Here is a 134,199-nt window from a genome sequence, read left to right on the forward strand (position 1 = left end):
GCGATCGTAAGACTCTGTTCTAACCACATCAATAAAACAATTAATCACCATAACAGTAAAACAACGCCATACAGATCCTGGAGGTCTTTTATATTTATATGTATATGGCAACTTCACTTCTCTCTGAAGTATGTGTAGCTCTGGGGTAAAGATTTTTTTTTTTTTATTACTTAATTTCAGACTACTATTAGTTCAGAAATTGTAAGTGAGCAGAAGGCAACTGCTGAAACATAACTTGGCTGCAGTGTTAAGGTACCATCTCAGTCTCTCAAATCTACCTGTGAAATTGTTTTAGGATTTTTCATTTCTCTTGCACTAACATACTGTGGTCAAAAGGTCATTTTGTCACCATTTTCACTTGCTCTCCCTATAATTTTCCTCCCCACTTCTCCCATTTTCCAAAATTTTTCCATGACCTACTTTGAATAAACAGTTTACTTCACAGAGTGTGGGAACAGAGCATGGGACTGAACAGCATCTGGATTGAGAGCACTATTTCGGTAAGTTTCCTTCAAATACATACACAATTGTCTCTGTGCACCAGGCAGGGGAAACGGCCATTGCTTCCCCTTGAAGAGCACCATCGGTGACTAGCCCTGCAGCCTCTCTGAACAGGGGCAACCTAGCTGAACACCTTAACCAGGTACACATACCCATCACACAGATTGAGAGGAAGAAGTTAAAATCAGATCCCCTGAAGCTGAGGCACTGAGTGTTGAGCTGCACAAGGCAAGTAGGAGGCAATACCACTCATAATCCTAAGCTTCATGTCCCATCTAACTCTTAGCTGCAGACTGCCTCCCTTCACAACCTCAACTCCTTCAGCCTTGCTAGACTCAGCGTCTTATAGCTAGCATTTACATATTGGCATCATCACAGAATTCATTTTGTTCTTAAAAAGAGACCAACAGGAAGCACAACAGAAAATTTGAGAGCATTTCATAGCACCCATGGAGTTTCATAGAATTTTACCATTTATTGCAACTAAACAAAAAACAGCAAAAGCTTCCAAGCCTAAACTGACCCTTGTCAGTCGGATGAGCCCCATCTTAAAATGGATGGTCACGCTCAATGTTCCGGACTGTGACAGGTTCACAGCTGCCTCAGAACTGGTGGGATGCCCAAAGCAAAGACTTGCAGCTTCACTTTTCCAGAGTTTTCTGCATGTGAAATGTAACAAAGATCCTTCCTTCTGCTTGACAATAAGATTGTAATAATATTTGGTTCCTCTACGTACTCCTGTAACGTAAATCAACCATTTTGTTACACTAACCCACAAAGTTTTGTTTCATTTTCCCAGTTAGGGGAAAGCATGTCTACATGTGATACTTAAATCATATCCTAAGATCAAAAGATATTCTGTCATGTTTATTCATTATTTTTAATGATGGAAAGGATGTCAGATTCTTTGAACTTTGATACTCATATCTGCTCTGCCTGAGATATCTAGACACAGTTCCTGCAGTTGAACAGTTTATGGGAGACTGAGCAGTCTCTGTGTGCTCCAGTGACAAAACCAAGCTCTACTGAGCAGGCTTTTCTCCTACCAGCATGATAGAGCATGATTTTATCTACTGTTAGATGCTAGCTCTGCATCACACAAATCAATGACCCCACTACCCAGTAGGCTTGCTATCTATCACAGCTCTGTGCAGTAACCAAAGCATGGCAAAGGTTTTCTGTCTCTCATAAACTCTTCCAGATGACTCATAAATGCAAAACAAACAAAGGTACATTATGTCAGCAGGTATTATAACAGGCAGGGAAGACTGACATTCAACCATTTTAGACATGCTGCCTGCCCATGAATCCCACAGAGAGAGGAAGTTTTTCCCGCGGAGGGGAAGTTGTTCTTTTGCAACTTGTATTTTGTAGGTGGATTTTCCCATATCAGTGCCAGATCGAAAGACATACATTTATAGACAGAAAATTCTTTCTTTTTTTTTCTTTTTTTTTTTTTTCCTAGCTACATTACACACAACTGGCATATGGCTCTGGGAATACTGCTAAACTACAGATTTTGTTTAGAGAGCAGCTAATTTTTCTGTAGTTCATAGTGCTGTACATGTAACACAGGTGAACACTTAAAATCGCTGGCTAAAAAATTGGAAGTTCATTGAAGCAGCCATTCAGAAATATTTGTTCTAGAACATATGTCAGGGTGCCACACAGCAGTCTTACTTTGCTTAGGGAAATGAAGTTAATGCTGATAGTAAGAAATAAAGAAATAAGCTTACTTTTTATTTATTATAAAAGGCATCTTACTGCCTATAATCAGAATTCAGAAACTGCAAGATCCTCTTTAGTTTATGTACACATATTTTCCTCTCTCATGAGAGAACAGTCACCATTGTCTGAAATCCTAAGCTATGCACTTTTTAAGCTTAAAAAATTGCATAATTCTCAAGTGGAAATTTAAATCCAAAGCAAGTCTGTGAGATGTTTTCAATGTTTGAGTCATTTTTCCCCCTTACAGATACTGACTGGCAATTTCAGCATAGTTTCCCTTAAAATTATTTGTAACATTTACTGTAGTTTGATGATGTATACCAGCAACCTTAAGACCTTCCATTAGATTTTAACAGGATGATAAAATTTACAGTGCAGAGTAGCTAGTATACACTAAGAAATAATCTGAATTTACTTCTGGCTCTCCCAAATCACCACCAAGTGTTTGTCTACCGGCATGTTACAGCAGGAAGGAGAACTTTCAATTCATCATGTAGCAGAACAGAGAAAAAGAAAGCTGTGAAAAAGTATCAAAGAAGCATAAAAGAAAGATGGACTTCACAAGGATCTAAAAATGAAGAGAACATTATTCAATGTAAGGTCAAAAAGGCAAGGAGGAGAACAGATATGCTTATTATTAATGCAAGAGATGTTGAAAAGTAGAAAACAGAAGTCTCAATACCTAACCAAATCACAATTTAGTTCGTAAAACAAAGACTTTGTGAAATAATTGACAAGTGGACTAGCCAAAGGAGCTTCTTCAACAGGAAAAGAAAGATGTAAAATCTGTTCCCAGATTATCGGAGATACATACACAAACTCCAAACTCCATTTCTCAAGGTGATACAGGTCTGCTAAAAAAACTGTGACATGAATGTAGACTTAATTTTTAAGTCATGAAGATACGGGAAGCACATGTTTTCAAGCAGACAGCAAAACCATCCCAAGTGCTAGTAGGACTAAGGGGATTTTAATCAACCAAAAGCTGTTGGGAAAGGACATCTACCAAATGATAGACTGGCTAGGAAGATCTGGGAATACAAATGATAAATTTTGATCCAGGATTTGGAAGAAAACCATGAAAGGAGAGGCTCTGGTAGATTTGTTTTGAGCCAACAGAGAGTAACTGGTTGAAAATACTATGCAGAAGGTAGACTGTGTGAGAATGAACATAAAATGAATTCACAATCTCCAGGAAAAAAAAAAAAAAAAGTTCTAAGAAAGCAGAAACTGACTATTTCAGAAAAGAAGACTTCAATAATTACAGTTACTACAACCCTGAAGGAAACCTAGAGCAGAAAGACAATTCTTTCCTTGCTTCAGGAAAAAAAAAAAAACCAACCCAAAGTTTCCATCACGAAACTATTTCACAGTAGAGGAAGCGTAGTTTTCTATTATGCTTTTACTAGTATTATCGTAAGTCATCAGTTTGTCATTACCTTTGATTCAAAAAAGGAGCTTACAGGAGATGAAAACTAGGACTAAGCTTCTAAATACAGGCAGCATAACACATTAATGCATAGACAAAGGCTGTGGTACAAAATTCAAAGTAATTAGGACATCCAAAGCCATTTTTTCCTATAAATACAGCAGCAGCCAGAATTGAAGTATTGGACCACTACTGAACACAAAGAAAAGACAAAACAGAAAAAACTTAAGAGTATTTTAAGTATTTAATGACTTTTCTTTTTTCTTTTTTTTAACACATCGTTCTTTGCTAAAAGAATTAACTGTGACCAGGGGAGTATCGTAATTAATAGTAAGGGCAGAGAGGTAAGCTTTTAGCTTTTAACAAGCAGAAACAGTGTTGGAGAATACTTGGGATAAGCCTGATCATAGCAAATGGCTCGGCACAGAAGCCACACAATATAGGCTCGTTATATCTCTGCCATCAGTAACTATTCTAAGAACTCAGAGGATGGACAAGTGACAAAAGGCTAGGAAAAGGCCAAAATTATGTCCACTTTCAGGAACATATTGGAGAGGAGGAAGGGCTGAAGAATTATGGACCAGTATAATTTCATTTGTTTGAGAAAACAGAAGTAGTGAAATTAGTTGTAAAGACCTAGAAGATAACAGGTGATTAAGCAGTCAGGATGGATTTGTTGCAAACCAATTGTCAAGCAAATCTCATTTCCTCTTATGACAGTCCTGTGGACCAAGCCAAAACAATACTTGTCATTCATCTTGATGGCAGTGAAGCATGTGGCATGGTCTCATAACATTCTCATGAATCAGATAAGGAAACTTGGTCCAGATGAAGCTAATAGGTTGGACAAAGGGGTGGGCTCACTATTAAATGGAAGAGTGCAGAGAACAGGAGAGCCACAAGTACCTACCTTCACTCCTATACTGTTTAATGATAGCCTAAATGACTGTGTAAAGACCACCCATAAATTCCCAGACTGTACCTATGTCAGTGATGCTGTAAGTTACAAAATTTAAACAGATCTTGGCAGGGGAAGGATTACTTATAGATGAACAGCTGCACAATTACAAGAGAAGGCAGAGCTCATGTGCCAGAGTCAGAAGTAACAGAAAATCACCAGCTGCACCTGAAAAGTGCTTGCATAATAGACTGCAGGATCTACAAAGGTATCCTGCAAACAGGTTAGACAAGCATCTGGCAGAAGACAGACATACCTCCCAATAGGAAAGAGTCTACCTAGTCTATTATTGACAAGCTTTTAAAAGTTTTGCAAATTATGATTTTGACAATCCTGCTGTGTGTATATACCTCATGGTGAAAAAATGTGCGGTATGATGATTGGGGTAAAAGAACTGGTTAAATCTGAAATTTATCATCTCCTTTATGTGGTTCACCATACACTGCACAAATTAATCATACCAGCATAAAAGATGTTATCAGCACAGGGCAGTGAACAAGGAACTGGGACTGCCACTTTTGGTAGCAGTAGTTGTACTGTGTTGCTGCTTGAGGAATTACCAAGTCCCTGAACCCAAATATCTGTACTTTAAAGAATTTCTTGGTCTCTTCCATCGGTTACTTCTACAGTAAAACCGGAAGAGTGTGTGGAAGCTCTCCAAGACCAATGCCCAAAGGTGCTATGCACCCATGTAACCTCAAGGACATTTGGGCCAATTAATACAAGAGCGTTTTGGAAATGTTTCTTGTGTTGCATCTCACTGAGTTATGACAGGTAACAGAACGGCTGAATACAAGTTGTTTGCATGTAATACAACTATCTTTTCCATCCTGTCTAGATGAGCACTTAAAGCATCCTCTTCAACAGGAAGGATTTTTTTCTAACATGATCTGATGACACCATCAAGCATGGCTGTCATCACACCCAACTGGCTCAGGCTGGGATGGAGTTATTCCCTCATAACAGCCCATAGAGTGCTTGCGGTGCTTTGGGTTTGTGCCCAGAAGAGTGCTGGTAACACAGCAGTGTTTCAGCTCGTGCTGAACTCTGCCTGTGCAGCATTGGAGCTCTTGCTTCTTCCCCTGGGGCAGACACAGCCAGGACAGATTGCCCAAACTGACCAAAGGGCTGTTCCATACAACATGCAGTTGTGCTCAGCAATAAAAGCTCAGGGAAAGGAGGGGAATCAGGGACATCCATGGTCATAGTGTTTATCTTTCTGAAGAACCTGTGCTGAGGCCTTACTTTTCAGGAAGTGCCTGGACACTGCCTGCCGATGAGCAGTGCGAATGAAATCCTTTGTGCTTTGCTTGCGGGAGCAGCATTTGCTTTCCCTGTTAAACTGCATTGTCTCAATCCATAAGCCTTCTTGCCTTCCGTTTTGTCCCTATCCCATGGGAGAGGGGAGTGGGTGAGGGGCTGGGTGGGTGCTTGGCTGCTGGCCAGGGTCAACCACAACACACAGAGAGGAAACAAGTGACCGCCATCTGCTGAACTGCTAGCCTGGGCAAAAATTTAAGCTCTACACAATGGGGCTCTGAGGTTAGCTGGTTAATAACAAGATACACATGTAGAAACAGTCAAAGAACTAATGTTAAGATAGGGTACACGTAGCCTGTATAAATCAAAATACACACTATAATTGAATTCCTTTAAAACATAACCCATCTAGAAGACTTCATTTATTTGAATTATACAGACAGTTTGAAATATGTTTGATTCAGTTGTGAAATTCATTTTGGATGAGGCAAAAAGTGACATCCTACAATGCATTTTTTGTTTGCAATTTATCAGAAACTTCAATTTGTGCCAAAGATATAGCGACTTAACATGAAAAAATAGCAGACATCCTCTAAAAAATGTTTAAGATTAAAATCCCCACTTGAATGAAAAATTAAATTCAAGCTTAATTTATACAAGGTCTGCACTGCAATAACATTACTTAATTGAATAGCAGACATTTTCAAGTCCTACTAAACATGAAGCACAACTCATCTTTTAACACCATTAAAAAAACATTTGAAAGCATCTTTAAATCAAATATAATAGCACACATATATGAAATCTGTCTGTTAAGTGCTCAGTTATGTATCTGTGTCTCATCAGCTTATCAATGCTTATATAGTCATGTCAACTATTGAGCTAGCAGCTCATGGAATTTCATTAGAACAAGCACTGATGTCTCTGCCACAGTTCTTCCACACAGAGATGGCACCAGCCACTGACTAGAAATGTTCAGAAAACAGTCAAGAGATTTGAAAAGTAAATTTTAAGATATTTAGCCAGCCACAGACAAAATCAGGTTACCAGCCACTTTGCTACTGCCCATGGACCAAACTTCAGTCTTAAGTCACATCTATACAGGAATATTGACTGAGGAACATTTCCTAAAAAAAAATTATTACTCCTCCACACAGCCCACTTAAATTACTTTTTTTCTAATCTCATTTGTAACGTGAATCAAATGGCAGATGCACTTTAAAAATTTACATCTACAGCATTGTCATTTCTGTTGCCTAACAAGGGACAGTTTGAGGAGAACATAGATTTTATCTACAGAAATTCAATCCCAAACTTGGTAAGGCTTCATTTGCAACACACTAGGATGCATGAATCATGCCAGTGGTACTAAATCTTGTTCAGTCCAAATTCTGAATGCCAAACCATTTACAATAATCTTTTTTCAAATTAGGCTAGAGTCCTGTAACACAAAATTATTTAGAAAAGTGAGAGAAAAGCGTCTCACTTATTTTGAACTAAAACATTATCTCAAAAAGTGAAAGCTAGGATACCTTTTATGGCTTTCTGAAAAGTTTCAGCAGTGGAGTCTTGATTGGGTGCTCAGGAATATATTTGAAAGTAGTGAGCACTCTGACTCCTCCCTGCTTTGGCTGACTGGGGCTGAAGAATTTTATAGAGTACTATGTGAGGAAAATCTAAAGAGAATAATTGAAGAGGCACCATCAGCATCTTAATTTTGTCCACTAGAAAACTGCAAGTGTTTTAAGAAAAAACTTGTTAGTGGCAAAACTGGGCTCACTGAACACCAGCACCTTAATTTTAATTAAACTACAGATCAAAATAAAAATGTTGCTAATACAATCAACATCACAAGTAATTCCACATCTTAAAGCAATCAGGACCTGTTAGAACATATATGTAGCCTTTATATTCTTTAAGAAGATTACCCACAACAATGAATACAAAACCTCCACACCTGACCTGGGTTTGAAGGTCACTGGCTACTGTGTTCACTGGATGCAAACACGGTCATTATAGATGCAGGCACACATTTTCTAAATGTCAGTACAGCTGAAGCATTAAGTGATTACTATGGGCGATTAAATGTAGCATCATCCTTTTACTGTCTTTTTTAACCTCTGAGTATGAAAATCATTCTGGAAACATTCATATTAGTCCAAACTTCCAAGAAGCTTCAGCCGATTCTCCTTTTTGTAAGCTATCCTCTTGCCCTCAAACAGAAGAAAAAGTCCTCAAGAATGCACTTTCAAAACAAACAAAATAATTGCCCGAACAGGAAGAATAAAAGAAATGGAGAGACTGACATAAATGTCATTTTTACTGTGGAACACATTAACACTAGAATACTGCTATGATTGAGAAGTATGAGGTTTTAAATGCTCACCCCCAAAAGATAATTATCTTTAAGTCAAATATTAAAAAGAAAAAAAACCAAACACACAACCAAACAGTCTTACAGGAACTAAAGAAGTATTGCCTCTTTTATAGCCTGACAACTCTAACCAAAGATGCATTCAGATAATTCATATTTGTTAATTCTAAGCAATCTAAATAATTCACTTACAAAAGAAATACTAATTACACATCCAGAACATCCAGCCCATGGCATTTTTTCAACCATCGTGATACCGATTAAGGCCTCTCCCCATTTGTAGTCTCAGCTTAGACTAAATCCATCCCCAACAATCAGGAAGTTTGGTGGAGGGTGAGGTTCCTCTTGACTGCAACTCTTTGCAAGGCTGCCTGTCAGCGAGAAGGAAACTACAGATAAAGAATGCTGCAAAGGGCATTTGATCTTATTGTTGGCAAGCAGAACAAGCCTACCTACTCCAAGCCTTCCACAGCAGCTGCTCTCTTAATTCAGGAGCAGCCTTCTCATCCTTGACATCTGAGTGCTTAATACAAAGGCAAAGATCAACAATTATACCCAAAAAGGAAAGGCAAACTTTAGTGTCTGGTAGCATTTCTTAGCAGCCATAGCTGTAATTCTAAGAAATGACAGAATTACACTTAAATATGCTTTTTCTAAGCATTTGAATATTTATGTTCGGTCAATTATGATTTTCTTCAAAATCTTAGTGTTATATATAATTTTCTGTGGCTCCATATCCTGAATAACTCAAAACCATGCATAGTCAATTGATAGACTTGCCCATTGCATTTATCAGTTTTAGACATCTCCCTCCCCACTTCCATAGTTTCAATTTAACATAATTTTTTGACAAAAACATTTTGCAAGTACACTTCTAAGTGAACTAGGTGCTCCAAAAACACTGAAACTAACTTGCTTACTATCTCTGAACCAAAGTGTTGATTATCTAAGTTCTAATGCCTTTATGTATTCTACGCTGTGTTAAATGAACTGCCAAGAAGCACAATGCTCAGTAGTGAAAAAAAGCATGATGCTTTACAGTAATTTCCTGGACAGGAAATGAAAGGCTAGAGATACGCTCAGCTGTGGACTTTCACCGCGTAAGACAACTCTTATTAACTGATGAAAGATAACAACACATTGACAATATTAAAACCAAATTCTATACTGATTCTGCTCTCCAGTGTTTGTTTATAACTGGTGAGAGAAGTTTAATCGGGTCTCAAATTATTGTAACAACTTGATTTATCTGTTAAAGCCTTTTTATATTACTTGTATTTGCTTTAGATGGTACAAATAATATTTGTAAAAGTAAACTGCTCCAGAAGAAAAGAAAGTTCCGCCATATGCCACACATCAACAGCCTAGAGATGAAAAGCATGTTTCATTCTGTAATAAACAAGTATTCCCTGTGCTCTTTATTACTCACAAAATATATTACATCCAAGGAACTAACCATTGTTAGTTATCCCCTCTATCTTATGTTCTTATATCAACAACCAGACAACTAGACTTTTTTCTCTAAATATGATTTAATTAAAAACACTAAATCAGCTTTGATTTTTATTTTATATATGTACAATAGTTACCAAATAATGAATACACTGAATCAGTTATGTTAAATTTCACATAACGTCAAGGACATCAGCATGGCATGGAATAAATTCACACTGCCTTTTACGTATACAAAAAAATGCATGGAAGTTAATTGTGATTACTGTTTTGGTTTGTGGTTTGTTTTGTTTTGTTTTTTATAACCTGCTTATTAGCTCTCCAAATCATCTTGGCATAAAAACAGTGTAAGTAGTTAATTGATCTGTTATATATTAGCAAAGATAAACATTAGTAAAGTTTGCAAGAAATCAATTGCAAAATTACCTCAAGTGTAGGACTGAATATATTCACATGAAAGTTACCTTCTGTTAGAAAAGTTCTGAAAAAGAGTCCAAGTTGGAGCTGTGCATTAATTTGGTCAAACTGATTCATATGAATGAACAGTCAAATTTATTCAGATATTGAAAATATTAATATCCTTTTTAGTATTCACAAACATTTGTATGTATAGTGTGTGTATAGTGTGTGTATGTGTGTAAATATACATATATAAAGTGAAGGTATGTTAATGTAAAAATATACTGTTCGTCCGCTCCCAGTTACACAAAATTCAGTATTTGGACATTAAACTGTGTAAGTATAAATGTCCATTTCAAATCTACATTCAACCAGCAACAAATACTTAGAAGTATTTTTGTAAACATTTGAGATAGGGAAACCCATTCATTTACAAAACAATCCTTCTTTAACACATCAGCATCTCTTCAGCTTGAAAATTTTGTACAGCAGCTTCAGCTGGCCCGTTGTGAATTTGCTCAAATCAAAGAGCTCCACACTGTCTTAGATCAATATGTGTGAAAGCTCAGCACTGCATAGTTTTCAAATTCATTCTTAATCACCATCCATTTCCAGTTCACCAGCAAAAAGAAAATGCACTTGGCTACAAAAATATTAAGGAATGTTATTGAAAACAAAAGGCTATTTTGGTAGAAGAAACTACAAAAATAGTTGAGTCATGTTGTAAAGCTTTAATGCAAGAGCATTACAGTACAGATTTTCTTTCCAACCTTAAAGCTTAATCAACACCGAATTTAAATATCCATCTCTCAAGTGCTTGAAAAAAACGTGCTCAGTAAAAGTCTTTCTTCAATTTAACCAACTGTAATTACGCAGGTGTCAAGCTCTGCGTTTCAGACATCTGTTGAGTGCTGTCTCTCGTTCCATTGGCAGCAGTTACAGGTGTTGAGATACTCTGGTATAATGATGTAGGACAACTCAACACAGCTCCACTTTCATCCTCTCCAGTATCTGAATCTGGTGTTACAGAACTGCTTTCTATCCCCAGGATCTCACTAACTGCTTGAGGCAATTCCTAGAAAGGAGGAAGGGAAAAACAGAAACATTAAAAATCACTGTAATTAAATGGAAAAAGTCAGCAAGAAGGTCATCCATGTCCCATCCCCGTCATGAACCGACCTCGCCCCCACCCCCGCAAGTAATTTTTCATTTGAATTTAGCTGTACTGAAAGCATCTCTCTCAGCATCAGTTCCATTAAAGTTACTATTTTCTGTATCTGCTTTTCAAAAAGATGGCAGAAAGGACAGGCTCAGGATTCAACTCCTGATTGACAATATAATTCTCATTACAAAAATAAAAGTCTAAACAACTACTACAATTACACTTCGTGCTACTGAAATTAGTTTTATTGAGTGAACCATCAGTTTCTGCCTACTAAGTCCGGTATGCTTTCAGTGCAGTGCACCTTTCACCTCATCTTCCTCAAGCACACTGAACACCAAATTACTTGTACTGAGGTTATTTAGTAAGAGTTAAGAAATCATGACCAAAAGGGCACAATCCAGCTTTCCCCCAGTGAACAATATTACCCTTTAAAATTAATCACTCTTGCTTATAGACCTTTAGAAAATAGGTGCTCTCTAGATACAGCACATCCTTTATCATAGCATTTAGTCAACTATTTCACAAGTCATACATGTACAATTACAGCCAACTGCATACTTTTACCGTCTATAAATGCTCACAGTAGATATATTCAAAATATCTTTACCTTGCAATTCATCATCTGCATAGAAATTGCTTCTGCTTTGCAGAGTATATATTCCACATCAATTTTCATAGACAGTTCATTGATATGCTGAAAATATATTCGCAAAGAATACTAAGTGTGATAAATGGTAAATGCACGTTATTGTAAAATACTGTACTGCACTGCTAATAAGTACCGCCTTATAAGCTTGACCCTTAAGCTATGAAGTGCTAAACATACTCTTTCTTGCTTTGACAAATGGGTACTGAAAGATGTAGTATGCAACTGCTGGCTTTCACCAGTATCCAGTATCTGCAAGAGGAATCCATGGTACTTCTAAATGTGACAAGCTACCTAGCCCTCCCTAGGTACTCCCAGCTCACATTTTCAAAGAGATAACAAGTAAGATTACAGAAAAAAAAGCAGAAATGAAGATTAAACATATTAAGCAGTAGTCTAAAGGGGAGAACAGTTGGATAATGGTATTATCACTAAACACAGACACCAAATAAACCATTTTGAAAGCACAGAGGACATTCAGTTCACATTTAACCCTTCACAAGACAGCACACACCTTTTCCTCACACACCCCCCCAACATGAAATACAAACGTATTGCATTAACTCAAAAACGTTAGTTAGTATTTAAATAATGCATAAGAATTCAGTACCTTTAATATTTCATTAAAGCCATAGTGTTTGTCCATTATTTGTTGTTTCTCAGATTCTAAGATAGCACAGCAAAGGAGAAGATGAAAATTCTGGCAAGGCAATTCTGTCCACATGACCTGTTAAAATAGAAAAACCACTTCTGAAATGCTCATGCTTTTCCTCTGAAAAGAAAGATCTACACCAGAACATAGATGAGGAACCATGACAATGCAGGATACAGGGGAAATTGAACCAAAATATAGATTGCCTTTTTACAGGCATTAACAGAATATTTAACTTTCATATCTACAATTTAATGCTATCATACTGGAATATCTACTTTAAGTAGTACTTGCTTCAAGCTGTAACTTCAGTGGAAGCTGGATCTGGCTTCAAGAGTGGAAAAAAACCCCAGAAATACCAACAAGGATGTGAGAGAACACACATTCTCTCCTCTCTGAGGAAAATCAGCAGCTGTCACCAGTTGCTAATACCAGCTGCAAAAAAATCTATACTTCTTGTTACCATTTTTGACACACCTTTCAAAGTCTGGAGCAGAGCATGCACTTAAACTTATGTATGTAAAAGCAGCATCACGAAGTGCTTGGAAAAGGATTAAAGAAAAACAGCATTTAAATTAAGAATATAAAAATATACCACTTAAGTGTGATAACTCTTTTCCTCCTATTTCTTTCTGATAAAGCTATGCAAGTAAGGACTCATTTGTTCTCGTACTACCTCAGCGTCCATGAATATCTGTAACCAATACCAGCATATATGTAACTTACCACTATGTCATTCTGGTTTTATACTATTTGAGTTGTACTAGCATAACCCTGGAGGTAAGTGTAAGCTAGCTGCGCAATTTTGTTACAGGCTTTTTCTTCTGGGATTCTTTTCTACCCAGTCTTCCTACACCATCTTGAGAATGAAACGGCTCACTGTGCAAAGGAAAGATTAAAAACTGGCTGAAGTTACTGGGTAATACTGTCTGTCCCTCCAGTGTGAAGAAGGGACTGAACTGCTCTCGGTTTTGGGACCTCTAAGCAGTGGCTCAGTATGCTGTCCATCTGGCTTGAGTTTGAGATTGAAAGAGCTAAAGTGTACTGCAAATAATCCCACCCACAGACAGAACAGTTTAACCTGCATTTATATTTCTGTGGAAAGGACAGCATTGCAAATAACTGCAATGACATCATTTGTCTCATCCACTGAAAGTAGAATGCCACCCCTCTAGCACATGCACTGCCTCGCACACACTGCTGTACCATAACCACCCACATTTTCTACCACAATTTGATTATTATGGCTCTTGCTCAGTAAGTGGGAGGGCTTGGTTTTAGCCTCTACTCCAGCTGATGAGGATTGGTATCTCCCATCTCTAAAGTGAATGTTTAATAACCAGACTAGTGAAGAATCTTCTTAATTCCTTTTCTTGAAACACTGGAAGTCATGAAGCCAGTGGGAACAAGGAAAAAGTATCTGATGCTACCTTAATGGTTCGGGCAATTCAGAAGACAGAAATGGAGATCCAAAAGAACATGCTGAAATTCATAGATTAGAAAGAAAAAGTTCCAGAAGTCCTGGAACTTAGGACTGGAATCTCAGATGGCACCTCCCCTTCCTCCCATTCCACCCTCTGCAAGTGAATACATCACAGGGTAACATCACTTCCCTCAATTCATGTGCTATTACACAGCACATGAATTTTGGTCAGAGTGCAATTTTTGCTCAGACTGAAATACCCTGAAAGCAGTTCCTTTCTCTCTACTGACTACAACTGGGAAAATGGTCTCCTGTGCCTATAACTTGCCTTTGTAAATCCCACATATACACTCCACTGATGCCAATGAAACTGCATAGCTATGAACAGGAAAAAAAGAAAACAAAAACTAACACTATTGTATACTGGACCTCAACTGTGACAAAGGTGACACTAGCTTTCACATAAAAACATAGGGCCTTAATTTTAAAAAGGAAAACAGGATATCCCCTTTTCCATTCCATATCTCCTTGCAAAAAAGTTGAATACCTGCAATAAACATACATTATGATGTGCTAGAAGGAACCTATAAGACTATCATATATCAATAGGTTTCCATCGTCTTCCTAAGACAGAAAAAATATACTTAAGAGTTAGAAATATAGTGTTTCTTTTCTGTATGCATGCACATATACACATTAAAGCAGAGATGATAAAAAACATGCTATCTTGGGACTATATAAATAAAAATACTGTTGTCATCAAATTAAAAAGAAAAATTAGTCTTTAAAAAATACTGAGAAGACAACATAACACTAAGGGGGGAAAACGAGATGGGTGATTTTTTTTTCCCCTACAAAATCATTATCATTTATACCTTGGAATAAGAGAATTGTTTTGGTTTTATACATTTTGGTTCCCTTATTTATGAACGTTATTCATAAACTTTTTAGCCTTCTTCAGTTAAAATATCACCTCAATACACTGTGATAGCAAATTCCACCAACTGATGATAAAAAGCTAAAAAATATTTACTTTAGACAGTTTTACATACTGGTTCTCCTCTTTATGCAACTCCTTTTTCATTAGTGGAAAAAGTGAATAAAAGCATCAACGTTAATTTTCATTATACCAGTAACAGCATTCTTTTTCATTACAGTAGAAATTTTATGCATCTCAGTCCCGTTCTTTCCATTACTTTTCTATTCCCCAGCACTATACATAATGTTATCTCCTAGAAAATACTCCTTCTATTCATCTGGACATTTATCCTCGTTTGGGAGTTTTCAGTGGATACTGTGCTGTTGTTAAATGCATCTTAGAGAATAAACCCGTACTGTTGACACATCTCTCAGTCTTCTTGAATCAAAGAATTAAAGTGTTCAACAAAAACTTGAGTTCATCTTAATTACTCCATCTAATCCCAAAATCCTCAAATCAAAAAGGTCTCATTAACCTGGATTTATCAGAACCTTCACATTTTGATGTTTTACATTATGTTATTTGGCATCATGAGGCCCCACCATCAAAATTAACTGGATCTTCTGACATCATCCTCTTTATGGTTTTGGCTAACACAAAAACTACCCTGCCCGTGCTTCATTCCACTTAATCTATAAAGTACTACCAACATCAAGGAACTGATCAGGCACACAGACAAATGCTATTTCTTCTAGCATAAGCTCTTTTCTGTTAAAAATTAACTGATATTCTCTACTTACTACTTTCACTTAACAGCCTCATCTGAAGGATCCTGTACAAACCTTTTTTGAAAAAGCCAGTTTATCCCCACCAACTCTTTTAAGTATTTTTTCATTAACTTCCCAAGTTGTTGTTTTGGCTATAAAGACATAACACATGCTAATGTGTCGTCACCTCACTGCACTGAATCAGTTAAAAAAAAACCTATTAGAGTATTAATCACTTTACAGAAAGATCCATGCTTTTTGTTCTAAAGTCCAAAAACTGCTGGAGTTTGTGTGATGAAATGTCTTCTTACCTCCCAGAGTCGAAGAATATCTTGAAAACTAAATTCCCTTTTAAATCTGATAAGAAGCCATCGGAAGCAAAAATAAAGGTAGCCTGAGTCTTGAGATTCTAGGAATAAGAGTGTTACATTTCATAAACACCAAACTTGGTTAAGACAACAGGGGTGAGGGGAACAACAACCCACACTTTATAGCTACACAGTCATACCATTGATTTTTAAGATGGTAGCACCTTTTCAGAATCAAAGGTATTTGCCAGAGGATGGCATATGTTTAAAATCAGCAACAAAATGACCCTGTTTTTCAATAGGCATGGAGGAATTATAGAAATCTTTTAGGCATTACTAATTACAAATTAAGTTTAAAGACTCAGAAAGGTATCAATGCACACAGAATGCAGCAAGTTCTTTTAGTTATTGTGCATGAATAATACACCTACCTAAATAACTGCAAAATCCACTGTCTAGTAAACGAAGCAAAGTACTCAGCTGAATTAGTTGTGTCTTCATACCCTGCATCTGTTCTTCAAAATTCTGATGCTAGATGGAATAAAATATTAGCACTGTCATTTTTATTAACTCAATTATAATTTCGAGATTTACAGCTATTTTTAATTTTTAAAAAAGTTGTTATTGCAACAGTGGTTCTCATCCTTTTAGGTATCTAACATATGGATGGATATTTAACTGTACATCTATCTAATGAAATGTCTGCCTTTTACTGAAAGTTTAACTAAAGCAGTGAACTGTGTTTGTATGTATGTAATACATGATATTTTTAATCAGCCTGTGCTCTGTACCTCCAAGCAGCACCACTGCACTCAAAGCAAGATGACAACTTTTTTTTTATTCTCATACCGGTCACTTTGTTTTGCCACGTGCACAATTCATAAAAGCTTTAATTTGTGGGAAGTCTAAATTGCATTTAAAAAATGCCAAGTAAGTATGATAGGGAACCATTATCACGAACAAAATCCTGCTAGAGGACTCCCAATTAATTTAGATTTGTCTGTGATGGCTCTAAGTTACTTCAGAATCTCCAAAAAGCTGAATTTGTCTGTACTGCACAGTAGTAGTATCACAAACCCACCAGAAGCTGTATCAATCAGAAAAAACATATTGACTTCAAACATGATTGCTTCAAAAGAATTTTAAAAAACCCGATAAAATTTATAAATTAAAATTCATCTCAAATGCTATCCATATCTCATCTGTTACATGGGCTAAAAAAGCCTTATTTTACCATTTGATCCATGTATGATACAAAGCACCAAAAGGCATCTACTTCATTCTCCATAACATACAAGAGAGGTGAAAGCAAGTCACTCATTCCCTGGACATAACCTTGATAGAGAAAAAGGGGAAAAAAAAGTCAAATAGGAATTTTAACTCAGCAGTTACACAGTACTTCAAGTATGTTGAATGACTGAGTGAAACAAATGTTTGCATTCAAAGTTTGTGCAGATACTATCGTTTTCCATCTCAACCACCAGTAAAGGCATTTTTGTATTAATAATAACCAATATCCAGCAGATCTAACAAGATTTAACAGCGGTTTCTGCCAGTCTAAAAAGAACATAAAACAAATGTGTTGGTTTTGTAGTTGTTAAAATACATGCAAACTGAGCTAGCACCAGAATAAATTTTTAGTAAAAAAAATTCCAGTTTAGACCTCAGAAGCATATATTGATATTTTTTAAATGATCAAATATATAAACTTGCACTATCACAAACACAGACTCAAATTTATTTTCCTCTCCACCTGTAAATGGTTGCTTTCTTCCATACTTTAAAATCTTTTAATGTCTTCCCACTCCCCCCTTGCCAACTGAAGATTTTCGTTTCAAATAGATTTGAAGAAGAGATGTTGAGATTCAATCCCAGGAAAACATATGGTGCAATAGCTTTTACAAAGAAAATTTCACACTTAACATTTCTTTTTTCTGGCACTGAATATGCTTTAAGGATTTAGGGAAGTAGGGACTGTTCTACTTGGATAGTATTTTAAATACTTTAAAGACTCAGACCACCTATGTAACCAAGCAGCCAACAACAACAAAGACTACTACCTATCAAACTACAGAAGGCTATTAACAACAAAGTATCGCTTATGAGAAGCATGAAACACACACATATCTAGACCTGATTCAGGAAACTGCCTTTAGGTTTCTGTGCCCAGAAATGGTGAACAAGTTCATATGCCCTAAAAAGTACTCATATGCCTTATAAGAAAAGCTTACATTCAACTGGAGAATAAAGTAGCCATTTTTAGAGAATATAATTTTTACAAATAGCTAGAAAATTTAGTGGTATACAAAACATTTTCAAGAGTTTATAGCTTCTTCCAGTTTCCTTATTTAACAGCCCAGTTAAGAAGAGGACAAGGATTTTTAGAGCCCTTCTTCCCAACTCTTCTAACTATCTTACCACAGATGCTCAACTCAGCCTATCTACCTCACTAAGTAAGGGAGAACATGATTTATGTGTATGTCTATCATCAGTTATTGGTTCAACATGACATTTCTCAGACTCAAGCTTGGCTGATTTCATTTCTTAATGATGTAATTGTAACTGAATAACCGAAAAAGAGGATTGGAGTCAATGACTGAAAATACGAAACCTGTTTCTTATCAGAACAAGGAACAGAAAAAAGGTAAATATTTAAAAGGTCAAAAGAAAAAAATTATTCCCTACACATTTAATACTATAGTCAATTTAAAATGAATGCAGAGAAACTGTTCAAGACAGTTTAAAAGTCTCTTAAAGAATAAAATCAGTTTCATTAATGCAGACTTGAGGAATTCATTCAGAAAAATGTTGTATTAACAGCTGTTCTGTCCCCTCCCCTATCCAGCATTTTGTGGCATTTTTCAGACCTCTACAAAGCTGCTGACAAATGATTAAGAGCAGTATTGTACCAATGTCTTAAGTAGCTTAGAGGCCTTGCACAGATACAATATCAAATGTACTATATTTTCATTATTCTTGCTTGATTATAAAACAGAAGACTTACCAACTGCGTACATTTAAGCCATCTAAACAATGCTTTTAATAGAGTGGGTGGTGAATGTGCTTTAACTTCACTTATATGTCACTGTGCATTAACGAGGATTGAAGGTGGAAACACGTGAAACAGACCTACATGTTTAAGTCTCTATCAGTTTTAGGTTTTCCCTTGTTTTTCAAGCCAAAGATCAAGTCTCTCCACAGACTTGACAAAGAACAAAAGCTGGCAAGTACTACAACTCTGCAGCAAGTTTACCAGTGATTAAAGATTCATTCCTACTTTTTGCCTTCAAAATCTGGCACCAAGTGGGCTTTTAGAATCCCAACACTTTTCTGAGACTAAATTAAAAAAATAACCAACCCAAGTACACAACAGCCAAATGTCATGCCAGGGGTGAAGGGAGGAACCAGCTAGAATTATCTTTTCCCTCCCTCTCTTCCAAGACAATTAAAAAAAGCGAAGGCTTAGACATCTCATATACACTGTGATTAACGCAAGACATCATATGCTCTTCCTTCTGCAACAGATGCATACACTAAAGTGTAATTTTTGACAGACTGTTAAGTGTACTCCTCAAGAACCAGCTTTTAAAGTATTCATAAGAACACTCATGTTTACAAACAGCTGGTTCAGCATGCTGAACTTTAATTACAGCAGTGGCAGCTGGTTTATCATTTTTATTGATATATCACTCTTAAAAATGGATATTACACTCAAGTTCTAAAAACCCAAACCCATTTAATACTCTGAAAAAAATCTAAAGAAAAAAAACAACCAACCACCCCAAAACCCAAACAAACCCAACAACAACAAAAAACCCATCAAAAACACAACAGTAAGGCTATGGTGAAGACAAAGTGCCACTTCATTCCCAATCCCACCTCAGCTGATGAATTCAGATGCCTGTGATAATCATCAGATAGAAGACAGGAAGAAATAGGATGAGAAAGTGAACATAGTTATCTACATTATTAAAATATAAATCTTGACATTTACAAAAAGCATTGTAATCAATACAAGTTCAGTTGTATTAACAGGCTTTAACACAAGCAAAGCCACATATCAGAAACTTAAAAGGCTTCTACATTCAAAGGAACACAACTTACCTAAGTCAAAGTCATACATGCAATAGGTCATCAAAATATCATGAAGTAAAATCAATCCTGGATTATCTTCACCTTCGTAGAATTTATTTGTTCTATCTGTCCTGTTTACATCTTTTTCTAAGAAAACAGTCCAGATTTAAAAACATTTTCAAGACAAGTTCTACAAAGCCAGCATCAAATGAACTCAGAGTGTTTAAGCTGCTTTTTTCCTCAAATACTCTTGCAAAGCTTTGAAGTGTTTAAGACAACTGCATAACTGAATATAATTTCAAAATAAATAATATTTTAAAAGAAAGAAAATCCTTCCTGTCTGCAATAAAAGGATTTGCTTATAGACAGATTTCAAAGCTTTTTGCCTTTTTTTGTTAATACTTCCTAAGGAAAAATTCCTGCTTATATTATAATTCAGTGAAAATGTTTTAACACTTACAGGATTAAGAACAATTTTATGTGATTCAGCTATGCAATGCTGTTTATGAATACTTATGCAATGCAGCATAAGCCATAGTAGGAAAGTTACCACATGATCAGCTCAAAGACACTGGTGTAGTTCAGAGCAGCATGCTTATAAATTCAGTTCAACAAGTTCCTGTAACTCACAGTGAGCTGAAACTGCCTGTTTCAACAGTCAATTTTCATGCCTCAAATATACCAAGCACACACATACTCTTTAAGAATGTGAAATTCAAGATTGGTGTATTGAAATAAGTAAAATTTTGACTGCACTTCAATAAAAGGAGTATTTTGTAATTTTGGACCTATTCACAACATAAACTAATATTGACATTTACATTTTAAACGCTTAAAAATGAACAGAACTGCTTCAACAGAAACAAAACTTCACCCTCTTCTGAACTCCGAGTATTTTTTTTTCCTGTTAACACACATACGCTCTAAAAAGGATGTTTACTAACTTACTAAGATTAAACTTTCTTAAACCTTTCAGTTTGCCTGTTGAATAACTCACTGAAATAAATTTAGTCCATATCTCAGAATAACACAAAAATCTTATCCTGTCTCCTGAAATAACTTTAGCAATCCCAAACATTGGTGCCCAAATCTTACTACCAAAGATACGGGATACAAAGGATACAAACTGCTAATAGTCAGCAGAACTTGATGAAATTTTTGAAAGTAGGTATAAACACCCTCAAGTCAGAATGCCCACATACAAATCACTGTAAGAAATTTTAAAATATAAACAGAACACATTTTCACATTTTTATTGTATGTCATTATTTTAACGACACTCCCAGTGAAATTACATAATGAAATAAAGATCCTTTTGGTATTTTAAGGAAGTTAAAAAATCCAGCCGCTCTGTAACACTAACACATAAAGCTATGAATTACTGTGGTTAAGAGAGTTTTAGTATTGAGTATGTAACAAAGTTTAGACACCTCTGAAAACAGCAACATGTTCTTAGCGATTCTTCATGTAGGTTACTCAAAAGGTTAATTTTTTCAACTTCATATTGAATTGGAAAAATGTGTGAATTTGTACACTTAGGTATGTTTCTAAATCTAAATTTACCTATAAGACTCCGGTAATCTCTTAATCTTGAGTTTCGTTTTTCCTGTTCCTCACTGACAGATTTCCACTGCAGTTTCATCCTGAAATATTCATCCCTGCAGAAGAAAGATAATTTTGAAACCAAAACATGCTCAATTATTAAATTTCTTCCTTTTTTATTTAAGCACTCATTCATTCCATTTGTTTGTCATAAATGGGATAACACCACCCTTGTTTATATATTTTTACTTTAGTATAACAATCATTAAGAACATCTCACACACTTCTTTGCATTCAACAATCCTTAGCAGCTGTCTTTCAAGCTTCCAAAACACTTTCTACATCACTATATGCCTTAAGAAAAAAGCAGCTATTAAATTTATTTTGTAACAAAACCCCCACTGTACTCACGTTTTCCTTCTTTGTAGATTTGCTCTTTCTTCTTTAGTGCTATTCCAAGGAAAATACCCCAAAAGAAATTTCCATGCCTCTTTTCTTAAAGTATGGCAGAGACCCTAGGGAAAAATGGATATGAAACATTAACAAGAAGATTATCTCAATTTTGTGAGGAAATGTTCCTATAGTGATACAACACTTAAAGTAAAAACTCATAAAAATTCTCTTTTAAGGAAGCTTATTTTTATGCTGAAGCCAGATCTTATCTGCTAACTAGGTATCACACTTGAAGGAAACAGGAGGAAGAGAATATGCTTAAACAGAAAACTGCAGAAACACTGGATTCATCCTCACAGGATGAAAAAGAAACTACAAAAGATTTTTCTTCCTATATTTTTGCTTCACTGCTGGAAATAAAAACTTTCTGGGCATCACAGAAGCTTTAAAATGCAAAGAAGTACCTTTAAAACTTATATATTTAAATATATACATATGAACATCATATATATACAATTTAAATATATACTTATAAACATATTTAATCATGCTGTTTAACTGCCAAACTTCTGGTCTCACCACAAACTGATCTTGAGGACTAGACTTCCATTTATTTATTTATTTTTAATGAATATTTTCATCTAACGAGACATGGCCAACATGCAGAAGAATCTTCCAAGCAATCAAAAATACTAGGGTCCACTCAAGGACACCACTTGTCAGAAATCTTTGTAAGTAATGCTCATCATTTGCAGATGACAAATATACTAGCTGAATCATATCCCACTCTCATCAAAAGAGTTTCTTTCAACCCCTGCAGTATAGTCATGAAAATAAAGCACTTCTGCCATCAGACTCCCCAGTTTACCAGTCCAATGTCAGCTTGATTCCTCACTATATTTCTTCATTTACCATTAGATTAAGGCAAGCAAATAGCATCAACCACTGCAAAAACAAGTAGCAACTGGAACTTTTCCAGTAACAGGCAAACAGTTTAAGAGAGGCATTTTAACTTTTTTTCTTTCTTTAATGAGCATCTGCACTTAACGTACTGGAAGTTATTGGGATCTTGAATCATAAATAACACCAAGTGCTCACTCCTCTGGCAACAGACAACAGAAATGACAGGGTAATGGGCTACTGGAAGAAAAGGATTGTAGTAATTCTCATTGCAGAAGTGTCCTTAATTGGGCACCTTGGGCACAGGTATATTAAAGAACAGTCACAGAAACTGAAAAAGGCCTCAGTTCCACTCTACCCGCTTCATGGTACATTACTTAATATACACAGGTCTTTAAAGAAAGTATAATATCAGTTATCATCCTCTACTTCTGCTCACACTCCAAGAATGCAAGACTGCGTGTTTGCAAACATGCATAAACAGGTACACAGAGAATGCATTAAGGCAGCTGGATTCCCACCAAAAAAAAAAAAAAAAGGAAATATTAAAGTAACATTAGGTAGAACAGCTATGGGACATAACCAAAGCTTTCAAAATTTCCATCATTGAGACTAAATTCACATTCATATTGGAAAAACCCTCAGTCCGATCAAAAATATCAGAGAAGGTGTTTAGGACTGCTCTGATGAAGGCCAAATCCAGGCAAACTGCTGGGCAAAGAAGAGAAGCTTTTGTTGGAGAAAGGTAAGAAAAAACGCTCAAAAAGAAAAGAATAAACCCAATACCCTAACACTGAAGCACTGATATTCTCCTGAAAGGCACTTTGATTTCTCTTCTTTATCACATAAGCCTTTTGTGTTTTCAACTCATTCACTTAAGCCAGACACCACACGACCTCTCCCCTTGTAGAGCACCTTGTCTGTTTGCAAGACTGCTGAGGTATTTGATTAGCATGAAATCATGCTTTATGAAGCTTCTCCAGTAATACTGACTGTCTCATGCTCAAAGTCCTGCAATGAAGCATTACAAGTATACTGAAAACAACATAAACATGGTTTGGGAAGGAAACAAAGAGGAGGTGAGAATCAAGCCATAGGTCTTGCTGACTTCAGAAAAACAAGTTACCCCTTTGAATATCAATTGCTTTATGTAGTCGACATTTAAAATTCTTCCTTCAGAATCCATATTCTTAGCCCATTCTTCAGCTGACACAGGCTCTCTTCTACTAACTTCAGGCTGTTTTCCTAGATCAATCTGAAAAATACACAAATATGTTATATGAATCCCAGTGAAGTGCTTCAGTAGTTTTAAACAACTGCACAAACAGTACTAAGCCTGTCAGTTTCTTATATTCAGTGCAACTACATTTTCACATGTGAATACCTCAGTGAGCAACTCTAAGGATCTAAAGCTGTGACCACATTAGCAAGTAGTGTGGACCAACACATGCAGATCTTTAGAGCAAGACACTCTGTGCTGAAGATCTGGGTACAGACATCAATATTTCAGATTTTAGAGGAGTGTGTATGTGTGTCTTAACCTTCTACCCTCACAAACACCTGAGCTAGCTTCCCATGGTCTAAAAGCCTCCATGCAACTGGAAGTGTATTAGGTATGTGCAATACAGCAAACAAGGACAATAGGGAACTTCACTGCAAAAGCACATTCCTGATACACATTAGTGCATCTTAAGAGAGAACTGAAAAGTTACTTGGGTTCAGAGATGCTATGCCCACACAGACTGCACAGTGTAACTGAAAGATCAATTTAAGTACATCACCCCTTAAAAAAAAAAAAAAAAAAAAGCAGCCAAGATTGTATGTGCTTTCAGAACTCCTAACACCCACCAAAGTTTCACGGTTTGTGGTTAGTCTCTCTCAGTTCCCAAATTGCATGTTTAAGCCCAGCAGAAATCAGCAGAGAGCAACTCCTTGCTTTCTAAAAATATTCTGATGATGACAACCACCAAGTCAATTTGTGTTTCAACTCTTTAGACGCTTAAGGCGCCTAAGGCATTTGCCAGATTAAGACATACAGATCAGTGTTGTTTTCAGTATGTAGCATTTGTTATACTTTTTCTCACTGATAAATTAACTAATTAAGTGCTAGTCAGTAAGTTCTTAGAATTACATAGTTCATACATCTACTGCTAAGATATTAACACTATTCTGAACTCAAGAAAAAAATAACATTCAAAACAGTTTAACACTCTAAAAGCATGTCAGCTGCTTAGACACTAGTCACAAGCATTTAAAAATAAACTACTTCTACCAATCTGTAAGATGCCAACAGGAGCTCAAAGTGATTCATAATCCCATTACAAGCTCATTCTAGCTTTGGTTCAAGTCATACATAAATCTGTATATTTATACAGCCTAGACATTAATCATCCAATTAAATACTTTGTTTTAATCTTTTTGGCCCTCTTAAATCAAACCAAAATGATAAAGTGATTAGCCAAGAAAGTTTGTTGCTAATCTGCATACCCCACTTTTACTTAACATAGCTCTATCTGACCACAGAAGAAACACTAAACATGAAACGGGTCACTTTTCAGGGTAGTAAGCCTAAGATAACGATAATCACCATTCCAGTACTGGTGAACTTACTTTCAAAGCAAAACTTATATTGGCGTGCATAAAACCAGCATTTTCTATAAGAGGTTGATGATGATCTTACTCTCTGATCAAATGGTAGGGCAGCATATGCCAAAATCGCCAAACATAAACAGTGTAACTCACCGAGCTTCAAGTCCTACCTTGCCTTTAAAGGTCTGCATAAAAAGAATCAACGCATCTGTATCATATTCATTTACACTCACTCGCGTAATGACTTCAAATCCTGGTTCTTCCTGCTGATTTATCTTCAGCCCTGGAATAGCATCATTGAGAAAGTCTGCCATTTCTGATGGTGGTCGCCTTTGACTTGAAGGGTCACTTAAACGGAAACTGTCAAAAATGTAGTTTGTGACTTTGGAAAATCTCCCCATTGTTACTGTGTATGGATCTTTCTTCAATTTCTGTGTTATAACAAGAAAAACAAGTAACATACAAAAAAACAGATTATTTGGAATTCTTGTACTCGAAGAAAGCAAAACAACAGGAAAGGTATTATAGATCTCAAAGTCACTGGAGTTTCATGTATCACTAGTTTGATACAGTACATTCACTATATGATTTTTAAAAGGTATCTTAAGTATTACAATACTACTATTGATTGATTTGAAAGATCAGATAGCAGTGTGCTTAGTAAGCTTGACCTGCATATAGAAGTAGATCAGATCTACTGTTTACTTTCTAGTGATTAATGTCACAAAACATCTTCCTTATTACTTGCTTCTCTACCTTAATAGAAAAAACACATCTTGAATCATCACATCCTCTGCTAGGAATCTCACACAAAACTTATCAACTAAGTCCAGAAACTAACGTAATTCACTCGAAGTTTTTCTTTAATTAAAGAAATCAGTAGGTCAAATCTCTGGCCTCATTCAAGTAACTGGAAATTTTGCGACTTTCACGAGACCACAAACCGTACCAAATGATAAGCAGTTTTAGCATAAAAACCACACCTCTTTTAGACAATATTGCACTCTTTGCTGCTCTATTTTCAGCATCCCTTCCAAAGTGTCAGAAAATATTAAGGAAAAGAATATTTAGTCAAGGAAAATTTAGAAAATCCTAATTAATATGTTCTGGTAACTCCTAAAATTTTTTCCTTCTTCTCCTTTCTAAAATTATCTGTACCCAAATGTATAGAATCACAGATAACATTAACATGAATAGGTTTGAAATAGTACCATGGGGAAGTTAAGAATTATTAGAACACAGAAAGCAACTGGTAAGTAAGTGTACTTTCTATAGTAAGCATTTGTTATAGGATACAATCAATGCTTCTACAATGGCAATGATTCAGGGAATATTTGTGTGACATGGTAGGGCGGGTTTTTTTAATAAATGTCTTCAGAATAAAAAATTCTAAGATAATACGTACTTGTAATAAGCCATATGATGGTTCATCAAAGAGATTTTCAAAAGATTGGGACAGAGACTTGTTCTGAGAATTCACAAGAAGAATCCGTTTATCCTGTGGAGATCTGCAATAAAATTTAAAAAGGGTTTCTGTAAGTACCACCAGTTTTCCCTGAAAATGTTTTTAGAATGTTTACTGATTTTTAAAGTCACATTTCAGGTTTTGTGCAAAGAAGACAGGTTTGATGCAAGATCACTCTTAGTTCTTAGCACAAGTTCCCAAGCTAACACACTACAAGACAGGACTTTAATTTTTCAAAATACTAGTCATCATCATACTCATTCTGAATCATACTCTTTCATTCTTTGAAAAAATAATCATCCTTTTGAGAAATTCCTCTGGAAGGTACCTTTTGTCACCCACATGTAAATAAAGTTTTCTTCAACTATAGTTTTCTGTTTATGAAAACAGACCAAAAAAAAGAGGTGACACAGCAAAGAAAATTTAGGGAGACGTGGTCAGCCTCAACACAATATACACTGACACTCCTTTAACATAACAGGGGAAGCGAAAAGAGCCTGTGTCACCACATACAGTTAAGGAATTCTGTCTACCAATTAGTAAATCCTATATTAAGATACACTGTAAAACATTACATAAAGGAATACAAACTGTTTTTCAATGTATGAAAGCACATTAACAAATTTCAAACCAACAGTATTACAACAGCTACTGTCAGAAGAATTCTAAGATTCATACTGACAGGAGCTTAAAAAACACCACAGCCATTGTATTGTGAAACAGAACCATCTCAGTACAGACCTGCAAATGTATTTCTGTGTAGACTCCAACAGCTAAATGAACACAAACCCAATTTGGCCTAACTCACTGTATTTGTACACTCTCGTTCTTCAAAATAACATTTGCTTCTCTGACAGGCTTGCACAGGCATATGAAAACAGTAACAATGAAGACAGTGGAACTGTGCTGCTCCTAGCATTTAGTCTGTCCTTTTGCTCTCACTCCCTCTCCTGCAACATCCCATCTTCTCCCATCCTCCAGCACATCTACCCCATCAATTCATTAACCAGCTCCTAGATCACCAATTTGCAGCTCAGTATGTGACAGAAAACAGCCCAGAAGACAGTCTGATGTTCAAGCCTCAGAGTTGGTAGCTAGGCAGAAGAAAGTCAAGCACTTTGTCATCTGACTCTCATACATCACATACATTTATAAGATACCTCTCTACTGCTCTCTCCCAAAGTTTAAATCCACTACTTCTAGTCTTTGAAAGAAAAATTACTTTTATTTTTATTAGTACCTGCATCATCCACCGTGTTATTAAAGTCAAAGATAAGAACTTTAATATGCCTTATCTCTCTTCCATTCCAACAGGACAGAACACTCTTAACACTGACGGATATGAAATGCAACAAGAGATCTCATTTTGAGACAGCCAGACATCACAGTCATAGTTTTGAGGCAGCAATGGTTAATGAAGCTCAATTGGCTTTTGTTAAAAAACGGTACAAGGACAAAGGCTGAGTCATGTATTATGTTTCCCTTAACTAAAAGAATGAAAACTTTGTACCATATCTCCATTTTAATTAAACAGTCTCTCTGGACAGCCCGTTGGGTATCAGCAGCTACTGGAGTAATCTTCAAAACAAATTTGTGAGCTAGTCACTTTATTACACTTACTCATAATCTTGCAAGTTAGAAAGTGTTGTCTGTACACACTGTTTTCTCTCAATATTAGGCTGGTGCCACCGAACTAGGAAACACAAAATCTTTAAAGTGACAAATTACAAACATTTTGTTCAAGTTTAGCCACTTCACACACACTGATTTCAGCAATGACGTGACGTTTTATAAGAAATGGTGTCAGAAAAGGGCAAAAACTTTTGATTTAACAGGAACAGAGGGAAAAAATACCTATGACAGATATTTCAAAGAAAAGCTAAATTTGCCTTAACATCAAGATCCCATGTATTATAAACTAGAGGTTGGGATAACAAGTAATTATGCTGCCAAGTATTTCCTTGTGGCATCCAGAAAGCTGAGTAAACATCCTTTCCTAAAAGAGGTTGTGAGCTTAGATACACCATGTACCAAAGCATAAATAACCATTAGGAAACAAGAGAAATGAAATCTGCCATTTCCACAACTTATGCAGCATATTTGTTCTTTTTCCTTAATAAAAAAATCATCACAATTCATGACTAGACCACAGAAAAGAATTTGGTGCCAGAAGCAGACCTTAACTGGAAGAGAAGAATCTAAGTAAGAAAACTAAAACTGGAAGTTCCTGCTCAGCTCAATGTTTAACTTTATTCAAATTTAATTTCCATAGCTGCCTCACCCTTCTGCTTTAGTTCCTAAAGTATCTGTTGTTGCATTCATCAACACTTAGAACTATTTGAGGTAGCAGTACTACACAGCTCAGCACATCCAGAATGTTTGAATATCACAAGTTTGCCTGTCTAACTTTATCAGGGAACTCCATCTGGTAAGCGTTCCTGGACATCCCAGTGCACAGCTACTGGGTCAGACTGCACAAACCCTACACCACTGCCCAGACACAAAGGCATGACTGCCTCTTTTCACAGAGTTCCCCCCCATCGCCCCCAACAGCTACTGTTTTGCACTGTCCCAAGAGGAATGCCACATCACCTCGCAAGAGGCTAGAAAGCACAAGAACTAAGAATCCATTAGATCAAATAAAGGAAGTGTGGTAAATGCCCACTCACTTACTGCAAGCTATTTGAAAGAGACACTGTTTGAAAAAGGAACCAAAACCACTACCTATTTCATTTTCATTCAGTGACTCACCAGTAAGCACTACTTTTACATAGCAATGTGAAGTATAATTATTTGCAGCACATGACTCAACAAAACCAGAAATAATGCCTGTTAGCAACACAAACTGTCTAACATTATGCACAGTAACAAACTGACAACTAAACGCTGGACAGAACCTAGATGTCTGACTTACAGGAGGTTAACTGTCCAACTTCATAATATGGTCTAAGGTATTCCAGTATGTTAGTTCAGGTACCTGTTTCTTTTAAAAAAATTTTCAACCATGAAGTCAAAAGATACAAAAAACTTCCTGAATATAAAAAGACAAAATAACTTGTTACATAGCAGAGCAGTATCTTCCTGTAAATATTTTACACTTTTGAGCAAAAAATATGAAATATTTTAAAATAAGCTTAGTCTAGGTGTCTCAATATTAAATACACCTAACTCCATCAAAATTAATGCAAGCATAGCTACAGATCTGTAGCTCCAGTACTGCATTTTAGTTATCAACTGTCTTGTTGCTTACTGCACAGAGACACACATACACATATTCAAATAATAAGCTTTTTAAATAGTGGCAGTTAAAAAAACAAGCAGCATTAGCTCATCAGATTTAGATTGTTTTTGTTAAAGCCTCAAGTGGACTAACTGGAAAGAAGGCATAAGGGAAAATATTCATCTAAAATTTTAAAGTTTCTAGTTGACGGTTAATCACAAGAACAAAGTTTTGATTAAGTCAATGCAAACCAGTTTTTTACACTGTCAAATGTACTCTCTATGCCTCCTTAGAACTTGGTCCTGTTTGTTAAATACACATTATGGGAATTAGTTAGAAAATTTGAAATAAATTTCTGCAGTACACAGGCAACAGATCACACATAGATGGGGTATAAGGCTTTCAACAACTCACCATACAACACAGGTGTTTTTCCAGTGTTTTCTACATCAGTTGCCTCAAAAATCTGCCCTAGCCTACCAGCAACTAATCCGAAAATAAAACACAGAGCAATACGCTCAAAAAGGAAAAATTTCATTGGGGGGAAAGAGGGGAGGGAGGCAAGGGGATGGCAGGACAATAATAATCCCCCATGCCTGCAGAAGTAGTGAAATTACAAAAAGAAATGAAGGAGGTTTAAGGAAGAATTCGAAGGGAACCTAGAGAAAAAAATCCTCAGGATTTAAGATTAAGTTGTCATCCAGGATTTCCTTGTCTACAGTTGTACCAAGAACATTCTTACACCTTTATCTTGTCACCCTAATAGCCTCTCCATTGGTCTTGAATTTTCCCCTTAAAAAGCTTGCATACAATGCTACAGCCAGTACCATTTCACCAACAGGTCACATTGACCATGCTACCTTCTCCAAGCAGTTCACTTCTGCTTATCACGGACTCCAACACCACATCTTGACAGAAGTGGTTCATGAAGGATTTGACTTTACACTGAGCATTCATGAGAAGTTTCTGTACCCACCAGAGGAAGCTACTGAGGTATTACAGAGCTAATAACACTTCAACCAGTTCTAAACTATTTCATGAACAGATCCAACAATTTTAAAACTTCAGTCTACATCCCAGTGTGTACGTGAAGTTTCAGTTTCGGACACCTTGAAAATTGATTCTACCAATAAACAAGGGAAGAGAAAATACATCAGGAAGCATTAATCTGAAATTCATTACAGAATTAAAAAAGTAAACAATAATCCATATTTTAAATCAGAACTAAGAGTTGCCTAATACTTACTCATTTAGCACAACATGCTTTTCAAGGCATTTAATTAATAGTTTGCTATCTCCATGATGAAAGTGAAGAGCTGGAAGCTTCACGTCATCCTTCAGACAGAACACCAAATAAGACCATCCCATGCCTTCTTTGTTTTGTTTGATTGATTTCAGATCTGTCAAACTGAACAGGAACGACCACTTGCTTTCTCCATTTGCATGAGTTGTAGCATCTTAAAAACAAAATTACCACATGATTTTAGTTTGACTTCCAGTGTTAGCAATGCATCATATCTGTCACTGTTCCTAAAAAAAACAAATCACAAAACCCAGCACTGGTTCTGATAACAAAATGTGCACCATAACTACTGTAACTACTATTCTTGGATTACTCTTTGTGCTTCCTCATCTTCTACAGACTTCTAAAATAATGAGTAAGTCCATTAGATTGCTCCCCTAAAGCTCTGCCTACAGTTTAAGTGATCCAGCAGTTAAATGCTTAGTTGCTGCACCAAATTTCAGCAAGCTGAATCCCACCAGCAACCCTACCGTGCAGTACTACTTAAACAAACTAAATGTGATATACATTACAATACTGGAAGCCATATATTGCACACAGTATTAGCCATGTGTTCCAAGACTGCTATCACAATAAGGGTGAAGCAATTTAAAGTCTCCCCACCCATCACCCTCTCCCATGCTGTGCAAGCGTGTATACACACTGGGCATGACTGTACACATTCCAAGAGGAGGGATTACATTTTATTTCACCAGAGGACATAAAATTGCCAGCATGCCTGGAGGGAATCAGGCACGCTCCCTGGCCCATCCCCATCAAATTACAGGAACTGGGAACAAGAAGTGTCAAAGGGCATAATGCAAGTCAGTAGTGCTCACTGACACTCACATTGGTTGAAGTTGTACTCCAAGGCCCCAGGATGAAAAGTCAATACAAACCACTGCTGTAATAAACCACCCTATGCCAGAGATGCTGCTTTTAGCTTTGTATCACGATAGCACTAAAAACTCTCAAACACAGTATTCTAGAAGCAAGGACTGTGCTTTACCCTAAAGCATTCATAATCTTAAATACAAACCCTACACTGATACATGACATTTAAAACCATCACAGATATGATGAAACAAGCACAACAGTCCCCAGTTATAGGCTGAGAAATAATACAGGGAAAACAAGTATTATAAAGATAAATACTAGGGGAGAATCAGAGAAAAAAAAAAAAAAGATTATTTGACAATCATTGTCCTTTCTCCTCCACTTTTTTTTTTTCCACAACATCTCTACTGAGACACTGTTACAAAAATGATGTAACTATAAAATTAATTTGCTGTAGAACATCATATAAAAAAAGACTCATGTACCACATAATTGTATATTCCATCTCCCCCTGCTGTTTCAGTATGGAAAGGCATTTTAGTAAACCACTTATTTTTTCATTTTCCTAACACAACATTTAGTTCAAATTCCATTTGTTTAAAAGAATGCAAGAGGCTAATGCAGATGGAACTGCAGCATCATCTAATGATTGTCACAGCAAGAAGTTAGATTTAGCATTTATTTTCAATACAATTCTCTAGTAATTTAAAGAAAAAAAAAATAGATTGGAGGCAGATGGCAGCTATTCCATTCTGAATTTTTTTCCACACCCAGAGATTCACCTCTTACCACAAACAACTGCCAGCTTTACAATTCCTTATAAAATCCATTTTACTGATCTAAAAGGCAATTCTTCAGTTACAAGTTACCATGAGGAAAAAAACAGAAAATAATTGTGGGGTTTTTTTGTTTTAAGTACCTCCATTTGAATGAGGTTTCTTTTTAAAGGAGACTGTGGTGACCATGTCCCATTCTGCTTCATAACTGCTTGGACGGTCTGCTCCTCGGGAACACTTTTCTTTAGGAGTTTGAGTCCACTCCACAACAGAACTGGAATCCTGAGTTTAAAAAAAAAGAGCAACTATCAAAAAACACAAGGCATGAAAATTGAGCTAGTTTCTTAAGTTCAACAAAAAGAATAAGTATATTCATTTTCACAGATTAAAAGAATATGTACTATTAAATCCTAAGAAACCTGATACAGTTCAGCACAGGAAATTTGGACTTATGACTAATACTAAGAAAAGAAGTTTTACTTAATAAATTCAACATGGTACTAAAAAATCCTAGCCTCTCTTGCAGACTCCACCAACAAAAATTTTTTATTTAAGTGTAAAACTTAAATATTTCTTCTTTAGTCACATCCCCTTAACACTGCTTAAATACCACATATGACGCCATCTTGGAACCCCCATAGACTTCTATTTGTATTTTGCATTAGAACAGTACCTCTCTGGTTTGAGTCTAATTATGAAGAGCGAATCACCAGACTACAACATATTAGACGTAGGGACACTCGTCACCTTGATACACTTACACTCATTTGATCTTTACTATTCATACAGATAGTCCCCTTCTATTTTACCTATGAACCAACTAAAAACTAAATACAGTCACCTACACATGTATCCAAATAACCTGAACTGGGCTGCAGTCCATAAATATAATTCCTACATGTAGCTATTAATAACAATGATAATCACATAAATAGATTTTGCATCCAGTTATGAGATCACCTATGCATAAATTAACACAAAATAAAATCTCCGGAGAAACAGAATGAACACCACCGATAACTAACAAATTTACCTTTCCAGCACAGAGGATATTAGAAGTATCCAAAGTATCATCCAGTGGTCTCCAGTCTACTATTACTTCATTTTCCTACAATACAATCATAAAAAAATTCAATACTACACAACAAAGTACATATCTCCCTATTTGCTCATGGTATAATTGTGGCACAACTTACACATATATATAAATGATGCAGATGATGTGAAACATTATGTGATGTTTGTTCATTTACAAACCCCTTTATTTAAAAAGGCATTTAAGACTTGCCAAACACATTTTGTGTTTGCCAACAAATATATGAAGTTTCCATAACTGTATTATGCAAATACCTTTTCTATGACACGTAATACTCCTGATATTAAGCTGTCCTGGTCATCATTTTTGCCGCAGGATGAGTGAATGAAAACTCCTTCTTGCTCATACAAAACCTATAACAAAATGGGTATTGAAATAAAAAGAAATTAGATTTTTAAATTGTTTCCCTTTCCTGTGGTACTCATTATCACTTTGACTCACCTATGTAAGTTGAAGCGAACACCTCTACCTTGTTAGGGGCTTTGTTACCTTTCCTTCTTCCCTACCCTCAAGATCTCAGTCTTTCACTTAAATCAAGAAACAATAGAAAATGGAACTTGTTAAACTTACTCTCTAAGCAACATACTATCATTACTTCACCAGTAAATCACAATAATGCATTCAGTATCTAGTACTTTTCAATTCAGCAGGCAAAGGTTCATATGGAAATACCACACAGCTTTTAAAACATTAAAAGGCTTTCTTACACGGCCTGCCTTTCCTCCACTTGCCATTTAAGCATGTTGAAATTATAACCTTGATTTAACTTAAATCTGGGCAGTCTAGTGTATAACAGAAATAAAAAAACTGCAGCTTTAGAATAAATAATGGTCCAATCCTATATTCAGGGTGAATGGCAAAGGTTCCATTTCAAAGGTACAGTATGTGACAGTCAGATGAAAGGCTTGCAGGAGTACGCACTGCCCACGTAACTTTTGCATTTAAGCATTTATAAAACTCTTCAGTGTTCTGATCATGCTTTTTTTTAAGAGAACTCTGTCAAAACTCAGCAGGTTCTTCAAAGCTACATGCTATACACACTCTTAAAAGTTCTATAAACAGTGTAAACAGTTTTTAACAACTCTGAAAAGTCCCTAACTTAGATTTTGCATAAGTGAAATATGTCAAATAGCAACAGTAAAATTTTAACAACTATGTTACAAACACTGCCTTAAGAAATATATATTTTGAAAAGCAAAACCTAATAATTCTTAACTAATCAGAGACAGATGATATATTTCTCTGATGTTAAAATATTATTGTCTCTTTTTCTCAACTTACCCACTTTTCAGGTTTTTAAAATCATCATATTTGCAGTCAGGCCAGTAAACTAGAAGTTTAGGTAAACTAGAAGTTTAGCTTAACTAGCCAGACAAGAATACAGAGCTTAAAAAAAGCAATGAAATTCAGTTAACTTGTCCTTTCTGTTGTAGATTTACTACTTAAATTTCTCTTCCCTTTACACAAGCAACACATTTCTGAAGTGTCCTGTTTAATCACAGAAATATCACTTGGAAGAAGCCTCTAGAGGTCTCTTAGTATAACCTCCCTCTTGAAGGATTATTAGCATGAAGTTACCTTTCAAATACTGGAAGGCTTCTTTCCTCTTCTCGGTTACAGCTTTTTTCTCAAAACTGTCCTTCTTCTCTATTACAGCTTTTTCTATCAAAGAAGATTGTCCCTCTATTTCTACCAATACCTGTTTTTAAATTCAGTCCTTATTTAAACAAGGCAACTTTGGAATTTATTTGAATTTTATATTCTAGCTATTTGGACCTGATCTATCACTACAATTAGTCAGAAGTATGAACCAAAGTGATCAGTCATTGGGACACCTGTTCCAGAAGAAACTATCTGCATCAGAGTTATACTGGTAGAAGCACATTTCTGTCAATAATGTTAGTATCACAAAGTACACCTTCTCAATGTAGAAGGTGTGCAATTTAATAATTGTTTTTATTATTTTCTATCCATTCATCTCAGAAGAACAAACTTTTCCTTTCACAGTGTCCTGGTTTCAGCTGGGATACAGCTAGGGGTTTTTTCCTCCTTAGTAGCTAGAATAGTGCTCTGTTTTGGATTCAGTATGGGATTTGATAGGAGAAGACTGTTGATAATGTACTCATGGTTTTAGTTGCTGCTAAGAAATAAAGGAGTTTTCAACTTCCCATGCTAGTGCACAGGGACACAAGAAGCTGAGAGGGAGCACAGCCAAAGCAGTGGACCCAAACTGGTCAATGGAATATTCCGTATCTTATAATGTCATGCTCAGTATATAGATGAAAGTTCATCGGGAAGCTCACTCCAGCTTCCAGGATTGTGGTTTCAGGACTGTCTCTTCTCTGGGATTACTAGCCAGGAATGGGCTGGGCACCCGTCAACAGGTGGTGAGCAATCACACTGTGCATTTCCCATTTGTATTTTCTATTAATACTATTATTATTATCATTTTTGGTTTAATTTTATTTCAACTATTAAATTGTTTTAATCTCAACCTATGAGTCTACCTTACCCCTCCAACTCTCCCCCCTGTTCCCCAGGGGTGGGGAGGGTGAGCAAGTGGCTGCGTGACTTTTGGTTGCCAGCCAGGTTTAAATCACAACACACAGGAGAAGAAAACATGTTCCCAATGCCACAGTTGTCATGCAACTGAAAAATTCTACATTGCTTTTCATAACAGATCCAGGTCCCTGCCCCGTGCTCCACCAAAATAAGCAATAAAACCAAAGAAGCGAGAACACGTTCAAAAGTTTGAAGGGCATCTGTAAAACAGTGGAGTTATCACAATGCAGCTTATTTCCTTCCTACTGTTACTCAAGAGAAAAACTCCAAGCTGCTGGGATTTGTTCTTATCCAACAAGGTATACAATCTTGGAGTTATTTTTTCCAACTGTTATATGATATTTCATACAACTGAGCTTTAAAAGTGCAATTTTTTAGTGTCATCAAAGAAAAATGTTGTCACACATATATGAGAGTCTAGACGATACAATAATCTAACTAATTTAAAGCAAGGCATATCATTAATCTTACAAAATATTATCTAGGAAGTGCTTTAACACTATAAAACATTTTGGAAGTTACCAACTCTGAATTATCTGAAATATTAAGCTGCTCTGTTCAGCAGTACTTTGTAAGATAACTCTGTAACTGAATTGGAATAAGCTGATTTTGAGAATATGGTTTTACAGTGGTAGCACCTGAGGATCAGCTACTCTGGGCAGACTATATTTCACACAACGTTCTTAGCAAGTTGAAAATTCAAAAATGCTACTAAGTATTCTTATAGCACCTTACAGTAAAATGTAGTTTGTGACAGATTTTTGTTTTCTGGTATTACAGCACCAGCAAGCTATTAGTCAATTCAAAGAGGGAAAGTAACATTTAAATACACATACAAGTAATAAGTATTAAGGAAAGTATCAAATTGAAGGATTTAACTATACCAATAGTTAAATCTGAATAAAAAACATCCATCAGTAGACAACTGTATAACAGCTATAACACTGTATATCTCAACCCCACACACCATGTGGCCCAAAGGCGCCTCCGCAACCCAACAGTCAGGCAAATGCCTGATCAGTCAGCACACATGGACCTCTAAGCAGTCAGGAAAACAGACATTTCAAAACCAGGCAATAGCAGCATATGCTGCTGCTTGCCTAAACAGTAAGTTACTGCAGAACATGTAAAATGAGTAACTTGAAATAATATGTGGGAGGACAGCAAATGTTGGAGGACGATCAGAAGCATCATTAAAACACTAAGGACTTGTATAAGGTGTGAACACAAAATCTATGTAGTGAGATCCTGGTGTGTATGTAGACAGTAGAATGAACCAGATATGAGCAGGACAGGACAATGAGACCCTTTCCCCCTCACTAGCAGTTAAATTAACTATAACCCCCCTCAAACCCAACCAAAACTTGCATCAGTATTACCTGTCAACACATCCTACATAGGAAAGCAACTCACTCTCCTTTAAACCTTGATAACTTTTTGCCTTCAATGATGGAGGTCTGTGATCTAGAAAGGCCTCATTATCCACTGTGAGAAAGAATTCAAGAGTTTTAAAGAACGTCATCTGTTCAGCTAGACAATTATGCTTCTTTTATTAAGAGACAGGAAAACATGCTACTGGCTCACCTTGGTTTTGTACTATTCATTATTGGTCTATTTTTCAAAGGTGTGAAGTAGGTAAAGTCAAGCTCAATCCTTAATTTTCTTTTCATATGAGTAGAGCCATCGCTCTTCCTCTAGATCTACACAACATCAATAAACCCATCATGAAAAAAAGCCAAGTTCCATATTCATAAGTGCACACCACAGGTGACTAGATTAATCGCCATGTCACTAGGATTTTTATCAAAACCCAAAGTATTGCTCACCCTGATATTACAGCCCTTCCACCCATCCACCCAGTAAGAATCCTGTGCTCTGCACAGTCAAGCCACTGGTCACGGAAATAGAACCCTAGGGGAAAAAAAAGCACTGTATGTTGCTTAGACGCTTGCAGCTAAATAAGCTGTCCAGCCATGAAAGGCCTAATTAAAGATTTAAACAATGGCTGGTTTGTTTTCTTCTATACCTATTTACAAACATCTGTTGAACTGTCCACAGACATGCATGTTGCTCAGGTTTAGATGTTCTTACATGAAAGCCAGACCCCAATGGTCCCACAGCAAAAACACAAATGAAAAAAGAAGAGAAGAGTGTTTTTCAAAAGCACACAACAACACAACCAAAGCAAATGAAGATGTAACCTTGACAGGAGCTCAAGAACTTGAAAAATGACTCAAATTTTAATCCTGTCTTGTAGCTGTGTATGAGAATTACTCAAAAGGTTTTCAGACATCTTAATAGTTTAAAGCTAGTTCTAAGAAAAACAGTTTCCAGATTTATCCATCTGTGGCATCCTTAAGTTCCTCGAAGGCTTCAAATCATAAGCATGACTACCTAAGGAAATTTATCATTGTAAAAGCACTCAGTGGACAACTTTTTTCTATAAATGATTGAGAAAGTAAGAAAAAAATAGTTTGTATCATTTAAGTATTACTTTTTAACAAACTTACTTAAAATTTTAAGTTTGGAATAATATGTACCCGAGAAGCTTACGTTCATAGGTCTTTCCTGCTTGTCAAGCAAGACCACACTTGCCATCTGCAAGCATGATTTACACCACGTTTATTTTTCCAGTTCTATAGAATGAAAACTAGATCCGTTGCCTATTTGATTCAGAATTCTACAAAAGATAGAAATTGATGCAAGAGTTTCTAAATGCTGCTAAGCCACCTTGACCTGTTGCGGGGTTTTTTTTTTGCCAGAGGTGCTACAGAAGTCAAAAGCAAATTCACAATTCATTCTAATCAGTCGTTAAAACGCTGTGCCACACAGAGACAGCAGGTATTCCATCTCATATACTGACACAGGGTCTGTAAAAACAGGGAACCATAGCACAAAATTCAGGAAAACTGCACGAAGCCATAGTTGCTTACCCACCTACTATAAAAAAACAAAGGAAAGCTGCTGGATGTAGGCTCAGTTTACATGTCATGGCATATGCTAGTTAAGGTTCTGGAAAACTAACTGTTCAAGTCCATGTCCAGCAGAAAATAACTTTCTGAAGTCCCACTGTTGTCCCAGTAACAGTATTTCTCAGAAATAAATTGAATCATTCTTAATACTCTAAGGACACATCATGGACAATTTGTATCTCCGGCTCATTGTACTGCTTACAATGAGCAGTCAAGAGGCAACGTTTGTAGCTTTTTATTGCCAGGGCATACATGAGCAGGCAGACTTCAGCACACCTCATTCATCAACAATTACAATATATGCAAGAACACAAGCAAAGTTTTGGGATCAAATGCTTGCCATTTGATGACAATTTATGGCCTTGTGCTACCTGCTAGTGAAAGACAACACTGCACGTAAAGACAATAGGGTGAAGGCAACAAAACAGAAGAGCTAGGATCTGGGGCTACCAAAGAACAGGGTGGTTCTGCTCTCCTCACCCATATATTTCCCACCCTGCCTGTGCTGGGCACCTGAGTACTAGCTGATGTCATGTGCACTGACCATTCATACCATATACTCTTGTTCTTACCCCTGTCACATGCTAACAACCTGCCAAACACAGGACATTGGAGAGAATGAAGCAGCACTGCAACTCTCTCAGCTAGTTAACTAGCCCCATCCTTCAGATACTTCATACTCTCCCCCTGTGTTCTTACCCAGCTCACTCTCCTTTTCTGCCAGAGTACAGCTCAGGACCAGCACTGCTCTGTAAAGTTGCCATCCAGCTTCTCATGACAGACGCAGCTTGCAGCACTTCTACAGTAAATCAGCCACTGATCTGGAGTCATCAACTAATTATGGCACTGTGCAAATCCTGATTCTACCAACTTTTCAACAGCAGTTACTTCGTTTTTGCCTCATATTAGAGAATCGGGTAGAGGACCTCATTGTGAATTCAACAGTTAAAGCAGCAAGCAGGCATGCTCAGAAAGTGACTGAGTAAGAAAGTCTGAATGCTCCACAGACTACAAATTAAGAAAAAATGGGTCTGTCCGCAAACAGATATAACAGATATCTTAACAACAGATATAGCACCTGTGCAGCATCTTATTTTCAGATTCTGACAGAAGGTAAACAGAAAAGATGCAGCACAGTAAGGAAACAACTACAGGCCAAGAAAATAAATTCAATTTAGGCATTGGTTGTCTTGAGAGAACTTACATCCACAAAAGAAAGTATCTTAGTTTAGAGCTGTGCTTCAAGTTAGAAGAACTATAACTGGATTTTAAAATATGCATTATGCTGCTTTCATTTCCATCTCCCTCTCTGGAATAGCTGAGGTTTCCCCAGAGCTTATTCACACATCCGCTGTTAAGACTGCCACTGGACATGAAACAGGTACCTATCTACATCAATAGTCTGCTTTCAGTGACCAGATACCAGCACACTGGAGTGCTCTGCAAAGCACTGAGCTAATATTACCTGACCAACATGTGATCTGCTCCACAGAAGATAGGCTACAACTTCTGGAATTTGAATTTTAGTAAAAATATAAAGCCATAATCTTATATGTCTTTTGTTTGCTGATCCTACAGCTCAACCTTTATCCTAAAACTTCATGTCCTGCTACTCTTAAAAGAGTAAAAGAGTAAAAGTCTTACAAACACCAAGTTTCTAAGGGGAGCAGGGGGGAAATCCTACAAGTATTTTTCATGTTGTGACAAATATGAGAATGATGGCAACACCAGGAACCACATATAAGAAAACAGTAAGTTTTTCAAGTTCTGTTGAAGTGCACCAAAGAGTTCTTGAACAACAAAGTATTTCTGCTAGGTATGCAACAATAGTGGGATATCAGTGAAAATACAAGTCTCTTCGGGGTACCAAAATAAAACCTTGAGGTGGCAACACACTATTTCTACTGTGAACACTTCTGCAAGATAAATCCTTAATGAACAGGAAACAGGAAGAATACACAGAAATTTCAGAGTTATCAGCGAACTGCTTTGCATTCAAGCATAAAAAAACCTTAACTAAATTCAAAAGAGGCAAAGGCAGGTAAAGGCTTCTGTTCACAAAGAAAACCTATGAAGTACAACATATTCAGGAAGAATTATGATTCTGTATGCAGTAGATGAAAAAGGCTGAAGAAGTTATAATGAAGATTTTTAAATCAAGTGCTTAATAAAATGGCACAACAATGCATAATATAGGAGTCTCTGTGCCCCCAAATTTAACTAGCAGGAGGTGCAGCAAGACACTGCCTACACTACCTGAAGGATTCAAAGTTAATTTTAACAGACCATATTTTAAATCTCTTTGCTGGTCCTGTCTATAAAAATAAAACCCTCAACAGCAAACACACACCCCACTCCCAACACTACAGCATTTACAACATTATTGTTTAATAGTAGCTACAATGCTAGTCAAACACTTCTAGTTGCTGAACTGGCCAAACATGTGAGCTTAGACCTGAAGCTCACATGTTTAGCCAGTGAAAGCTGTGCAGCTTTAACTTCAAGACCAAGGGCACAGGCAAATGAAAAATAACTTCTCTGACAGCCCATGTGTCAATTGGTAACTTGAGAAAGATCTAACAACCCATGTGCTGAAGATACTCTGAAGTCCAAGAGCATAAAGCAAAAACTGTTACTGTCCAGGTGTAACAACAGTCTATACACTGATAGACTAGAATTAGAAGTCTGTACTTCTCCCCATACACAACTTTTTGCCTCATTTTCTAACGTGGTTTTCTGTTATAAGGGTGAGTCCCGAGTCGGTTCTCCAAAATAAGGAAAACAACTGCCACTTGCTAAGCAACAAAAAGGAGAAAATATATGTGCTTTCATGCATAACATCTGAAAGCATGCATAAAGCACTGAAAATGAGACCTTACTGCCAAATTACTGGCAGAAAAAAATGGCAACTCTAATGAAGGGCTAAAAAATGAAGATCACACTGTTCTAGTGCAGACTGTCATTAATAAAGACTGAGTCATGACTCCAGAACTCAACAGCATTAACTTAAGTTTTCCAGAACCAAGTTAACCATGTTGAGAAAAACACTGAAAAGAACCTTCTGAGATATGAAACATTAAGAACAAAATACCAAAAAGGACAAAAATCCAAGTAAAGTAGTACATGAAGTAACCCAATTTATAATTCATAGCCCATTAACATATAGAGCAGAAACTAGAGACAATATGAAATAACCAAGCTGTGAATCTACTGATATTAACGATGTCTGGGAAATTAAAAAAATGTGATAGAGAAGGGGAAGGCAAACAGGGTAAAAGTATAATAGAAACCACAATCTCATATGGTTTGCTGAAACCAGATTTAATGAAAGCTGAGAGAACGCAGGCTATCCCAGCTGCTTAATATATTGCCATGTTCATTCCATAGGAATTACTTTACACAATATTTTGCAGTAAAGAACATATACATTAAAACCCATTACTTTCATGTGATAAGATCTGCCAAATGAGACTAAAGCACCCCACAAACGCTTACTGCTCTTTCAGAAATCTATTATCTGAAACACCTCATTACAGTACTGCACAGCCAGAAGGAAAAGTGTAATTAATTTAGGACACCCATAGCTTGGGTTTCCATATACTGGAAAAGTGAAACTGAATACTCTTAACCCTAGTTACATAGAGTCAGAAAGGGATCCAGATGCTTGGGAGCCCGGCATTGCAAACTAACACTGTCAGAAGACAATCATGGAATAAAAATATTTCTACAGTGAAACCACACAGACACAACTCGAACCTGTTGGTGAGGGAGGAGGGAAGCAGAGAGGGTTGGCCAATACCTTCCCTCCTATGACCTCAAACCAGGACAGACATTTGAATCCTTGTCAAGCTCTACTGTTTCATTCAAGAACACTCTGCAAAGATCGGCAGCATATAAAAATCTTTGCATTACCAAATTATCCGACTGACAAGGCTTTGTATCCGCCCGGGGGCTCGCACCCGCACACTCTGAGCGCGCAGGCCAGCAGAAAGGCCAGTAACGTCCACGAGCACCTCTGGGCCACGCAGCCACGTAGACGGGACAAGCGCCGTTCCTCAGGCTCAGCGCCTGCTCTGCGGAGGCCAACCCCTGGCGCCGGGGCTGCCCGTCTCCGGCGGAGAGCGGCCTCTTCCAACACCGGGGCCGGCACTCCGCGCAGGCCGGAGACGAGCTGGGCTGGCGTGGGACGCGGGCCGGGCCGGGCGGCGGGCTCTGCGACGTGCCGCCGCACCCGCTCCGGACAGGGCCCAAATCCCACCCCCCGGCCGCGACCCGCTCCCGCGACCCGCGGCCCCCCGCCACCACTAGGCCCGCCCCAGGGCGGGACGGCCCAAGCCCGGAGGGGTGGGCCCGGGCTCCCCAGGCCGCTGAGGAGACGCCGCACCCGCGCACAGCGGGTAGGGAAGGTCGCCGCCCAGCCGCGCAGAGGCCCGGCCGCCCCTTCCCGCGGCTCCCGCCAAAGGGGGCGACCCCGGCGCTGGACACAGCGGGGACCTCCATGAGGCGAGGACGGCGGCCATCGCCGCCCGCGTAGGACCCGGGCCCAGCCCGCCCCCGTTACCTTGCCGCTCGGAGGCGCCGCCATGTTGCCTACGAGTGTTTATGATGACGTTGCGCTCTTCACGTGCTTCTCGGCCTCTCCACAACAACCCCCGTCAGCCCCTCCGCGGCCAGAGGGCGGCGCAGGCGCACTGGGGCGGAGGCGGCCCCGCCGCCCGCCCGGGCCGGGAAGTGCGCGACGGCCCCGCGCGGGAGGGCCGGGCCCAGCGGGGGCGGGGCGAGGGGCGGCGGCGGCCCCTCCTCCTGCCAGGGCGCCGCGGAGAAAATGGCGGTTGGGGTTGGGTTGTCCTTTTCCCAGAGGCTGCGCTCTTTTTCCTTGGTCTTTTCGCTCATCGGGATCCCTCGCTCGCAGCGCCCTGCGAAACTGGCCGGTGCCCAGCGGCGGGGAAGCGGCCTGCCCCTGGGCTGGGCGGGCAGGGCCCGCGGCCCGGCCCTGGCCCGCCCTCACGCTGCCCGTTATCCCCCCTACAGAGGTTTAAAAGAGGGTTGTGAGAGTAAGAGGGGAGTGAAGGATAAGGCAGCAGTGAGACGTTTATCCAGCAGAGGCACTGCAGAACAGCCAACGCACCCGCCCGTGCGCCGGGGATGTGCCGGCCCGGAGCTCCGGCCATCCTCCACAGTGAGGGGAGCAAGAATGACCCAGCTAGATGCTGCAAGGAAAATAGGGGAGTTTGGGGGGTTTTTTCCCCTTACACTGAAAGCTTTTTCTGAGCCACGGGAGATTGTAATTACAGTTTGAGGACTGCTGAAAATGTGATATAAAATACAGAGTATTCTCTCTAGCTGTTTCCTTTCTCTTCCTGCTGTTGCACAATGTAAATATAAAAGAAATGCTGGCCCCTAGACACTATTAATCTGCTCTAATATTCATGGACCAAATTTTTACTGTTAGTAAAAAGTACCCTACTTTCATGATGATGGCTTTCAACACATTCATATTAGTCACGGGATAAAGCCAAATCTTAATTACAATCTCATCAGTGTTAGCAAATATTCAGCATTCATACATGTAGAGATTTGTAGAGTCTGAAAAAAGTCTGTAGATGTCAACAGGTTTTGATTGGTCTTAATTACCTGGAAAAGAATATCATGTATGGTATTACTTAAAATTACCTTCCGCTTAATGCCTGCAACATTTGATCCCGCTGAGAGTCATAAATAACTATGGGTTTTGAGACACTTGCTGTATTCCAACACCTTAAAATACTTTGAGCAAATAGTATATCCCCAAATATTGTTTATTTGAAACAGATCAGTGAGATGCCCACAGGGAAGTGATTTGCTACTCTGAAGGAGCAAATACTTATTTTTAGGGGCTCCATCATAAAATGGCATTATAATTCACTTTTGACTTCTCATATTAAAAACTCTTTTGGCTATATTAACACCCATACTGTACTTTTTACCATGGAAAAACAGATTTACAATTCTCAAGACAAATACTGATTTGCTTCAGAGTTGTGAGAGCCTGTTATGACTCTCTGTAAATAAACATGCATAATGATGAGAAAATAAAACCACAGTCAGAACACAAGTCCTTGTAGTAATACCTAGGTCTGGAAAGCTATATGGGCATAGCAAAAATGGACATCATAGCTCTGGTGGTCCCTTGCTTTGAATTTATTAAGAGCACAGCTGGGTGTTACGGTGAATACAAAGAAGGCTGCTACACATTAAAAATGCATTACCATAAATGAATTGCTCTGAGCAGTGAAACTGCCACTGCCATCCTTCCATACCCATACTAGTTTCATCTCGTTTGGTCTCCCAGGTGTTTGTTTTCATCCTTTCCCTTTCTAAGAGTTTTCCTTTATTACTTTCCCCTTACAATATAATAGTACATGTTACACACCCACGTGTAATCCCATTCCCCTCTCCCTTTTCGTCTCTCAGCTCCCTGAGGTCTCCAATTAACACTGGGGACTTCCTTCACTTAGCTCTATTGCATACTCATTCTAGCCCTCCACTGAAACTGTCAAGGTTTCTTTTGAAGTTCCTGTCCTAGGAGAAGCTCAGAATTAAGATTCCCATCTGTTTCATTAGCCTATATCACAGTCTACAATGAACTCCTTGAAATCTGCTCTCTGCTCTAACATGACTGCCACCTTCCAGTTCTCCCATTTCTTGGACTTGATCATTAGCATATTCAATCAAAGCTTCCTTCTCTTTGTAGGTAGTTGTGTTAATAAATACATATTTATCTCATGTCTCACTGCTTTATTTCTACTACAGCCATTAATCCTGATCCAAATTAAACAGGCAACTAATGGAGAAGATGGTTCTATCTCCCTCCAGACTCTCTTGGCATCCACTCCTCTTCAATATCAACCTGTCTTCAAGGCCTACAGCCTCATTGATGCCTCAGTCTTAGATATCTCTGTGAATTCTACCTTTCACATTATAGCTAGCTCCCTTGCAGATTTTGCTTGTACAACAGCACCAAAGCATAGCTTTTCCTGTCTATCCACACAGCTAAACTTTTTTTCTTGTACCATTCTGTTTGCTGGCAGCGACCGACACCATTTTGATGTGTTCAGACTCCTGCAGAATGCTCTTGCAAAGATCATTCATCTAGCCCATATCACTTTAACCCTCTCATCTAGCTCCTCCTGTCCATCTGCCAACTCTCACCCTTCTCTAGGGCCCAGTGTAAAATACCCTTTCTCATTTTGAGGATGATTACCTCTGACTCTCACTGCCAAAGGTCTAGCTTCCACATCAAGTCAACTCAGTGCTAGACTCTGCCTATTACTTGTAAAATTTTCATACAAGAAGTTGCATGAAAGACTTTCTTCAAGCTGACCTTCCTGGAGGGAAAAAACTCCCCTAAAAGTGCATCAAGCCGTCTCATTACTATTCTTTAAATCCCATTCTCCCTTTTGCTAGAAAAGGTACCCCCAAAACTGGTATCTAGTAGATGATGAACTAAAATCACCACTGATGCTGCTGACCAATACATTGTCTCATTGTTTCCTTGTCTATTCTGTGTGTCTGCACTGATGTTGTTTCTTACCTATTCTTTGATTGTCAGTGGGATTGAATGAAGTCTTTATTTTTTATATGACCATAAAATAATAAGACTATCCTCCCTTTTTCCTTAAGAGAAGCAGCAGCTGGGGTTTGGGGGGCTAGACTTAGAGAAAACAGATATAAGAAAGGTACAGGTTTTTTTAAAAATCATTGATCATCAAATACTTGAACATTCCTGATGCTTAATGAAGCCTAAATGCTTAGAGAAGCATCATGGAGTTCTGGATAAGCCTTAAGCAAAAACCACAGAAGAAAAATGACCTGACTAAAACCTTATGTTTAAAACATTCCTGATCTTTGGATTTTGAGTTGTGCCCAGCTCTAATCAACATGCAGTTCAAAAGAGATTAGAATGAGGAAAAGAAGCTCTTGCAGTCTTCAAACATAGACTTGAAAATGTACATGCAGATAGGCCTGTCTTTTCTACCCAATATACAGGTACACTGCAAAAGCAACACATAAGTGACTCTGAAAAATAGCTTTACAGAGAAATTTTGTATACCAATGGAAAAGCAGTTAGAAACACAGCATTTATCTTTAAAGATATTTTAAAGCTTTGATTTCCAAGAAATTCCCAGGAAACACCATAACAGGGGAAGAGATAGCCTTCAGTGTCTGGGAAACAAGCCTGAGATAAAAAGCTTGCACTCTTGTACAACCAGATCAGGGATCAGCACAGCATTATCTGAATGAGCTGTCAACTAAGTAAAGAATAAAAAGATAGATCTCATTTGCACTACTGCTGGACATCAGTTAATACATTTCCAAAGGTAATAACATTTTGTTGGAAAACATCACTGGAATATGTAGTACCAAAGCACATGTGTAAGGTCTTAAACTTTTGTATTTATTTGAAGGATTAAAATTCAAAACATTTGTTTCTTATCTGGCCTTAGGACCACTCCAATCCTTGGGAATCATCCATTACTCCCACACATAGGTATCAATTCCACTGAAATGCAGTGAGTTTGAAATTAATCCTAAGTGTTATTTCTCACACAACAACCAGGCATGCTTTTTGTTTTGCAGGTAAGTCTTCTCTCGGAGGTGCCTTAAAATGAAGGTTGAGACTAGTCAGGCTTAGCATTGAAAGTTTCTTTTGAGAGAGATGTGCTCAGTGTAGCTCCCTTCTTCTACCAAACATAGGAAGGGAGTTTCTGCTCTAAGTTTCTTCAGTGAATGATCAACAGGTCCCACAGGACTCCTCCTGGGTCTCCCAGTGTTGCTGTGCTGCTGCTCTCAGCATGCCATTTGCCACTTGTCTCACTGTCAAGAAGACAGGAGTGTTTCAGAGGGCTCTCAGTCCCACAGACCAATTTACTCCATGAGATGCATGACCACCTTCTAGACAGTTGCCCAATCTTCTCATTCTTTCACAAGCTATCATTGCAAAAAAATGAGCCTATCATTCAAGATGGAGAGAAAACTGACTCTTTGCTACCAGGTTGCAAAATCACAGGAAAGCTGAAGTTGGCAGGAAGCTTTAGAAATTGTCTAGTTCAACCCTCCTGACCAGAGGAGATTTCTCAGGCCCCTGTCCAGTTTGAGTTTTGAGCATCTCCAAGGACAGAGACACCACAGCCTCCCCAGTCAAGCTGTGCCCAGCATCTGGCCAACTTTGGAGTGAAAAATATTTTTCTTATGCTTAAATAGAATTTCTTGTGTTTCAGTTTGTGTCCATTTTGTTTTGTCTTTTCATGGGACACCACTGAAATGACCAGATCCACCTTCTTTACTCCTTTTCATAACTTTTTTAAATGTTGACAATCCTCTGAGCCTTCTCAAGACTGAACAGACCCAGCTCTGTCAGCCTCTCTTCATATGACAGATGGTCCCGTCTCCTAGTCATCTTTGACAGCCCTTCACCAGCCTCGCTCCAGGATGTCCATGTCTCTGTTGTACTGGGGAGCCCAGCACTACACCCAGCACTCCAGAAGTCTCTCACCAGGGCTGAGGGGAAGGATCACCTCCCCCAGCCTGCTGGCAGTGCTCTTCCTGATGCAGCCCAGGGTGCCACGGGCCACCTTTGCTGGCTCATCACCAGCTTGTGCACCAGGACACTCAGATCCTTCTGTGCAAAGCTGCTCTGCAGCCAGTCAGTCCCTAGCCTGTAATGACTGTGAGGATCTGAAGCAAGTTAATGCATCAAACATTCATTGACACAGAAAGTCTCAAGGACAAGTTGTGACCGTTGTGGTTAGTCTAAGGAACCAGCCTAGGGAACGCAGAGTGCATCAAAGGGTGCACAGCTCCACTCCCTTGTGGTTACATTGCCACGTTCCCTAGATAAGCCTCAAAGTGGGGACACAGACTGAGTAAAACTGTATGCTCAGGTTAATGCCTGCACTTTAGTTTAGGAGCTTGATAAATGATGTAGGCCTTGCTAACTGTACCCTTGCAGAAGAGCTAAAAGACTCATAAGAGAGAAACACCCAGCACCAGATGGAGTCAAAAGCTGGATAATTGCCCAATAAGAAAAAACTGGGGGAAAGATAAAGGTGACAGGGGGAGATCACAGCTACCAGCTCCATTGGACAAAAGGGTTAATGCACCCCATTCCCCCTCAACACATGCACAGAACCCATGCTCCACCTTTTCCTCACCTCTCATGCTAATGAGTTCATGGAATACCTGCCTCTGTCTAGTGTGCAAAACAGCCAATAAGATGAACTCAAACAACAGAATACTTTGCTGGGTTGTGCACCCACCCAAGATAACCAGACCTGAGACAGTGCTAGAACCTGGGGTGATGATCTGGATTGACTCTCCCTCCCTATTTTTTTTTTTTCTTATAGATTTATTAATAAGAGACCACATCACTTATTAACCTTTGCCCAGTTTAAGTTGTTTCTACTGCAAATAAAACATTTTAATGGGTCATTTGGTGTCATTTCAACTTAATTTAACCTGAGGGGATCATGAGACCTTTATGACTCCCTGGACTCCCAGTCCAGGTCATACCAACAGTGCATTACATTATTTCGGTGCACAACATCAAGTTCCATAGGCTGACATACTGCTAACAGGTTCCTCTCCCTTCCCCATAAACCCATTAAGAAAACAATGGGGCAGGCTGCAGCAATATGCTCAAGTTCAACCCTTTGCACACTACACAGATGGGAATCTATGGAGGAGGGTATCTTCAGCTTGGTCGCTCACTCTTCACTGGATTTTAAGCAGCCAACTGCTCTAATAAGGCATCTTCTGCCACATAAAGGTAGTCACAGCACCCCAGCCCACATCAAGTGTGCAGCCAGAAAGAGTTCCTGGCTTTCCTGCAGTTTCTGTTGCTGTCACAGCTGCAAGCATAGCTATTATTGCTATGCCAAGAGCAGCAGCAGCTGCTATTGTTCACACAGCTATTTCAGCAGAGTTCCAAGATCCATCCCTGTATTCAAGTATCAGCTGCCCACATGCTCAGCCACATGAAAACCTGGACTGCACACGACAACCACAGATTCTGTCAAGTCCTTCCATCACAGGCTTAATTTGTACAAGCAAAAACCCTACAGCAGAGAAACAATGATAAACAGTGCCAAAATATCTTCCCCTTTGACTTTTTTTCTGCTCACAAGAGATCAATATATTCCAAGCCTTGCTTGGACAGATGCAACTCAGTTTTTCCAGGCTACTCCAGTCTGTCAGATTATGAGCAGACAGTAAATGTGGTGTTGTCCTAGACTCTGGGTGCAGCAGCACATCAGAAAAAAAGCTGCAGATCAGGCTTCTCTTGAGTTCCTTGTATTCTAAGAGATACCAGACCTCAGCGTGAATTATATTATAGACAGTAAAGGAGATATCCTGGGATTTAGTGTCACATGCTCTTGTTTTCCACATACAAGAGAAAAAGGTAAAAGAAAAATCCTTCTATCCCACTCCACAATTAGGGGAGCAGGGGGTGGAAATCAGACTCTGGCTACATTCAAGTCAATTAAGTAAGCCTGGGGTACTGACCTACAGTCAGCCTTGCTGTGTAATCATCAGCATGCGCTTTTATATACGGCCCATACCATTTAAAGTTTCAGATTAATACCTAGATGCAGCATGGGACACAGCAAAGCCACTCCAAGCAGGCAGCATGTAAATATGATTTAATGGGTGGAAGAGGACTTTACCTAGATGAAAGCTGTACTGTGCCAGTTGTCCTCAAGGCCAGAGCTCCTTATGCAGCCTGGCCTAATTTATTTGCCAGTAAGAGTAGCCTCTGGGACCAGTTTGGATTTTCTCTACTCACTAGTTATCTCTACCTCAATGCAGAAACTAAGAAATGAAGATATGATAGGCTTTCTAACCTGTTTCTCTAAGAAAAAATAAAAAAAATATCTAACCTGCACAAGCAGAGCATGCAGGTATAGTAACATTCCACGCTTGGCTCCCTTCTGCCACAAGGTTAGGCAAGGATAGAGACAAAGAAATTAAGTACACACAGACTGAAATTAGAAGGAAGGAAGGAAATCCCATCCCCCAGCAGCATTTATTTGTATTTGGAGTGTGAAGGCATGGAGATGTAACAAGACATCAAGGTAGTACACTGGATGAGGAGCTTTCTTCAAGTATTTGCACTATGTCACATTTTGTATATCCATGACCACAGCTCTGAGTTCCTGTTTGTGAACCTGGTATTCTTTTAGCTATGCATATTAAGTACTAATGGAATCCCAGAATATGAAACAGCCCAAAACATACAAGATTTGTCATAAGAAAACATTACAGTTGGTACAACTGATCACAAGTTTACAATAGCTTTGTTCTCTCAGTGGGACAAGATATTTTTTCAAATATAAAAGCAGCAGAGCAACATGAAGTGCTCCACATTTTCAGGCAACAAGAGATTCATGATTGCATCAGCCTCCACAGAGACTAGTTGGAAGCTATCCGAGAGTGATGACTAAACAGAAACTGATCTGTTGTTTGCCGATTGCCACAGACTAGTACTGCCAGAGCTAGGAACACAGAAAGCAAAGGCTAGTAGTAGTAACCCCATCACTTCTACATATGCATTACACCACCACCACCAGGCAACATTTCCTGGAAAGAGCAGGAAACTATTGAAGCAAATGTTTTATGGTGGGGGTAGTCAATGCTGTATTTCATTCCAGCCACACAAAAAGCAATGCTAAGGATGGGTCAGGGTTACTAACACAAAACCTCCTTCCTTCTCTTAACATACCATCACAATCCACTTCAGAGATCGCTTCATTTCCTGTACAAGGCAAAATCCCCAAGTCCCTGGAAAAGAAACAGTGTTCACATGGTGCCTTGTATTCACATACGAAAGGAATCTTGACCATCCCTGAAGGCTTCAAAGTACAATTTAGCATCATTTTAAGCCTCAAACCAACTTCTCTAACCAGTATGGGCACATCTTACCGTTGAAGATTGTTTTGCAATTACTCCACATCACAAAACAATGTGAGTGTAGACTGGCAATCAGAGATGTATAGGATACTCTGCTGCCTCTTGCTATTTAGAACATTCACCATCGGACTCTGATTGCAGGGCGTAACTGCAAGCAGCACACTTGCTCTTCACCATTTTATGTTGTCCCTTTAATGAGATGCTGACAAACTTTGGAAAGACTAAATCTTTGAAGGAACTATATTTACTCTAAACAGCTTGTAAGATTTTAGTTTCTTGGCCAACAAATTCTCATAGAAAATACACTTTCTGACAAAGATAGTAGGATATAGGTAGACTTTTTAAAAAGGCAGGTGCAAGGGCTAAGAACAGCCAAAGCAGGAACTGTGCAAACTCCTCTTATCTTGCCCAGCTTTTTCTGTTGCTTGCTGTTTTCATTCAATGTCCGTTCAGTTCAAATCCACAGCATCAGCTGAACAGAATTTTTCACTAAAGTAGTATACACAAACATGCACTGTGGAAGTAGGACATCAGTAGGATACAAACACATAGTTGCTGGAAAATTCCCAGCCTTGAGCTTTGGTTCCATGTTTGACTTTGTTTTGCTGCTCCCTTAGCATACAAGCAGCGTGCCTGGGGCTACTGTTAAACTGGCAAATGTGGTTCAACAGCAATTGCTCCTTCCTCATGAACTGTTCTGGACGGTTTTAAGACTCAAAGCTGCATTTTGATGGGTTCCTGCTCATACTACTGTCTCCACGGTATATGCTAGCATAATGTAGAGCAACCTCACTCAGCCTGGTTTGAAATCTTAAAGCCATCTTTCATCACATACTCAGATGGGTTCAGAATTTGTTACTGTATTTGTAACATACTGCAGTCTCAGTTTTTACCAAATCTCTTTGTAAGCCAGGCCACTGCCCCCAACCTCCAGTAATTTTCAGGGTCACTTTATTACAGACTATTCATCAGGTTACAAATTCTATGACTTACTAAAATAAGACAACAATTTTCAGGTATGACAATAACAAGAACTTCCAGCTGTTTTCTTGTATTGATTTTCAGCACACATTTTTTCCCCTTTCTATTGATCCATTTCCACTTACATGCATTTTCACTTCTAATATTTGGCACTGGTAGAATAACAGTCATGCTAAAGCTCTGTTTCCCTAGCTGATTGATCATTTGGAATTAATTTATCACAGAACTATCTTCATGTAAATGCACTGGTATATAAAATAGTTTTAAGACTTATTTAAGAACCGCAGCTGCAGCAATGCACTGGAAAACTTAAGGTTTGTGAAGCCTCTGCTAAATACTTTTAAAATTTTTTTTTTCAAAAATTTATCCACAAATGCCAATAGCGTATTCCTACAAAATTTGACAACACCATGTTACAGATATTAAAAATGCTGTGTCCTTTTCAGTGTTGGCTTTTGCCCTGATAACATTTTCTCTTAGTTCAAAGAAAAGTATTCTATTTTACTGAGCCTGATAAGCTCAGTGAGCTTATCTGATGAGAAAAATCCAGTAAAACAATCGCTATAATGATCAAATAGCACTGACAGCACTTAAATCTTTATGTATCCAAGTGCTTTCCTATTCTCTTTCCATTAAGAAAAGCCTGATAAGGCAGTTTAAGTTTCCTGTTTTGAAAAAGAGAAACTAGTTCTCTTCCAATGTGAATCCCAAATTCGCTGACCTTTCCAGAATGGAGTGATAGCTTGAAGGGGTCTGCAATAAAACAGTTTCAACAGTTCGAAAAATATCTGTTACATGAGTTTGGATGCGTCACAAAATTTCAACTACTTGGCAACAGATGAGAAAGTAGTCCTTGCTCTCTCCAATCCTCTCAACCTGGATTTCTTCTAAGCCCAATATTCAAGAGCCAGGAGTCAGATAACAAGGACTCACCATTAAACTTCCAGTATTCTGTCTTCACTTGGTTTGGAGGCAGGATATAACAATTGCTGGGGAGACTGCTGCAATACTGCTACTCACCATTCTTTGTTGTCATATTTTCAAATTGCATTGCTTCTGGGTGACCTACCATGAAGTATTAATACCCCTTGCAAGAGATCAGTGAGACTAGATACAATGAAAAAAGAAAGATTTGCTGAGAAATAAGCTCCTCTTGAAAAAAAACAATGTTCTCAAACTGAGGAGAACTGGGTATTACTGCTATAGTACCTGTCACTGTCCAGAAGAGCTAGAGAAGCAAGAAGAGAACACGTATGTTTCCTGTAACAGTAATTCATTAAAATGACAAGTGCAGCCAACAAACAGGAAGAGAGGGACAGAAGCCCTCTTTTCACATCCACTCTGCAGCTGCATCAGGTCATGCTGCTTGCCCAAGTGCACAAAGGAGTGGAAATAGATGGAAACAATTCTTTTTGCAGTCTATCTTTCAACATCCTGGTATTGAATAAATACAATCAAAGCTCCAAACTGTCCAGTGGAATATGAATGAGTACACAACTCCTCACTACAGTCATAGACATTATTTTAGGGCTGTAAAACACAGCAGTCAATTGAAGGTTTTGGCCAAGTTTGGTAAACTTAAGTCTTGGGAAAAAAAAAAAGAATTGAAAGAGATCAGCTTGAAACAAATTTTGATTTTTGAAATAAAGCAATTTATCATTTTTGTAAGATTAGAATAAAACTTTCTCCAAGCCAAAATATTTTCAGTTATCTTAGATAGACTAATACCTTTGTCATAATGGTGACAGTTTGACAGATTCTCACTTTTCAAGCCATTTCAAGACAAGAAACACTCCAGATTCTCCACAGCTCTCAAACCAGTTTCTCCATCTCATTCTGCTCAGAGTGGGCAATGACAGCTCCACAAATGCAAGAGGGATGAGTATACATGGTTATCTGGTAGAAAAAGCCTAAACTCAAAGGGCTACATCACCAAGATGCACGACTTTGTTGTAAATAAAGGAAAAATGCTGGTGTTGAGCAGAATTCCCCTAAGAGTAGCATGAGCAAGTGCTCAGCACCATTAAAAGAAAGTTAGTTTTAGGGTTGTCTTTGTTGAGCTTGTGCAGCAGCTAGAGCCAAGAACCTCAGTCTTCATCTGCATCTTCTTGATACAATTGTAAAAAAAGTTATTCTCATTGCAAGATACATTTTCCTGACTTGTCAGGAAAAAAATTCCTAACATTTGATGCAAATTAAGATTAAGTCAGTTAACTGTAAATAGCTCACCAATTCGCATATTCTAATCAAGTTTTAAGTATGTCTGTATTGTGTCTGACAGCCTGTTCAGTTAGTTCTATTATCTTTAGTGAAGCAAAAGTGGTACTTCACATAAGTAAAAACAACCGAGGAAGTAACCTTAGGAAAGTCCTGAATTAGGCAACTACCACTGCCAAAAGGACGTTAGCAACTCCACCAAGAAATGGTTAACTCACACCTCACTCAGCAGCCCACTATCAGCACCTTCAGTTCTTCCCACCTGCCTTTTTCTACTTCTCCTTCTCTTTTCACAAAAAGCATCAAAAATAAGAGGTGGCTGGCTCCAACTCTTATTCCCATACTCTACTTTTTACAACACTCAACTGCTTTCAGTTAGTGGAGTTCCCTGACCTTATTTGTCCTGAAGCAGAACTCCCATTTCTCTCACCTTCTTTAAACTGCTTTTTCTGACAGCATTCAACATTTTAGAGAACTCCATTTGAGCTCCAAACACCTTCCATGACCTCATAACTTCTTTCATCTGGCTTGGAATCTGAAGTAGAAATTGAATTACTAGGTTCTTCAAGAGCCGTAGGCAGAGATACAAGTTAAACACCTAGAATAAAAGTGGCAGGATAAAAAGGGCTAAGGGGTACTTTTTAATGTGGTAGTAAGAATGCCTGTCAACAACATGTGAACACTGAAGAAAAGCGTGTAATCAAGGCAACAGTTAATTACTTGACTGCTTCAAGAGACCAGCCAATACAGTTCATACAAACATTGGATGACCCCATCTTGGAACCTTATGCAACTTCACTGCAAACCAGATGAAGTCATTACCCCAATATTTACAGCTAGGTACACTCATCTCCAAATACTACACATTTGAATTTATTAATGTGCTCCTGTCTGAATCAGTCCATTTGCTTTTTCATAACTTCTGAACTATAGTCTAGATGCAGTAAGAGTGTCCAAAAATAACTCTTAACAGAGATACATACTGCTGCATTAAAGCATTTGGACTTTGGTTTGTTAGATTTTATTTCAGTAAGTGATCAAGTTTCATAGGTAGCTCAAGTAATCATAGCAGCAGCAAGACTGCAAGCAAGTACTTAAAGTTGATTTAGAAAGGTATTTGTAGTGTTAAACCTTTATTATTATAGTATAGTAGTAATCTTTGTCAAGATTTACTCCAAGGAAGTATGCTCAATGACTTACGTGCTGTAGCAGGTGTCTTCCCGGTTCTATCTATCCCACGATACAAGTACTTTTTCTAAAGACAGACACAGTTGTTCTCTTGCAGTCTTCTCAGAAGAAAGAAAAATAACTTACTTGTTTTCAGCAACAGAAGTTAACAACAAGAAAAGTTTTCCTTAAGACATACAAGCCAGGCAATCCAGCTAGATTCCAGCAAATGCAAGACTCTTCAAAACCAAGCCACATAGTAGTAATACCAGGTTACTTGAGTAAGATTCTGCTCAAATATAGAAAACCTGTGCTTTCCTATATATTTAATGCAAAGGACACTCTAGCTATCTTCAGTAAAGATGCTTTTTCCTGGAACTGATATATTTTGTTTAACAATGAACAGCTGAAATCTTAATCAGTCTAACAATCCATACTTTTGCTTCTGTCTTGGAAACCAACTTCCCTGACTTCATGAAGCTATACTTTTGTAAAGTAATATAATGATACCCTGCTAAGGGGTATTTAAAGGTTTTAAGGCTTTAAATTCCATAAAGTCCAACCAAATTGCATCTTAGACAGGAAGGTTTCCAGAGAGTACTTTTCATGCTGTAGCTTAAGCAAGAAAAGTAATTTCTCGATTTATTTTAGAAAGTATTTTGCTAATAGCAACCAGAACCTTTGTAGTCATACAAAACTGCAGGCTTCCTTAACACCAAAGTTTTCAATTGTAATAGTTTTAGTTTTGTAAGAGACATAACAGTTAGTATCAACATGGCTTTGTAAGTTTTGTAATAGACAGAAGCCACACATAATGCCCCTACCATAGACTAAACAAAGAAAAACTCTTTAGGTGCAGGCAGAAAGATACATTCTACACACTGCTTCTACATCAAAGTAGTCAAACATAACGTTCTCTTGGGTGAACACCTAGTATTTTCAGACTAGAATTGCATCTGTCCACTTCAACAGAATACAGAAAGCTCTGCTTGAGAGAACACTTATGCTCTGGTGTAGGTAAACGCTCATGACTTATCTGCTTCTCAAGTCTACTTGAGGTTGGATTGTTTGGTTGGTTTTTTTCCATCTCCACAAAAAAAGAATTTGAATCAAAGAATCTGGAACTCCTATTATGAAGGGATTCCTGTCTTAAACAGAGTCTTGCCAATTTTACTCCTCATATCAATACTGTATCACTTACAAGACTGATTTTCATGTAACTATATGCATTTGAAGGTACTGGGTTAAGATCAAACTGACCTGATCTGTCAAAGCTCACCGTTAAGTTAAATATCATAATGTTAACTTAATGGTGTTGCTATATATACACAAATATATAATCATGGATTTTAGATTCACATCATAACTCTGTGCAGTCAAGAAACTTTATCTGCATTGGCATGAACAGATGACCTTTGTCCATCATGCATACAATCGTGTCAGAAAAGCACAGCAATGATAGCTTAAGAGAAAATATCTATACCACAGTTTACACAGAAAGGGAAAAAATGCACCAGGGCCAGTCTGTCTCAAAGCCATCTATTATTTCAGAGAAAATAAAAATCAGATTGAAGACTGCAAACTTCTCTTCGACTGCTTAGTGACTACTACTCCTTTTGTGCATACCACACCATTCAATGCATTCATATGCAATACTAATACTACCCTTCAGAAAAAGGAAGGCCAAGGAATATTCTATTTTGTCATAGACATCACCTTTACTGTTTTTCCAAGCATGACAACTCAAGTAAAAAAGTCAGAGCACAGAACATGTTGAAGTTTCAGCTACCACCATTTCTGTTCCTTTGTGATAGTTTATACATTTTTTCTGAAAACCCTCCTCCCAAACCTTATGTGGGCTTCAAAACACTTTACAAGAGAAAGTCAGGAGTAAGTTCAGCTCTGTCTAGTATCCCCAAAATTACAATTATATCTGGCAAGTTTCATAGCTTCCATTCAATCACTCCAAATCAGAAGGACTTCTAGTTAATGCCAATTGATTTGTTCACTCAAGCCCTGCAATACAGGGGAAAAAAATTATACTCATTAATAGTTTATGATGCTGTCTTGGGACACAAATATATTAATGCAGCTTAAGAGTTTCCCATGCATCTGGTCTTCTGGCTACCAGATATATGAGGACTAAAGTTGCTTTGATTTTCTGGGAATATTCCAAGAGGCCAAAGTAACTACAGAGGCAAAACATACGCATGCGCCAACTATTTTAGTTGGGAGTCAAACACCTCAATGTTAAACAGCAGTCTAAGGAAATGTTCTCTTCCCACTAAAGGAGTACTCTAAATACTGCTGCTTGCCAGAAAATGCTTAAAAAATGCTGTAGCTATGAATGTACCAAAAAAAGCTCTTTTCAGATAGGGGGAATAGAATGAGCAATTCAACAGTACACATGAAAAGCTTGCATCTTTCACTGACTTATTCACTTCACAACCACTGACAAGACTGATGTACATATTTCTGCACCTGCAATTGTAAAAGCAGATAAAATTTAATATGTAATTTACAATGTATTTTACCAGCTTGGCATACAGGATGAACAGAATATATCAAAGTAGTTGACAGTTATAGGCTTGTGGAGGCCCTGCAAAAATATTACTTCAGATATCTGCTGATTTAAAAAAAAAAATCAATTTGCATTTTAGAAGTGATACAATTCAACCTACCACAAAATACAAAGAGCTGCAAAAATGTATACCATTCCAACAACAATGTATATAAGTTATTAAATAATGATCTGATTTAAAAGAATATAAATGAAGCCTTTAAGTAGGTCTTTTCTACATGCATATTATTCCTCATTAAAGAAAAATATGTAAAAAGGCCATTGGTAATTGCTTTGTTAACCACTGTAGAAAATGCCAATTCTCTGGTCACAGACGCCACTAGTTTAGCACTTAAGGTCTCTGCAGTATTACATGTGATTATTTTTAAATACTGTTAATTCTATTACTCCATTGGTAAAGAATGCGTGACTTGGAATATGGCAGTCTTCATATCGAGAGGGCAGTGATGCACAGTTTTATAATTATCCAGAAGAACAGCACCCTCCACTGCTCTGTACTTGTGGCTCATCGTCAATGATCTGTACACCTCGCCTTGCTATTCCTGACTGACTGGAACCATTGCCTCTTGCTCTTTCATCCACTTGAGCAGTTTCTATCATTCCTGTAAAGGAAGAAATTTATTAGATGACATTCTGCTGCATTTTTACACAGGACTTTGAGATCTTAATCTGAGTTACATGCACAAAGTTCAGCAAGACTGATTCTCCTACTTATTATGCAGAAATAAGTACCCAGGTATCACACAGCATAGCTGCAAGAACATACTTAAATCTTCTTCCTAAAGCACCAAACATCCAGCAGCTCCTGTTGACTAAGGGAGACTTTAGATGCTCAGGTGTTCTGGAGTTAGTACTTCAAAAGCTACATTTACCCACCCATATCAAGAACATTGTTAAAAAAGAAAACAAATAAGAAACCTCACACACCACACATCACCCCACCCTCCGAAAATCCTCCAACCTACTCTTCAGACATGCAGGTGAAGTTTTACTTAAGTTCTTGTATCATAAGAACACAATGAATAGGACAATTTCCCTGTGTTTTTATCCTACATTGTGATCTTTATGTAAAATTTGCAACATTACAACTTTCAAGTTTATGATTTGTAATGGACATAATTTTAAGAGATCTTTTTAGAGCGTTTGAAGCCAGCAGTAGTGAGGCCAGTCACATGAAGTTTGATTTGAGGTTACTATTTACACATGCCGAATGAAACAGGAGTCAGTGCTCCAACAAATGACAAAAAAGACATTTCTGGACTAAAAAATGAATTTGCAATATTGTAAACATCCATACATCAAGCTTCTACAGATGTTACAGTATACAGGTGGCTTGAAGTAGACCCGGATGAAGTAAGTTTGTAGTAATAGTTTACATTAAAGCTTTTCTATACAGTTTTAAGTATTCTGAAGCCTTGAGCATTTTGTTACTGAGCTCTTTACCAACAAACTAATACCTACTTTTACAAAGGTCAAGAAACAGTTCTTCAATTCCTTTGTTCTGTTTAGCTGAAGTATGATAATGTTTTGCTCCAACAGATTCAGCATACCTGTAGGAATACAGACACAAAACTCCACTGTACTCAAGGACTCATTCTAATGCACTTTACATGAAACAAAAAAGATTATCACAAGAGGTTTTATTCCAAATTCAGAGTTAATCTACACACGCTGATTTAATGCAAAAGGCAAATGATGTGGTTAAAACCAAACATGACTGATGAAAAACTAGATGAAATAAAGAAAATCTCATACCTAGAAATGCATTTAAACTGCAAAATGTTGACTTTAATTACGTACAACTCTCATGTTACACTTTAGTCAGTAAGGACATTCCAGGACTCAGATACTAACAGAACACTTAACACAGCAGCCAGCTAGGCACTGCTGGTTTATGCCTGCCAGTTGTTTACAGCATCACAGGTTTATTACTCCAGCATAATTCAGCAATGACTGTTTCTATTAATAATTGGTGTGACTTACGTTTCTGCTTCTTGCACTGAAACATGTCTCTCTTTTTCCAAGTCTATTTTGTTACCTGTTGGAAACAAGTTGATCTTTCAAGTCTTTGTACTCCAAAATTACCCAAAACTAAGCAGTCATGTAATCACTGTACCCCATCATTTTCTCACAAGCTGTCACTAAAGACCAGCTCTTACGCATGTCTCAATTTAGAGCACAACAATGATTTAAGAATCTGCTTTCACTCAAGCATTTACAGGCAATGAAGAAGTAGTTCTACTTCTGTAGAGAGATCAGGATAGCTAAATATCTCCATATAAGCCACCAATTCAGCCTTCTGCTTTTCTTTTGTAATTTATTAGCAGCTTATCTGTGCTGCAGAGGTATTTTTTGTAGAATATCCAGACATCTATCCTCCTGAAAGTGTTTTAATCACTAGATCCAATATTAATTCTAAACACAGTATTTGTTGCATTCTGTTTGCATTGAAATATTCAAGCTTTAAGACTCATTTTACCTCTCCAAGCACTTAAGACGACAAGCATCCAGTCTATGATACTGAGAACAGTAAAAAGCACAGGATAATACACATTTGAGGTTTATGTTTCTTTGTTAAACTACAGTCTGCAGGTGTCTGTACCACACGCTTCTGACACATCTTTATTTTCCTCACTGTGCTCTACTGATACTTCAAGCTCCAACTGAATTTTAAGTATTAAGTATTAAATTATGCCCTTCCACATATATAAGCCGTGAAAGCAGTGTCTGGAAGATGCTATTAATCAAAAGAAACATTTCTGATTCAGTCATTAGAACCACATGTTAAGAAGAGGACTTACCGACTATACATAAACAGATTTCATTTCCCAACATTTTTCTTAATTCCTTAACCCAGTTTTTTACCTGCAAAAAGAACAGAAGTTTATTTTCACTTGATATACTACTGGCTTAGGCACTGCGGAATTGACCCATTTCCTTTATTGTTTACTCTGAACTTGAAACAAACACATTTAGAGCAACAAAAGTGGATAAAATATTCTTTAGACAGCTACACATGGCTCTGTTCAACAGGTTTTTAGTTCGCAGTTGAAATTAAGAGCAAGTGACTTAGATAAAATTATTCAATTACTCCAGAAATATAACTCACCACACTTGTGTTAGCCCCACTCCAAAGAACAAGTTCACTGCATTGGCCACTTTAGGTCAGGCATGAGATCTTTTATCAACAGGCACTTACTGACAGATCACAAATGGTACTTTAAAGGTAGAGGTACCTGAACTGACTTGTTCAGGTTAGATTATAAACAGATGTTTGTTTCCTGAGAGAACAGATGGGACAAGAGTGTCAAGTCAGCTGATGGTAAGGTATCTGTTATCAATTCTGTTGTCATGCTTTTAAATTGTATGATCACTGCATTTGGGCACTGCTAATGGAATTTAAGTCGTGAAGAGAAGCAATCACTTCAAGAACCTAAAAATAGTTATGATACTTGATAGAGATAGTTATGCAATAACTTCCACAAATTAACCTTCCCTCTTTTTCCTGATAATTTAGGTTTTTTTGATATCACAGAATTTTATTAAGTAGGGCTCAGCATTAAAAAGCACAAGTTGAAATAGTACTCATAAGTCATCACAATTCTGTAGATGGTGGGCAAGAGTTTAACTGCTAGCACAAGTGCTTTACTTGCCACATCAGACTATTTAAATTACTTAAACTGTTGTGGAACTACAGCCTCATACTACTTCTATCACTGTTAAATCAAGCCTTGTCCACACAACCAGTTTCTCACCCCTCTACATGGAAATCCTACAGAGTTTGCCACAAACTGATCTGAGACAAACTCACTTAGGAAAAAAGAGTGCCACCAGTTTTCATCTAGAACATACTACAAAGTGACAGCACTGATATGACACAGGGTTGGAAAAAACTCACCTGCTCAAACTGATGAACTAATACTGCTATAAAGTAATTAGCCATCAAATTTTAGATTGTGATGAAGATTTGAAATACAAATATCTATTATCACTGAGAAAGCGATACGTGATAGTGGAAACATTACAATTTCAGAATTCTCAGATCTGTAAAAGGTCACATCACAATATATTTTAGTAATTTGGTTTATATGGTAGAGATCAGCAGCACATACTACCACAACAGTACTGGTTTATGTTTATAGCCTGTCACAGGTAACTCGTACATCTATTTCTCTGTTGTTCTTTGAATAACCCTGCCAGAACTGCAACAGACTGAAAATCAGCCTTCAAAAGAATAGTAACAAGGCATATACTTCCATTATATGGTCTAAATTTGCAGGTGTAATATGTATTGCTATTGCCAAAAACAGAAGATTCCCATTTACACTCAATATTACAGATTATCTTTCAATCAGTTTACATCTCATATAGAGGCAAAAATCTGTCCAGTACCTTTTGAAAAGAGTCTTCATCTGTTATATCATATACTAGAATAGCGCCATTAGAATCCCTGTAGTAGATCGGCCCCAATGCATGAAATCTTTCTTGACCAGCTGTATCCTGCATTTAAAATACACTTGTTAGCACTTAAAGCAAACAATACTTCAAGAAACTCCAAGCATTTTGAAATTTTACTTTATTAAGAAGTGCCAGACATTTGAGTTCTAGCAAACCAAAGTAATTTTTCTGAAAGTATTCTATTTAGCTTGGGGAAAGAAGATAGGAAAGTAAACATACCCATATTGCAAGGTTTACTCTTTTCCCACCAATATTTAGCTTCTTCGTAAGAAAGGATGCCTGGAAAGCAAAACAAATTAGATTTGAGTTTTACACACAAATGTCTCATTTGACTTCAAATTAATTTACTAATAAAAACATCTGAATCAATAAAAGACAGATTTCTGGATCAAAATACTCTTTAAGTGTTTAAGCCAGAAGGCTGAGTCAATACTAAACCAGTTAGCCATTTCACTACAGTTTGCCAGAAGTCTGTTCTAAATAAATTTGGTTTAAGCCAATCATTTACTACTTTTTTTTGCTGTTGTTTTGAATGATTTGGGAAGGATAAGACAGCTGTGTGGAAAGAGCCTGAATTCACAACACTGAGTAAGTCTAAACTGAACTCCAAACATTTCACAAGAGTATATGAAGTTTGGGTAGGAACCAGCCTAACAGGATTTTTGACTTGCAACAATTAGTCCAAATAGTTCATTATTAGCAAGCTACTAGAAAAAAAAATTTTGAATTTATCACTAGAAGTCTCAGAAAACTAATATTATGCAAGTTTCCTTGTCTGTATCCTTTTCCCTGTTTTTACTGAAGTAAGCCCACAACTCTCCCCATCTGTTTTGAGGGGTTTTTGGGGGGCAGTGGTGTGGTTTCAGTTGTTTGTTGGTTTGTTTTTTTCCAGACACTGTTCCTGAATGCTCAGTGATATGCTTCTGAGCAGCAGGATAGGAAAAACCTCGGAATACGAGCTGTTTTAAGAATTCCATTACATTGTATTCTGAAAACATTCTACAGGATCAGAACATATTGTAAGGTTAGTCTAATTTCAGTAATTCAAGAGTATGTCTGTTCTCCAAAAGCCTGCATAATCCACATTTTCAAACACCACCTCCACTACCAAGTGTATAATTTGGTGGCTAAAAAGGGGTATCATTTAATACAAATTTAATAGGCTAGAACAGGGTCTGAAGGAGTTGATACATTACGACTCTGCTCCCCCCATTCTGAAAACTAGCAGTTAACACCAGACAATTCAGTTGCCAAGGGTTAACTTCTGTCTTTTGCCTTAAACTCAGTTTTCCTTTCAGCTTCACCTCAACTTGCATTGGGACAAAAACAAGTACTCAGTGGTATTTCACAACACATTCATCCCAGATTATTTCAGGCTGAACTGTAGCAGTTTAGCATCAGCTCTCTGTATGAGCACTGACCACACAGTGAACTAACTAAAATTCATGTGTATATGGAAAGTGTCACAGGCCAGATCAGCTGCTGGAACCAGCTGGCTGCTTAACTTAACTACACAAGCAACCAGCACCATGTAGATGATCATGGTAGTTTAATTTACATCAGCATAAACTGCCATGAAAGTGCCCCTCTAGCGTGCTGCCTGTATTACAGTTCAAATCACCCAACACTCAACTGCTAGAGCAGCTCCTGCTCTTAGCTACTTTACTAAGACCAACTCCGGCATCTGTATGACCTAAGGCAAGATGATTCCAGAAACTTTTCTTCTTATTTTAAGTAAACTGTACCTTCCCCCTAAAGCTTTCCACAAAATCTGATAAACCGATAAAGACAGACCTGAGGAAAGAAAAACAAACTTTCCAAGAGCAGATGGCAAGGAGCTAATGATTATCACCATTGCATTCAACATAACTAAAGCATTAATGCTACCCCTTCAGTCTACAGTGAAGTGGCATAAGTCAACTCAAGAAAAAGCTCCAAACAGCATGTTAGAAGTGCTTAACACTCTAGCCAACTTGTAACAAACAGCTTGACAGCAGAGTAGCAAATCTTAAACATGAGGAAAACTATTTCTTTAATCAAATCTCTACGTACAGCTTTCAGCCAGCTGTTCTGAAGGATTATCTGATCAGTGCCTAGTTTTCACATCATAATTTGTTCTACTACACCAGAGTTTAAAAGCCAAAAGTTTAGAGATGACTTCAGAAGTTTTAATTCACTGACACTTGGGCCATATTAGAAGAAGGTATGGTCAGGCACAATCTGATAGTATTTTATTGATCTGCTGTACTTGATACTCTACTGTAAATCTCAAAGGAAAAGCTCTTCTGAGCACTGTTTGCTTTTGTCACAACACTGGCAATCAAGTCTGCTCAGATGATATGTATTTCACATAAATCTTTGAGAAACACATTTCTGAACCAAAAGGCAGAAAACCCTTCACAGAAACAGGATTTGTATTATATTTTAAAAATCACAGAAGTCAGTATCCATAAAGTCTTATCATCACAGCTTTACACATCGGCCCAATTAATAGCACAGATATCTGACAGAGCAAATATTAAAGGAGACTTAGTTTTGCTTAAGTACCACCAGTCTTTCAGGTCGCTACAGCTTCTGAGAGTAATACTGCCTTTTAGCAGTAGGAGTATAGTACTTCCTTTCCTATATACCCAAGTATGAAGAGATCCATACATTCAAGTAAGGCTTTTTAGTATCTCCCAAAAAAACCAAAATCACAGGAGTTCGTGGGAAGGGTTATTTAGGACTGGGCTATTGTACTTGTCTCTGTATTAAAACTTGATGAATTTGTACTATTTTTTAGTCTACCTACAGTTTTAGGCCCCTAACGAAAGAAGCAGAGGCAATATCCTATATCAGATACCCTGATTACAAGCAAGTTCGTCTAAAAAAGCTTGCCTAATAACAAGATCAGAACCTGGTATTCGAGGTAGTCATGGTTAGTAACGAGCAGAAAGGTTTTATAAACATTTTGCGAGAAACTATCAATACCAAATTACAGATTAAACGCTTCGTTCTTCTTTATTGTGTTCATATACTTGAAGAATACTGTTAGCAGGCTCCATTGTTGAATTAATAGGTATAGGTAAGTTTGGCATATTTATCACCAGTAAAATGCATTTTACAGCCACAGTGGCAAGCATGCCGAAGACAAACCATCCAATATCTACCTTTTAACATCCCCCCACACCCCACAGCACCTCTAAGTTTCATTTGTCTGATGGAAGAGCAAGGTTACTACTCTTCACTCATTCTGAAGTTAGAGAGCAAAAAAATAACCAGGTGAACACCAGGACTATACCATTTTGTGAATTGAGGAGGGATGGTGGGGAGGGTGGGTAAGAACCCAACATGGAAAGAAGACCCTTAACTACTGTTTTGACACAGTTTAGGAAAAAATCAGCTGCCAAGAGTGTCAAAGCCTTTGTAATCAGTACAGTCTAGACACACAGAAGAGGATTCAACATTCAACAAATTCTCCCAAGTACTTACTAAATTGAGTACTACAGCTTTAAGTCTCAGTTGTGACTCAACTTACACTTAGTAACTCCTTTCTATGTTATTTTCATTACTATGACAATTTTTGCTAGCACTTTCAAAAACCCACAAATATATAGGACCACAGTTAATTCAAAGATAAGTAATGTCAACAACTCTTTGAAGCAAGCTACTAATTTTGGTATTTTGACTAGTGTCTTATGACTGGTCTGAAGAATACTTAGACACTTAGAAAAGGATAATGCAATTATAAGACCTAAATTCCATTCTCTTTATGTGCCTGTGTGAAATCTTTTCTTTCATTTAATTACTTCTTCTAAGGGCTCAGTTTCACATGTACATCAGGCCCTGTTAGGAACTGATAAAGGGACCCAAGTAGAACACAAGGAAGACCCAGCTGGAAAAGATTCTTTTCAATGTCACTGAATAAAAGCCAGTGTAGTCATCTGCCTCTTGACAGCTTCATCTTGAACAAAGGCAAGCCAGGCATATGAACACTGCATACAACACTGAACCTTCTTGCATTGTCTTCCCCTCCTAGCCCCCAACTCTTAGACAGTCAAGATAGCCTTTCCAGGTTACGCAAGTTCAGCAAAGCAACCAGGATCTATATAGTATGATTAGCACCACATCAACAGTTCTCTTGGGATGGATATTTTGCAGTTCTCCACACATCTGAGATCAGTACACAGAAGTTGTATTTTTCTTGAGTAATTAACTAACAAAAGGGGTCTACCTGATTTAAAAAAAAAAAACACCTTTGTTAATAGGTTTATTATTGGAGTAATTCTAGCACAGTTCACTTGACATCAATTTATAGCTTAGAATGATTTTATCAAGATAAAGAGCACTGACCTCAATATTTAAATCAATGGGAACCAATTCTAACTGTCCCACCAGGTCTGACAAAAGGTTATGGAATGTAGTCATTAATTGCAAAACCCCCTACTTTTTCTGCATCAGCTTTTTCACATTATTCTAGATAGATGTTTTCTTTTGTGACTTGGTGGCTACCTTGATTTCAATTCACAGTTCATCAATATCTTAAGTACATGACTTGAAGCTAAAGTAAGTAGAGCAACCATCCCAACAGCCTCCTAACCTCAAAGGAAGTTTCAGTTCACCATTTCCCTCTAGCTAGCATTCAGGGAAGGGGGCATGGAGGAAAGAGAAACAGTTCTCTTTCACTAAAAGCCTTCTGTTACTAGCATTAAAAAAAGTCTCCTATTTGGGGGTACACAGGTTAACTTCATAATACAATAATACTTATGTGTTTGAAATCAGACAGGTAAGCATAGATACACATCAGCCAAAAGATTCATACCGACCAATTTAAAGACTTCCTGCGCTCATCGCCATCACTGGGCTCACACTGCAGGCAGCACCAGTCAACATCATTAAATGAAGTTTTCAGAAGACCACAGTCTCACCACCCTTTTGGCTTTATTGGAACAAAAGTAGTTTGGTGCAATACTCTAAACTGATGCCATGAAACAAAGCCACCTCATCAGATTAAGCCTTTAAAGAAATAGTTTTGCAAATATGTCACTTCATTGCTTAATCAGATATCCTAGCTTCTCCTTATTTTACAGATGTTTCAATTTGCTAGTAGAACTTAATAAAACTTTCTTCTAGAAGTGTAAGATTTAGAAAAACAGCAATAAAGATTAATACTTCACAAGTACACAGTAAGATTCAACAACAACTGACACTGCATTTTGCAATCAATAAGATGTACAAGCAGCTAAGGAGACTCAGAATAGAAAAGCAAATGAGAAACAGTGCAGACAGTTAAAAGATACAGGTAGCAATCAGAAACCTAATCACAGTGGAGAAACAAAATCTCAGGATCAAGGGTGAGCATGTGCTTCCAGAGTTCTACAAGCACACACACGCCCTTCCAGACAGTCAAAGCCTAAAGCTTTCAAGCCATTAATATCTAGAGACATTTTCTTGTCAACATTTTGGAGCCATTTAAAGGTCCACTTTATTACATTTGTGACCTGCGGATTCCAACTCACTTCTTGCTCCTAATTTTAGGTTTCCCACTACAAATTTAAAGAACATGATTAACCAAAAACAAAACCAGAGCTGCATCACATGACAAATTACTCAGCTCTTCTCTTTCTACATGGGATATCAGAATTCAGCTATACACAATCATTTCAAGACACTTCAAATGATTGTTTGTTCCATTCTATACTTCAGTTGCAGCTCTGACACCTAGTCATTTCTGTAGCACAGCAGGTACCAATTACCTCTATGACAATCAGAGCTACAATAAGCTTGCCATAAATACCACACCGTGCCTAGTAAACCTAGCAATAGATTAATCCAACAGCAGAGTATGAACATCAGGTAACAAAGTTTAAAACATGGTCTTTTTAGCTCCTTATAGCAAAAATGAAACAACAGTATCTGTTTATAAAACATTCACAGTGTCATTTCTAATGCATCTCTAATGTTTCTTTGGTTTTAAGGTAAAGTCTCACCATTAAATACTTCTGAGATATCCAACCTACAAGCATTTACCCTAAATGCACGGGAATAGTGCACAGCTATCCTAAGGCTCTTTTTTGGCACCACCTACTATTTACTCTATAGAACCTCATTTATTCACAGAGCCTCAAAAGTAGTTCAAAACCCACTAGCGGCCCACATGGTGGTATGGTTTGTTTCTTAAAAAAAAAAAAAATAAGAGCAGCATGCATTACAGTTCTAAAACCACACTTCATATACATGCTCACAACTGTTAAGGAAGATGCTGTGCAACTAGTGTAACTGCAAATACATAGGTTAAGCAAGCAGAGACATCCCAGAAAACTTAACATACAACCCACAACATGAAGTTTAAAACATATTTTCTGAGACCATGTACAATATAAGCATTTTATTTTGTCCCATGGCATACATACCATTCAACACTACCAGATAATAAGACCCCATTACTTTTAAGCAGACACCCTGTCACATTTCATAAGTGGAACATCACTGTTTGGTTCTTTATAAATTCGCAGAAGGTACCACTGAGAATCAGGCCAAAATTCAGGGAGACAATGTCACAAGCAAGTAGGCCTCAAGAATGTTTTCTGTTATTAAATCATAAACCTTAATCTCATAAACCGCTTTGTTCTCTTTAAACCACAGTATTTAGGCAGTTTAAGTGTTAGATTTCAGAACGTGAGGAAGACTATAACAGTAATGCCGCACATATGAAACAATTAGTCATCAGTCCACTACCAATGATTACAATAATAACAGCATTATTTTCAAACTATACTTCCCAAAGTTCAAATGAAGACGTTCGTATACATAACTGGAAAAAACAAGCAGCTAGTATTCAGAATAGAAACAAGGCCTCAGAAATTGAAAGCCCCAGTCCAAAGCGCAGAAAGAACCCGAAAAAAAGCTTGCAGCAAACTCGGCAGAGAACACCCACCACTTAAAGCGCGGCAGTGGTGACTCCGGCCACCGTTAAGCCGTAAACGAGACCACGAGGACTATAACCCTAGTGCGGGCTTGCGGAGCAACACACCCCACCACCACGGCGGAAGGGGCAGGCCAGCAAGCGCCACAGGGCGACGCAGGACAGGGCTGGCACCAGCCAGCGCTCCGAGGGGGTGCACAAGGAAGGGGAGAAGAGCAGCGGACACCCCCAGCACCCCCCCCGGCCCCGGCCCGGCTGCTCCTGGCGGGAGCTTCCCACCCGCCCCCGGCCCGGCGCGGCCCGCACCTGCAGGGTGGTGATGTGCTTGTCGTTGAACTTGTTCTCGCAGTAGCGCAGCACCAGGGAGGTTTTCCCCACGCAGCCCTCCCCGAGCAGCACCACCTTAAAAGAGAAGCTGCGGCCACCGGCCGCCGCGCCGGCCCCCGCCGCCATCCGCGCCCCGCCGCCGAGCCGAGCCGGGCCGCCGCCGCCTCACATCAACGGTCCGCACCGCGGCCGCGGGGCGCCGCCGCCCACCGGGATGGGGACCCGCGGGGGAGCGGAAGGGGGACTCGCGGGACGGAAGCGTGGAGGAGATGGGAAAGCACGGCCGAGGCCCCGCGGGATGGAGACCGGGAAAGGGACGCCGAGAACCAACAAGGTTCCCCGCGACCGATAGCCCCGCTCCCCCTAATGGCGTCTCCTTCCTCCTACGTCACGCGGCGCTGGGTCACGCGGAACCCCCGCCGCCAATGGGAGGGGTGGACGCAACGGCGGCGGGAGGCCCCGCCCAAGAGCCGCGGAGGGGGCGGGGCAGGGGGCGGGGCTTGCGCCGGAGAGGGGCGGAGGGCGGGAGGCGGGCGCCGGCCCCTCCTCTAGAGGCCGCTGTGGCGAGGCGGCGGCGCCGCGACCGGGACCGGGACCGGGACCGGGACCGGGACCGGGACCGGTGTGTTCCGACGGGGACAGCTGTGTCAGTAGTGTCAGTTAGGTGTGGGTGTGTGCGCCCGTCAGCGGTCCTGCGGGCGGCGGCCTCCTCAGGGAGGGGCAGGCTGGGCTGCGGGGCCAGGGGAAGGCGGGTGAGTCACCTCCGGACAGCGGCTGGATTTTTCCGTTGCCCGTAAAGGGCAGCCGGAGCGGCGGCTGGGGCGAAGGCAGCCGCTTGCAGAGGTCCGCCGTGGGGTGGGAGAGAGCTCTTCCTCAGGTCTGTCCCAGCGCCGTTTGTAAAAATACCCGCTTGTCCCCAAAACACGTAACGAGGGGGGAGCGACGAGGCGGAGCGCTGAGGGGGTGATGCTGCAGGCCCGAGTGTAACAAATAGCTTTACCATATCTAGAAGTAAACCGTCGGTAGAGATGGAAACCCGTGCAAGATTTAAATTAGATATTCGGAAGAATATCTTTCCTATGAGGGTGGTGAGGCACTGGCACAGGTTGCCCAGAGAAGCTGTGGCTGCCCCCTCCCTGGCAGTGTTCCAGGCCAGGCTGGTCGGGGCTTGGAGCAACCTGGGCTAGTGGAAAGTGTCCCTGCCCATGGCGGGGGGGTGGAACTGGGTGATCTTTAAGGTCCCTTCCAAACCAAACCACTCTATGATTCTTTGACTTATATGCGCATATGAATTCACTTTTAAATGTCATATTAAGGCATTCTGATGTAACAAATATATTACTGTGGGCAGGAGGCCAGAACCTCTAAAAAACAAATTATAAATATTACAAGCATGGGTTCTGTTTCATGTTCAGTGGTCCTATCCATGTGAACTAAGTTATATGAGTCTCTAAATGTTTCCAAAAAAAAGTCCATAATAAAATGCTTTAAAAAGGAGATGTGGGAGCAGGCAATGAAAAAGGCACAAGTGTTCTGTTGAGTTCCTTGATTGTAGGGGTCTGGTAGTGTTTCATACACTGAAGAACTAGATAACTGCCTTATAAAACTGGGTATCATTCCTTAAATAAAAGCAATATTTACAAGGGAATCCAAAAATCTGCATCATAACTTCTCTCTAGTGATCATTTAGTGGTAAGAAAAGTAATGCTTTTGAAAAGGCATCATACTGCAATTTCCTTTTTCTCTGTCAGATAGTATTAATGCTTGACTGTATGAGAAATTATATAGAACAGAGAATGTGTCCAGGAGAACAAAGATCAAATTTCCTGAAGCCAGAAGCCTCATTACTGAACAATATTACATTCACATACAAAAAGGATTGTTTTTATTTTCTTCAGATGTAAATAAGGTAAACTGTTTTATCCAGATGTAAATAAAGAAAATGGGACAAGGTAAAAAAATCAATGCAGACACAGTCTTCAGCAGTATCATTTCTTTAAATAAATACTCAGTTTATTAGCACATAAGAGGTTTCAGCAGGTTACTATAAAAATACTGTCCTGCTGGAGAGCAATGCTGGCTTCTGTCAGTCATGACTTCTGTGTACAGGCAGCAAAACTGGCATGTTGTTTATTCTTTCAGAAAAAGGAAGTTAGATCAGGTTTGGATTAAGGTTGTCAGAGACAGTGGAAATCAATGCTCATGAGCACAAGCTGTTTGCAGGGCCCAGCAGGTTGAGACTTTCCTGGCTAACTTGCAACAAATGCATCTGCTGAGACACAGGGCTGTGTGGAAGGCTGTCTTGAAAACTGTTAGCAAAAAAACTTCCTGTTCTTCTCGCTTTTTACTGTTTTCAACAAAAGCAGGTTCTATGTACATTATAAATGCACAAGATTATAATGAAGAATACGCCTGATTTGTACTTTTCAGTTCTCCTTTGAACAGAAATGGTAACAGTTACATCTTACTGATCAAAATGGTTCTTTCTGCATGGGTGATTTTTCATCAATCTTAAGTCAAGTGTATTATTATTCTGAATGCTGTGATGGAAATATAGACTATCTTCCAGTGAGAAAGAGATCTGAAAGTTTGAAAAGGGCTACAGAAAAGACACCCTATGTGAAGTCCATGTGTTGAATGCACCTGACAGCATAACTGTGAGCATTTTTTTTCTCACAGAGGCCACAGCAAAGCATAAGACAACAGCTGAAGCTCAGTTCTGGCAGACTGTTTCTCCAAGACTCCTCTGCTGTGGTGCAGTCAGAAGATGCATCTTCTCACTGACAGTAGGCTGCTGTGAGTATCTACTGTATTCCGTCGTTTCTATTTTCCTCTCATCTAGAACCTGTGATTACTGATTTTCTTGTATGAGAAGTCCTGTACCTTCCAAAACTTCAGCCACCAGTGCTAAGTGAAAAGGCCGATCTATCTGTGAACAGAAAATTCTGTCAGAGCTACCTTAAGTGTCACTTTCACTGTAATCTGCTACAGATGACTTGAAAATCTGCAGGTTTAGCTATCTGTGATAGTTATCAAGTTACTTTATTTTAATAGTGTTAGATTAATTTAGGAAGTGTTTATTTTATTTCGTCATATTTGAGAAAATAATGCTGCTTTTTCATTTAATTTAGTGTACTTTCCCTTTTTACATAACTTCCTAAAAATACTTTTACAGATCTTCTGTTTTAACTGTGTTGCTGATTAAATCTGCATGAAAAATGCCTTTTAAGACATATTTTCTATTTCACAAAGAAACTACAATACCCTGCATGTTGTTATACCAAACCAAATTGCACTATTGTATCCATTGCCATTACCTTTCATCACGCTTGGTAGGACTTTACTCAAGCATTTTACTTCACAGATTTACTTGGAAAAGAAAGAGTACGAAATCTCAGCCAAATAATGTACAGTGTATAAGATCAAGTGACTCCTTGAAACTGTATAGATGTCCATAAAAGCAAGAAATCAGAACAGGGAAAAAACTCACAACAACAAAAAAACCCACTTAAAATGAAATTAATAATATAGTCTACATACTGGCAATAAAGAGAGATGCTCAGAATGAAATGTGTGTATTTGTGCTTCTGACATGACTGATACAGACATCCAGTCTAGACAGAGAGACAGTGAATGCTGCTCTACCAAATGGCAATCAATCACAGGTAACATCAACCTACCCATCAAAAACACAGTAGGTATATTTATCTAGGCTGAGATCAATATATCAGGTTGCTTAAATCATTATAATTCAGTAAGCACTTGTTAAGAAACGTCAATCTAGTAAAAGGGCACGCTCTGCTCCAAAAAGAAAAATGACTATTCAGGTTCTGAAGATGAATAATAAAGATGAAGAGCAAAGCATATGAACCTGAAGAGAAAAGAACAAATAATTCAGAAAGAACCTTGACCCAGAGGGGCTTTTCTGAACATGTTTTACCCACTTCCTCACTGCTGAGAGCCTCTATGTACCGTGGGGTTTTACTTGACAGGTTTGTCAATGTCCTTGGAGGCTTTGTGCAGCATGAAATTTGTTTCTAATTTGGAGAAACAAGTAAAACATAGAAACTGCTTTTTAGCTTAAGAAACAATGCCAGCAAGGGACAACTGTTATTTTTTCTTGTGAAGGAAAATATGATTATTTTTTGAAAGTTAAGATCTCCATGGGGCGGAATTATCTGTAATGTAATTCCCCCTCGGGATAAGCAGTTCTGAATCCTTTACCACTTTGCATTATATTTTTCACAGATACACCGTAGCACATATGGCAATGCCGAATATCATCCCTGTGCGATCCTGATAGGTCCCCTCACAGTCAAGCAGCATCCTGGACGCGCCTGAGAACAGCAAGCAGCATGCTGCTCCACCCCCTGCTCTTCGCGTTTTCACTTTCAGAGCAAAGGCTCTGTTCAGGCTCTAAATATTCTGTTCAGTCTTCTGCTTTCCCTGGAATGAACATCCCTCAAACCCTTTAGCAAAGGAACAGCTGGGCGAAAGCAAGAGCAAAACTGAGGGTAAGACAGTGATGCACAGATGCATCAGTATGTTCAGAGAAAGAGACACTGGAAAACAGGGGCAGATGGAGAACAAAGGACTCGAGAAGCAGTTGTGTAAATGTTTTATTAATTTATTGCAATTCTGCCATTCCCTAGGAAAAGAAGAAAAGGAGGAGAAATAATTTAAGCTAAGAATGAGCAGGAAGTAAAACTTTTTTCTCAGCTTCACCCCCTTCTCTAAGTTCTTGCTCTCATACCTAAAATTTTTCTCCAGGTGCCTCAGTTTTGGAAAATTTGACCATTATCTTGAATATGCTTGACTGATTAGTGTGTATGTTTTTAAAGCCACCCATGTAAGTTGCTGCAGTTCTTGCTGTATTAATAATTAAGCTACAATAATAATTCTTGTGTTCTCTGACAAGGTTACTCAAAATGATGTGTGGATGTGCCATATTCATTTAAAACATTTAAGATGTAAAATGTAGACAAATGTAGTCATCCACAAGAAGGCCTTTTGTCAGAATGATGTAACTTCAGTCCAACTATTCCCAAGTTTGACTGACTGTTACTATTCTCCCACACCATTTCATTTCCCATGGGCCTTTAATGTGAATTTTAGTTATTCAGAATTTGCAGCAAAGACCATGAAGACAGAATCTGTTGGACTACTTATTTTGGGACACAAATGCAGCATATAACAGGAAGATTCCTCAGGGCTGGAAGATAGAGAAATTTCTCTTCATTGACACATTCAAACAAATAGATTGGCAACCAGTGGAAGCTACACAGAATCTCAAAGCAGCGAGGAATGATGATGTAACTCCTTTCAGTGTTAATCCATGATCCCACTCTTCAGCCCTGTGTGGGGACCTTGAGAACTGCCCCACTCCAGGACATTTGGCTACTGGGGCTCAGAGCCAGGACAGAGCACTATGGTGGCAGCCCCCTTCTTCTGGGGAGAGGCCCCAGAAGAAGATACACACTATGAATTGTTGGGTCCTCAGATGCTACAAATGCAATGTTGGGGCTTTGTGGAGTACTCCTCCACATTCCAGCAGGTGGTCTGAAGGTTCAGTTTATGAGGATTTGTCCTCCCAGTTGGCAACTAAGGTGAAATCAGAAGAGTGTATTAAGAGAATAAATACATTGCAAGGGCATCTACACTGTTTTGTATTTCTGTTAAGAGCAAGAGAAAAAAAATCACTAATGAGAAGAAATGTGCTATGAGTAACATTTTTGAAGCTTGCATGGACAATCTGAACAGCTGCAATATAAAATTAATGTGCTAAAATTAATGTGCTAAAATAGTGAAAAAGTACATATGAGATGCTATAACTTGTTTTGAAGACACTGTAACTTGTATCAAAAATAACAACTCAGACATGGAGAACCTTTTGTGCATCATTTTAATTGGTAAAACCCAAGAAAGGGACATTGCTGGAGATCCATAAAAGACTACCAAACAAACCAGAATATTAGTCTGATTTCTTCATAAAAATTTGTCTGTATTCTGCCCATACAGTTGAGAAGGAGATGAAATGTTGTGACAGTCCATTTAGAAAGTCTGTATGGGAGAACCTGGAGACCAGCTATGAACTATCAGCTGAATTTCAGGAATGCCTCATCATCCATTTCTTAACACAAACAGTAGAACGCACAACATGAGGCAGTCCTGCTTTGGACTTAATGCTTAAAAAGAATCATGGCATTGGAGATGGTTTCCTAGAAATCAGGGACATAAATATGGGCATAAAAGAGAACATTACCAGTTAGCAGAATTATAGCATCATAGAATAGTTTGGATTGGAAGGGACATTTAAAAGTCATCTAGTCCAACAGCCTGCAATGAGCAGGGACACCTTTCACTAGATCAGGTTGCTCAGAGCCCTGTCCGACCTGACCTTGAATGTTTCCAGGGATGGGGCATCTATCACCTCTCTGGGCAACCTGTTCCAGTGTTTCATCACCCTCATTGTAAAAAAATTCTTCCTTATATCTCATCTGAATCTACCCTCTTTTAGTTTAAAGCCATAACCCTTTCTCCTGACACAACAGGCTCTACTAAAAAGTCTCTCCCCATCTTTCTTATAAGCACCCTTTAAGTATTGAAAACTGCAATAAGGACTCCCTGGAGCCCTCTCTTCTCCAAGCTGAACAACCCCAATTCTCTCAGCCTGTCCTGATAGGAGAGGTGTTCCAGGTCTGATTACAGTCCTAGCTAACAAGCTGATTTCACAAAGGAAGAAAACTTGCTTACAAAGAAAAGTGAAAATCACAATTGGGACTCCTCTATGAAGAACTTGTACAACTAGCAAAGTCACAATTCTGTAATATAAAAAAGAAAGGTAAAGAGGTAACTTTTGCTAAATGCCCTACCTTGGATGAGTAGGAGCAGAAATTAAGTTTAAAAACAGAGAGGGAAGAGGGGGAAGTAGAAAGTAATTAGTAGTCATTTAAGATAATGACAGGCAGAATACGAGCAGAGCAGCCAAGCAGCAGGGGGTAAACCCACTGCTTATAAAGTTAATAGGTTTTACAAGTGTCAAAGTTACAAAAGCCAATACCTCCCTCATCAAAAAGTCTGTTTACTAGATATATGCTATGAATAAGAATAAAAACATTTTAAAAAGCAGAAGTGCTTATTTTAAACACATGCTAGCAGACAAGGGAAATTCCAGAGGAAGGCAGAATTGGTAAGAGTATGTCAAAATTAAAGAAGTAAAAATGGAACTCTTGCAATCATAAACTACTTAGACTAATAACAGTCCTTGGCAAACCTTGTTTAAACAATCATACCAATGGTTTCAAATACAGAAACAGGTCTGTATTTACTTCCTGGGGTGTATAAAGAATGTAACTTTCCTCCAGAGTAACTTGCTGCTCCATGGTGCAGGAGAAGATGGGGAAGTCAGCGGCACCGTTGGTTCCTTCAGACTCTTCTCTGCATGAGAGTGATGTGCGAGCTGATCTCCAGTGAGATCTTGCGATGTGCTGACTGCAGGTCAGTCACAGCAGTAGTAATAAAAGAAAGGTTTTGTACTTACTGACCAGCCAAAAAATTTTCCAAGAGGTCCTATAGCTGGAACACGGAAAGGAAGTGTGGGTTTCTCGGGGTCATGGGAAAGCCCACCCATTTCAGTGCTACTGGGCTGCAGTTAAGCAGTGATAATTGCATGGGTGAGGAAAGGAATGAGCTTCTCTGAGCAAAACCAGTCTGCTTTGGATCGTGGGAAGCTTACTTAACTTCCTCCAGATCATCATCTGTATAACAGCAACCAGGCCATTCGCACACTGGCTTTGGTAATGATAATTGCCTGTTGCGCATAGGCTTGTACGGCCTTCTGTACACACATAGGCCTTGATACACCCATCTTCACCATGGCATTCATACCTTCAGTTGTGGGGAGGAGCAGACGGTGACATGAAGAAAAGCAAGGAAACAAAAGAACAGCTAACAATTAAATGAAGCATTCAAATATTACATGTGCCAGTCAACAAAGTCTAATGGAAAAGTAGGTCTCATCAGAGAAACCTGAGATGAGATTACAGGCTTGGCTGTTAGAAGATAATGTCATGGCTGTACTAATTTTTTAAAGTGCTTTATTTAGCAACACATGTTAACGATCAGAAAAAAATCATAATGCAATAAAGCACAGATTCAGTGTGTCAAGAAATGGATGAGCAGTTCAAAGTAGCTGTTGGTGAGACAATCATCTTTGAAAATTTACATTTCCTTTGGGGCTTCTTGGGTTTCCTAAATGGCCTGGAAAGTAAATACAAAATCAGTGCTAATCAAGCTTGAAGTGATGTGGCACTGTCAGTGTGATAAACAGTGACAAGAATAAGGCAGCCAGCAAGAACTGTATGAAAAGCTATCTCCTGAAAAGTAGGAACATTGTAAAGGATATAAAAGTAATAACTCTGAGGCAATGTAAAACATATGAGAGTCAAAACCTAACAAGTATCTCAGTATGTGACTGCAGCAAAAGGGCTGAGGTAATTCCTGGATATGAAATAAGGAAGGAACAAAGAGATGACTTTATCTCAGTGTACAGCATTGATAAAACTGATATGGGAGTTTGGCATGCAGTTTAAAAATAGGGCAGAGAGCAAGAAAAGGCTCACTTTGATCAGCTCAGGCACAAGGAAGGAACTAATAGCAGGAATCCAAAGCCAAACACATTCATATTCAAAATGAAACACAAGTTTTAAAACCAGGACAAACTACCAAGTGAAGCAAACAATTCCTCATCTTCTGGCAGCTTTGCTCGAAGGTTGATGGGGAACCTGATGGAGAGCTGTAGTGATAGAAATACTGGTTTCATTTTCTGTCCAGAAAAAAGCTTAAGTATGACTTCTGCCCCCACGCCTGAAGCGGCTGATACTCCAGGGCAGTATGCAGGGCTGGAGGGGTTTACACCTGTCATTTCAGTTCTGCAGGAAACAAGAAACCTCCTGTGCTAAGTGAGGAGATGATTAACACGAGCAGTCCCTCCAGGTTCCTGGTTGACCAGTTAGATTAGGATTATGTTTTTGAGAACCATGTTGTAACAAGTGACAGCAGTGATGTGTTTCTAGGCAAAATCCTCCACCTACCCATGAGTGAGAGCACTACACCATGTTGCTGTTGCATTGTATCCCAGAGGAGGCTGTCTGCCAGCACTGGGTTAGCTAGCCTATGGAGATGTATATATGTATATGTAATTTTCTATTATATGTATGTATGTTGTTTGTCATGGTTTAACCTGAGCCAGCAATGAAACACCATGCAGCCGCTCGCTCATTCTACCCCTCTCCCAGTGGGATGTAGAGGAGATTTGAAAAAAAAGTAGAACTCATGGAATAAAATATAATAATAAAGATATTAATAATAACAATAAATAAAAATAATTTTAATGAAAAGGAAGATAACAAAGAGATATAAATAAAACCCAAGAAGAGACAAGTGATGCACAATGCAATTGCTTACCACCCGCTGACTGATGCCTGAGCAGTGATCCACCCCCTAGCCAACTCCTCCCAGTTTATACACCGAGCATGACACCCTATGGTATGGAATATCCCTTTGGCTAGTTCAAGTCAGCTGTCCTGGCCGTGCTCCCTCACAGCTTCTTGTGCACCTGCTTGCTGGCAGTGCATGGGAAACTGAAAAATCCTTGACTTTGGAAAAGCACTACTTAGCAACAACATCAGTGTGTTATCAACACTATTCTCACAGTAAATCCAAAACACAGCACTGTACCAGCTACTAGAAAGAAAATTCATGCTGTCCCAGCTGAAACCAGGATAGCTGTGGATATAAAAAAATGAGATTAAGGGTAAGATTAAACTCATTATAGTCATTCAAATAACAACATATATCTCTTCAAGTAGGTGCCCCTTTGGAAAGCCATTATTTATAAGTGGTTTCTTAGTTAATCAGTAAAAACCATCCCCTGTGGCAGGTTTGCACATCCAGCCAGCAGAAACTTTGCCACTGTGAAGCAAGATGTCCTTCAGGGGATGCTGCCTGGCTGTTTTCCACACCTTCCCAGCTGTGGCAGCATGGTGGCCAGTGGCCTCAGCCCGGCAGGACATGGGGAAGGCAATTCCCTGGAGTGGGGCAGGGGGGCAGAGGGGTTGCGGTGGGCACCAGCCTGCTCTGCCCTGTGTGGGGTGGCACCTGCCCCCTCCTCTGCTAGGTGTGTGCCTGAGGATGCATCCCCACCTTAATGGGTGGGTTTTACAGGCTCTTCAGGCCTGAAACTAAAGCCACAAAGAACTGGTCTGGAGCCAAAGATAGCAGTCTTTAGTGCTGGAGATTTAAAATATGTCATTACCCACAATGAAGATGAAGTCACAGCTAACGGTATGGGACTGTCATGGTTTCCCATACCCCTTTTCTCTGTGTTCTGCTTTGGGGTTTATATTTTATTTTTACCCTATAGTAATGGCCCTCATTCCATTACTACAAAACATCTCTCAACCCAAGTTGAGGTCTTGGGCCTCAACCCAGTTTGCTCGATACAGCTTTCTGAGGACAAATCATACAAATCTTTAGTGTTTCTTTTTCTGGAAAGCTGCTCACTTTGAAACTTCCTTCTGGGAAGAGCCCTTTGACACTTTGTAGGCTCATGGTAATTTCACAGGAAAGGTCTGAGGTGATAAACCTCCAAACAGACCCTTTGTGTCCCATTCAGTGAGCACTTCTGGAAGACTTGTCTTCCCTAGTCTGTAGATAATCATGATGGTATTGTACCATTAGGACATATAGTTTGCAGGTGAATTTATACAGAAGCTTGAGGTGGCAGTTAGCCATCATTAAACGTTGTTAGACAAACATTAGTAGACTACAGGTTCAGATGTCATTAATCATTAGCATCACTAAACAGTTGAATGCCTCCTTGTTACATTGTTTAATCATGTGCTTTTCTTTCCCCACACAAATTATTTTTCTGAACCTTATACTTCTGTGTGAGCATAATTCTTCAAGTGTGTAATGGACACAAGTTTAAAAAGACAGACAAAAAGCAAATGCACAACAGTGTTTGCCAGACTTAGTGAGGATATGTGCAAATATCCCATGAGGAGTTATGACACTAAAAATCTTGTGTTGAGAAGATATAAATCATCTTAATTTGAGGTGATCTGGTGACCTACAAGGTGCCAGGAAATGTGCTGACTCAGGGACTGCTGTAGGGCTGTGGGCAGGACTGGCACAGAAACAGTGGATCCACAACCAATGCCCTGTGCTTAGCAGGGGGTTTTTACCCTTAAGATCTTTCTTTGTAAAGTGAGAATTGGAGACTGCTTGTAATTGGGTTACTTGGAGTAAACTGTGAAGGAATAATTATATTCTCCTCAACCTGGTGAGTGTTTCACTAAGCCCTGCTAACGTCCCCAAAACGTAGTCAGCTAGATTGCAGTACTTTACCAGTGGATGAGGGGGAACAAGAAGCTCATGTTTTATCCAAAAAGCATGATTGTCTCATGTCCTTCATCTGAAGCTCTACCTGAAGCTATATAAAGGAGTAAACCAGTTTGTGTAAGATATTAGTGTGGCAGGTGCACTCACCTGATGGAAAGACCATTGAGCCAAAATATTACCTAACTCCGATGAAATACAAAAACTTCTGTTGACTCTGGTATCCAGTGAAATATAAAAATATCTGCTAGTTCTGGTAAATATCTGTCTCTGGTCTGACTTGGGTAACCACAACGTCTGCTGATTTTGGTCACAACAACGAGTTTGCACAACCGGCTATTGTTAGACCCAGACTTTGGTTGAAAGCTAAGACCCTCAGCCAATGAGGACAAACATGACCGTATCTTAGACCACAGACCAGGTTCGACTAGAGTATAATTGGAGTCCTGCCAGAGGGTAAATTGAGTTGGAAGACCTCCTTGGAGCAGTGGGTCTGCAGTTGGGGACTGTGCACTTGAATTGAGATGCCTCTCAAGATAACTCCTTGAGGCTAAGAGCCCTCATGTTATTGAGTGAGTGAGTGAGTGTGCATTTTGGGTGATTGTTCTAAAGTTCTTAAGAACTTAAGAAATTCTTAAGTTGGCTGTGTAGTAGTAGTTCCTTTTGGCAGGCATCCAAACTTGTAGTTTACTAGTATAATTGTCTAACAAGATCAATTTTGCTAAACAATTTTGATAAGAATAAATCTCATCTTGAGTACCTGCCTCATCTGTTTTGAGGGCCTCTGCAACAGTTGTATATACTTCAGAAAAAGCAACTGGTAAGACCATAAACAGTGGTTCTCCTGTGAGCTACATTTTTTAATATGAGTGAATCCATGGGTAGGGATTCTCTGCAGTATTTTGGTAGTTTTGTTTTTCCCTTGTGGAGACACTGATGACTACGAGACATATTGCGCTGTTCATTTAAACAAACAAACAAACAAACAAACCAACCACAAATTTATTAACAGATTTCTAGCAAAAAACATGTTTTGCCAACCAGAACAGCCAAGATCCAGAAAAAAAACCCAACAAACCCTCTGGGAGAAATCTATTTTTCCAAGTCCTCTTTACAAGCACTTTGATTCAAAATACCATTGCATCCTTGGTTAATACATTTTTTCCATGAGAACAGGGGTGGGAGCTTGGTAAGGTTTACTAAACAGTACCTACTACAAATAAAAACATGAAGAAGTGAAGGAAGGTGTGTGGGACTAGAAGGACTTTTTTCTCTACTGCCGGTGTCTGTCTCCAGCAATGAAAGAAGCCCTGCTCGAGCAGGAGGAGGCAGGATGAGTCAGCCAGCTTTTCCACTCCCTAACCCACTATGCTTGGTGGGAGTCCCATTTGCTCAGTTCAAGTATTGCAGGCAGGGAAGGATGGTTTGTTTGCTGCAAGCCTGAGGGATGTGGAGCATGAGTTATTCACTTTGAACTATATGATACTTCTTCAGAATGAAAGTTCCTGTCAGGATCACATTCAAATCCTGAATTTTCTCACAGAGTAGCTTTTGCCGACTGAACAGAACTAGCTGCTTAATAGCTTCACCTGTCAAGACAGAGAAATCATGGCTACCATGATTAATACTAATAAAACTTTATTCTTGATGTTTTGTAATCAAGCTGGTTTCAACTTGTTCATTCATTTAAAATATGCATGCCAGTTCAAACCAAAGCTGAAGAGAGCCTTTAGCAACTAACTAATAATGCCTGAACTTGGTTTTGTGTTGGCTATTCTGCGCTTTCTTGTATCATGTAAAGCAAAGGTTAGTTTAAATGGTGGCACTTTCTCATCTGTCTTGTCCTTACTACAGGAGGACAACTGCAAGGGCAATGTTGTGAATCTCCAAGGGCAACAGGCATAAGGCTAGGTTCAGTCATCTTTGCCTTTCAGGTGGTGAAAGCATGATTTAAAGCAGTTTTAAAATGCCATATAGCAGGCACCTCTGAGCTCTCAGCTCTGTCAGCTCTCACTTCTTGGCTCCTGAGCAACTCAGATGTGCAGCAGTGACTGAAGTTATGATATGAACTCTGAAGCTTCAGGAGATTCAGTCTCTAAGTGAGTTAAGAAATGTCCACTATGTTCAGGTCAGTTCCTAATTGTCAGGTCAATACTCTTTACTTCAGGTTCATTCTTCCTTCGAGGCATTTAGCACTGGCCAATTTCCAGGAGAGATGCTGAGACTTCTGCTCTGATTTGATGGTATATTTGATGGTTTCTAGAAAAGCTGATGTCTCTACATGCCTTTGACAAAGAAACGATACATGCCTCAGGAATGTAGAGAAGGAAAACATATTGCTGGGCTGGAAGAATTTACAGGTAACAAGCTAGTGCCTTGTTACCAGCTCAGGGGGCATTCTGGTGTATCCCTACTTCATTTTTGTACAAAACAGCTGTTGCGACTGTTAAAGGAAGAGATAGGAGTTGAAGAATGATCTTATTTCAATGGAGGCATTCTAGAAAAAGGTCTGAAGTTATAGGTGATGGTGAGTTTTCCACTTCTCTTTCCACTGAGCTGTAATTGTGAATTCTCCAAGGAAATGTGCGCAATTTCTTGTTTTTCCCCACAGTCTGTTAACATCATAAAGGAAGATATGAAGGAAATAGTCAGTCAGTATAAACAGCTTTTTTAAGAGGTGAAGGCTTAAATTACCTGTGCCTCTGAATTGACTCTTTCCATGAGGAAACATAAAACAATTGCTTACGTACTTCAACACAGTGGCAGTCTCTCTGATGCTATAAATATGCTATATTTCACTCACTTTCCACACTATTCTATGCATTGTTCTGTGCACGACAGTTTTCTTTGACCAAAGGTGGAATAGACCTTCCCGTCTTCAACGCAGCAATGTCTGTACCTACAGTGTGAGAGCTTTGGGAAGCAGCACTGCAGAGGAGGTGCTACTGATGGAGGTCCGGGGTCTGAGCAGATCAGGAACAAGAGCTGTAAGATAGGGTTCGCAAAACTGGAAGGTTTGTGATTTTGGCAGAGCAACAATGGGAAAAAATAGTCTCATGGAGCGCTTCAGGTAATGGCCTTTATTTTGTTAAAAAAAAAAGTTAACTAGTCTCTAAAGGTTAATATTGAAAAGAGGCTGACTGATTCTTAGGTAATGCATTGCATTAAATATTCCCTGGCTGTTTGTCATCTTTGATCTATGCTTCTGTATGAAATACAGGAACTTCACCAGCACATAAAATGAACAGACATCACTGAAGTGTGGTGAAAAGAAGCTACAGTACAACCTCCAATGCAGAAATGTTGAGGAGAAAGAAATGAACAACACTGTAAACTTTCAGCTCACCAGAACACTTATGAATGAAACAGACTGTAGTAACCCAGCATGCAAGTCATCTAGAAGATAGTGCTAACCTCTACTCTTTTCACTGAACTCCATAGGATCTTTCACTGCAACAACCCATATATGTGAAATGCTAATTCTTGGACAATAGGCCCAAGCCAGGGTTGACCTATAGATGAATCTTGTGTAATTTATAACTGATAACCATTGTGCTAGTAGGTACTATACTAAGTTATAACAAACCACCTATTCTGATGTAAAAAGTGGAAGTATTGAAGCCTGAGCAACAGGCCCTGAGCTGAAGCTGCTGACTCAGAATGTAGTCATTAGTGAAATATGTATGGAAGGTGTAGCTTAAACATCATAAAACATGTCTATCATGAATATATCTTTCTTTGTGTGTGGGCAAGATAACAGGGCTACAGAGACAGCTGTCTGGCCTTGTGACCTGATGTGAGACCTTATCAATTAGATAAGCAGGGAAACTCCCTCAGCTTTTCCCTTGAGCCCTGAACAGGCTCAGGGGGAATCTAATGTGAGAGTGAAACCAGATATTTCCACTTAAAACAAAGGTGCCAGCTCTTCCGGCTTGCTGATTTTTGGGTATATAAGGCTGGACCCGCTTGCAGTGACTTTGGCAGCCTCACCTACAGATGGATTCATCGCGTAGCATTTCCCACTTGCCAGGACAGGCTCTCCAAACCCTCGCTGTGACCGGGGCTGCCCAGCATCTGCGGGTCTGGATGACGGTAACGTATGCAAGTGGTAATTGTGAGAGACTGAAATGTCACATGACTGTCTCAAAGCTTGCTTGTGTCTGTGCAAACCTCCAAGAGAAGCTGCTGCGGCCTGTGCATTGGTCTGGGGAGTGTCTCTCAGAGAAGCAGGAGTGTATTGAAGGATGCACATCCCCACTTCCTTGTGGTTGCATTGTCTGGACTCTTTAGACAAGCCTCAAAGGGGCAGAGGTGTGCTGAGCTGGCCCCATCCTGGAGCCATTTGTGGCTCCATTGTGTAGGCCAGACCCCATGCCTGCATTGCTAATGAACTTGCAAGAGGCAAACGTTCCTGCCCTTGAAGCCAGATGCAACAAAACCTGTTGGACAAGAGAAAAAGAAACTAAAGGTGGGCATATATGCTGATCAGAGGATACAATGAACTTAAAAAGGCAGCAGAAAATTTTGCTCAGTGTGCAGCCACAGAATCACAGAATCATCTAGGTTGGAGAGGACCCTGGAGATCATCTAGTCCAACCGTTCGCCTAGCACAGTTCCCACCTACAGCATATCCTTAAGCTCCAAATCGACCCTACTCTTGAACACCTCCAGGGATGGGGACTCCACCACTGCCCTGGGCAGCCCATTCCAATGCCTAACAACCCGCTCTGTAAAGAAATACTTCCTAATATCCAGTCTAAACCTTCCCTGGTGCAACTTGAGGCCATTACCTCTCGTCCTGTCACTTTCTACTAGGCTAAAGAGACTCATCCCCAGCTCTCTGCACCCTCCTTTCAGGCAGCTGTAGAGGGCGATGAGGTCTCCCCTCAGCCTCCTCTTCTCCAGACTAAACACCCCCACTTCCCTCAGCCGCTCCGCGTACGACCTGTGCTCCAGACCCTGCACCAGCTTCGTTGCCCTTCTCTGGACACGCTCGAGTCATTCAATGTCCTTTTTGAAGTGAGCACAAAACTGAACACAGGAATCGAGGTGCAGCCTCACCAGTGCCGAGGACAGGGGTAAGATCCCTTCCCTGTCCCTGCTGGCCACGCTATTGCTGACACAAGCCAGGATGCCATTGGCCTTCTTGGCCACCTGGGCACACTGCTGGCTCCTGTTTAGCCAGCTGTCAATCAACACCCCCAGGTCCCTCTCTGACTGGCAGCTCTCCAGCCACTCCTCCCCAAGCCTGTAGCGCTGCTGGGGGTTGTTGTGGCCCAAGGGCAGCCCCCGGCATTTAGCCTTAGTGAAACTCCTCCAGTTGGCCTCAGCCCATGGCTCCAGCCTGTCCAGGTCTCTCTGCAGAGCCTCCCTACCCTCGAGCAGATCAACACTCCCACCCAACTTGGGGTCATCTGCAAACTGACTGAGGGTGCACTCGATCCCCTCGTCTAGATCATCAATAAAGATGTTAAACAGGAGTGGCCCCAAAACCGAGCCCTGGGGGACACCACTCATGACCGGCCTCCGACCCGATTTAACTCCATTCACCACAACTCTCTGGGCCCGGCCATCCAGTTTTTTACCCAGCGAAGTGTGCGATTGTCCAAACCTCGAGCAGCCAGTTTTGCCAGGAGAATGCTGTGGGAAACGGTGTCAAAAGCCTTGATAAAGTTAAGGTAGACAACATCCACAGCCTTTCCCTCATCCAATAAGCAGGTCGCCCTGTCGTAGAAGGAGATCAGGTTTGTCAGGCAGGACCTGCCTTTCATAAACCCATGCTGACTGGGCCTGAGCATCTGGTTGTCCCACATGTGTTGTGTGATGGCACTCAGGATGAGCTGCTCCATCAGCTTCCAGGGCACCAAAGGCAAGCTGACAGGCCTGTAATTTCCCAGATCATCCTTCCGACCCTTCTTACAGATGGGCGTCATGTTGGCCAATTTCCGATCAGTTGGGACCTCCCCGGTCAGCCAGGACTGCTGGTAAATGATGGAAAACGGCTTGGCGAGCACCCCAGCCAGCTCCTTCAGCACCCTTGGGTGTATCCCATCCAGTCCCATAGACTTGTGTGTGTCTGTGTGATGCAGCAGGTCACTGACTGTCTCCTCCTGGATTGCAGAGGGGTCATTCTCCCAGTCTCTGTATTCTGGCTGAGGAGGCTGGATTCCCTCAGTACAACTAGTCGTGTTATTAAAGACTGAGGCAAAGAAGGCATTAAGCACCTCAGCCTTTTCCTCATCGCTTGTTACCATATTTCCTCCTGCATCTAGCAGGGGATGGAGACTTTCCCTGGCCTTTATTTTGCTACTGACATACTTATAGAAACTTTTCTTGTTATCCTTGATTGAGAGGCCAAATTAATTTCCATTTGGGCTTTGGCCCTTCTGATATCCACCCTGCATAGCCTCACAGCCTCTTTGTAATCACTGTGTGTGGCTAGCCCCTTCTTTCACCATCAAAGCCAGATCCATGTGCACCCACCACCAAAGAACTGAAGACTGAGGACCAACGGGATGCTGCTGGATCCATGGTGGTGACTATTCTTGCAGCCCTATCCCGCATCCTTGCTTTATTTCTGTCTTTTCCTTCCATTCTATCTTATTGCTACTGCTCCTCACCTTTTTAATAATAAAAGCCTGTTTTGGGCATACAGCATTTGACCTCGTTTGTCTCTTAATCTCGCTCTTGCAATCATATCAAAACCTCCCCCAACAATGGATTGGGACAGTGATGTATCTTTCTTAATCACTATTCTCTCTCTCATGTTGTAATGATTTGATGCATTACCCTGTATTTTCCTATTTGTTTGCTTTAAGTGCACTATTTTGTCTTTTCTTACTGCATGTTTTCTGTATTACTCTGTTACATTATTTAGTTATCCCCAGTAAAATACGCCTACTCTTTTCACTCTGGTGTCTGAGTTTAATTGGTATCCTTAATCAGCAAAACAATATGTCATAGTATCTGACATGTCTCTATAAATAGCAGAATAAATTCAGCATTGAGGAAAGAGGCGATTAAGGAACTATACAAAATCTCTCGATTTTGTATCATGTTTACCTGGGTCCTCACATCGGTACAGCCAAATTGTCCCAGGTTACACCTCCTGCCTACTCCTTCTGTGTAAATTACACAAGAGCGTTCTTGGTTATGGGAGGCTATTACATGTAATACAGTGCTCGTCTGTGCAAATAGGGGTGTATTTATGTAGCCATCTTTGGGTTCTACTTTTGGGTGCTGCAGGACATAAGACAAAACCTATTTGAAACAACTAGAAGAGTTCAGATAATTCACAGAAGCAAACTAAAATTCTCAAGGATCAGGAAGGTAGGAGGACTTCCCTCCTCCTCTTCCCATTGAATACTTTGGTACTATAGAACCAGAAGATTGTAAAATGGGCACAGTGATTTCTCTCCCTGGTCCTGCCAGTTCAGCCTGGTAGGAGAAGTCAACCCAGACCTTCTGTCCCAGTCCTACCTTTGGAGTTGCTGTAATACTTTCAAACAGTCCTCTCATCAAGCAGAATTAAATGGCAAGTCCCTCGGGACAAGAAGCAGACAGACCTGTAGCAATAATGGAAATATGGCTTAAATTCTTCCAGTGAAGTTATTGCAACATTAATACTATAGTAGAGCTCTGCTGAGGCGAACCACTTTGGAAATTCTACTGTATTTAGTAATTGTGTTCCTACCAGGAAATCACTTCTGCTCCCATCAAAGGCCTGCAAGTTGTTTGGGGTCTGAACACTCTAGGCTGCTTATGTATTTTTGTGTCCAAATAAATTTTAAAAGTATTAATATCATCAGATGAAGAAACTATGTGTATGAAATGGCAAATTCAAGGCAAACAAATGCTTCCCTTCATAGTAAGCTGTGCTTGTATAAACAGAAACCAGCTGATAACTCTCTTTTTAAAAGAAAAATATTTTGCTTTATTTGTGCAAAATGGAGGACAGGATGAGCTAAGGCAGCAGGACAGAGTACATTTGCATAGCTGTATGAAAATAACAAGCTGACTGAAAAAACACACAAGATTTGTGAAATGCTAAGGACAGGTCCTAGACTGCCACTTATTGTTAAATTTAGTTTGCTGAGCCTGAAAATAAGTGTCAGGGTAGGTAGGATACGAACTGAGGGCAGTAATAATCCAATCATTTTGAGTTAGTTACTTTATGTTTGAAGATTAAGCACAATTCATCAAAGATAAAACCAATTAACTCAATCCTGCAACTGTGCATGCACTTAGTGAACTTTAGTGACATGAGCAGGGCCCATCTGCTACAGGGGGTGCAGAGGAGCATGCCGCCTGCAGGTCAGCAAAGTTGTTCAGAGTCTGCTTAAACAACAGTAGCACACCCCTTGATTACTAACACTTCAGTGAGACTACTCTTGTGTTTAAAATTAACTGTGGGCTTGAACATTTTGCTGGCTAGTATCTTGCCGCTCTCCACTCAGCGGGGTCAAACAGTGATGAAGTAGACCTGTGTTGGAATGCCTGATGACACCGACCTTAGCAAAACTACAACAGTGTTATCAACTGCAGAGTGGTACAAACACTGTGCTGAAAAATTCAATCAACCTGTGACACTTCACATTAAGACTGCTTTAGTACAGTAGAGATAATATTGCTGTCATTTTCACAAGGAGTCTTTACAAAAATTACTAAGCGGACTATTTCTTACTAAAACCAGAACAATGTAAGTGCAGGTGGTTTGGTAAAGCTAATTTATTTTTCTCCTCTTCATCTTTCCTATCTGAAAAAAAATGGTAGGTAACCTATTCTAGGTGCTCTTAGGTTGAGAAATAAAAAATCCTGGGGCAGATGTGTCTCTATTGTGTCCTGATATAGTGTCATACAGGACTGATGCTTCAATTCTGGGGAAGATGCTGAGCTGACTTTTATGATTGCCTTCAAATCTAAAGGTATCTCTTTGCATTAAACTCTTGCACAGACGAGGGTACCTTAGCACTCCTCAGCATCCTTAATTCAGAAGTGGAGCTCAGCTTTTTGCAACTTTCAGCCCTAGCTTTTGTTGCTTTACATTTCACTTTTCCCTAAACCTGGATGGGAAGGGAGACATTATAGGCCCCAGAGGACATCAGATAGTATTTTTACATAACTATTTTCACTAGCAAAAAAAAAAAAAAAAAAAATTGCACAAAACAGATCAGTCCTATGCCATGCATAGAAGAGTAGACACCAAGTTTGTATCCATGAAAAGAGTCACTGTTCTGTGGTTCCCCTAATTCACATTCATGAGGATCAGAGAGGAGCTGCAGACTCCAGTCCGGGAGCTGGAGCAGTAACACAGAGAAAGAGATAAATGAAACTGGAATGAAGAGAACTGGATTATTCAGATAATGGCAGAAAATAAAGAGGAGAGGATATTTAACAATTAAAAAAATCCCTTAATAACTACATTTGCAAATAGCTAGGGACAACAGCCCCCAAATGGCACATGTGTGGGCATTATTTTTGGATTTGCAAATACCATGAAGACATGGGCACAGACTGATAAATATACTTTACCAACACAATCCTTTTCCTCTTACCTTCTAGCTTAAATACCAAAGTAGGGCTGCTGTATGCAAGTGCATACAGACATCATTCAAGGGAATTTAAATGGTATCACAGATTTGACAGTAATTTTCAATAACTTCAACTCCATTTAAATCTTTAAAAAATCTTTTGGGCTTGCATTTTTAATGTTTGCTTCTTGGACAAAAAGTATGAGTAACCTTTAAAAAAAATGTTACCCTGTTAACAGTGTGAAGAAAATTGCTAATCTAAAATGTACTGTCCCTTTCATATAAAACAAATAATTTTAAAAAAGCTTTTAAAATGTTGGATTTTAACTTCAGCAAATGGCTACTGCTCAGAGAAAACACTCTGGAAGGTTTTAATTTTTGAAAATTAGAGGTGTCAAAAAGAAGTCTTTACAGTAGTGCTTATTACATCTAGTAGGATTTTACTGTTAATGCTATGTACAAATGTTAATTGTTAACACATTACATTCTTCAGGACAATCCTTAAATGCTGAATATCAACATTAACACGTGCCTGCTGGAATTCAGTCTGCCATTAAATGATATGTTAATTCCGTAATATGAAATAAGCTGTTGCATTCATTCATTCTTTTCTTCTTCTCAGTTCGGCCACTTACTAAATTTTTAAGCACTCACTTTTCTGCTATGGTAGATAATGGTTTGGTAGCAGCAGTAACTTAGTTTTTAGCATAAGCATTATGTGAGCACATGGAAGGTTTACTTTTGTTGATAAAAGCAATATTCTCAAAAATCTCAAGAAAATATAGGGTAACAACACTGCCCTGTTACAGTGAAAATAACCAAGAATTCAGGGAAAAAATCTGAGATACAACATTTAAAATGCGCCAAATATCAGGAGTGAAATGTAATTTACTGGCTATGAAAATACTGACATTCTCAAACAAGGAAGAAATTTGCAGCAAAAGTCACTAGATGGGGTTGGAGAACATTTTGGGTTGGAGAATATTTAGATTAAGCCCTGTGTATTTTGTGAATTTGGACTTTAGTCTCCTAAAAATGCTATTAGAAGATCACTCAAGCCATGCACTGTGCAAGGCCTGTGTTCCTGCGATTGCATGGAGGGCTGGAGGCAGAACATTTTGCTTAAGTATGATTTAAGAGTACAAGTCAATAAAGCGGGGCACTTTATCATCAAGATAGAACCTGCACTCTAGTGCAAAACATCTTCAAGGAAGAATTGGGCAAAGCATTTTCAAAACTACACATGGGTTTATCCTTGCCTCTGTCCTTGTGATTTTTTTGTATCTTAAGAATGAAGATAGTTTCTCACATATAACAGTAAGGGAAGATAGATGACTAGCAGTTTTCCATTGTGGGAAAAAAATCAAAATATATAGGAAAAAAGTGGCTTCATTAGAGATAAGAAAGGAAAAGGAAAGTCATCTAAGCTTAACGTCTAGATTACATTTTTATTTCAGGTGAGTTCTGAATGCAAATGAAGTATATGTTAACCCACTCCAAACCTATCTGAATCTAAGTGGTTTATTACTCATAAATCTACAGGCAACTGAGTGTGAGAATATTTTTGTTCATATAACATCAAACTCTAAGTACAATGAATTAAATTATGCTTCCATTTTGTCTTGTGATAATGGCTTCAGGCACTTTTTAGGTTTTGGTTGGTATGTGCTTTTCTTCTGGCATAACTTTGCACAGGTTAAATCAACTATAGAGCCTCTTGGGCAGGTACCAAGTGCAATGTCAGATGCTGACATCTGTTTTTCTATGGCACCTACCAAAAGACATAGGATTTCCAAAATTCCAGAGGTGAGTTACACTCATGCTTCTTATCCCAATGCATCATGGACCAGCTGCTTTCAGTTTTTCATTTTAAATTATATTAGGAGGAGACACTTGATACAACAAGTTGATGCACCTATATTGGGACACCATAACTAGAGGCATTTGGCAGTTTAACGCAGACTGAAACTACTGTTGCTTTGGGGGAGCGTTTGATTGCAACAGCTTTCAACAGTGGAGTGATTACAGGATTTAGGAAACAGCAAATGAATAATGAAATATCAGTACAATGAGTAACGGTAACAAAAAAACTGGGATGACAGAAGTCATTGTTTTTCTGGTACTGGGCTGAAATCTGCAGAAGTCATTGCAGCAAGAGCCCTTCAGTAAGATACAACAGAGCACAGTCACTTGCCCCCATGATTGATACCAGCCAAGTACTCATAAGAAGTGGCTTTGTGGGCTGTTTCATGGGCATTTTAAAACTTTTATAAATGTGTATGTGTGCTGGGGTGTAAGGGCAGAGGCTGATTGATGAATTTATCCAAAAAACATGTTAGGAATTCAAGAGATTGTATGAAGCCTGTAACTGGATTAACTGAAAAAGAGAATTAAAACCAGATTGAAACTATCCACCGTTGCAGCACCAGAAGGTTGGCATGCAGAGCTCAGCCTTTGCAACAAGAGATAAGTGCACAGGTGTCTGCTTCTGCATTATGTGCATGATGTCATTTCCTAGGGCTGACATGATTTCTTATGATGTCCTTCTACCTTCTTAGCTTTGCAGCTAGGGCTGCAAATGCAAAATCCTTACAAAACTAGTTACTGAAGTTACTACAGAATATTAACAAATGAGCACCAGAAGGCTTTTCTTACAGCTTTCCACTGATGTTTCCTCTAATTGCAAAATGCATGCATACTTTTTAAAATTAGTCATCCTTGCTAGTGGTGTAGGTTTGAACCTCCAAGGCAAATTTGGATGGTGATTGCATTGCAGTGTTTAATTATGCGTTATGCTTTTTTGAATAAAGCTACAAAAAAGCAGCCACCAGGTAAGAGAGGTGCAAACAAGTTTTACAGGGCTTCCCAGGTGGCTCTGCAGGTCCAAACAGGTAGCTCCCCTCAAACTGGAAGTTGTTTCCCTATTGGTGGCATTCGCCTTTTCAAAACCCCTTCCCTCAACACACGTCAGACTGGTTCTTCGACATTTCAGCTAAACCCAGTCTTTTCTTCTTCAGTCAACCACCTGGATTAGGAACCAGCACTTGGCCCTGATCTAAAACAGCAAATCCCAGAGCAGCACAGAGCAACCAATCCTGCTAGAGGGTCTGCTAAGGGAGGATAATTTTATTCTAAAACTATTTTCAAAGTGATAATGTGTATGACATTACTACTTCATATTATCTGTCAGTCAGGTGGAAGGTTTCCTGGTCAGAACTCATATAACTGTGGTCTTCCACTTTCCTATGTATGCATCCACCTTACCATATTTCAAGGAAAACTCTGACATTTATGGATGTGATAGAGTCCCCATCACTGGAGGTTTTCAAGATGCAATTGGACAGGGTGCTTGATAACCTCATCTAGGCTCCCTTTCCCACAAAAGGTTAGACCAGATGATCTGTCAACATCTCTTCCAACCTGGGCTGTTCTATGATTTAGTTAGTGGCTGTAGCAACAAGATATCAAAATTAACCCATTTTGTCCTGAGGGATGAAAGTCCAGAAAAGCTACTGAACAAATGCTTTCCTGGTAGAATTTCTTTAGACTCAAATTTTGCAGACTTAGGAATATTAAAGTACAAACTGCCATTTGCCCAGCAGCTTTATTTCCACATTTCCATATTTTATCTTTGTTTGGGACTTGCATTTTTACTGAAAGTGGCTGCAGGTTTAGGAACACTGTCTGAGTGAATTCATGTACCTGCTCCAATTTACACATTACAACAGGTCTATAATTGGGAGACCTGCACCCAGCCCTGCACCAGCAGTATTTAAATTGAAAGTTGTTATCCAGTTATGGCCATAGCCAGAAGCAGAGATTGTAATGTACCTACAAAGCTTTAAGGGAATAAACTTTGTGTAAAACAGGTTAACTCCTGCTTGAAGAAGAGTGACTTACTGCAATTTAAAATACTGGATAATGACATTTTAAAAAAGGCTGAATGGGGACCAAAGCACTGTTAGGAGAAACACGGGGGAAAAAAAAAAATCCTACTTACAAATCTAAGATGCCCAGTCCTAACAGATTTTAATACATCACTCTATTGACACATTTATCCAGTGCCCAAATCAGATTCTGTAAAATACCAGCAGTATTACAAGTGGTTTCATCCCTTATTGTCAGAAAGTCAGTCTTCTGAATATCAGCTAGTTCTTAATACCCAAAAAAACCCCCCTCCATTTTTTATACCACTTTCATTTGTTGTCCCAGGGAACTGTGGTTTACATCTGCAATGATGGACCACTCAACAGCAGCATGCACAGACCCAAGAAAATCTACAGCTCTAACAACAAAATAGAAATACAAAAAACCGCCTGAAGATTGGTGTCACTGATACCAGTATACTTCAACACTCAGGATCAAGACATCAGCAAGCAAGACCTGCCTAAAGATTTCTCATTCGCAATTATGTCATAATCCTGCTCTTATACTTCCAACACATCTAGAAATCAAGCCAAGAATGAGGAGCAATGCTTTGCTATTGTAACCTCTTCAACTAAAAAAAAAATAATTGAGTGTATCCTCCTGGTGCTGTGGAAATATTGGTGCTATTTTAATATGAAAGGAAAATCAGTGACATAGTTACCTCATACACTAATGGTACCAATGGCTCTGAAGCAAAACAAATGTTCTGACTGCTTAAAGAATGAAATTAAATTTGCTTACTGCAGTGACCTATTTTGCACCTTCAAATCTATCACTTTATTTAGTTTTCTCCTAGTTCCTCCTCTCTTCATCACTTTCCCTTTACTTCTTGCATCTTCTCCCTCTCCAAGTAGCACACAGACAGGTGGTACCCCTGTCTGCTCCTCTGAGCTCAGGAACTTCTCTTAGTGACAACATGTCAATTTTCAGGCAGCTTGTCACATTCTGTAACTTCTTCCCTGTATCCTCTACCGCCCCTGCCAAAACCAAAGTTTTACAGCTACTATATAGTTAAATGTAACAATATTTGCATACGCTACACTCCACTCAATATACTATACCCAAAGTTAACACTGTCCTTTTTAGAGTTCAAGAGTGCTCAGATCTTTCTAAATACTGAATATTTATGAGCAGGAATTTTAAGAGCAATCCAGTGTCATCACTAAGACATGACAAATAAAAAGCTCTGATTAATGGCCTTTGAATGTCCTACTTGCAGAAGTTCACTCAGATCCCATTCATTGTGATAACGGATTAAAGCATTTCATGCTGCTATGAATTTAAAATCAGATGCCTTCTCTCTATGGCAAGCTGCTTTTTAAATGAGACCTATATTAAATACTGAAAAGCTGACCATGTCCATCCACTTCAGTGTTTGAATGTATACGTTGTTTCAGGAAACAAAAGAATATAAAAATAAGGCATCTAACTGAAAGAAAAAGTGTTACAAAAATTGTCTTTCTTAATTCTAGAAATCACAGCAGTATTAATAAAAATCTTAAAAGATGACTAATCAAGTGTTTATTTAGAAGCAGTATAAATCCAAACAATGCATAAAAATCTCAAGTGTTTATTATTACAATTTAAGTGCATATATTCCTTTTATAATTTTGTGCCTTTCCACAGGAACACACATAGAGCAACTACACAGTTTGTTCTTTTCAGAAAGCTTTTACTACTTTGAAATCTCAGCTTTGTAATAGGATATACAAGGAACTAGTTCCAGTGCTAAATTCAAAAGACTAAACTTGACATGGAAGGTGTTAAAATTTTTGACTATTCCCATAGAACGTGACATAATACACAAGTCAAATGAATTAAGACAGGCAATACACACAATACGTTTGTAAAAAAAAAAAAAAAAAATCAAGTATTTAATACTTGCCAATCTCTAAAAGGAAAAAGCTTTTTCTAAGTTAACAGTATGGGCCCTACCTTCTGAATGTTGACAGTGACAGGTTATTATGAGTGTAACTCTAACTACAATCTGTGCTGGCTAAATCACTTCCACCCTTTTAAAAATTAACGATGGAAGATGGAATCAGTCACCTAATATTGGAGCCTGAGCACCAAAAGTTGAATTCCCATTTTTAAATGGTTTAGAAGTGAGACTTTCCCCACACACTATGAGGATAACCTCTGTAGTTTCTTTGGCTGAGGCCATCGTCTCTGAATAGCAACCCCAAACAAAACAGAAAATACTTCCACTGCTGAGAAAAAAACAAAGAGTATAATTTGCTAAACCTTATGGAACAATCCTGTGCTTACAGAAAAAAATGTTCTATTTCTAAAGACATGAATGCCAATTCAAAATTGTAATCTTTAATTTTAGATAATTTACTAAGTACCACAGTATTGACAATCATAAATATTATTAGTTTTGAAATTAAAGATGTCAAAAAAAACAGAGACAAATGTATTATTCTTACTGGAAAAACTAGCAACCTTTTATTTTAAATTCAGTCTTTTGCTTCAAACATTATGTACTAGAATCACTTTTACGAACCCTATTCTCAGGGAATTGCAGATAGTATCAGGATACAGAATAGGCAACAAGGCTTACTCATCTCTTCCCCCACACCCCCCAAAAAATATTTCCATAAAACCTTATGTACTGTAGATTATGGAAGACATCAGAATTCACCCATTTCACCCATGTTACCACTGCCTACATAAAGTTGCAGCGTACTTTGTCTCTGGCTTGGACAATTCTCCGTCACACTGACTGATGTAGATTGGACTTCTGTTTCCAGCTGCTTGACCTTTCAGATGCTGGGGACTGGCAAGAACACAGGACACCAACCCTTCAGCTCCATGAGGATAAATGAAGTGCTTCACCTCACTTGGCAATGATCTACATCCATTTGAAGAGCAGCAAGAGCATACTGACAAAACCCCTTCCTTGCCCTGAGAGATGCTGATTGCCATATGAAGCTTACAGCCTTACTAAGTTGAGATGAAAAGTCCTCTGGCTCTTTGAAAGTTTCAGATCCCTCTTTTCAAGAGGGTTTGAAGAGAACTCTTCAGAGTCTTTGAGTAAGACTGAACATAAATGAATCACATGCAGAAAACCTTAAACCACATCAACCCCTAGGCCAGAAAAACCATGCCACACCTGGAAGCACCAAGGCAATGATTATAGAAGAAAAAAGATTTACTGTGTTGTTGTCTAATATAGGTTTTCCAGATATGTGCTTGGAGTCTTTTGTTTGGTGGTTGACAACCATGCCAATATTCTGATCAAAACCTGGAAAAAGATAAAGACTTCATTTTAGAAAGCCAACCAAGCTGAAAAGAAACTTAGTAACCAAGTATATGCAACTTCCTAAATTTAGTTTACCATTACTGTGTTAAACCTCTGTAAGAAAAGACACCGACAAACTAAACTAAACTACAGTTAGTTTCATCTGGTAGCTTCAAAGAATGGGAATACAAATGCAGTACTTTATGTTAGAAGTTACTTCTTTTGAAAAGTTACACTTCTGTCAGGTCTAATTCTCTATGTAATTTCATAGTAAAGAAAGGAATGAAACAAACTGTATCAGGAGAGGAAAAAGCTGTTCCAAAAGCCATTCTAAAGCAAAGGATGCTGTTTTGAACAGAACAGAAACAACTGATTAGCAACATGTATTTCCTGTCAAGAAGATATATATTTTTTTCAAAGGAAAATTATGGAACTAACATTATTAGTTGATCTGACAGAAATCAAGCTCCTCACAGAGACTGAATTTATCATTTGTATTTACACAGCTGTTTTATACTATCAGCAGCTGGATTTCTTTCCTAGTACTTAAGCCATTTCCTGCTTTACCTCTGTATCAGTACTCTAGCACTGCGTTTCATTAGCTGTTACTGTACACATGTCGTTATCCCATGTTTTGTCCAGCTCCATCATTTTACATGCTGATAAAAGCATAAAATTCCAGCATGCTTGATTTTAATGCCAACTCACCGTAGTGAAGTATAACTGGGTATGTGCATATGCACACATTTAAGGTTGACAACGAAACATTCCAAATCAGTACATTTTACATTAACATTATTTTTCTCTGTAAATTTGAATATCTGCTAATACCCACAACATGGAAATTTCATTTTGAGCTAGCTCCTTCATTACAAAAAAAATTTTCAGCACCTCAGACAAAACTTAAAAAAACCCCACACGATCCTGCTTGGTGGGTATACAGCTGTTACCTTTGAATCACACATTTAAATCTAGCTTTGAGTAATGCAAAAGAACTACAGAAAAATCAAACTTGAAACTTGATAGTTTAACTCTCAACACTTGCTATGTTTCAGAAAGTTCTAAATTTTCTTGAGAGAAAAACTGGGAATACATTTTTGTGACTAAATATGCATATGTACACAAATCAGACAAAGTTTTACTTAATAAATGTGTGGGCAGGAAGGACTTCCTCATAGTAACAGTGGGTATCACAGACTATTACATAAACCAAATCTAGGAAGATTACCAACAGGAAAAACACTGACAGAAGGGATTAGCAGTGGTAGCATAATGTTTGCAAAAAGAGACACAGTTTTTTATTATCACCGCCATATTTATTTATTGTTTTTCAAGATGCTGCAGAGAGTTTGGAGTATTTCTTATGAGACCATATTGAATAGGGATTGGAAAAGTGGGTTCAACTAAGGAGGGATACAAACCCCAACAGTGTGCACCACATGAGCAGTACTATTTCATCTATATCACAACATATATATAAATATATATATACACACACACACAGGTCCTAGCACATATGTATATATAGTATACAAACTTCAGAAGGGCTTATGAATTTATAAAAGTAATTTGTGGAACTTGCATACTGTCCCTGATGCAGCTAGCAAAGTAAGTTGCTGAGCATGGAAGAACATCTGAAGTAAAAAAGAAATAGATGCTGTTAAATGTAGGCGTGCATTAGCTTGGTTTACCATGTTCTCTTAATGAATCTGCCTCATTAGGAGCATGAAACATTGTCTGAGTGCTTAAGTGTTTCCTCTTCAGTATAGAAATATTTAAAAATTCCTTAAATGGTTAAAACACTCTATTATATTTTTGACTTTCCCGGAACTACAAGGAGCATAAAAACTGCTGGAAAGCCAAATCCACAGCATCAACAACAGTTTGCAGCTCTCACTGTGATGGTAGATTTAAAGGACTTTTATCTCTCAGGGAGTTCATCTGCACATTCAAACCTTGACTTCTAGCAAATAAATATCCTGACAACAAAATCTGAAAACTTAAGTTCTCTCTGTAAATCAGCTGTTAAACACAGTAATACCAGATAAGGTTTTTAAACAATTTTTAAACACAGGCTAAATTTACAGTTTAGCCTAAAGGTTGTCTGTAGTGTTTATTCAGACAATGATCCTTAAGAGCAATGAGCAAATAAATACTGAAATCACTCAGAATCAGCCAGCCAACCATTTTTTTTTAAAAACAGACTTTTTTTTTTTAAGTCACAGCTAGTCTGTGATAAACTTAACTTACAGAAAACAGTACTCTATTAAGCAGTGAAAAAACCCCAGAACATAAACCACTGTGCACATTTTACTGGAGTTTTTCTTATTTAATTCTTAAAGCTGAGACTTGCTAAGTCTTCAGAGTTAGAAATGAAGCTTCTGCAGTGACAACTTAATCTGAATGAATGGATAAAAATTCAACTGACATTTTCTCTTATAAAATGTTACCATAATTAGATATATAGAAAAGGAGAGGGCAGCAATTGCTTTTTCCAAGGTAATCATGTTGGAGACCTCTGGTCTTGTTCAGCCATCAACAAGACAGTAACAAGATAAACAAATCAAAAAGTGAAAAAGGGCCAACTGCCCTTACTCTTGCTTTCATTATCAAGTCCATCACTTCGGTTCCCTTTGTCCTTAGCATTGCTACTTCTGTATTTTTTCCACTTAAAAATCACGTCCTCAGCCCTTCTAGAAATTCAAGTCCATTTTTAGACTACATTAGGAGAGGGTAAGGAGAAAAAAAAAAAGAAAAAAAGAAGAATCTTACCACTGTATTGCATAGTAGCTCCCAAATATGAATCAACAATTGATCCCAGTAAGCCAGATGCTGCACCAAACACAATAATGGGCCATTGCGGAGCAGATATTTCCAGATCAGTCACGAAAATGAGTTGTGTTATAAAGTAGGCTATACCTACTGCCATGCCCCCAAGCAAACTTGAGAGCAGGCCCACTAAAGTAACTGCACCATTGGTACCTAAATCAAACAAAACCAAGCTGATTTACAAACTTTTTCTTAAAGACTTGTATTTGTTCACATGTTTTAAATGAAATCAAAACTATGTTCATAGTGATCTTTCCCCCTTATATCCACAAGGCTTCACTACCAGAGCTTTTATTTAAATTCCCATTATGCTGTTGAGCAGCTTAACCTGTACTGTTACAGCCTATTACTTTTCCTGTCTCTAAGGCTAGCTATTAGAAATATTCAGTAGCATAAAATCAAATAAAAACAGATAGCACACCTCTCAGTATCACCTGGTATTTGTCTGCTGTAAGATGTGGGAGGCAGGATAAGAAAAAGAGATTCTCCCCGCCTCCCCCCCCCCCGCCCCCAAAAAACCACAAAAACCCCAGCTTGAGATATGCATGTTATTAAAGCTGTGACTTTCAAAAGTATACCAAGACATATTTCACCAGCACATTTAAAAGAAAGAACAAAACCCATAGAAAGGAAGATGTTTAACAGTTCATTGAATAAAAATCTAAAGAATGCTTATAAAGAGAAAAAAAAAAAATGCCTGCATTTAAATCCTATCCCACAAGATCTAAATTCAGATCAACATGCCAGTAAGACTCAAAAAAGACACACTGCTTTAATGCCATCCACTGTTTAGACAAGGTTTAACAGACAGAAGTTTTGGTTTACCCACCCTTGGTAAGATATTAAAGGAAATGAGCATTTTGTTTAAGAATGAATTTTTTATAGCATTTGTATTGAATATATATATTCTTCTACTGATTAAAATTTTAATGTCTGAAGAAATCAGCTGATAACTTGTACTCTTTATATTATTGGCAATATAAACATTTTTAGTAGTGCCAGAGATGAGAAGTGACAGCATTCACTAAGAATGATTTTAGCTCCCTGGATGCTATAATGGTGTAGCTCAACAACGAGATACAGCAGAAACACAACTGAGTATATATTACATTTCAGAGAATGGATTGTTACTAACATTTTTTAATCAGAGATTTCTGATGTTTGTTTTACTGGGGATTTTTTGGAACTTTTCAAGTTGGATGCATAATTCAAGACAGATTAGCAAAATATTAAGAACATGTGGTACAGGTAACACCTTACCTACTGGAACCTTCTCCCAGGTTGTTATCAACCTTGGCTTGCTTTTACTCATAACAGTACCAATCTCCGAAGCCCATGTATCACCAGCAGAGCATGCCAAAGCTCCCAAAAGGGATAAGCACATCCATGATGCTGTGTATTGCTTTGAGAAGTCGATAGGAATTTCACCCGGTCCATTTTCTATCATGTATAAGACAGCCAGCTCAGTAGGAACACCACCGTTACAGAATACTTGTACCCAATTCCTCTGTCCACCTGAAGTGACAAAAACTAAATTATAGTATTTTCAGGCAAAATACCTTGACAGGCAACAGCATGAGACAAAAGCAAAATACATATATATAAAGTCAAATTTAAAAAGACACACTTTCAAAACAGAAACTAAATAGAAATTTATTAAGTAGAACAGAAGCAAAAGGCAAGTCCCTTGCTTAAGTTCACAGGGATGGGAATGAAGGGGAGGAATGGCAGCAGTGTTCCCTACTCTGGATATTACATCTCATCTGACCCTTTGAACGGAAGGGGAATATACTGTATTTATTCTCCACAAAGGATCTGAAAGAAAAATAATGTTATGGCTTACCTTCTTTGTATTCTGAATCTATTTGCTTCTTTGTATCTTTTTTCCATTTAGTAAGTTTTGAAGAAGTAACAAAAAATACAAACAAAGAGGTGAAGAAACTGTAATTTGCAACTGTGAGGATAAATCCAACCACCAATCCTACAAAGCAAAAAAAGTATATGAAGTTCCTTCATGTAACAATGACTGCTTTGCAAAGCAAAGTATTTTGAATCTCTTGAATATGAAGACTATCTTCATGACAAAACTAACAAAATCATGCAGTAAAAGAATTACTGAAGTGCCCAATGCCTGTATGAGAATTTCAGACACCTTGACCGAAAAAAAAAAAAATCAGTTACCTTTATAATTTTCTCTTAAATTGTATTGCTAAATAGCTAATTTTATTGTTACTGCTAAGGCATGTGATTTTTAAGACCACCTCTTGCCACAAATCAGTAATACTGTCCCAAAATAAAAGACAGAACAATAAAAAGAAGAAAAAAAGCCAAAGAATATATAATAGAAATTTAAGTACTTTGCCTGAAGAATGTGTTTATTTGTATAAGCAGCATATATACAGCTATGGCTGTATCAGCAAGTTTATCTTCAGTTTAGGCATCAAATTCCTCCCCCAAGGTCTCTAATGTGGGAGACATCGGCCTGTCAGCCCTGCACAGCCTCTGAGAAGCAGCTAGATTTTGATGAGAAACAGGCCTTGGGAAAAAGATAAGAAACTACTGAGTTGTTCCAAGGTGGCAGGGAAGAACAACTGACAGCTGCAACACTGAACTGTGAGAAGTTACCGCCGTGTGAACAAGAAGGTGATTGGTCTGCACAGAGCGTGTTAGAGTGGTCTTAAGCTGATAGGAGAAAAGGCTGATAGCTGTCTAATTGCTGATTTGCTAATTAAGAGCTTTGGCGAGAGCATAAGTATGTACTATTAGAAAAATAAATTACTTTACAGGATATAACTCTCAGAGTTGTGCAAGTCTGATATCCTCCTGCAACATCTAAGATAACCTAGATAACCCTCCTCTGTATCTTAACAGATGCTGCTACTCCCTCCTGTTATTAATTTTCTTTTTCCATCACTGATTTTTATGCCATCTTTGTCTTTCTGTAGTTTTCTTAAGTATTTGAGCTCCCAGATGTGCTCCTTTTTTCTCTTCTTTCACAGGGAAGGTCTAATTCTCACTGCCCCCCATAAAATTACAATTCTTCACAACTGAAGAAAATTGGCTGCAGTTCAAGCAAACGACAATATAAACTGGCTAGCAGAGCTGTTATGTTAAGAGGCAAAAAGACAGCAGCAAAGATATTTTTTTTTAAATTTAGGAAATACTTCCCTTAGCTCACAGACAGAACAAGGTTTCCAGAACAGGTGACACGGGAGGAAGGGATTTGAGGTCCTGTTTCTTTCCATCAACTGTCAATTCAGACAGTGTCACAAGACAAGGGTGAATCACCTCACATGCAAATCTTGCATCAGATTCCAAGGAATGCTATTGTACACTACTTTGGGCTTTTTCTCACATGGTCAAGAAAAACTCTGTTGAAACAGTCATTTTCTTGCAGTGAAGCACAGATTTAATTTTCTTCTTGGTTTTGGGAGGCAAAAAAATGCCAGGAACTGCTCATATTACAGAAAGGAGAACTATATTACCTTTCCTGGTTTCCTATCAGGAAGGTAAGCTGCTGACATAGCTCAGTTTTATGGTATTTCTTTATAACTGTCTCCGTCATTTCATTATCTCTATGTGAATTAATCTATATGTTAAACAGAAACGTGATTTAACTGCATGCTGTACTGAAGTTTAAAACAATCTTACAGGATTATATAAATCCAATGACAATATTAATTAAATAGTCTGTAATTAATTTGAACAGGTGTGAGAAAAAAAATCAGTATGAATTCTGGGTATACATGCTTACATTTATATTTTTATTATAATAGAACTAGGTAGGAAAGTCTTAAAAGAATATTATGTACAATAAAAAGGACCTTAATTTAGTCTATTAAATGTTTTGCTGAAGAGTCTCAGAAAAAACATACCTCCCAATGCACCACTGTGATCAAGACTCTTCTTCTTAAAACCCTGTGTAGCAATCATTAGAGGAACCAAGACTGAAAAAAGCCAGCGCCATGGAGAAATGGGTCGCAAAGTACCTGATAAATCAAATAAAATGGTTACAGATGATCCTTATAAGCCTTTTTAATGCCTTTATATCTTAAAGGTAATTATCTTCTAGAATATGTTAAAAATCTCATTTTAATAGAGATTAAACTTTTTACTCTTTATAAAAAATAAATTATTATAAAAGGAATACTAAAATATTTGCAATTATCTACTCAATTTTTCTATTAAGCATCCACAGGAAAAAAAGAAAATACAGTGAATTAACTAAAATGAATTACAAAGAAACAGCAAATGTGTCAAGAAATAAACATGGTGATATTTTCCATTCTAAAAGGGATTTATAAACTTCAAAAATTAACAATCAAAATGTCAAGACCGGCTGAAACCTGATTTGACTCGAACAAATAATTTCAGGTTTTAGAAAAAACAAACTCATACATCCACAGTAAGTTACATAGACTTCAGTTTCAAATGAGTAAGATTCAAACTAACCAGTTGACAACAATGTAAAGAGACTGCAAAGCAACTTGAACTAAATAAATCAGTGCAAGAGCTTCCCTCATAGATTATGCCATGACTGATTCTCTGGTAGCTACAACAATAAATCTTAATTTTTTATTATGATTCTTCTTTGATGAAGTTTCAGAAAATATGGCAGCAATAAAAGGAATGAACAACACTGTCTTTGGTCACTAATGCTTTTTAGCATTGTAATGGAAGGAAAATTAGAACAATGTATTGGAAGCCTTACCTTATTTTTCAAGCCATCCCAAATACCAGTTTTTAGGACAAGTAATTTTTGTTTATCAAAAGCTTTAGCTTTGTAGCTTTTGGCTATGAAAAGCAGGCAACTTTCTTAATCATCTGTGTATTCTGAATTATTCCTTGGATGTACCTAATGTTGTGACTTGTTGTCTACACCATCAATTAGAATTTTACACTTTGTTAATAGAACTGCTGCTACTAGGCTGACAGAAGACTTCAAGAAGTAGTAGTATCATGTCTATGCGGAGAGAGGATGTCAGCAGGCATATAAGCTAGCTAATGACTGTGTTTCTACATATTCTGTGTTTCTACCATATCCTTTTTATTCTAGTTTGGAAAACTTACATATTCTGTAATATATTTAAGTGCTTAGCCGAGCTACAGTGATATTTGATGTTACCTAATAAAACTAGTACGAAGTCCTACAGTTCATATATATATTTATTTTGTACACTGACTCTGTCCTTCTGCTGGTCTGTGAACAAATTATCAGTTTAATCACAGCATCACTGATAATTTACACTGATGTGAGAAAGGAAGTTTAGATGCTTGGCCTTCTTTCACAGTTTTAGCAAAGAAACACTTGTCTTGTTGGTATCCAAAACTTCCTGATTGTTTCCACACTATACTTGGTTGAAAATATGATGCCTTCCAAACTGCATCAAGTCAAACATCTGTTTGACTCAGAATCCCATCTGGCAGTGGTGAGCTGCACACGTGCAAGAAAAGGAGTGTAAAGAACAGATACAGACTGATCTTCCCTGTTCTAGTGGGAACTTTTGTGTTGGCATTTCTAAAATCCCCCATATATCTGTCCAATCCATTTTTAAAAATGGTCATCATTTTCATCTCCACAGCCACCCACAGAACTGAATTCTGGTTATAAATGCACTGAAAAAGGCCTTTCAAAAAGTCAAACAAGAAAGATTCTGCTGCCTCAAGTTTCACCAGACGTGCTAAATTTTATCACCAACTGAATAATGATTTCCTACTCACGTTCTTCCTGCCATTCATGACCTATATAGATGTCCCCTTTCTATGCTGAAATACCTTTACCTATATATGTCCTTTTCAGATGGATGCTGTTACCTGCTCTGATCATCCCTGCTGCCTTCCCTGTCCCTAATTCTACTATGGGCATTTTGAAATGGGGTGACTGCAAGTGCATGCAGTACTCATAGCAGAGAGACACTAGGATTTTACTACTGCCAACAATCTATTGATTTTTTTGGCTGACTGAAGGGTGTTTCATTTCCAAAAAAGGAGGAGAGTATATTAAGTAACCTGGATGGTGTAATTCACCTTCCCCAATAGCCTGCTTGTATTGAACCAGGCTACTGACCTCTTCAGTCATGCAATGTATCAATTGCAGACAGCTGTGGTGTAAAACACATATTTGCCCCACTGCCCCCTGCCCTCCTCATCATCTTTTCTTGCATTACTATCTGATCGCCTTTATCCATGGTAACCAAGCTCTTGGGTCCCTTTCTCCACCATGTCTCAGTGAGAATTTACATCCTTCAGGACCTGAGAACACATCCATTATCTTTACAGTGGATGTTCTCATGACTTTATTAACCCTAAATTTTTCACCAAAAGGCTGGTCCTAGAAACGTGCAAAGGTAACTGGGAACACTTAAAAAACTGAAATTTCAGCAAGCCACTGGGTTCCCCAAATCATTAAAGAAAGAACAACATACACTATAAATTTTGCATTTAAGGAAAGCCATGTGACATATAAGTCAGGTGTTATATAGTCGGGTTTGCACCTATTTATCCTCAAATGAACCTAAGTAATATAGTACAGTTCTCTTTATCCTGTCTGTTTCTCTAATCTACAGAAAATTTGGTTTATCTGAGAATCACAGGTGATTTAATCTCCTTATTCTTCGCTTTGCATAGTCCCTTTCCACTGCACATGGTTGCACACACAGTCTCCTCCCAACCTAGCAGCAGTATAGACAACTACCTGCACAATTTGATCTGGAGCATTGCAGAGACTTGCTGAAAAGCATCCAACAATTTCATGTCTTGCAATACGTATTTACTCAAAAATGTTTTCTTCTCTGAGGATTCTCTAGACTAATCCTTTTCCCTTTGTGCATTCTGCTGTCCTCCCTGTTATTTTTTTCTCAATTTTATCTAGAACAGTGCAACCAACCACAATGAGTGACAAGATTTTCTTTTCACTTGCATGTTTGCATGAGAAGTTATTGTCTTCATAGCATGGTATATTTGCCATAGACTGAAACAAAATATTTAATCTAGAACATACCTTTCTCTTTCTGGAAGATAACATGTCCCACATAGTGGGGGAATCCTTTCCACTGATTTTTGTTCTGTGGCAGCAGCTGCAGTAGAATTGCCATATTACTCAAGTCTTGCCTTGCGATTTAACATGAGTATGGATTTTTAGGTTCACCTATTTGCTAAGTAAACAGCACAGAATTTACGGGTGGCAAAATTAATAAGACAGCTCCGAGCTTCCTCTTTATTGGTCAACATAATTTAATCAAACTGAGCTTCCTGTGTTACAGCTATTCAAATATTTGTATGTAGCTTACTGGTTTTCTCACACAGCTAACAATTGCAATATATTGCATGGTTTTAATCTATTGATTCCTTGCTTTCATATGAAAGCAATTCTATATACTCAAAGCTTCTGTATTTGGAAAGTATACTGCTTTTTGGGAACTGAAGATAAATGATTTCAGGTCTAGTATTAACATCTCTGCAAAAATGGCTCAACTGTTATCCTCCTTGTTACTCACAAAATAAACCCAACTTAGAATGTTTTGAAATATTTAACTGGAAATTAGTCAAACCCAGAACTTACTACAAGAAAGGATGGCTTTTAATGATATTCTTCACTGACAATTATTAAATTCAAACTGCCAAGACAGACCACTTGAATAACTTGCAAACAAAAAAATGCTGGTTGTCAAAACTATAAATGGCTTACTTTTAGAAACAAAATACAAAAAAATTAAGCTATTCTCTCACCAAAATATCTACAGAATCTTCTAAAAGTCTTTTTCTTGAGTTTCCAGTTTGTTACCCTTAGTCATTCAAGTCACTATGATACGAATTTAAACAAGCTTGCAGAACAAGAAAACAATAACCCACCCAGCTGTCATAATTCCACACCATCCCATAAAGCACTAGTATCCATAGCAACTTATCTTCTAAGGATACAATTTATGAATGTCCTGAGCATATTTGCTTCCCTCTAAAATTTCAGAGCACTTATTAAAAAAAAAAAAGCAGTTAAAGTTAATAAAGGAGTCATTATTGTCTAGTTAAAAGCTGTATTATTTTAATCATAAAACTGACTCAACAAATTACTGCCTTAGCAGTATGATTCTTACAACTTTTATATTCTATCACTTTATTTTGACTTTAAATTGGACGACACAAATTTAATTGTCAAAGACACCAGAAGTACATCTTCTATAATACTGAAAACTAGAAGTCTGAGAATAAATTCTTCCTTAATGCTATAGTTTAAAAGTCTTCCATTTTTGTAGTCAGAGAAACAAGAAAGCTACTGATTATATCCTGAACTACACTATTTACTCTGACAGAATTTCATTACCAGAAAAATGACAAGAAAGACAGTCTATTAGGTGAAAGTGGTGTGATTGCTTTCTAAAACATCAATTCTTTTGAACTTAATGTAAGGCTCTCAAAAATATAAGTTGATGACTATCTCAGCAAGATTTTAAGTGACATTTTTTGTTTAAAAACCCCACAAACTTTTAAAAAGTAAAGCCAATAGTTAATGTAGGTTTTGAGCTAAAACATACAAAATCATGAGAAGTTATTTATCATATCTGCTATACAAATATAAGACATCACAAGTCTAGCATTAATTAGGTCTCAATCCCATAGAAGAAAGATTTCACACAGGCACAGCAGCTTGTCTTGCTGGAAAACTAAACCTGATGGCTTTCAACAAGAACTTTTGTGTCAGCAGTACCTGGAGCTTTGCAGATATACCGGTTCCTCAGTGCACAGTAGGACAAACACATTTCACAATAAAACACTTGTCATTGCAAGCACAAAAATTCACAAGACTAAAATCTCTCTTCCATGTTCTTCTCATGGTTTAACCCCAACTGGCACCTAAGCACCACACAGCCACTTGCTCACTCACCCGCACCCCATCCCGCCACCGGTGAGATGGGGGGAAGAATTGAAAAACAAAAAAAAGTAAAACTCATGGGTTGAGATAAGAACAGTTTAAAAATCGAAATAATATAAGATATAGTAATAATTGTAATGAAAAGGAAAATAACAAGAAGATAAATAAACCCCAAGAAAGACAAGTTATGCACAGTGCAACTGCTCACCACCTACTGACAGATGCCCAGACAGTCCCTGAGCAGCGATTGGCAGCACCCCCCAGCCAACTACCCCCCGTTTATACACCGAGCATGACACCCTGTGGTATGGAATATCCCTTTGGCCAGTTCGGGTCAGCTGTCCTGGGCATGCTCCCTCAGCTGCTTGTGCACCTGCTTGCAGAGAGCATGGGAAACTGAAATATCCTTGACTTAGGATAAGTACTACTCAGCAACAACTAAAACATTAGGGTGTTATCAACATTATTCTCATACTAAATCCAAAATACAACACTGTACGAGCTACTAGGAAGAAAATGAACTCTGTCCCATCTGAAAGCAGAACAGTACTAAAAAGCTGCCATGCTGTAGGAGGTGTGCAAGGGAGTCCTGCAGCCAAGGGTTGACTCAAAACTCAAAAGAAAAGCAGCACTAGCTACGTATGAAGAAATCTCCAGTGCTGCAGTCCAGTATTGCTTACCACAAACCAAGAAGGTTCCTAGTATTAACTTGAGTGTGAGCAGTACCAGAACACAAAGGGGGTCTTTTTGGTTGGTTAACAGAATTTTCACCTTTTTAAGGCCATTTTTAAACTGACCTCTTTGTATTTCCTTGGGGAAAAAAAGTATTAGTACTACATTACTACTAGATGTAAGCAGTTGAGACTAAGATCGAACACATTTATTGATTTATTACAGGTTCTTTAACACTTCCATTTTATGAACGTTTTCATCACTGGTGCCCACGCTTTACTATGAACTATAAACTGTAAATTAATAAACGCACATTTGTACTATTTTTATATTTATGGTTAAGGACTAAATTTAATCACTTTCATGGGCTGAACTTATTTGCCTCCCACTATACACTTCTTTCACCTCCTCAAATCAAGGTCTTTCCATAGCCTCAGGCAAACAGACAACCGAAGTCCTATGTCCTTCTTGTTCCATCATAAATCTCTACAAAAAGGAGGATTTGTCTGCAGTCTCTTCCTTTGTATCAGTCCCTATCCTGATTTACTTCATATCAGGCCTCTCCACTCTACATAGTCAATTCTTAACAGGTTAGATACCAAGGACTGGAATATCTTAACTAGCAGAAAAACCCAGAGAGCTGTACCTAGAGAGATCAGACACGCACAAAGTTGTGTGTTTAACTTGCCTAGATCTAAATGACACAAACAGAACCGGGTTGTAAAGCCTGCTTCTGCATACCTTCCATTGTGTCTGGCATCTCTCTACAAGCTGAAGTAGCAGTGTCCAGACAACACAGATTTAATGCTGTACCAGAACTAATGTCCCATCCTAGTACCCAAAGCACTAAAAAACACTGAGCAGAAACATCCAGCTGCCACTGCAAAAGTCAGTTTATACTGGTGGGATATTTATTCTAGCTTCTCCTGGATCCAGGGTGATGCTAGGCAGTTGAGGGTGTTCATAGTGCATCCCTAGGCACTCTGAGCAACACTGCAATGACACAGAAGGAGCTCTTCTTCCTGCAAGAATCTGGCTGAGGCCTTAAGGATAGGCCTTACCTGTCCTGGAAGAGCAATTAAACTCTTCTAGGCTTGAACTGATGCTGAAGGCAGTACTGCTGCTTTTGCACACTGCTGCAAAGATGGTCCTAGAACTGAAATTACAGACCACAAAAAGTACTACTTGTCCCTACAACTACACACATTTAAGTCACAGCCTGCCCGAGCTGCCCGAACAGAACACAGAGCTGACTGTATACACTTAATGACAGAGAATCCCTCTCTTCTTGTACCATTTCCCCTGTTTCTCTGTTCCTTGACCAAGAAATTCTTGTTGCAGTCGTCTTCAAACACTGCATGTGCATTCCTAAAACTGTTTTGAAAGCTGGCGCGCTCCTCCCGTGCTGTCACTACTTGCCCTCATAAAGACCTCCAGCAGCTCCCTCTTTCTTTCACTCTCCTTTTCCGGGAGACAAATCACAAAGGATACCATTATTTCAAGTTCAACGGGATCCCTGGGCAGAGCTGCAAAGATGGGTACAGTGGCTGTTAACACCTTTACACCATTATCAGCTACTGCTGAGGTTTTCAGCTCTACTGATGCCGGAAGGGGCTGTGCACACCCCTCTTCCCATCCTCTACCTCCAGCCTGCAGGGGCGGGAGGGGAGGGCAGGGGGCTCAGTGCGCCCCTCCCCATGCCGCGCCGGCCTCGCCCCCGGCCTCTGGACTCACCGTAGTACGTACTTGCAGTCATGGACACGATCCAGAACACCAGAGAAATACAGATGAGCAAGTTCAGGACGATAATATTCGCCATCATCTTGAGGTACTCTTTGAAGAAATCCTCCTGGTAATAGGACATGGGAAGCCAGAGGGAGAACACCTGGCGAGGAAGCACGAGGCGCAGCGCATCAGAGACACCGCTAGCGCTGCTGCTGCTGCTGCTGCCGCTGCCTCTGCCTCTTTCTCCTCCTTCTCCTCCTCCTCCTCCTCCTCCTCCCACCCGGCGCGGCGCGGCCCGGCCCGCACCGCCGCCGCCACGTCTCGCCCCCGGCACCGCGGGGCGCTGCTAGGAGGCACCGAGGCGTTCATGGGGCGGCGGCTGCGGTCACCCCCCGCCCACTGCGGGCTGGGCGGCGCGGCGCTCGGTGGCCGAAGGCCCCGCTTCGCCTTCCCCCCTCGCCCGGCTCCGCCACCGACCTGCTCCCCCGGCCCGCCGGAGTCGCCACCATCCCGCCCCCACGCCGCTCCGCGCATGCTCTGCCGGCCTCTGCGGGGAGGGAGGAGACGCTCTTCGCTCCGGCACGGCGCAGCCGGGCCCTGATTGCGCTGCGGCCGTACCCCAGCTGTGCCCGCCCTGCCCGGGCTGTTTTCCCCTCAGGGGAGACTTTCTGGCCTCTCTGGTCCGGGGATGGGGCCGTGTCCCTCCGACAGGCGCTGCCGTCTCCCCGCAGCAGCCCGTTCGCACAACCCGGCCCCTGTCCCGCGGCAAGGAGAGGCGGCTGCCATGGTGCGGAGACCGCCCGCCCGCCCCCCCGCGGCTGGCCGGGCCGGGCCCTCCGACCGGGCCGCAGGCCGCCCGCCGCACCGCCAGGCTGGGGCTCGGCCCTGCGCGCTATCGCCATTTATCGGTAATTAAGACTAGAAACACCCACGTTTTCTCTGAGCTAGAGAGCCCCCAGACAGCAGGACTGTGTTTGGTATATATGATCTTCCTTCTTACCTCCCAAATTTGTATTAAATCTACATGTGAGATCTGGATTTGAAATGTAAAAATCAGGGGTTCAGTAGCTGGGCTGCTGCGTAAGAACAGCACACGCCTTATGAAGGATAACACCAATGCGACATTGCTTAGACACTCCCACCAGAATCTAAGTAACCGAATTTTTTAACCAGTACAAGATCAACTCTACTGAACAAGTAGCTGCTTGTTCATGTGTAACCAACTCCCATATATTGATTCATTCAAACACACCCTCAACTGCAATAAATTGCTTTATTTAATGTATTTATTTTTGTTTATAAACTGTAATTTTTGTTTTCTGTACTGTAACAGACTGATAGTTGAATTTCTGGTGGAGAGGCAGGAATCATACAGCCCTGGCTGTTATCTGTGGGACTCTACAACTCTGGCACCATGATTAATGGTAACACGCAAGCTGGTGTGAAGAGGGGGCAGGTCTGCAGAACTTTAAAGGACCCTTCAGCTTCCTTCATAGATCCCATACCTGTGTTATGTAGCACTTCTGCTGATTTAGAGACACATGCCAGGCCATTGCACTGACTAATCCACAGACCCTGCATCTTGGCTTAAAGCCACAGATGCTGCTGCTGCTGGAGATCATGGAAACAAGAAAAGCAAATGAGTACTGCTCTCAATGCCTGTCATGAGAAGAGTGGTTCTAGTCATGAAATCTGTAACACCCATTGCATGAGTAATATTGCCCTTTGATTCCTCTTTCAGCTCCGAATCTTCTCTTAAATGTGTCTTCATACATCCCTCTTCCAGTATTTTTTGAGTATATGAAACCAACAAATTTTCCTGCAGTTGCTTGGTAATACATTAAAAGTTACAAGTAGATTATAAAAATGAAAAAGAAAGGAACCGAAAGTTAGACTTCTTTCTACATTTAGAAACTGAAAAAAGTAGCCACATTTTTTTAAAGTATTGTCTACATCAGTTACTGTCGTTGGCCCAAATAATATGTTAACAGTCCTCTTTTCTAGATGTTGCCCTTTGTTTTCACTAGGTCCTGCAGTAATTAAAAAAAAAATCACAACACTTCATGAGCAAAAGTTTGGGGTTTTTAAATTTAAATGCCCATCTAGATATTTACAATATTGTGAATTTAGAATGCCATCTTGAATCAGTAAGAAGAGTATTGTGCATATTTAATACACATAATACATACTTCTAATAAAATTTTTTACTTAGAAAAAACCATATTCCTCATTCACACCTTTATATTGATAAACTTGATAATTAAAGAAATGGCAAGTAACAGTTGCTTGAGACAAATAGACCTGAAAGCTCTTCCCCACACTTTTCCATACAAATATATACCTGAAATAAGAAAAATCTGAGAACTTTAAATAAAAAAAATTGTTAGAATTATAAGCTGCCCAATATTTAGAAGAAGAGTTTCTTCTTACCTTTTACCTAGATCTATAGGATGCAAAGCATGACCAGCACAGAGTCTAGAAGTAAAAATAAATGATTTAATAGGAGACAGGAATGTGAGATGATTAAAGGCAGTATGACAAACTCAAGATAATAGCATGTTACTGTACATAACATGCTAATCAGTTTTAAATTCATTCTTTTCCTAGGAACACATTAGAATTTTGTAGATTTGCCATAATACAGTATAAAATTGTCAAATTGTCATAAAGATTTTAGAAGTAGATATTCTGTTCTTCACTGCTTAAAGCGTTATTCATGTTTGTGAGAGCTCTGTTTTTGTTATGCTATTATTTTTTCTTAGTGGCATAAAATTAATAGGAAATGCTGATCTGACCATGGAATAATCCTCCCTCATTCGTTCCATTCCCATGGAATAATCCTCCCTTCACCTCCCTCCATAGACTTTTTTACAGGATAAGAAATAACTGTTTATAGTAGAGATAAGAAAAAAGATAACATGAGCTGACCATTGTTTTTTAAAAACAGATGAAGCTATTAAAATTGTCTTTGGAGGCAAGTATTGTTTGTCTTACAATTAATACAACGGTGAAGGAAAAAGGATCCCTTGGATGATCTTGATTTTTACTACTTTCTTTTACTTGGTTATTACAGGAGAAAGACATGAACTTTTATGCTGTATTTTCTTTGTAATATTCCACAATAATTTATATCTATACATATATTTACTTAAGGGAATATTCCTGCTTTTTATCAGTTGCCTTTATAGTTCTGTGCTTGATAGAAAGCATTATGAATAATATAGCTCAAAATTAAATATTAATTTAAGTATTTTTTATTCTTCATTGTGAAACTTATCTTTTCAATAACCAAAACCTGATTGAAGACAAAATACTGTTAAATACATGAAATTAAAAATCTGTAAATATTGTTAACATTGTACTAGGTATAGCTACTTGCAAGGGCCTTGAATAATATTCACTTACAGAAAAGACAAAATAGACTGTAAAATTTTATGCTGATAGTGTTATTAAGTAGTCTAAAAACAAACCAGAAGGAAAAGTGTTAATATTGCAGGTAAATACCTATCTTAAGTAGAGCACACAAAATTAGTAGTCACCTGTGAAAATACCACCAAATTGCAAACAATCATTTTCATACCACAGGAAATACTATACAGATGAATTCATAACATTTTTGAGGCACTCAAAAATGTCAGTGATTAACACTGTAGGAAAACTATTTATAGCAGGTTTTAGATTGTGGACTATAAAGCAACAAATGATGAAAAATAAATATCCAACTGCCTTACTGAAAAAAAAAAAAGAACACAGAATGATGCTTTAAATATTGTTTATTAAATATGTGTGGATAGACTTTAGTTTTGTGTCAATACAGTTTATCCAAGGACAATGACACCAATTAAAGTTATTTATAATATTCTTAAATGTTTTGACCTTTTCAGAGTACCCAAAGTATTACTTTGCATTGCAGAATTGATTTGTTATTTCACTGGGCATGCCAAATTTTTGAAAAAGTACGGATCAATTTTGTTTTCAGTGAAGCATTTTGTATACTTTGCATGCTGTGCAAAACTGAACTTATACCAGATAGAACTATCATCTTCCTTCCCCATCTGTAACTTCAGAACAAGGACTGAGTTTGTCATAAAGCTTGTAAAACATTTGAGTACTACTGGAAACAACTCTGAGAAGGCATGGTATAGAGAAATGCTTCAGGAATCTGTATCAATTTCTTATCCCAGTTTAGCAAACTTCTGCAAGCGCCTGACTCTAAACATATTAGTCCGGTTGGTTTATGATAAAATGCTTTGGTGAATCAGTTCTATTCCCTGTCTTGATCACTGACAGTCTGTGAACCTTTACAGAGGATTTTCCTATGCTTTATTTTTGCACATGCCTAACAAGTATAACAAATGTTCCCAGATGGACAGTGATATTGTGAAGATTTTTTATTCTTTGGAAACTGACTCTTGATCTGTAGCGATCTATTTATATCAGATCCTTCGATTAGGTGAAATCATCTCTATATTGCTTTCTCTTTGAGATTCTGGGATACTTTCAGAGATAGAAGTCCATGTCTTCGAGTCTCCCATTTCCTCAGTTTGACATACTTTTATGATGGCATTATATGCCCAGAGACTGACTTATATTCCAGGATAGCTTTCTGTTGCAGCAAAACTGTCTTTTTCTAGTGGTGTAAACATTTATTATATGTGACCTACTTTTTTGGTAAGTGTTTACACTCTGTTTATCTACTTTAGCAAGTAATTCAGGAAAGGTTGAATATATTGAAAATAGTGGGTGTTCAGCCTTCTGATATCTCTAGTGTACTTGATCTGGGGAGTTTAATTTGGATGAGATATAATTTGGCCTAGTGCTGCATACTCTATTACACCTGTAGTTTGAAACTATCTGAAAGGAAGACAGCCTACAAACCTTTCTGTGTGTCCCTCTGGAAACACCAATGTCTCCATACATTTAACATGCCAATGGTATTAACACACCAGTGCCCTTATTATTATCACTAGCATTAAAAAAATGCATATGAAAGCATTTTTAATTATATTATTTGTACCATTTCCAGGTGGCACAAGGGCTTGTGCTGTCTGATCTACCTCCTCTGTCCAAGTTTGAACAACACTACAAGAAAAACATGGGGAAGGATAGACTTAATGCAGCCCCTGCAGCAGAAATGCTAGGAAGACACCATGAACCAAGTGGCTTCTGATCCTCAGGCATGTCCTTGTCACTGAGGAAACAATGGAAGAATGGGCTTCTGAAGACCTTGCTGCTCCATCTTCTTTGCCCATGGTTGACTGGAAGTTCATGGGGATGGGAGGTGACCTCAGGCTTGTGGAACTGCATAATCATAACATATGGAATAATCATCAATGGATGTGAAATTTTCAGAGGTGGATGTGCACCTTTTGAAGGTGTTTCTGAGCTGGCTCCATTCCTTTACCCTTCTTGGACAATATTTTGGAATCAATTTTTGTGTTCAAAAGAGTACCCCTGCCTTGTGGAGTCTTGCAACTCCCAAGTCCTACTAATCAGTAACTAACCAGGTTTGCAGAGACAAGTCCATTGTGGGCAAAACAGTGATCAAAGTCTTCAAGGCCGTCCGTGAAACACTTTTTGTTTGAATAATGGTTCCAGTGAACTTTGTCTGTCCTTTGGTCCTTTTGAGTTCCCACAAAGTGAGTGAGTGTTGAGGGGATCCACATCACTATTCAGTGTCCATCCCAAGACATACACCCCTGGAGTGTTCAGTGTCTTTGAGAAGATGATCTGCTTTTCTTTAATAAATTATTGCTCAGTGATCCTCTTATATTTGGTAGCAATCCTGAGGTTAGCAACCTCCTGGAACTGCTGCTGAGTTATCCTATTCTTTTTGTGATACCTTTGTCCCTTTCAGTTTAACAAGTAATGTCAGTGGATTTCTGAGAAGTGGAAGGCATTTTACACAGGAGGACACTTAAAGAGATTGAACGAGACTGTAAAAATAAGGTAATAAGAAAATAAAGGGTTCAGCAATGGGGAAGAGTAACGGGAAATAAGGGAGGTAAAGATGTGAAAGGACTATGCACAAGGAATAGGACTGTGAATGACGAAGAATCAGCAGAGTTTCAAGAAAGAGTTGAGAGCTGGCAGCTGAGGCAAATGCTTCCATGACATTTGGCTCTCTAGGACATCAGATGGATCCAGTGTTTGAGAGCTCTGTCCTGCTTGAGAACCTCTTATTGGCATTTGTTAGGTACATGCTGCAGGACTTTGTGATGGCGTGGTCCACATATGGGTCAGACCCCTCAAGCCTCTGAATGTGTCTGAAGGGAAACTAGAAGATTAGGCTCCTTCAGGAAGATTCTGGCTCATATACACTGAAACTGCTTTGAGAAACGAATACCAACATATGGTGGATGAGAATAACCATGGGACTGGCGTCAAAGCTGCGTCATTGTTCTGGATCACCATACTAGGTAGAGCATAATTAATGTTGACAGAATAATAGCTATGCAAGGGAACAGGACTGGTTAGCTTTTAGATTTAGATAACTTTTAAATTATTCAGAATCATTGTTATATATATTTTTAGCCTGTGAAAACACATGTCCTTCCACGTCTGCCTCAATACAAGTGGGTGTAACTTGTCATACATAATGATTCAGTTCAGCAGTTTGACCTGTTTAGGCAGACTGAGCAGAACTATGCACATATATATTTTTTGTACATAGCTCACAGTTAGATTTTAAGATTTTTGGCAAAAGAACTAAGTCATATTTACCTTTAGGGTATTTAGCAGTATTGGACAATCCTGGTAAATACTGCTAAAGTTTTAAGATTACTTTTTACCATGTTTAAAATAATTTGGAAGAGATACTAGGGGGGTAAGAGAATGAACCAGAGCTAAATCTAGATATGGCATGAAGTCTTAATAAAAAATATTCTCCTCCAGATTATTTGTGACTAGACCTGGATTCTTACAGGTTTGCCAAGCTCCCACTGATTTTAATTGGAAATGGGTGTCCAAATAGCTGTGAAGACAAAAGCTGTAGTTCTTCAAAAGGAAAACACTTTAAAATGCAGTCCAGAGGAAGGATAGATGGGAGCTACGAAACTGTTGAACTGGGGTTTCATATAAAAGAAGATCAGTGGCTTCAAGTAAAAAAAAAAAATATTGAAAAATCTAGGACAAAAATGAGCATTGCAAATAAAAGAAGGGCAGGCAGAATGCCTGGGAAGCACCAGTGGAGATAGGCTAGAACATGGGAAGAACCCTCAGGCAGAACAAGAGGTAGAAAAAGCATTGCTGAGTGACACCAGCAAGAAGAAACTCATAGGTAGAAAGGCAGAAGTGGTAACATAATGAGTGAATGCACAAGTGTGAAGTGGATGCTCCAGCACACCCTGACACCAATTTTCAGACTTAAATGCAAACAGAGGAAATACCTTTTTTTTGTCTTCTTGTCAGCAAGATCAAGTGAGCTGAGCTCAAAAAAGATTTTTGGCTGCAGATATGACAGTTTCATTAAAAAAAAAAAAAATCGAGTGCATTCACCTTCAAATGTTATAATGGCTTGGAAATCACTGGGCATGTAGAAGACCAATGATTACTGGCCTTCTCTTCACAGAACTGAGCAGAACAAGGATTGAAATTGGGTTTACTATTTTTAACTGACTACTTCAACCATCAGACTACTGGCTTTTCTAAGGGATGTCCCTATTATAAGAGTTTTGTCCACATTTTGTCCTGACTTTAGGAGCCTCCCAGAAAAAACCTTAGTCAAAACTGGTAATTTTTGATTTAGCACAACAGCACTTCCCAAAGGGGAAAAAAAAAAATCCTTAAAATTCTTAAACATTTATTTCTGATAGAGAAACAATGCCTACAGGCTATCAAGTCCAACTGTTTGTCCAATTTGTGTTTCATTGTACAGGTTCAGAAAGTAGACCACTCTATACGCCATTGGAAGATGAAGAGCCACAGGGAAATATGTGACTTACATTTCAAAAATAATCTCCTTAACAGGATGGTAACATATGCTTTCCTTAAGCAGTGGCTCAAGTACCAAAATGCCGTGTCTATGTAAATAGCTTTTAACTAAGACTTTACAAGCAGTTCTTCATCATGTCTTTACCTACATCTGAAATAAACCGGCACTGACCTACACAATGGCTGTTTGCGTAGTAACTCTGCCAGTGTAATCAGTGGGCAGTACTGTTTCACCTGCCACGTCTCCAGTCAGGACATGACTTCATATCTCCGACTCCCTTTTCCAACATTTTTTCAGTTGCTCTAAGCTATAGTGATGCCAGTTCTCTGCCTTTTCCACGTGAAGGAGGGCGGGATGCTGCTGCAACAAAACAGATTTACATAAATTGAACCTGTTGTGGCTGTACAATGCTGCAGTGCCACTGCAAGTCAGCGAAGATATGGTGATACAATGTGTAGGTCTGACTCAAAATCTCAAGGTAGGTGCTGGTGACACCATCAGATGGATGTATTTTCTCACTAATTATTATTTCAAAAGCAGACTTTACAGTGACAATGGCTTTCTATTAAAGGAGAGAATGGTTCTCACACACCACTTAGATGCATCTATTTTCTTGTCTCTGTTGCTGCTTGTTCTTTATAAAATTTTCACTCGACAATTTTATTTTTTTTTTTATTGCTTCTGAGAAATAAACACAGGAAGTGGTATTTTTTATTACTGACAAATGTTTTCAGAGTGGTAAATCACAAAATGCCTGGGTTTTGGGTTACCTCTACCTTGTAGATATATCTTCTTTAAACCAGTGGAAGAATTATGCTCAGGTACTTATTAGACAGCAAAGCTGTGGGTCACAAAGACAGTCTTTGCTGAGCTGATAAAGAAATGGAGGTGACAGTGAAGAGCAGATGACAAAGTCACTGTCCCTACTAGTGTATTTTGCTTTAGTTGCCTAAGCCATTACAGTTTGGACTGATACTAGATGCATGGATGAAAGTGATACAATTCATATTTTCAGTGATAAGTGTGTTCATTTCAGTTGAATCATATAATGAATACTGATGTGCTCCTAGTAGTTCTGATAGAACAAATAAAGTAGCCATCACTTCATCCATTATTGAATGTAGTCTTCATTTGTTTTTGTTTCAGTTGATTAAGACTAGAGGCACAACAGAGGTTACTGCATATGTACTAAATTCAGGTCTGACTAGGGAAGTGTAGAAAAATAGCTTTCGCAACTCTTTGCTGCAGTTATATATTTTTAGTTTATATTTATGATCTATTACATAAAATCCTGTGAAGCTTGTAAAATGCCTCTTAAATCAACTTCAAAGCACCTTTATTTAACTTTTTTTAGGTTACTAAAAGAATGGAATAGCTAAAACTAAAGTATCAAAAGCAATGTGAATTTTAAACTGAATTAATCATGGTATGAAGGCACTATTAGTGTAACATTATGGTTAGATGTTTTCCGCAACTGAGAGGCAGGAGCATCAAGTATGAAGACACAGTTTAAGTATTCTGTCTCTGAATTGGTAACACATACTCTGCATTTCTATAGCAGTTCAGTCGTAAGAGGTTAAAAAACTTCACCAACATTACATTTTGGCAAAGTTTAAGGAAGGGAAATAATATTGGTAAATGTCTTGTTCCAGACCACATGGGAAACTTAATCAAGAAAACATAAAAGCAGATGGTCAGTTCTTTAATACACAGTGAAACATTATATTAAACTTTTTATTAAACATTTGTAAAAGATGCTGGAGCCCTATTTCTGAATCCTGTAATAAAATAAACTATAAAATCATCCTTCAATGCTTTACCTATATAACTACCAAACAAACTGTAAGAAAAGTTCATGAGGGAATTATCCAGCTGATGGGGGTACCTGAATTCAAATCCACAGCAAGATGGGACCTTCCACACATTTCATACATTGTAGGAGCCTTGTACTGATTTGGTCTCAGGACACAGAAGACCCTACACATTAGTAGTAGCCTATTAAAATCTACTAAAAACTGCAGTGGTGTCTTATATGTTTTCTTTGAAGAGGATTATTTTTTTTACATACACTTCAGCACTACTATAAAGATATAGAGTTTATAATATAAATTTAAAAATATAATTCTTAGATTTAAAGTAGATTGTAAATATATACCTGCAAGGTTGTATCTGAAAAATTACATGTTGCCTAATACCTGCACAGATGTTTGGTTTTCTGTTAAACTGAATAAATATTATTTCCTTGGAGAGAGATATATTAGAGGATAGCACACTTATTAAGTGCACTACAGATTTAGCTACATTTTACAGATAGACAAAAGCAGCGAGTTCTCTGTGGCCAACACAGTGGATTTCAGGAGATTTGCTTTTTAATAAAGAACAATTTTTGTATTTCAAAATACTCATGCAAATACAATACTTTTGATTTTGGCAAGACAGATTTTTAGTCCTGGCTAAACAGTACAAACACCTGAACATCTAACTTCAAACACTGTTAAGGAACTGAAGACTTTTTCACTTTAGAAACTGGATAATTAAGTATGAAACATGAAGACATCCTAGAAAACTAAAACTACAGAGCAAGGAAGGAAAGTTTTACCTAAAAGAGGTGGCTCTAACAATGTTGACTCAAAAGTTAGGTAGCAATATCCCTTACCTTTCAAGACTTCTGATCAGTCCAGATTCAGTAGAACTGGTGCAGAAAAAGTATTTCAAGAGCAAGATGAGTTTTAAGTCCTATGACGAAGAATTGCAGATTTCCAAAGTTTTCAGCAACTGAGTTTCTCATCAGAAAGAATATTTAAGTGCCTATTCTGCTGCTTTGCTGTGATAACTTACTCCCATTCTTTCATTCACTGACAGTAAAGGGATGCCACAGCAAATCACCCTGTCATGAAGCAGATGAAAAATGGAGAAATCAAGACACTAACAAACAAGGTTGAGCCGAATCCTCTTGTCATGCCAAACAGTGTCAATAAAAAATCTCTTTTCTTCTCGTTTAAAGATCTCATTTCCTGTTCTGACTTCAGAGATCCACCCAGTGTCAAAAATTGGTACTGAAATTGCAGAGCACCCTATTGCTGTAGAGAACACTCTCAGGTACGTACCACTGTTGTAATCTCGGAAAAGATTGTATTTTTGCCTAGCTGTGGAAAAAAAGAAAAAAAAAAAAGATGCATTCTTAATTTGTGAAAGGGGTCTGTGTTTATTCCCCAGCATGGTGATAACAAAAATAAACAAAACTTGGTGCTCTGCTTTTCCACACAAATCTAAGATACTTCAGTTTTGGGAAGTCTGTGACATCACTACAGTAACAGGAGGTTGTCCCTCAGCTGCAAAGTTTTGCTACATTTGATATTTTTTTCTTGATGACAGACATTAGGTAATATGAATGCAGAAAGGAGAATGACTTGGATTCAGACAAAACATTCCTAGGAGAAATCTGAAGACATAAATAAAAAGTGAATATGTTTAACATCCATGTTAATTTTAGTATAACAGATCATGATTTTTTGATATATTTTGCATTCTTCTTATTTAAGACTTCACCCAGCCCACTTTTATGTTAATTATTTGAGCCTCCCACCTGTAAATCTGTTCCAGCTGTCTGGAATTCATCTTATACGTTTAATTTCTCTTACGTCAGCCACCAATTTAGTTGTAAGCCTTAAGCATGCTGGAGCTGTTCCAGTCTTTGTGAGCAAAGTACTTACATGAAAAAAAACCCAAACTTGTTTTGCCTAAAGATTCGAACCCAAAAGAACTTTTGCCAAAGGCTTTTGCAAATGAGGAATTCAAGAACACTTCCAGAGTCCGTACTGCCACACAGAGCTTCTGAATTATTTTTTTTTTCATGAAAACTGATCTTACAGTTTCACTAGAAAATGCTCACATCCAAAATATAACTAGTAATGAAAAGTTCTCTATACAATAATCAGACCACTAGTAGCTGCTGGCTGATGTAGGGTACTGAAAGTTTTGCAGAAATGGCTCTCGGTATGATGTTCATGGATTCACTGTCTTCAGACACTGGTGTTGTAGATATAAAAGTTAAGTTTAGCCTATGGAAGCCACTTTCCTCCTCTTAATTAACAAAGATTTCTGCTATGTATGCCCCCTTGAAGTCACCTGACATTAGATTAATTGAAACAACCAGAGAAGAAATGTTTCTTTCTTCATTAACTAAGAGAGAAGTTTGGGTACAGCTCAAGCACTGACCTCTCTGTCATTGACACTGCTTAATTGTAAACTTACTCTCCAGCTGTATTTGGACTGCTCCAAACAGCTGTTTCCAGGAGTTCCCTAGAGAGTGGGCTAGTCCTAAGCACCAGTTGGCCTTCAGGCCAGGGATTGGACCGAAGCCCACTTATTTAGCAGCACAAAGTCAACTATTAGCCTTCAGTGCTATTGGGGCTTTTGTGAATATTATTTCCTTCCACTTCTGTTTTCTTGCCAAGTTAAGGTTCCTGAGCTTTCCTGAAGACAGTATAAAGAAAATATGTTTGGAGCTGGACAAAACACTGCAAATTCTTTAATTTTCCAACATATTCATTAGTTCAGATTAGGCTGAAGTGTATCAATTAAGTGCTGCAAAAAAAGCTGAAAAAATTGTCCTGGCACCAAAAGTCATGTCATACCTCTTTATATATAGGTTTAATTCTCCAGGACTGCAATCCCAACAGTTTTCACAGCTACCAACTGAAAAGTAATATGCATACTCCCCTTTTTTTAATATAACTTTCATAATGCATTCATTTTTGAAAGTCTGGCTCCCTTGTTGATATGGTTAATGGTATACATCGTAATTATATATAATAGTCCCCATCCCTGGAGGTGTTTAAGAGTCAGGTCGATTCAGCACTTAAGGATATGCTGTAGGTGGGAACTGTCAATGCTAGGTGAACGGTTGGACTAGATGATCTTCAAGGTCCTTTCCAACCTAGATGATTCTGTGTGATTCTGTGTCTGTATAAATATTCAGGTGACCTGGTGGCCCAGGTCCAATAGGATGTCTTTTTCAGCTGGTACAAAAAGACATCCAGTGGAAAAAAACAAAAAACCCAAACAAAAGAAATCACAGAAAGTCACTGCTGCTGTTTTTTTTGGTTGAAGAAACCCCAGATACTCTGGTCCTGGGTCATCCCCTAACTGTTGCCGTTCCCAACTCTGTTACAGCCCTCCTTTTAAAAGGGAAAACTCAGCATATTTCCAACTCACACAAACATATTTTCCAACAAAACCAACTCCTGTCAGCAGCAAACATTTGTTTTGCTGTTCTGTCCTTAACCCTGCAGCATTACATCCTGCCCCTGCCTATGGAGACCCACATGGCTGTCTTTCTGTCACAGAACAACCCCTGAAACCCCACAACCACCTCGGAGATGTTCCTCTACAGAAGGCAGACATAATCCTTGGGTCCTGTCCCCATGGCTCCACAGGGCATCCAGCTGCAGGGTGTGCTGTCTGTACTTCCAACAAAGGTCTAGATGCTTATTCATTGCAACCATCTCTTCAGCACAAATTGCAGAACTTCTGTCCTGAGTTGCACCTCTGTACTTGCACAAGGGCAGTCAGCCCCCCTGAGCAATCCATGTTTACACCAATTTCAGATATGATTTCGGGGCTGTGCACGACTGTAGGCAACTCTGTAAACATTTCAGCTTCTTAACATCATCTGGCAATCCTGTTTGAAATCGCTGCTATGTTGAAGCTCTTCTGCAACCACTATTATTTTAGCAATAGTAAAATGCTAAACTCATGTTTTTCTTTATGATGGTATCACATGAGAAAATACCTTAACTGATCAATCAGCAAGGACAGTGGGTCTTTCTGGCCAGCACTCTCTTGAACATGCTCTCATCAGCCTTTCCACAGTGCAGTCACTGCCTGCTTCTCCTTCAGAACTCTGTTTTACAGGATCCAGCCTCAGGAGACAAAACTGCTGTCTGGGTGTGCCAGGGCTTCCAGTTGCACCTCCATTCTTTGTGCTACTCTCCAGATGGCCACCTCATTGCACCTCAGGTTCTCCCCGCTTACTTTGCTGGTGTGACCCACCTGGTAGCTCACATGGGTGAGCAGGGGGTGGTTGCAGCAGTACAGTGAGATTAGTTTGCTCCAGATTTCTCTGTAAGAGCACATCAGTACTGCAGAACTTGTCCTGTTTGCTTGGTCCATGATATGAGACAAAGGGTCAAAACCAAGGTTGCAGCACACCCAAACCCACGTTTCCTTTGTAAATTTGCAAATGGATTTTATACAGATGCCTAACTGCTGTAACTGCAAATACATGTTTGTAATCATAAACATGTTCTCAGGATGGGTAGAGGCCTCTCATATAGAAAAGCAGATGATACTGCTGTCATCAAGAAAATGCTGAGAGAATGCCTTGTTTTGGAATACCCCTTGCACTACACAGTGCCCGGGGGGACTCATTTAACATTAAGCCAGGAGGGCAGCTGAGCACCACACAGCTGCTTGCTCAGTCCCTTCTCCCTCAGGGATGAGAAGGAGAAAATAAAACAAAAGGCTCAGGGATAGAGACAAGGTTGGGGGAGGGATGATTCACCCATTATGGTCATGGACAAAACACAAACTCAGCCGGGGAAGAAAAAGGACATCAATTTAATTTAAACACAACCAACGCTTAATTTACCAGTCAAACAGAGTAGGACAGTGAGAAATACAACCACATCTTAAAAACACCATCCCCACACACCTCCCTTCTTCCTAGGCTCAGCTTTGCTCCAGATTTCTCTACCTTCTCTCCCCCAGTGGCACAGGGGTCAGGGAATGGGGGTTGCAGTCAGTTCATCACATGTTGTCTCTGCCGCTCCTTCCTCCTCAGGGGGAGGACTCCTCACACTCTTCTCCTGCACCAGTTGGGCTCCCTCTCAGGGGAGTCAGTTCTCTGTGAACTCTGTATGACATGAGTCTGTGGCAACTGAGGCACGGACTCTCCATTGAAGTGCAAAAGGAAAGACCCTTTATTATTACAATAGTACATACTTATGCTCTTGCCAAAGCTTTTACTTCATAATTAGCAAATCAGCAATTAGACAGCTATCAACCTTTTCTCCTGTCAGCGTAAGACCACTCTAACATGCGCTGTGCAGACCAATCACCTTCTTGTTCACGTACTGTTCACACGGCGGTAACTTCTCACAGTTCAGTACTTTTCCACAGTTCAGTGTTGCAGCTGTCCGTTGTTCTTCCCTGCCACCTTGGCACAACTCATCAGTTTCTTATCTATCTTCCAAGGCCTGTTTTCCATCAAAGCCTAGCAGTTTCTCAGAGGATGTGTAGGGCTGACAGGCTGATGCCTCCTACATGAGTTCTTCCCATGGGCTTCAGTTCTTCCTGAACTGCTCCTGTGTGGGTCCCTTCCATAGGCTGCAGTCCTCCCAGCAAACAAACTGCTCCAGCATGGGCTTCCCTCAGAGTCCTGGCCTTCTTCAAGCACAGCCACCTGCTCTGGTGTGGGGTCCTCCACAGGCTGCAGGTCAGCATCTGCTCCACAGTGGACCTTCATAGGCTGCGGTGGGACAGCCTGCCCTCCCCCCATGGGCTGCAGGGGCGTCTTTGCCCTGGCATACCTCTCACCCTCCTTCTTTTCCTCCTTTCTTCCACTGACCTTGGTATTTGCATAGGTATTTCCCTCACAACCCCTCCTCTTCTCAGGTACCCCTTCTTAAATATGTTATCGCAGAGGCACAGCTAATCATCCCAGCCTTGGCCAGAGGAGGGTCTGACTTGGAGCTGGGGGAGCTTCGAGAAGCTTCTCACAGGAGCCACTGCTGTAGCCCCCTCCCCCAGCCACACACACACAAACCCAACACAACAGGACAGTCCAGGAGCTCTGTGAAGCCCTAGGAATTCAACAGCATTTACATTGTGAAGCTGTTGAAATGATGAATTCAGTTTTGAAAACTAGACTGACCAAAATTTGTGAAGAAACTGGCCTTAAATGGCCAAACACTTTACCACTGGCTCTAATATAAATTAAGAGCACTGTGAATAAAAACCACGCACTATCCCCGTATGAAGTTGTAATGCGTAAACCCGTAAGGTTACTGCATACCTCACGTAAGCCACTGCATTGATCCATGCTACAGATGACTGATGATGTTATGCTGAATTATTGCAAAGCTCTAATGAAACGTATGAGGACTATTCACTCACAGGTAAAAGAAGCCCTTCCAGAACCTGCCTCTGAACACTCCACTCTTGGGAACCCAAACTAGTCAAGATCAAGAGAATGGAACCCATAAAGATGCCCTGTCCTCCAAGAGTTGGAAGTCTTTATATCATCACATAAACTATTAAAATAATACCTTTCTTCAGCTGGCCTACAATTATGCTAAAGACTTAGATGGCTCAAAATGTTGGGTGTGTTCCCATATCCCTTGTCACTTTAGTGAGGGTGTTCCCACGCTTCCCGTAGCATGTAATTTGTCAGTAAAAAGACCAGTCTAGAATCCCCAGAGGACAGAAATTCCTTGTCCAAGATCATCCCCAATGACAACAAATGGGAACTGATCCAAGTTGATCCAATACAGATGTACAGAAAGCTCCAACTCCTACCCACCACTTGGGATTGGATGCCCCTGGGAACACTTGCTACTTGAAAGCAAATGCAACATGCTACATGGGACACAGAAACTGTACCAAAACTCTTAATTGTCAGACTGATACCAGATGTTTATTTGATAGCTCACGAAAGTGTGAATTGATATAATCTATACATACTTCCTTGGGAACCTATTTCATTCATGGTACATTTGCATACCCGTGGCTCCCACAGGACTGGTTTGGATCATGTTATATTGGGTATATAACCCTAGCTGTTCTATATTTGTCATCTCTTCCCTCTGAATATTCTCAGAAAAGACAAGATATCTCAGAGCCTGAAAAATTTGGGACTATTATGCTTTCCATGTATGAAGTGGCAAGAGCCATTAAAAAAAATTGTTTATTAGCTATTGTTTAAGGCAAATTGGTAATAACACTGCAGATTACTCTTACCAAGTAATGCCTGAAATGACCACTATCCATAGTCTCTCTTCAAAACAGATTAACACTTGACCCTTACAAGGGTGACATACGCACTTTAATTGGATACTGTTTTATCTCTATCACAGCCAATTCTGAAACCATTCATGATTTGAATGAACACATTAAAAAAGAGGCAGCCAAACAAAACAACACAGTAACTGGATCTTTTGAGCTGGTTTGAAATAATTTAAAAATTTATGGTTGCTAAGTAAAAAGAAGTTGTATACTATTTCATTCATATTACTGCAGTTTGTACTGTATGTGCTTATTCAAATAATACTCTGTACAGTAAAACAGTGTATTATGAAATGCAGAGATACTGTTGTAACCATACTAACCCTGGCCTTGCAGATGGGACTCATGTACCTTGACCTGAACAGAGGTGTGAAGAGAAGAAATCCAGAAGAAATGCTGCTCAGCATCCAAGCCTGGAGGCAAGAGCAGATGACAAGACAGGATAGTCTGAACCATGATGAATCTTTGGCAGCAGAGCTGTAAGATGTCTGCAGCTTGTCTGCTGCACCTTGAGGGTCCCTCAGGATGTGAGACTTTGAGGTCTCAAAGGGGGCAATGTGGAAGCAGGCTTCCCTATGCCCAAATGCTGGTCAACACAGCAGCGTCCCAAGAGGAATGTGCTGAACGGCTGTAGGTCAAGGCCACAGGGCTGCAGACTCTGAGCTATCAGGACCACACTGGTACAACTGCTGTAAAAGAGGTTCCTCCTGTGTAAATGCAGCTCTGTCATAATAGGCCCCTTCACAAAGCAGCTTGTATCTGCCATAAACGTATATAAACCCAGCACTTTTGTTTTCTGTCAGAATTTGTATCGATAGACGGCTGAGCCTCTGTCTCATTGTGCCCTCTCCTATGGCTATAGAAACAATCTGCTTCTGCCTGACCAGAGTCTGTAAAAGAGTCTGAGTGTTTATTCTGCAACACCAGTGAATCGGTGTTTTATTTTGAAAAGCATTTTGTCAAAATACACAAGAAGTGGGGTGATGCATTCTGCAGTATTTGCATTTGAGAAATTACTATTTAAGTAATATGTAGAATTCATGTGAAGTGACATGACAAGTCATTTATTTACTAGCTAAAAAAATGCAGTCTCAATCATCTAGACACAGAGTTCTGAATGGCAAGTTAAGATGAAGATTTCTTTCCTGGTCAAAAAGGAGTTATTACTCTTATCCCCTGTTTGTCTAACAGCTCAAATCTTCACTTGTGACCAACACAAATAAACAAGTACCATCTTGTAACCCTTCATTCCCTCCATCCAAAAAGATGGTTTAAAAAGGCTCCTTTTATTGTTGCAACAACTAACTTGTGACTTGTGTCCAAGACCAATTTAGTTATCCTTTGCTCTGAGTATCTGCTGTAGGAAATACTACTTTCAAAATGTTTATACTGTGGAATTTTAAGAACTAAGAAAAACTGCAGGACATGATAGGATATTGCTTCTACATGTTTCTGAAATGCTTTTAACAAAAATATATTGTACCTTGATATAGATGAAAATGCTATAGTACAGTTTCACCCACCTCATAAGAAAAAAAGAAGTCTCATGTGAAGTTAATATGAGGTTACTTCTTCCTCCTTCCAACATTCTGTGTGCCCATGACAGTATTTACCTGTCAAGCAGAAAAGGTACAATTGCTTATATTATTTTAAATAATGCTAATTTGAGCACTTACTTTCAGATTTTCTGTTTTAAGGAATATTTGAAGTATTTAAAAGGTATTTAGGAAAAACACAAAAATACCAAAATAATGGACAACATCTATATATGTATTTGCATACCTATCAAAGTGTAAAAAATGACCACAGACATTTGATCTGTTAAATAGCTCTACAATGAAATTGGCTGTAGCATCCACATAGTATAAATAACAACTCTCTTAAATCTTTTACCTGAAGAGGAATTAAACTCCAAGGTATTTTTGATTAGTAAAAATACATGCATGTGGTAGAATGCGAAATGAAAGGAAAACACTACAAGATCTTTCTAGTTAAAGAATCATGATCAACCATGTATGCAAGTTGAAGAATTAAGGAACACCAATCATCCAATCAAAGGTCAAAAAAAGCATTACACACCACAGTCTTTGTGGCTAACCTTGGGCTAGATATGCAAGCTTCAAATACAATACAAACTCAACAGAAAAAGTCTAGTCTTCTTTGCCTTAAAGAGGGCATGAGTTCTATGGTTCAGTTTCTGACCCTGCTTGTATACTGCTCCTTAACATGCTATTCATTCCTATAAGCCCTTACAGGGAGGCTTGTGTAGAGTCTCAAATACCGACACAGGATCCTCAGTTGTATATCTCTGGGGATAAAGAAAAAGGTGCTGAGATTCTCTAGAAGAAACTGCCATTCAATATAATTTGCTCAGATATATCTCTTGGTGAAACATAATTTGATTTTGACCTTCTCATGAGGCAAGTATTTTGATCTATCATTGTGCAGCTCTGCCCACTGTTTGAATGTGCTTCTTCATTCTTTTTCTGAATCTTACTGTTTCCTCTAATTTTTACTTCTTTTTACTTTTACATGTCTTTTGAAGATATTGTGTTCATTAAGAACTTGTTTACACTTAATGTTTATTTTTGAAGTTGGATGTTCCTTCTTGGATATAAACCTCTTTCTTCTTAGGAAGACCTCCCACAGGTTTCTGTTAAAAAAAAAAAAAAAAAAAAAAAAGAAAAGGGGAAAAAAACAGAAGAAATTAGCTATGAAATAGAACAAGTGATATGAAATTGTGCAACTTACATAGTGTCGAATTGTGGATTAACTGAACATAAATCTCAGAAATTCAAATACTATACAGTGTTCAACTATTCCTGTAGAATGCCTTCATCATAAAATTTGACCCCTCCAGAACCTATGAAGAAATATTTCACAGTCACATACCATTTCCCCAAATTAAAATTCTAACTACTTCATGTTTTCTGAATTAGAAAAAAAAAATCCTCATTGGAGTCCAATGTATTTAAAATTATAATTTTTTAAATACCAAGAAGAAAACAAACAATATAACAAAGGGCTTTGAAGTCTCTTAGTTCCAGAAAGGTTTATTGTAGAACCATATAAAAGTTATTACCGTTCAACCTGTCAGAAGTTTGGGTAGGAAAAACCAGGGAGTATGAGTAAGCACTAAGTAGTAGCACATGTATACACTGTGCATATAGTTTATGCATCCAGCTGCGCTGCATTGCCTCTTGCCAGCAGCTAAGCACCCACACAGCCGCATGCTTGTTCACTTCCCTCCACCAGCAGGATGGAGGAGTTAATAGGAAGAACAAAAGTGAGAAAACTCATGGATTGAGATCAAAACCAGGTTAAAAGGTGAGGTAAAGAGAAAAAAAACAAGCATGGCAAAGGGAATTACTTGTCACGCCCACAAGCAGACTGATGCCCAGCCAGTCTCTGAGCAATGGTCAGCTTGGAAGACAACTCCCCCCCATCCTTCCTCTACTGTTTATTGCTAAGCACAAGGGTACATGGTGTGAAACATCCCTTTGGCCAGCTTGGCCAACTGTCCTGGCTGTGTGCCCTCCACATCTCCTGCCCACCCCCAGCCCACTTGTGGGGACACGAGCAGAGTGGAAAAAAGAGTGAGCCTTGAGGCTGTGCAGGCAGGGTTCAGCCACAGCTGAAACACTTTTAGCCACAGACCTGAAACACAGCACCATACGGGCTGCAATGAAGAAACTCCATCCCAGCCAGACCAAATACACCAATAATACAAGT

General features: G+C 38.9%; 3 protein-coding genes and 1 long non-coding RNA gene across 7 annotated transcripts; 1 reads left to right on the forward strand and 3 right to left on the reverse strand.

The window, feature by feature from the left end:
* Positions 1 to 10,817: 10,817 nt before the first annotated feature.
* TBC1D15 (TBC1 domain family member 15) lies at positions 10,818 to 44,360 on the reverse strand. Of its 3 annotated transcripts, none has more exons than XM_074902854.1 (17): positions 44,251 to 44,360; positions 34,410 to 34,508; positions 34,093 to 34,167; positions 33,203 to 33,341; positions 31,411 to 31,621; positions 26,885 to 26,987; positions 25,713 to 25,910; positions 24,017 to 24,145; positions 22,009 to 22,112; positions 21,619 to 21,713; positions 20,086 to 20,202; positions 17,216 to 17,316; positions 16,413 to 16,512; positions 15,985 to 16,082; positions 12,523 to 12,639; positions 11,874 to 11,960; positions 10,818 to 11,176 (listed from the first exon to the last, which is right to left on the reverse strand). In XM_074902854.1, exons 1-17 carry the CDS (start codon positions 44,272 to 44,274, stop codon positions 10,970 to 10,972), a joined length of 2,004 nt encoding a protein of 667 aa, XP_074758955.1. In that variant the 5' UTR covers positions 44,275 to 44,360; the 3' UTR covers positions 10,818 to 10,969. The 3 variants fall into 3 exon arrangements, with proteins under 3 accessions (XP_074758955.1, XP_074758957.1, XP_074758956.1); XM_074902856.1 differs by lacking the exon at positions 44,251 to 44,360 and adding an exon at positions 43,602 to 43,620; XM_074902855.1 differs by lacking the exons at positions 34,093 to 34,167; positions 34,410 to 34,508; positions 44,251 to 44,360 and adding an exon at positions 34,863 to 34,889.
* Positions 44,361 to 58,373: 14,013 nt separating this feature from the next.
* Positions 58,374 to 71,658, reverse strand: RAB21 (RAB21, member RAS oncogene family). Its single transcript, XM_074902857.1, has 7 exons — positions 71,252 to 71,658; positions 64,261 to 64,320; positions 63,976 to 64,083; positions 62,385 to 62,448; positions 61,567 to 61,621; positions 61,045 to 61,133; positions 58,374 to 60,185 (listed from the first exon to the last, which is right to left on the reverse strand). Exons 1-7 carry the CDS (start codon positions 71,396 to 71,398, stop codon positions 60,046 to 60,048), a joined length of 663 nt encoding a protein of 220 aa, XP_074758958.1. The 5' UTR covers positions 71,399 to 71,658; the 3' UTR covers positions 58,374 to 60,045.
* Positions 71,659 to 72,015: 357 nt separating this feature from the next.
* Positions 72,016 to 77,209, forward strand: LOC141958656 (uncharacterized). The gene is made up of 3 exons (XR_012633302.1): positions 72,016 to 72,149; positions 73,952 to 74,068; positions 75,521 to 77,209. It is a non-coding gene; the product is annotated as an uncharacterized LOC141958656 (long non-coding RNA).
* A 20,474-nt stretch (positions 77,210 to 97,683) lies between these two features.
* On the reverse strand, positions 97,684 to 114,000 carry TMEM19 (transmembrane protein 19). Of its 2 annotated transcripts, XM_074902860.1 has the most exons (7): positions 113,946 to 114,000; positions 113,478 to 113,628; positions 106,078 to 106,191; positions 104,046 to 104,183; positions 103,463 to 103,717; positions 102,146 to 102,355; positions 97,684 to 99,376 (listed from the first exon to the last, which is right to left on the reverse strand). In XM_074902860.1, exons 2-7 carry the CDS (start codon positions 113,605 to 113,607, stop codon positions 99,213 to 99,215), a joined length of 1,011 nt encoding a protein of 336 aa, XP_074758961.1. In that variant the 5' UTR covers positions 113,608 to 113,628; positions 113,946 to 114,000; the 3' UTR covers positions 97,684 to 99,212. The 2 variants fall into 2 exon arrangements, with proteins under 2 accessions (XP_074758961.1, XP_074758959.1); XM_074902858.1 differs by lacking the exon at positions 113,946 to 114,000 and having other exon boundaries at positions 113,478 to 113,678.
* Positions 114,001 to 134,199: the final 20,199 nt, after the last annotated feature.

This window comes from Athene noctua, chromosome 3 (genome assembly GCF_965140245.1).
Source record: "Athene noctua chromosome 3, bAthNoc1.hap1.1, whole genome shotgun sequence".
In the NCBI taxonomy this organism is placed as follows: domain Eukaryota; kingdom Metazoa; phylum Chordata; class Aves; order Strigiformes; family Strigidae; genus Athene; species Athene noctua.

Bases quoted from the DNA above. Each gene is read 5' to 3' on its own strand.
- TBC1D15 (XM_074902854.1), bottom strand. From the start codon at position 44,274: ATGGCGGCGCCTCCGAGCGGCAAG. The intron at 33,342-34,092 runs GTAAATTTGTTA...TTTTAAACTCAG, and splicing joins ATATCCTCTGTGCTGGAAAG to GATTCCAGTTCTGTTGTGGA. The intron at 16,083-16,412 runs GTAGGTGTATTA...TCTTATTCCTAG, and splicing joins TGGATTTTGCAGTTATTTAG to AATCTCAAGACTCAGGCTAC.
- RAB21 (XM_074902857.1), bottom strand. From the start codon at position 71,398: ATGGCGGCGGGGGCCGGCGCGGCGGCCGGTGGCCGCAGCTTCTCTTTT. The intron at 64,084-64,260 runs GTATGTTTACTT...TTTTAAATGCAG, and splicing joins GAGTAAACCTTGCAATATGG to GATACAGCTGGTCAAGAAAG. The intron at 61,134-61,566 runs GTAAGTCACACC...GTATTCCTACAG, and splicing joins TCAGTGCAAGAAGCAGAAAC to GTATGCTGAATCTGTTGGAG.
- TMEM19 (XM_074902860.1), bottom strand. From the start codon at position 113,607: ATGTCCTATTACCAGGAGGATTTCTTCAAAGAGTACCTCAAGATGATG. The intron at 106,192-113,477 runs GTGAGTCCAGAG...TTGATTTATCAG, and splicing joins GACTGCAAGTACGTACTACG to GTACTTTGCGACCCATTTCT. The intron at 103,718-104,045 runs GTAAGCCATAAC...TTGTCACTTCAG, and splicing joins AGATTCAGAATACAAAGAAG to GTGGACAGAGGAATTGGGTA.